The sequence below is a fragment of the Callithrix jacchus genome, chromosome 4 (genome assembly GCF_049354715.1).
Source record: "Callithrix jacchus isolate 240 chromosome 4, calJac240_pri, whole genome shotgun sequence".
In the NCBI taxonomy this organism is placed as follows: domain Eukaryota; kingdom Metazoa; phylum Chordata; class Mammalia; order Primates; family Cebidae; genus Callithrix; species Callithrix jacchus.
In genome coordinates, this window is record NC_133505.1 from 31386291 (window position 1) to 31530469 (window position 144179).

Here is a 144179-nt window from a genome sequence, read left to right on the forward strand (position 1 = left end):
GGGGGCCCACAGTTGTGTGCTGCTATGTGCATGGTGCCTGGTGAAGCATGTCAGGAAGCCTGCCAGGGACACACATTGTGGACACTCAACTCTGCAAGGTCGGTCTCCCTTTAGCACCAGGTGCCCCTGGATGGTGTCCAGGCTGCTGGTCTCTGAGAGCATGGTGGGTGCCCGAGCTCCAGCCTCTTCTGGCCATATGTGCTACTCTGGTCACACCCAGGCGAGGTGGGGGCACAGGGGGTATCTCTGCAACCTCCCCGACCCTGGCTTCTCAGAAGGGCAGTCCCCGCTGGCAGCGCCCATGGGGCCAATGGAGAGGAGGTGAGACTGAGTTGTAGGTGGAGGACCCAGCGGCCTCCTCCTCCTCCTGTCACAGATGTGAACCCCCAGTGTGTTGTCTGCACCCCTAATGCTGCTTCTGCTTCTGGAGAACCCAAGCCAGCACAGCCAGTCACAACAAGGGGATGCAGTAATAACCCCCACACTGTTGCCTCATTTGTTCAATTCTTCTATGGAGCCATGCCTGAGACATCCATTCGAGGCGGTGGCTCCTGCCCACTCCTGACTGCTCTTCCCTCCCAGCCCCAGCCCAGCCTCCCTAGGCCCAAGTCAAGCCCCAGGGCCTTCCACAGCTGCCCATAGCTTACAACATAGGAGCTTCCTGGGCAGGCACACCGAAACCAGCCCTTCCTGACTTCCAGTCTCTGGCCTCCCTGGGATAGGACTTCAGCGTTTCCAAGTGTGATGCCAAGGCCATGCCAGTTCTGGGCCTTTACCTGCAAGCCATCCATGCCCTGGTGCCCTTGCCCCTCCTCCCAGACCCTCCTCCCCGCCCAGGGCACCCCCCACCGAGCAGCCCCTGTGGGCCTCCCTGCCCGGCGCATCTCCACGGAGCAGGTCTTGTGGGCCTCCCTGCCTGCACTCCAGGTTTGAGGCTCTGCTTCTGCTCACAGAATGTTCCAGAGAGGCTGTCTTCTTTCTCTCCCCACCTCCTCTGCTCAGTCTCCGAACACAGGCTGCCCGGATTAAATATTCCTTTCCCTCATGGCAGTCCGTGCTGTGCCAGCCTTGCTCTCACCATAGGCACAGGGGCCAATGGGGCTGCAGATGAGGCCACCCCCTACATGGGGGTCTCTCACAAGGACACAGTTCATAGCAGTTGCTCCCATGCTCTCAACCCAGAAAACCTTCCCTGGGAGGGGTCAGCTCTCCAGACAGGCCACTGGGAAAAGCACAGATCAGTGGGGCACATGGGCAGGGTCGCTTTGAGAACGCTTTCTAAAGATGAAAGCAGGGAGACACAGGCAAAGCTCCAAACAGCACATTTCTGGAGCACATGGTGTAGCAGAGTGAAGGCTCCCCACTCAGACCCGCTTTTAGTGTCCGCTTGTTGACACTCAGATGCTTCTTGGAAGCTGGTGGCACTTCCTCCATCCAATCACTGAGGCACAGCCCCACCCATGGCTGAGGGCCAGGCTCTTCCTCCCTGTACTTCTTACAGGCTGCCTTGCCCAGGGCCTCACAGTCATGGGCTCAGGTGCCACCACCGCCCAGCCCTGCCCCTCAGCCTCGGGTTGGAGCTCCTGCCAGTCTGGTTGCTCTGACACCCACTGCTGCTTCTCTGGCCTGGTCTGGATGAGCCTCTCTCCGTCCGAGTTCTTAGGGCGGGGCTGCTTCCTGCCAGGACCTGGTGCCAGGCTATAGGAAAGGTCCTGCCTTGGCCACTCTGGACACACTGGGTGCTTTCTTGGATGAGCACAGCAAATCTCTGTACTTCTGAAGATACCCTGTGGGACATGCAGAGCTCCTCATCTTGCATAGAGATGGAGCATCAGGAACAGAAAGCCCCCACCGCTGCACACATAGCCAATTCTATATACCTGTGGAGGGCAGCCCGGGGACCCAGACACCCAGTGCTCAGCCAGGCTAAAGCAGAAAGGTCAGGGCAGAGGCATGCATGGTCATCCTGCTGCACACACAGTGAGCGCCCTTTGGTTGCAAGAAGCAAGGTTTTCCAGCTTTATCTCCCCACACTCCACAAAGCCTCAAATTAAATGAACACTGATCCTCAGAAAAGAACTTCAACACGGTGGCATGTGATTGCTAGCATTGTGTGGTTTCGCCCTCCCTGCCGTACTGGCATTTCAAAGGCACTGGGGTGACTGTAGGTGCACCTCGCCTGTGACTGGGGTCAGACTTCTTGCATTCCAGTCCTGACCTGGCTGCCTTCTGGCTGTGAGACTAGAGTTCAGTGTCTTCATCTGAAGGCAAGGATCACAGTAAAACCTATCTCACAAGACAGATATGATTTTTTTCTTTTCTTTCTTTTTTTTTTTTTGAGACGGAGTCTTGCTCTGTTGCCCAGGCTGGAGTGCAGTGGCACGATCTTGGCCCACCACAACCTCTACCTCCTGGGTTCAAGCGATTCTCCTGCCTCAGCGTTCCAAGTATCTGGGATTACAGGCATGCGCCACCATGCCAGCTAACTTTTGTATTTTTAGTAGAGATGGGGTTTCACCAAGTTGTTCAGACTGGTCTCGAACTTCACCTCGGCCTCCCAAAGTGTTGGGATTAGAGGCGTGAGCCACAATGCCCAGCTGAGGATGTGATTTCAAAAGAAAACGTCCTCTGCCAATTCTCACCATGCCTTGGTATCTGATGGCTATTGGTCAAGGTCAGGTTGACCACCCTGACATCTAATGGGAGGTCTTTAGGGCTAGAAGGGGCCTTCTAGACACATCAAATGCCACCCAGGGGTGGCTCTGGCCACATGAAATGCCACCAGACAGGGTGCTGTCTGCACCCCTCATCCCTTCTAGGGAGTTTTTTCATGGCAGTGGAGGGGAGAAGTTCCCCACATGAGTGGGTTGCCTCCTCGGGGACTTCCCCAAGGTATTCCAGAGAATCAGGATTCAGATGAACCTCAGCCAGACCCGCCTGGTCCCGGGCACTTCAGGGCTCTCATCTGCTGATGCCACCTCCACCCCAACCTGTACACCTGGTGCTCCCGGGAGCTGGAGGGTCCTGGTGATGGGGGAGCCTGCCTATGCACAGAGCGGGCCTCTTGCTGTGGAATTGACTTTCCAGGCAAGAAACAATGGCAGCCCACCCTGCTGCACCCCTCTCAACCACACCTGAACCTGCAAATAGCTGCCGTAACAGCCAAGATTCAGTTCCTCTCTTCTCACACCTTCCTACCTTTCCTTGTGTCATCACATCGGCCTAGCTTCACACAGAACCTAGGAGAATCCCAGCAGCTGACCCTGGCACATGACAGGCCTCTCCCAGGATGCTGGCTCCGAGGAAGCTCTGTGGGGCTAGAACTGTCACCATGAAGGGCACACCCTTCCTAAAGCAGAAGGTGACATTTCTTGGGTGTCCATGTCGGAGTCTTCTGATTCTTATTTTCCAACAAGACTGCCCATCAGTGTCTGGGGAAACCCAGTGCCAGCCGACAAGCAGCAAACCTGCTCACCAGCAAAGTGCACTTCCTGTCTGTGCTGATGGGGCCGCTTCTGGGGGTGGGTGCCCAAGGCCCAGGGCAGAACAGTGGACAATGTGGCTCTGAGGGGAGAGAGGGGCCAACCTTTCTGTCACTACTGTGTGGCCTGGGGGCTGCATGCCCAAGCAGCAGGGCTGCCACACACTGATGTGGCTCCTTAGGCCAAGCTGGGAAGGTGGTTCTTGCTGGAATTAGGGATCAGCACTTCTTCAAACCCTGTCCTCCATAACATTATTCCTTGAAGGAATTATTAACCCAAAAAGCATCCCCAACCTCACCCCCATCATCTAGCTTTTTTTTTTTTTTCAGATGGAGTTTTTCTCTTGTTGCGCAGGCTGGGGTGCAATGGCACAATCTCAGCTCACTGCAACCTCCAACTCCCTGTTCAAGCGATTCTCCTGCCTCAGCCTCCCAAGTAGCTGGGATTACAGACACCCACCACAACGCCCGGCTAATTTTTGTATATTTAGTAGAGATGGGGTTTGCCATGTTGGCCAGGCTAGTCTTGAACTTCTGACCGTGTGACCCACCCACCGCAGCCTCCCAGAGTGCTGGGATTACAGGCGTGAGCCACCCCATCTTGTCCATATAGCTTTTAAATCAGGCCTGTGTACACAAGACATGCAAAGAAATGACCCCATCCAAAATGTCTTTTTCTGCTAAACCTACCTCTAAAAAGCAACAGCTGCCACCACACACAATTAGAATACTGAACTGCCCATACTTTCAGGCACTTGCTGAAATAGCTGTCTTCTGACACCAAGCTCTAAAAACTAAACTAGAAGCTTCAGGAAGGTTCGCTGTGAACGTCTAACTCTATGATCAACAGTTTGCATGCAGATCTGGAGCCAAAATAAACCCAAACTTGCAGATGTTCAAACACGCACTGGCAACTCTTTCCTCAGACGGAAAGAGACACATGCAGACCCAGCACTCACACCCTTCAGTCAAATGGTAATTTAAGCTGTTAAGACCAAGCTGCAAGAGAACACTAATTGTGATACTGCAGGTCTCAAAGCAAGCTGCGCCTTAGGCGGAAGACCCCGCTGTGTGTAGTTAGGGAATTAAGCCTCTACGCTACAAGTCAAAAGCAGGGTTTTTTTTTCTCCCTTTCTCTGGGCAATGAAAAGGAAAGGGAAGAGGAACTGCCCGCTGCAGTCTTGGTGATTTCTTGTTAAGTACATATATAAATACAAGCATGTTGAAAGAACATTCTTAATAAAATTATTAATAACTCAGGATGGGAGGAGACATCTGATGTGGGATCACAGGGGTGTGATTCTTAGTGTGTTCCTTATTTTTGTGACTAGAGGCTGGCATGCAGAGCAGCACTTTGTGACCAGCTCTGGCTGTACAACGAGGGCTTGGGCCTTTCCCTGAATGCTTTCAGAAAAACTGCTGTCTGAGCTACCTGAATGGCCAGGTACCTGAGCTCAGCACACTCCCAGATGTTGCATGTGTGACTCTCCTGGAGGCTGTGTTCTCTGAAATAAAATTAAAACAATACAACACACATTGCCCACATATGCACACCCTAATTAGCAGAATTTATGGCTATCTTGTATCCAAGTAATATTAGGCAGCTCCAGAAGTTGGAAACGAAATTCCCTGCTGAAAATGAAGCTAGAAAGAGCTGGCACCCAATAAACAAAAAAAGCCATTTGCAGGAACCCAGGGAAAAGCACAAATGGTGTTGAGATCTGGAAACACTAAAATTTAAGAAGAAACACAGTTTAAGTCAAGAATCACCTTGGGCAGACCAGGACTGGTGGCTCACGCCTGTAATCCCAGCAATTTGAGAGGCTGAGGCAGGTGGATAATTTGTGGTCAGGTGTTTTGAGACCAGCCTGCTCAACATGGTGAAACCCTGCCTCTACTAAAAATACAAAAATCAGCCAGGTGTGCTGGCGCACACCTGTAGTCCCAGTTTCTTGGGAGGCTGAGGTGGCAGAATCACTTGAACCCATGAGGCAGAGGTTGCAGTGAGTCGAGATTGTGCCACTGCACTCTGGCCTGGGCAAAGTAAGACACTGTCTCAAAAAAAAAAAATCACCTTGGGCAGAGAGAGCTGGTGCACAGCAGGGGTCTGCCTGGGGCCCAGGAAAGGCAGCCTCTCAGGAGCAGCAGCCCTGCTCTCAGATTGCACGTGCCTCGTCTGCCCCACCAGCAGCATCCCGGCCCAGAACACAGCAGGTCTGGACAGAGTCTCAGCTCCCCAGCTCCAGGTCCTGACCATCAATCAGGCTCACTGCACAATGCCTCAGGACGTCTCCCCCCAAATCTTGCTTATGACAGAAACAGAGCTAGCCTGACCAGGAGATAACATTAGTCTTTGGAGAGTCAATATTTTATCCTTCACAGTAACGTAGGAAATTGGAAATTTGAATTCAACCTTCATTTTCATGAGTCTGGCCCCGGGAGTGTGTCCTGGGTGACAGACAAACGTGAGTACCTAACTGCAGAGCCGGGTTATACCCAAGTTTGGCCCGTTGGAGGCCTCCGATTTGGGACCCAACCAGCCCCTTCTGTAGCCTCTTCCTTAAACCTTACATTGCAGAGGCACACACACCATCCAGTACAGAAAGCTGCTGGGAAAAAAGAGCCACCGCACTGTTAGCAAAATCCCAGGGAGTGGGCAGAGGACTGGGCCCTCACTCCCAACATGCAATTAGTCACCAAAAACAGTTGCGTGTCCTTCCCCACCCTCCATCATCTGCCTGCTGGGCCCCTGTTCATCTCCACCACCACAACCTAGGGAAGGCTGCTCTTTTTTCTCACAGGGATAGTCCTAGCATCAGCCTCCTGACTGGTCCCAACATGCAGCCCAACCCCACTTGGGCACTCAAGTGAGCCTTGTGCCTGCACACCCATCATGCATTCTGCTGGCTCAGCACCCTTCAGCAGGCTCCTCACTCCCCCAGTGTCTGCAGAATTGCAGCCGCACCATGTACAAGGCTACAAGTTCAGGAATCAGACCTCTGGGAAAGTGGCAAGGTGCCGCCCATCTCTGAGCCTGCATAGCTCCAAGGGCTGGTCGAGGAAGTAAACCTGACCGGTCAGGCTTTGGCTGTGCGCACAGCCTTGCCTGCACAATCCCAGTGGTGCCCAGCCCCAGGGAAGTTGCTCCAGTGCTGCAGAGTGACTCTCGTTCCCAACCCCATGATCTTTCTATGCTTGCTGACTCACCACATGCGGGGCCTCCCCCTAAACTCTCCTTTCTTCCCACCATGCCCAGCTCATTCCATGGCTTACACGGCAGGTCTCAAATTAGGTATTGGGTTTTCTAAGACACTTCCCTTAAATGCTCTCCCCTCCTCAAACTGGAATGTGTCTTTTCACCCCTTTCCCTCACACATGGCACCAGGGGCAGCTGTAATAGTCCTTACCATGCTGTCCTGTAAGTCAACAGTCCCCAACCTTTTTGGTACCAGGGACCAGTTTTAGGGAAGACAACTTTTCCATGGACCAGAGTGGGGCAGGGATGGTTTTGAGATGAAACTGTTCTACCTCAGATCACTGGGCATTAATTCGATTCTCATGAGTGTGCAACCTAGATCTCTCACATGCGCCGTTCACAATGGGTATTGTGCTCAGGAGGTAATGCTCACTTGCCAGCTGCTGACCTCCTGCTGTGTGGCTCAGTTCCTAGCAGGCCATGGACTACTACTGGTCAATGGCCCAGAGGCTGGGGACCTCTGCTGTGACAACCTTCCTAACTGCTAACCACACCAGGCCACAGTCTTCCTGAGAATCAGGAGTATGCCTGAGGCCTGGCTGGATCCCATAGCACCTGCTATGATGAATACAAACTGTCAAGTGAGTGAGCGAATGAATGAACGAATGAAGAGGCAGCTGGCCCAGTTGAGTCTCCTGTGCTTGTAGGTTGTGATTCTGAGTTTCACGCTAGAAAAGATCTGTGTTCAGAGAAATCAAAGAAAAAACAGCCTAAGGGAAAGTGCCGTGTACCTCAACCCACCTCATTGTACAAGCCCAGGTCTTTATGGTGGCTCAGAGGTAGCCGATACCCATCTTCAGGGTGACCCACAAGGCCTGGTCTGGTTGTGAACAGACCGGATCTCTGGCTTGCAGGGTCTAAGATGGTCAATACTATCTCAGCATGGCCCCGAACTTCCAGACAGAGGTCAGGAATTGACTGCCCCCTATGGATGGCCCAAAACAAACCTGCAGAGACAGGAGGGGGCAGGCAAGGAGAGGTTCCTGATTTCAACAGTTGTGCCAATATTGCTGCCTGGGGCCTGGGCTGCCTCAGCAGAGTCCTCCAGAGGCCTGGGCTGAAGCCTGTGACCCTGCCAAGCTCCTCCCAGCTGCTTGCTCCAGCCACAGTTGGCAGCCCCTCGTCCCCTTGCTCCTTCCCTCCCCGCCCACTGATTTGGGACCAAAATATCCAGCAGGTTCCAGACCTGGCAATGTGAACATCTTCAGGTACATTCTGAGGTGCATTTCACGGCCCCTCTGAGACTCGAGTGAGGGAAATACCTTCTTTGTGGGTGTCTGTAAAGCTTAGGGGCAACAGTTTGTGACCTGCACAGCAGTACACAATTAAGAGATAATGGGTGTTGGTGTCAGATATAATCCTGCAGTAAGACATGGTAGTGGGAAGTGGCATGGCTGACAGGTTGGGTGACCCTGCAGACTGGTGCTGTTGTCTGAAAATCTGTTTTCCTGCTGTGGCCACTGCCTCACACCCCAGGATACACACACAGTCTTCCTGGGACTGTGCTGGGACCTGGCTGCTGCCTCCTGAGTGGGCCCCACAGGAGACGTATCCAGGGCTCATTGATCTGGCCCAGAAAACACTCAGAGGCCCCGGGGACAGAGCTACCTCTGCCATACCAGGTGTGCATGGTGAGCGAAGATAAGCATCGTCACACCTGAGGTGTTTCTTTTGCCTGAAACCAATCAGAGTGTCCCCTCACACTCATTGGACTGCTGCAGAGGCTACAAGCTCAGGAGTCAGACATGTGGGAACCTGGCAAGATGCCTCACCAATCCTTGCCTCTCCTGTGGCCCCCAGCCCCTCTGACGGGAGCTTCAAGGCATTAAAACCTACATCAAGTCTGCCACCTACAGTCAATCTGCTCGGGAGTTCATTTGCCTTTAGTTCAACCCAAAATTATCCTAGTAAAGAGTTAAATTTCCTTTTTTTCCCACTGGATCAGAGAAGGAAAATTTTACAAATTGACTTAAACTTCTCTGCAAGTCAGGTGATGTTCCTTCAGGTCAAAAGCTGCATATGAAATCAGAGTAACTGTATTGAACGCCGTGCAGCAGGTGTGCACGGCGTGGCTGGGTGCACGCTCCTGTGTAAACACAATCATCTGAGGTGCCAGATATGCAGCTCCCACTCTGTGCAGGCAAAACATAACTCTCATGTCCAAATTTCTTTCACCTCACATTGATGGCCTATTTTTCTTTCTTGGAGACAGGAATTCACCTTTTCCAGCATCAGCTACAGTGCCTTCTGGAGGAAAACAATGGCCTCTAAAATAAAACCAGGAGTAGGCTTCAATCTTGCCATGGAATCCCTCACAGGCAGTAGGGCGCATGGCGACTGCCTGTTGGCTAGGGAAGAATGCATTGCAATGACATTAAACTTGGCTAAGTTGCCCTTTATTAATGAAAACATAGAGCTTTCGGTCAATTCCACTACAGAGATCACAAACACAAACCATAGATAAAACCCACACCAAGGCCACACTGGCCTTGTCTTTGGGTAGTGTTCATGGGAAGCAATCACGAGTGCCAAGCCATCACAAGGCAGTGCGTCAAGGCTCCTGGGATCCTTGCAGGCATCAAAGTGAGGTACAGAAACCGCCACGGCAGTGGAGGTAAGGGGACAATATTTTCTCTTGCTAAAGAATATTCTTTGTTCTCAACATAAATGACATATATTCAGCTTAAAGCGAAAAACAAGTTTACAAATCACTACTGGATACTTAAAAATAAACTCTATGTGGCTTTTCTTTTTGACGGCACCAGCCTAAACTCTGTGGGTGTGCAATATTTCAGAAACTTCAGGTACATTACAGTCTTCTGAGAAATGCCCAGTACTTCAGAATTCCTGGAGCGGCTGTGAAGAAAGAACATTACTGGCAACAAATATTAAAACAACACTTCAAGAACTACAAGAATACATTTAGAGGTTTGTAAAGGTGCACATATTTAAGCATTCAAGCTAATATCCTAAATAATTTTTCCATTAACATATTTATTTTTGGTTTACAGAAATATGTGTACTTTATCAGCAAATGGTTTCAGCTGTAGATAGATGGATGATTCTACAGCCACATCCCCTTTCTGGGTGTATATCCGGCACCATGCACGTGCATGGAATCCAGCAACTTTGTTTTCCCTGATCCCCAAAAAGCTCTCCTTTGTCACACCCTCTGTATGCATAGGAAAACGGCTCTTCTTATTCAGGGGCTCTTTTGTGGTGGAATTTGGAGAAAATGGGTTGTAACATCTTTTTAGGGAGACGTTGAGTATGTTTTTTCATTTGAGTGGCTCTGCATCCTTAAGAAATTTGAGTCGGTATAAAGGGCTAGAGCACTGAGCTGTGTACAGCATCCCAGGATGCCTGCAGCCCCGAAGTGCAAACTGCAGATACTCTCGGGGCCTGAATGTGGAATTTTACCCACCAGAAAGCATTATTGGAGCCCAAAGTGGAAACTTTAAATAGCTCAATGATACTGGTGCCTTTCCTTTGGTTTCAAAAGCAATGATGACCGAACACTTTAGACTGTGAGGCAAAGTTGACTTGCATACCAAAAAAAAACACCTTTCCAAAAAACATTCAATGAGGTAGCTCAGATCAATTATCAAACCCAAGTGAATATCAAGAAGCTTAATAAATGCTCAGGCATTTTAAAATGCAAATTGCTACAGTGCCTAGTAAACGCTCTTTCTTCCCAATTCCCGCAGGTGCATGCAAACCTTGAGAAGGGGCCCCTGCAAAGTGAGCATAGCAAGAGGCTGGGAGTCAGTGACACTGGCCAGGAGCAGAGAGGTGGGGCGCCCTGGTGCACCCAACTTAGGCTAACGTAAGTCTGAGGACCACAGAGCTGAAGTGAAGTCAGTCCCAGAGAACAAACAGCAGGTAGAACTCAGGGCTCTATGGGCTGAAAAGCGGCCTTGACTCAAGGTGTTAGGGAATCCTAGGCCTGGTACATTCACACTGAGATTGAGGCAATCTAGTACTTCCCTTAAAGCTGAGTCGGTATAAAGGCCTGGCCCACTGGCGCAGCTCAGGGCAGTCCTTCACCCTTTCGAGGGCCCCAGAGCCACCCTCTCTCTAGAGGACTCTGACCCCCGCTGCCCCTGTCACACCACCCTGGGTGGGTTCTGGGAGAGGCCATGCTTTTAGCCACTTGTCCCCTGAGTTCTCATTGTTTGCTCACAGGCACAGACTGCTAGGTAGCTTTTCAGAGGTCAAGCTCAAATGCCTTCCATGTGGAGTCTTAGACAAAGGGAAAGGTGGCCACACTAACCTGGGCAGCAATATGAATTCTGTGACTTCCAGCAATATGGAAGAGTTCACACACACACATCCATGTGCACACACACGCACATACATGTACACACTTAAGTGCACATACCCTCACACAGGCACACACATGCATCCATACATTTACTCACCCATGCACACACGTGTGCACTCACACTCATGTGCACAGAGCAGTGCACAGCCGCTGGGCAACATCCCCAAGGGCAGCAAGCTCAGGTACAGCCGGGGCAGAGGTGGGCGGAGTGAAGGGGCCTGGAGCAGGGCTGGGCAGTGTTGCTTGGGAAGGAGCCCTGAGCGCCCCACCTTGCCCTGGCTATCTCCCTTTCCTTTCCTCGGCGGCCAGCACCACCACACCACCACCCAGCCGGGCGCATTGAAGACAAGCGGTGGGAAGGAAGGCAGCAGGTCCCTTGTGTTAGGTCTCCGTCGTATAATTATCGTAGGCCAGCGGAGCCAGTGCCGGAAAACTGCTCCACCGCCTGGCACCGTGCTGGGGCTCCATGCGCCCTTGCTCCTTATATTTACCCAGAATGTTTTTGGCTTCTTCTGCATCCCGCAAAGGGCTCTCTCCATATTCTTCCTTCAGCCACTGCCGATACTGAAAAGGATAGAAACAAACCCGAAATGTCACACACATGTGCACACCTGCATCCACGCAGACTTGCACCTGTGACTTCACCGCAGAGATGGTACCGCACATAACCAGGGAAACAAACAACAGTGGGAAATCAGAGCTCTGTGGCTGCCCAGCCACAGTCAAGCAAGAGACGTAACTGTTCCTTCAAGGTGTTGGTCTAGGACATGAAAACAGGCCAGACCAAGGAAACAGTACTTCACCCAGAGGGAGAAAAACAAGCTAGTAGAGGGTACCAGGCACAAGGAAACAACAAAGGGTAGGTGCCTGTGGCTTCCACAGATGCACGAGGGATCTGTGACAACTTCTGAGGGGGTGCAGCTGGGCACCCTGGGAGCCAATGTCCTCTGTGGGCCTTTCAACTCCAAATACCATGATGCTGGCTAAGTACGGAAAGACTGTGGCCACCATCCAGGGGCACCTGCCTACATCTCTGATGTCCCCTAAGCATTGCTTACCTGATGGACCTCATGCTTCTCAAACTCCTGGAGCTGTCTCTGGAAGCCCACGTTGGGGTTGGCACAGGATCTCCCAGCACGCACTGTGTGCAGGGCATCCTCCCAGCCAAAGTCAGTGACAGTCATGATGTACGCAATCACCAGCGTCACGCTCCTGGAGACCCCCGCCAGGCTGTGGGGCACAAGAGAAGCACACGGGTGAGAGCAATTTCAGATGCCTGGGTCCACCACCCAATCCATGTGGAGCAGGGGAGTCTAAGGACCTTGTTTACAAAGTCTTCCTGCCTTGGATTACATGTGGACAGTAAGCACACTACCAGGAACCCACTCGGCACTCAGCATACCAGCTTCCTCTACCTCCTGGCACTAGAATCGCAGGCTTTCTTCTGCTGTTGAGCTTCATTTATTGGTTTTCTATGAGCTGTGGCTCCAGATGCTCCCTTGGTCCTAAGCCCCTCCTCAGGACTTTCCCATTTTCCTGGACAAATGACATGACTGACGTACTCCACGGGAACTTGAGGCTTCCAGGGCCTACGCAACAAACCCATTTATAACCTACATTGGTTTAGAATGCTTCATGTTCCTTAAAAGTCTAGTTTTCTTAGCTATATGAGGGCTAGATCTATGATTTTTAAAGCCCATGACATGCAGAAGCCCTTACCCAATCTGACTTTTATGCTTTTTTTGACAAATATATGCTGAATACAGAGCAGGCATGCTGCGTCTGCAGGTGGGAGCAAGGCACCCTGCAGGCAGTAACGGTTAGGGTGAGCTACCTGGAGCAGGCTGAGTGAGAGGGCTCATTTTACATGTACATGCAAATGGAGGCGGTCACAGAAAGGTTGTGCTTCGTCAGACTTGAGTGTTCTAGTAACAGGTTAAGATGGGGAAGTCTAGCAAACGTCTTGCTTTAAGAAAAGTCTATCTTTAGATGTATATAACTGTGTGAAATATTACTTCCTAGAATATCGGGCCTACACATATTCAAATATAAATCATTATTTTAAAACCCCACTCTCAAGTAGTGGCTCTTCACTACGGTTTTATATTAGAAAACTGGGAGAGATTTTAAAAGACAGACCCTCTTGGGCTGCAACCCTGGAGATTCACATTCACTAGGAGCCTGGAGAAGCCCAGGAGTGGGAGTTCCGGAATTCCCCTTTAACTGGCTCTAACTGAACCCCCAAGATATGTGAAAGCCAAATAGAAATGAAAACTAAAATCCTACCTTTTGTATTTATTATACTTTCTACTGTTTAAAAAAATGAAATGAAAAAATCATGATTTCAAGAACTATATGAAACTGCAGACACTATTCTAAAAACAACTACCCAGAGTCCTCCCCTGTCATGGGTTATTGGCCCTTAGAACACATTATGGTCTTTTATAGGTGGCTTCTCTAAATGTCATGCATTGGGTCCTCTCTGTTCTGGCAGGGCTGCCACCACCCTTAGCAGCAATATTCCCCAGGAATTATCACTTCACCGTCCTAAAGAGCTCACAGAGCAAGAGTAACTGTTTTGGGGGAATGTCAAACGATTGTTAGGCTTTCAGTTAATTAATATCACACTTTATTCAAGACAGAGAGGGGACCTGTCTGGCCAGCACTTAGACACAAAGCCCTGTCTCCAGAATGTTGGCCATTGGTTCCCTGAGCAAATGAGCCATGTTATTAGTATGATTATGAGCGGTAATAAAAATGCCAGCCCACTATCACTGAGAACTCTCTATCTGCTAGGCACACCGCCAAGAGCTTCAGATGCATCATCCTTGGGTTAAGTGTGTTATAGTAGCTTTCTTTTCTGTGTGTGTGTGTGTGTGTGTGTGTGTGTGTGTGTGTGTGTGTATCTACGCAAATTATAGCAGAATGCAAGCAGACAGCTATCACTAAACTGGGTCATTTTGGTGTTGACAGTAATGCAATACTAAAAATCCACATTTGCAATCAAGTCTGCTGAAGAAAAAAAAACCATGTCTTCAAAAAGTCGCTGAGGTTTCAGGGTCAAGCCTACAGAATCTGTGTTATCTGTAACAGGCTGTTCTGATGAAATGCTGGAGACAAGCCAGCAAAGGGAAGTTTTTGTTGTCTAGTAAACTTCATGGTCCGTACAGAAATCTCAGCGATGGAAATGAAAAAAAAAAAAGCAAAAAAAAAGCAAAACCAGTTAGGTTCTCCTTCCATAGAAGGAAAGGGAGACTAACACATGGTAGTGGATACATGGTGCATGCATTTGAGATTTAGAGTTTACAGAAAACTATTAGGAGGTGAAACCATTGATCACACACAGAAAAACACTTGATATGAGGCCAAGCCAAAGAGCATGCTGGAGCGCTATTAAGCAACAGACATACATACCAGTGTACAAGGCAGCTCTCACCACGGAGTCGGCACTCGTGAATGAATTTAATACTTTCTTTGAAATGTCTTGTCCTGGGGGAAGAAAAAGAGAGAAATGACATCTCTCTATTTTACTCAATATATGATGAAAAGAAAATTCTACTTGAGGCTTCTTTAACTGTTAATTGATTTTTATGTATAATAGACACACAACTGTACATATTTATGCACTACAGTGTGACACTTCAATGCATATATACGTTGTATAATATAATGATCAAATCAAGGTAATTACCTTATCCATCACTTTAAACATTTAGCACTTTGTAGCGATAACTTTCAAAAGCTTCTTTTGTAGCTATCTTGAAACATATGCTACATTATTATTTGCTACAGTCAAATAATCCACTGTGTAACAGAAACCAGAATATGGCTCAGTGTGGTGGCTCATGCCTGTCAACCCAGAAACTTGGGAGACCAAGGCAGGTACATCACTTGAGGTTAGGAGTTTGAGACCACCCTGGCCAACAAGGTAGAAAGCCCTTCTCTCCTAAAAAATATAAAAATTAGCTGTGTGTGGTGGTGGGCGCCTATAATCCCAGCTACCAGGAAGGCCAAGACAGGAGAACTGCTTGAACCCGGGAGGCAGAGATTACAGTGAGCTGAGATCACGCCACTGCACACCAGCCTAGGCAAAAAAAGAAAAAAGAAACAAAGAAAGAAACCATAATTTTTCTTCCTGAGGTTTACTGAAAGCTTTCCTAGTCCCACACCATCAAAATCTGGTCACACTGTCTGTGGCTGGAGCTGTCTCAGCGTTAGAATCCATCATTTAAAATGCTGAGGTCTAGGAAGGCTATGGATTGTCTGGAATTTTTAGAATTTCTCTGTAAGAAATCTCTGAAACACACAGTTACTGCTGACTGGGGTTGGGGGAGGTTCTGAACAATCCCCCATGTTCAAACTGAGGCCCTCAACGCCCCAGCAGTACACAGGGACCCTCACACCGGCTGTGGAGGGTGCAGGTCATCATGATGCAGGTGAGGAAGGTGTCCATGTCATGTGGGCTTTCCAAGTCCTAAAAGCTAGTTTACTCCTGTCAATCTGGAAAATCTAAAAGCATTCTCCCACACTGGTCTCCCTGGACTTTGACAGTCCCATCTGCAGCTCGGTGGAGAGCTGTGGGGAAATGAAATTCTGGCTCTAATCCCTCTCTGCCACTTACTGGACCATGTGGTCCAGGAAAAGCCACTTATCTTCTCAGTTATAAAGTGGGGCTGGTATCTCACAGGGTGGATGACGTTAATACATGCCAATATGCTTTGCAAATTCTGAAGTCCTAAATGGGCTGGGTGCGATGGCACATGCCTATAATCCTAGCATTTGGGAAGGGTGAGGTGGGCAGATCACTTGAGCTCAGGAATTCGAGACTAACTGGCAAAATGTTGAAACCTTATCTCTGTAAAAAATGCAAAAAAAAAAAAAAAATAGTAGTCCTGTAGTCCTGGCTACTTGGGAGGCTGAGGTGGGAGGATCTCTTGAACCCAGGACAATGAGGCTACAGTGAGCCAAGATCATGCCACTGTACTCCAGCCTAAGCAACAGAGCGAGACCCTGTCTCAATAAATAAAAATAATAGAAGTTCTAAATGATGATGCATGCCTTAATTCTTTCTTCTTCTAACTTCCTCGCTTTTCAGACCACCCTCTTTTCTCGTCACTCCTTCAGCCCCTAACCATTCAAAGAGTGCCTACTAGCATGGCCTTGTGCCACATCCCTGAGGCACAAAGCCAGGCAGGGCTCAAGCCCCACTTCGGTGTGCTCCCAACCAGCCTGTGTGTCCTGTGCCAGTCAGACCTCGTTCTGGACTGGTTTGTGGGTTAAGTGCAGATACCTTAGGCGACAGACTGCACATGTGCCTCTCCAATGTCTTCTACCTTCAAATGGCTTATAAAGCAGCAAAAGTTGCCCTTGAACTAAACTGACTTCTCTTTAAACACTGATTGAGTACTGTACTGACCATTTGCCAGGGACTCTGATAAACTGTAAGACTTTCAGAGATAAATAAGATGTTGTTCCCAATTGCAGAATGCTGGGGCACATGAATGTAATAAGAATGAGAAATTCAGGCATGGCCTAACAAATTCACACAGGTCCTGACAGCAGAGGAAACTCAGCAGCCTCACGGTAGGTGCTCAGTGAGATGAGGACAGCCAGGAAGCAGAAGCAATTGTCCATGTGCACGCATGCACACACAAACATGCACACACATGTTCTGCCAACAACTGCAGTGTCACCACAGTGCAGATCCCTAGGGGACCAAATCAAGGACTCTGGACTCTCACCTGATATCTCTAATTAGCACATCTGCTTTTGTTAAAGTTCCCAGGGATAACTGCTCCCAGATGTAAACTCGTAAGGTGGTTTGGTACACAGTAGACAAGAAAGGATTCTTGCTCTAATCTAAGGTATCAGTGCTGAAGGAGACTTAGAGCAGAGGCCCATTACAGCCAGGCCGTGAAGCCAAGTATACATCAGGGTGGGGCACCAAGGGTCAACTTGTTGGGCAGGACTCTGGTCCCCAGCAAGGAGCTGGGCAGCCCAGCTGGGAGCTCTGCACCCCTTAAGCAGAACTAGCCATCTAGAGTTGGCAGGGAAGTCTGCTCATCTGGAGGTACTGGAACCGTAGCAAGACCTGGTCAGCTGCACTTTTTTTTGGGAAGGACACCCCCTCTTCCCGCAGCTCTATCCATGTTGAAGTAAAGGCAAGGCCATGGGTAGGGACTTCCGGAAAAGCTTTCCCTTTCTGAAGAGAGGAAAGCGAACTAGCTCTGCCCCCGGCTTCCTGCCATGGAGCTGGGAGAGAGTGCCATGCTCAGAGCTGCACTACCTGCTGCCAAGCATCTCTCTCCCTTAGAACGCCATGTCAGTCAGATACGGTATTCTGCTACTCATGGCCAAATTCATGCTACCTTATATCAGCAACTAATTCAACAATTTGTAAAACCTTGAGTCAACTCATCTGGCCCAGAAGTGGCTCCAGATTGCTGGTCTGCAACCTGCTTGGTGGTTTACACCAGGGACCTGCCCTTCCTGCAGGCCACTGCACACAGCAGACAGGTCAGTGCACAGGCTGGAGGTGCTGACTGGCTGGCTACAGGGGTGCAGATGGATGGCACCCTCCTTGGCCCCACAAGCTGTTCATGCTGTCGCCCCCAAGGGTGCCAAGATGCTGTCCCTGCCTGTAGTGCCTGCTCTTGCCTGTTCTGTGTGGGTCTCCAGCCGTGTCTGCATGCAGAGCAGCCAGAAAAACAAAAGCAAATCTAGAAATGAATGCTGACCACCTGAGTAAATGTAAAACCACAGAGCACCTCAGAACACACTGCAAAGACCACACAGTGACATGAAAGTTAGCAGTGCCCCTCTAAGTGGAGACAGGATTGGGGTCACATTCAGTTCTGTGAAGCTCATCATGGTCTTGTAAAGATGATAACTGAATCTCTTCACTGAAACTGGAGTGGGAACCACTTCTTATATCTGGCTTTGACATCTGCACGTCCCCAACCACAGACACAATCTTATATATTGTGGGGTTGAACCTGGGTTCAAGAGTCAGACTTGCCACATCTCAAAATAAAAAGGGGGAGTGTGCTCAGCCTGGCACCATCCAAACCCACCCACAACCAGGGAGCCGAGTGGGCATGTGAAGGAGCTGAGGTCACAGAGGTGACCCCGCTCCGCACCCCCACACCCCATAGTTCTTTCTGTCTGTAGCAAGAGTAAAGTCCAGGAGAGCCTGTAAGACACAGGTCCTATCCATCACCATGTTGGGGCCCTGGGCTGCAGAGCTCTGTGCAGGCATTGTGACAGGGCCATTTGCAGCCCCAGCCCAGGAGCCTGAAGGATGTCAACGAGGCAGCCGCTCAGAGCTCCACAGCGAAACTTGACTCATGGACAATCTGGCACAAAGCCAAGCCAGAGAGCTATTCCTAGAAATGCCTTTTCCAAGAAAAGCCCAGAGGCAGGCGAGCACACTACTACTTTGGTGCAGGACTGTGTGTAGGGGTGTTATTTCCAGGGAAGCTGATGACAGAAGCCCCAACTCTGGTCATTAAACTCCCTCCTCCACAGTGGGAAAGACCCATGGCCCTGGTCCTTCTATTGCTCAACTGTAGTTAGAAGCAGAAGCGCAAGTCTTAGGCAGTATCCTACCGCAAGCTGTTTCAATGAACACAAGTTCCCTGTTCCTGCTCTCTGTTTCATTGGCAGTTCACCTTTATATCTACAGCCATGTGGAATAGGCTCTGTCCACAGAGAGCCAGCAAACATATATGCAAGGAAGCACGGACCGGACTACGCTTGCATTACAAACTTACCAAACAGCACCTGGGGCTATCATGCCTGCTCCTGGCCTCAGTCCATGGAGCACACCTAGGGCAGTAGGGGCATGTCCAGGGAGAGGGGACTCACAAACAGCCCAGACACTCCCAGCTGTCCCCCTCTCTCCTCACAGACCATCACCCTTTGCTTGGGTCCCTTCCTTTCTGCATCAAAGGCCAAAAGCCAGTGCTCAGATGGGTTCTCCTGACCTTCAGAGAGTCTACGAAAAGATGGTTGGTTGGTAAGCCTGTAAACCACACTGCTTGGTGTTCACTTTTGAGGCTGAACAATTACTTTTCACTCCAGGACTGCAAGATTTGGAGGCCTCAGTCCCCACTGTAGGATCTAAGATGGTCCTGTCCTGCTCAAAAGGACTCTGCCTGTTAGAGTTGGAGCCCAGGAATCTGGCTGAGTGTCCTGAATGGCAGCTGGTCCTGCCCCAAAGGACAAGATATCAGACCAGGCTGTAACAACAAAGGCCCCAGGAACACAGGGCACTCCTCCTTCCTTCTGATACAAAAGTGTGTGTGCATAAATGAAAGCAAAGGAGAAACAAACCCAAAAAAGGTAAGCATCTTTATATATAAAATATAGATATATTTATACATTACATATGTAAATACATGTTTTTGCTTAGAAAAAATGTTTTTGTTTGTTTTCTAATAGCAAACGGGTAGACTATTCTAACTGCATTCAGGCTCTGGAAGGTGGTTTCGTACCAGAGAGCTGCTTCCTCTTGGGGCAGAATCTGTCCAGGGCCCCTCACCCACAGGCCCTGCCCCAGCATACTTTCTAGCTGGAAGGCTGATGGTGAAGCCCCCCGACCTAGAGGTAATGGGAAGAACATTCCTCACCAGACATGGTGGAGCTGCTCTATCAGTGCACAGCATTATACACAAAACCAGCCCATATCTGTATCAGGGAGTCCCCAACTTTGATATTTATGCCCAGTCAACATTAAAAATAGAATTGGGGGATGCTTATATTGTACTTTTCATTTTGCCAGGTAAGGTCTTTTTAAAAGCAAACTAAAAGAAAGACTTCTCTACCACTTACTATGACATCATTTCCCAGAAGAATACTTCAACAACAAAAAAGGACACAGTCTTAAGACTAGAGGATAGTTCTTAAAGTTGAATAAATGAACTCTGATGAAAAACTGAATGCACACTTCCGGCTCTCATTTTCTCCTTGAGCAGGAAATCATCACTAGGGGCTGGCAGAGCCCTCAGGAACTGTCTAGAAGCAGGGCCACAGTAGTCCAAGGGCCCATCTAGCTCTAATCTTGCAAAAGTGTTCCTTTACAATAAAATAAAGAAAAATGTAAATGAGAGAAAAAGAGAGTTGAAAGTACAGAAAGTATCAGTTAAAGAAAATACAGACAAAAAGATAGGGAGGTAGAATAAGGCAAGGATGTTTTACTAATGTTTTCAATATAGCCTCTCTGCATTGCTAATGCGTCTTCTCCCCACAAAAACCTCAAGAAATTTACAGACCTGCTAGATTCTAAAACCACTGAATGTCACAAAGGCGCTATTGCAATGATGCAACCCTACCGACTCCATAGCCTGGCAGAGGTCAAATGCCCTTGGACTTCACAGAAAAAGAAAAAAAAAATCTGTAATTACTTGCTTCATGATGTCAAACTACAAAATGCCAATGTAATATATATTAAAGCAAGATGAGTAAATGTAAGTTAATACACATCTAACCATTCAATTTCAAAATACATTAATAGTCTTTACCTTGAATAGACAGAAAATATAATCTTATTTTCAGAAATGCTTAGTGTTTATTAAAAAAAAACACTTTCACTTGTATCATCTCACCTAATACCATAGAAAACCCTGTGAGATAGGCATTTTACAGATGAGAGAAGAGAGGTTAAAATGACTTGCTGAAGAAATCCCATAGAGAAAGCAAAAGCAAGTAAGTATTTCCAAAGCCCTTAATTCACTAACCCATACCATACTGGTCACTTGGGGACCATGCAGTGCGTGATTTGATACAAATTCTAGGATGCCTCTGATTATGACAAAATCATGCAAAACATACCACAACAGGTCTGTGGGGTTATTACAACTCTGAGAACTTGAACTTTTACATTTCCTGACTTGGCAAGGTTAGCTGGTTGGGGAACTGAGCTGAAATTCTAACATGTTAATGTTATCTCAAACCAGGTTTCTGCATTTTAAGTTCCTGGAAGATCAGAGAGGGAGATTTGAGAGGATTAAGGCCAAGACAGCAAACTGACCTTTCTGGGCAGTTTGTAGCCACCGATGTCAAATGACAGAATATAACTAGTCTCAAAGGTCACAAATCTCTTACTAAACATAACTACCCAGAATTCCTGTGAGTGCAGGGATTTGTGGGGGAAAATTTAAGATATAAAGAGTTAAATTACATCAAAGCTAGCATTCATTTTTAAAATTTGTACTTAAGTTTAAAACAATGAGCAACACAGTCTTCCAGAATTTATAATTGAATGAAGAAACTTAGGCATCAGGAATTTTTACAGTGGCAAAAGAGCTACTATTTTTAGGTAGTAGTGTTTTTTTTTTTTAGGTACTGTGTTTAGGTCATGCAGAACACATTTTCCAAGTGACAGATAAGAACTTCTTTTGCTTTTGCTAACTAGAGAATTAAGAATAGTTGTCTCCTGACCATCCTCATTCACTGGAAAGCAAAAGTTGACTGTCAGCACCTGATATTTGGTGAGTAATAAACACCCTAATAAATACCATGAGAGAGGTAGGGGTTCTGCCTGCCAACTTAAGGTGAATCATTTGGTTATACTGTAAAAATCTGCTCACCACTAAAAAGTATGCTATGCCTTCCAGTGGAACACTTGGAACAGGTAAAAAGAAACTCAAGCTATTTCATGGCCTGCCTCTTAACAAGCCGAGTCACTCAAAGTTCCAAAGTCAACTCTACCATTTCCACGTAACTTCAGTACAGCAAGAAATATCTAGAGTCATGGACATATGTGTGCCGAAGCCTTATTCACAAGCCTTGCCGTTACTAATGGATTAAATATAAATGTTTTCCCAAAGCATTATATGAGAGCATGATTCCCAACAGCATTGTCCACCTTTCTCTACCTTTTCATGAACTACGGTGCTGACTTCCTTTTCCAGCTGAAACAGAAGTCTCACTGCTGTAGGGCTTTGCTGGAAATTGCAGCAGGGGCACCTCCTCCACACACAGGCCCCAGACAGGGCAGTGCCACACCTACCTACACTCTAAGCCTACCTACATTTATGGTTTGCCCCTTGGTAACTCTTTGTTATCCAGATATAAAGAAAGAGTTACAAAGGCAAACCATAAACTTAACAGGACCTCTTTACATATTTGGGACAGGGGAGTACTAATTAAAATTGACAGGTAGGAGGAAGGTGGGGAATGAGAAACGTTCACTCTTTGGGTGATGGATGCACTAAAAGCCCAGACTTCACCATTAAGCAATATAGCCATGGAACAAAATTGCACCTGTACCCCTTAAATCTATTCATATTTAAAGAAGAAAAAGTATGGGCTAGTCCTTCAGCACCAGGGGTGACTGCAATTGGGCTTTTTTTGACAGAAGATCTGAACTGACCCACGAGACCTCTGCTGGCATATCTCGGTCTCCCCTGTCCTTCCACGTCAGCAAATCTCTCAAGGAACTGAAGCAGTCTTCCTGGGCACCAAAACTTGTCATTGCAACTGCCTTTTCTGTAACTCTCAAGATACATTAATATACACTGAATAAAAGCAGACTCATTTTTTAAAGTGCCCAGAGTTCACAGAGAACACCTTCACAAACATGACCTTGCCTCCAAAAACCCTTAGGGCAGGCATTTTCAGATGAGAGAACTGAGGTGTTGATGGGTTAAAATTACCTGCCGAAGGAAGGTGGAACCAGTTTTACAGTTGAGATTTTCTAACATCTAGGTTGACTGCTTAATTGTCAAATGGGCCATTCCATGCTTAAATAAAGTCACTGTCACAAAGATGGCACTCAGCTCCTAACAAAGCTGAGAAGCACTGGTGACAGCTCAAGGACAGGTGGCCACCTGCACTGACAAGCCCAGAGTGGGTCACATCCGAGTCTTTCTTCTAAAGAATCAAATTGCCAATCAGGTACTGACAAGTTCAACAGCATGTCAGAATCTCGGTGTGAGATAAGAGCAAAGCAACCACTCTAAAAATAGCCACCAAAACATGGGCAGAAGATTGCTGTGGTCTTCAGAGAAAGGCAGTGGCTCACTTCCTTCCGTGTGCACTATGCCTTCCAACCACTTCTGTTTCTTGACACGACTAGTAACCAGGGAAGTTCTCTAATGCTGCTTCTCCTCCTTCCAGGCCTAGGGTGCTATTCTGTTTTCCTAGGAAATCCCTCCTCCACCATCCTCAATCTTAAAGGTTCACCTTTCTGTGAAATAGCAAGAGTGCATGTGGAAACACAGCCCTTGGGTAGCACACAGTACCTCCAACTTCCCACCTCCCATCTCCTCCTAGTCTCTACCACCTCACTTTTACATGGAAACCCATCTGACTGTAGCCCTATTTTCTTTTCCCCAAACAGACAAATCTCACATAATTATTGAATAACCTGTGATTTCTCTGCTCTGCCCCAGTGAATACTCAAGGTCAGCTACGGCCAGCATTTAAAACTCCCAGAATGGTGGGACACTTACGATCCTGAACATCGGGGCACACGGTCTCACTCCTGATCTGTAGGGTGTGCATGCACCAGTGCTTGAGGCATAAAAGCTGAATCCAGACAAGCCTGAGGACTCCCAAATTCACAAGCTTCACCACAGCCTACAACTTCCCTATGAAATGCAGTAACATGCAGTTCTAGGAGGGTTGCTGTGTCTGACCCGTGGCATCCAGCATGAGGCCAGCCTGAGAATCAGAGGCTAGACTCAGCGGCATGGGCTGCTAAGTACTTTACATCCAGCCCCAGCCTTTCTGCCTGCACAAGTAAAATCTCTGCTTCAGGAAAACCATAATCTATTCCATGTCATCGTATCTCCAGGCCTCTTCTATGCAAGCAAGAGTGACTGCTAATGCTGTAGCTGCCATGGGTGTCCAGAGCCCTGCCTTCTACCCTCTCAAAACCTAATACTATCCGTCTCCACAGGACTTCTTCCATATAGAAAAGGGAGCAATTATGAATCTCTATAGGTGCAAACAAAATGACATCAAAGGTTTATTCGGCTGTGAAGAAATAGAGAACTGGACTTTCCTAAGCCAGAATAACCTATTCATTCAACTCGGCCAGGGTTTAGCAGCATGCTGTCCCATATGTCAGCCACCGGCCTCCTGAGGTTCTCAAGCCCTGGAAAAGCAGCTGGTCCAGACTGAGATGTGCTGAGTATAAAACAGCACACCAGAGTCCCCAGGCTTTGTATGAAAGAAGGACATAAACTAGCTCATTAATTTTTTATATTGAGCACATATCAAAATATTTTACATACACTGGATTAAGTAAAATATATTATTAGAATTAATGTTGCCTGTTTCTGTTTGATTTTTAAAATGTGGCTCCTCGAAAATTTGTTTTGCCCATTTGTGGCTCACTATCTATTTCTACTGGATAGCTCTGCTTAAGACAAAAACCCAACAAATCCCTTATGGTTTTATTTCTAGAGAAAAGATGAGTATACTAAAGGTTTAAGGTATTCTTTTTAAAAATCAAACCCTTCTTGTGGACATCCCATGAGTCTCCTTGCATAACGGAAGGACCAGTCAACCACAAGGAGCCTCCCACCACAGCTAATCCCAGCCTGGCCTGCATCAACTTTGGCAGGCTCGCAGTCTCTTCCCTGGGGCCCCAGGCATGCAGGGTCATCAAGGGTCCCCTGAACTCCGATGACTTCACAGTCTTCTACTCCTTTGACTTAACCATCCTGTATTCATTTTTTAAAAGATCTCCAAATAATACAGAAAAAAGAAACTTACAGGTTTTGAGATGGTGAATCCGCTGCTGGGATGCACAGGTATTTAACTCCCTGCAGAATGATAAAAAGTAAATACATAAAAATAAAAACATGAAACTCAGTGGAGAAAAACATTTAGGGAACTATTTGCTCAGGTCAAAAAATAAAAAAATAATAAAAAGGAGAAGTTTTTCACTCATCTTTTGTTGCCAAGGAACTGCAGAGAAACTAATTAAAGTTCCTGGTTATTTTCCGTGACCATTCGTACAAATAATCCTGCTTTGGTTTGCAAACAGCTTGTAGGTTTAGGAAAAATTCAAAACGGTACATCAAAAGAGTGAAATAGCTGAGTACTTTTCAGTTAAGTGTCATCTACTTTTAAAACCAGCATCTCAGCTGCTAGGTTATATAATCCAATTTTTTTAAGGTATTTCATTTCGGAGTCTGAATGTTCAAAAAGGAAGCACTGTTAGTAAAAACCTTAACATAGTGAGTGAAAACTATGACATCACATTACAGCTTTCTCCATCAAATTTAGTATCATGATAGCTATAATTTCACCGATGCATCAATATGAACTTTACACCCTAGGGATAATTTACTTTATTTTGCTTGCTTTTTAGCACAATAAAAGTTTGTATATCAAACAAACATACGTTTTTCTTTTTTAAAGAATGGCCCAATCTTAAAAAATAAACTTCATATAATCCTCTATAAAACTCAGAAAAAGGTTTATGTAAATCCATGCTACAACAGGCATGCTAAATTTGAGTTTTATTTTTAAAAAACTGGCTGTTTCTCTTTTGGAGGGACTGAAAGAATGTGTCAAAAGGTCTGTCAAGTAAAAAACACAAAACATAAAAATCTGATATTCTTTTTCTAAGATATTATAGCTTGATGAAGAATTAGATACATTATTTTTAAATTCTTCCTCTCCTAATTGCCTTATCTCACAGAATCTTGCCACCATGTCATGGACAATATTGGGGGTTGGGGGAGCACAGCAGAAACTGGAAAAGGAACCAGCCTTGGAGAATAAAAGGACAGATAGGTAGAAGAGTGATACAGACAACCTCAGGTTCCCCAGAAGATGGAGTTACAAAGCAACATATCTTCAAGAATTATTCACAAATAATTTTTGCATTTTTAAACTTTTGTTAAGTCCTATTGTTAGGAATTTCTGTGCTGTACTTGCTAATGGAACAGCTAAATGTGTAGCTGCCCCTAATCCTTCCACACGTCCTACACATTTTAATAGTTCCTAACACCGTGAGTTCTATTTTTCCAGTACAGGCACCAGATACACTTCATGTCCCAACCTCCCTTGCGATCACAACGCAGACTCTCCACCTGGCTTCATGGATCCAAGGATACACCCTCAGAAGTCAGATCAGGAGCTACTGAGTGGGATCTGGGAAGCATGCGTGGGCTTCATGGGTGCAGGGTGGGGCAGAGCGCATGCACTTTGCTGGTGCAGGTGGGGCAGGGGTGGGCTGGCTCAGGGCAAAGTGTGTGCTGAGCCTGGGGCCAGTTTTTTGGGGATCACTCCTGAATTTCAGCCTAAAACCTGTTCTCCGTCTATTCTGAGGGAACCATGAGCTTTGAACTCTCTCTCAATAAGAGCTCAGTTGCCTGCTGAAACTGACTCAGAGCAGGATCTGTTGACTGCAACTAAGACCTAAGTGATTGAATTCCCTCTTGCCCTCTCCCACAATGATGAGGGGTCAGATCAAGATTTTTTCCCCTGCAGTTTCTGTGTATTTTGTTTCCAGCTCTGAATCAATCTTTACATTCTCCGATAAAAGCCCTTTTGGGTCTTAAAGGAGATGAGTTTTATTACCACTGTTTATCCACATGGGACTATCTCACTTGAGACCAAATGGGCTTCGACCATGCCAAGGGTTAATTTAGGATCTGCTGGTGGAAGAGGAAAGTGAAGCAGCAGCTTCTCCCTCCTTCGCTTTCCCTTTGTCATCCCCAGTGGCCTCCGCCTGTCTCTGTCCTCATTTCTCCTGCGCCCGTGGGCTGTGCTCTGCTGGGAACACTGAGCAGTTGTCTGAAACTCTAAAGTGTCTTCAAACCCAGAGAGGTATGACAGCTGGGACTTAAAGAGAAAGCAAATGGAAAAGGAAATATTACTGTTAAAAGTAATTTCAGTCCTTTCCTCCATGGAGGCCAAACAAGCTTGTTGGTATAGATCCGTATTCATTGATCACTTCCTGCAGCCACCATTGAAATGACTCATTCACTTCTTTCCTTTTACTCTTAAGTGAGAGTTGGCAGTGGATCAGTCCAGAAACTTGTGAAACCCTTTCCTCCCACACACTTCCTCCACCCTCCTTGGAGACCAGCACCTCCAGAGGGACCAGAAGGAGTCTCAAGTTCCCACCTTCCCTTCCAGTGCCCTCTTCAGTGTTAGCGACTTCCATATGGCAAGGGCGCTTTAGTGAACCCTTTCTAAGACCAGATGGAAATGCCCACCTGTCACAGATGTTGACTGACAGCCACTTTATTCTAGCAGAATCTAAAATCAGCCTGGTCTATATGGCGAGAGGAAAGAATAAAAAAAAGAAGGACAGGAAGAGAATGGACAGAGGGTCTGCTGAATAGCTCTTTGTTGGCTGAGAGCATTCACTGTAAGTAACCAGGCATGGGACTGGACAGCACTGTGCTTCCTACGGGCAGTCTCCATGTGTGGTTGTGTTCCCTTTTGCAGTGCCTGAGGCACAAAAAATAACAACTCAGGTTGGTCCCATGAGGCAGAGCACCTTGTCAGGTGGGCATGAGAATCTACCCACAGGAGGATGGCAAAGGCTCTCTCTCCATCTGGGAACCACCCAAGATGAGAAGGCAACTCTTAGCCATGCTGGCTCATGCCCACGTTTGCTGGGGTAGGCGTGTGGTAGCTGCAGTTTCCCATCTGTGAGTCTTTTAAAGAGAAACAAAATGGCTCCCAACCACAACCTGGGGACCCCCTACTGTTAAGGCAGGACATATAAAAATATAAAACCTAAGACAAGATTATATTCTGTGGAAGACAGAACAACAACAGCAATAACACCTTTCCCTGCAAGGGTGCCCAGCATACAGCAGGCCCTCACTGAAATGTCTGCGGAGTGATGAGAGAGAAGATGAGAACAATGACCATGAAGACACACTGCGAGATGAGTGCAAGGAAAGAAATACACTGTAAAGCACCATCCTTTGTCCTGGTGACCACGAAACAAGAGGTGGGCTTCGGCCCACGCCATGCAAAGGGCAAGCCACCCACACATGCTCCAGGGACACCAGCATGACTCCTGGCCACTGGAACAGGATGCAGCTGAGAGCCAGTCGGTATGATCCACAATAAGAATATGCAAACTCAGTCAAGGAAGGAGTCAAAACTGTCAAAAAGTTTCAGCCGCTCGCCACCCAAGAACATCTATTCATCTTGCTTAGTCATTAACAAAGGCCAGACTACAGAATTTGAGTTACCTTAAAACAGCTTCAGATACCTGCACATGTGTACAATTCACGACAGTTACTTACTAATTCAGAAAGCAAGTATGAGTCCCCCAGTGCCACAAGAATGCTGGGCCCACTTAAAAGTATTCTAGTACTAATGAAGTTAAGTTCTGCAAGTGTTTTAAAGTGGTGTGGAATAGATGTTTCACCGAAGAGGTCTTAAAGACAGGACCGCTCTCCAGTGTTGAAGTTTACAGAAATGGAGATAAAGGATAGGATGTGTTTAGATAAATTATGGAAAGCAGAACAAACTTGGAGGTTAAAAAAAAAGCCATAAAATTTCTAGAACAATCTGAAACATTAAGTAATAAAAAGAGCAGTGATGTTTCCATTACTATAGTGTTTGCTGTAAGGTATTCACCGCTTTCTACTACCTCTAATATTTGAAAAAGTAAAGATAAAATGGGTTATCTTCCTGTTGCAATAAAATTCTCACTAAATAAATAAAAATTCAGCACTTTCCATGATGTTCCAAAAAAATTGGATTGGTGGAAAGGACTTAGCATTAAAGTTTTGAGACTATTAAATATCAAGTTATGATGCTTCAATCTAGAGTGCGCTGAAATACAAAAACAAGCTCAGTTAAGAAAAAGGGGCTCTGTGTATGCTTCAAGACCGTCATGATTTCTGTGAGAACAAAAAAAGAGCAGCTGATTTGTTTTGACTGCATATGGCATTATAAGTGGCCTAACATGATGAAGTGAGCACCAGAGAGAGGAAAAGTGGGAAGAATTAAGAAACAGTCTCTACCTGTATTGAGGGGACCACATGTACACTGAATATTATATTACTAACACCAAGCAGCATGTATAAAACATTTAGTATAAAACAACTGGGATAAAACCATGTGGTGTAAAAAATAGGAAGATGCAGGAAAGAGGCAGGAGAGATGGGGGATCTGTGAAGGAAAGTTTTCTGGTGACGCTTTCATGTTTAGTTTTTGAAAGAAACAACAGACATCCCTTGGAGAAGAAAGTTCAGAAAGTATTCCAGCGGCTCTTCTTGAACCAGAGCTTAGAGCTGTCTAAGTCCATCTTCTCAAAAGTTATAACACTTTTCAGTTTTCTGTTTCAACAAGTATGGTAACCACCAAAAGTGAGGTTTTTACCTTTCTTTGGGCCTGAAACTAAAGATTACACTTAAAACGATACGGAGGCAGGTACCTGAAAAGCAGGGCCAAGGCTCTGATTTCGTGACTGGTAAAGAAATAGATCAAACTCTCGCTTGTTTCAAGTATGATTTCTAACATTCACTGTTCTTTTCTTTCTGAGGCATTGTAAGAAGGAGAGTCTTCTGAACAGCCCAGCTGACATTCTACTTTCCACAAGGAAGATAAGCCTTTATAAGCCATGTCTCTTGCCCCGCACAGCCAACAGTAACCAGTTACAGGACGGAACAGCCCGTTCAAAACACAAGGAGGAGGAGAGCAAGTCCCTGAAGGCCAGGATCAGGAAATCATGCAGTGAAAAAGTATTTTGGCTGCTATTAAGCATATGATAAGTAGAAGCCCTGGTTTCTCATCTCAGCCCATGCGGCAGCAGTGACAGCATGGGCTAGCCCACGAGGGGTCATCCTCCAGCAATGGTGTCTGTTCTTTGACCATGAGGCCCGTGGGGGAGGTGGCGGGTGCCCTGCTGAACCAGCCTGTACAGCCCTGTACACACACTGTATTCATGTTGTCCCACTACCACAATTAACAACTGAGTGAAACCAGCCAGTGACCTCTCAAGAGTTACTTCCACCTCATTCCCAGAAGTCTGACCCTAAAAAAGAAAAAGAGAATTAAAAGCCAAATTTAAATTTGAACCACTCCTCCCCTGATCAGAAGCACGGCCACAGCTTATAACACTATTATAAGAAATACACAAAGCAGAAGACTCTCCCATTGGAAACAACCTCTCTCCATATTATTTTGTGGTAAAAATACACATAAGATTTACCATTGTAGGCCAGGTGCAGTGGCTCACACCTGTAATCCCAGCACTTTGGGAGGCCAAGGCGGGCGGATCGTGAGGTCAGGAGTTCAAGACTAGCCTGGCCAACATGGTGAAACCCCAGCCCTACTAAAAAATATAAAAATTAGCCAGGTGTGGTGGTGGACACCTATAATCCCAGCTACTTGAGAGGCTGAGGCAAGAGAATAGTTTGAACCTGGGAGGCGGTGGTTACAGTGTGCCAAGATCGCACCACTGCACTCCAGTCTGGGACACAGTGAGACTCCACCTCAAAAAACAAAAAAAAGAAAAAAGATTTACCATTGTAACCATTTAGGGTGTATGGTTCAGTGGCATTAAGTACGTTCACACTGTTGTGCAACTATCACCACCACCCACCTCCAGGACTTTTTCATTTTCCTAAAGTAAAACTCTGTACCCATTAAGTAATAACTCCTCATTCCTCCCACCCGCTGACCACCACCTTTCTCCTTTCTACCTCTATGAATCTCACTACTGCACTTTCATATAAACCTGACGGCAAACAAACTCTGAAAACCGTCTGGCCACACTTTTGAAGATTGCAGACCCAAAAGATGGCAATCACAAACTTGAAATTGCTTTTTGATGCACACTACATGTTTGACGATCTTTCTCCTCTTTGCAAGGTGTCTTTATTTCACAGAAAGCATATGAAAATGCTCGTTTCCACATGTGGAAGCCCAACTCAGTGCCTGGCACACACACTTTGATTATTTCTCCTCCAGGTATGACTTTTCACCCAGCCCGTAACGTTTACAGAAATTATGTAAGGCTAAAGGGGAAAAAGCAGAATTCAAAATCCCATTTCCAGAAAGGTTACATCTGGAAAAACTTATGCACGTCTGTGTACTAAGTGCTGGAAGGAAGTCAACACCAAAAAATAAAACAGGCAAGGTCAAGCAGATGAGACTGCTCCTCGCTGTTTTGTTTGCATCACAGCAAAAGTCCCAAATAAATGACTGTAGAAAGCTGCCACGGCAGACACAGACGCGCCTTTTGTTAGGCTGCATTATTCATGTTTGAAGTCCATGAAGATGCACTTTCTTAAAGCTCCCATTTGCCACTGATTCTTCTTGCATCAGCTAAATTTAGGAAACAGTACTACAAATAATAACTTCCAAGAACTCTGTGGTACTGGTGGGGCGGGGATGGAGTGGGAGGTCAGAGTGGAGAGACAAGATTTAGCCTCTGGTTTGATTCTGTGAGACAACATGCAAATGAAAAACCTCCAACACCTGTTGGCTTCTTTCAGGTTAGTCAAAATCAGACATACACTTGACTTGTCAAACCAACAGATGAAGACTCAAAAGCTTATTTTTGTTCAAGATATTTCAGTGCAAAGCTAAAGTGGACACGGTCAGAATGTCAGATTTCCTCTAGCCATAGGGGCTGGGTTATGGGAAGGCAGTGAGGGAGATTCACTCTAGCTCCATCTCACCACTGAAAGCCCTATCAGTGCTTTCAGTTCAGCTGCAGGACTTGCTGATGTACACATTGTGACTCATGAAAACTGGGCCAGTTTCAGCAGTCACTCAAGACCAAGGCATTCCGTGGTATTACTTAATGAAGGTGAATCCTGTACAACCCATATCAAAAAACTGCCATAAGTGAAAGCTGCTGCTTAGGAATCAGTAGTAGATATTCTAGGAGCATTCTCTGTCTGTGTCATTAGAGAAAAATTTATCTTTTATAAGCATTATCTGATCACACATCTCAGCTGCTGAAAAACATTCAGTTGACTCCTCTTTGCAAAGTAGAGAAGACCCACTTCCACAGTGCTTTAGCACCTGTCCACAACCCCTTCCTGACCTCACATCCACGATGTCTCCCTCCTATACCTCCAGCTCCCCAAACTCCAGCGACCCTGGGCTGCTGTGAGTCTCCCCACATGTTCTGTGCTTTCCTGCTCCTGGCCATCCTGCCAAGTCCCTGTGGTTTCTCTCTCTGGAACAGGCTTTCTGTATGGCTCTTCTCGGTAAAATCTTCCTGACACACCCACCAGGCTCTCATGAAGCCTTCCCTCCTCTCCTTGGCCTCCCCCTCAGCAAACTTTGGCCCTGGGCTGGGCACCCACATCACCAGCAGCACATGGGCACATGGCCCTAGAGCTGAGGACTGGTGCTGTGTGAAGGGCCAGTCTCTCTCATAGACCCCAGAGTCCTTGAACACCCAGGGCTGTGCTCATCCTCTATCAGTCTCTTGGCACTTCACTCCTGTTAATGGTTCCAAATGAAGAAATGAATCATGGGGAGGGATGTGCCATTTCAGAATTTTACCCAATGTGCCCTGACAGCGCTACTCCCAGACTGGCTACGGCACCTGCAGGTAGCCCTGGTGTCACCGTCCAGCATAGGCTGCCAGTGCCAGGGCCTCATTGGGCCTGTGCCTCCAACTTCGTTTTCCTCCATGCTGTAAACGGGGCTCTGCTGGACATGGTGAATGCACTCTCCCACATGGAAAACCATGATAGGCACAGACAAAGCAAATATGCCAGGCATTTTAGGGGCTGCATTAAACTGGGGGCTACCCAGCCCCAAGCTTCAGATCTGGCCTGTGCTCCTAGAAGCTCTTAGGTTCCTCTCAGTAGTGCTCCTGTTGCCCAGCAGCAAAGCCCAGGGTGGGTGAACTAGGGCCCATGTTCACGGGGGCAGAGCTGTGCCCACTGATTTACGTATTGTCTGTGGCTCCTTACCTCATGGTGGAGGGTAGAGTAGCAGCAGAAGTCTCCAAAGGCCCAACTACTTACTATCTGCACCCTGACAGACAAAGCATGCCAAGACCCAGTCTAGACAGTCCCATTTCACAAAGTCATTCTGATGGCTGGCAGCTGTTTTGCATGTCCCATTGGTCTTCTACAATTAAATGACATCTGATATGGCACACTATCTTCTTAGAATTGCAACACTCTTAATCTGCAGTTGTGCTCAGTTCTCTTCTTTACTCTGATGCAGACAGGGACAGGATTTCCCTTGAGCACAGGACTTTAAACAAGGAAAGTCAATGCAATGTGTGAAAAATGCTAAGTGCAGTGCCAGAACACAGTAGATGCTCAATAAATGGGAGTTGATAGGATTGTTGCCAGTGGCTCTCCCTCAAGGGCAATCCCACGTGTGTAATTACCAGCAGAGATGCAGCATGGCACACACCAGGCTGCAGAAACCCAGGCCAGATGACTCTCCAGGCCCCAGCAGGGAGAGGGCCATACTGCTCTTCAAGCTGTGTGCTGCACCTAACTTCCTGAGCCAGCCTCTCCTTCCCAGTAGAACGTGACAGCCTGCCTCAAACACAGCTCCCTCCTCAGGGGGGCACCTAGCACTGCTGGGAACATACTGCCTCTTTTGTAGTTGGCTAAGCCAGTGAGCTCTCGGAGCCCCTCGCTGGTGATGGAATGGTCCACCAGCTGCAGGTGGGTTACGGGCTTTGTAGACTGCTGCTTGTCTTCAGGCTTGGACACAATCTGCAGCATCTAGGAAGCCCTTTCTAAACAGCATGGACAATCCCTCCAGCTGAACACCACAGCCTCCCTCTGGGATCACACTCTAGATGCCATCTTGAGGAGGAGGCAAACACTAACCCAGAGCAGACTGCTGCCCTCCAGGACTGGCCAGTTCTGTGTGGGCAGGGCTGAGGCTCAGGACATGCAAAGACTGGATGTGGTAAGGGCCACAGGAGCTCAGAGCAGAAAGAACATCCATGGGTTGGGAGGGTAGAAGAAGTGAGAACAGTAGTTCTGCTGTCCCTCCTCAACACCAGGATGGATACCCCTCTGTAGTGGGAGTAAGTGAATATTAGATATTTGCTGCATTCCTGTGCTCTGAAGCACTCACTGCCTCATGTCCATGGTAGCAGCTGTGGGTGGGAGGGCGTGTTCCTTGCTCTGCTTAAGGACCAGCAGATCAGTGCTCCAGCACATCCCTGGGAAGGGGTGGCACTTCTCCAAGCCCCTCACCCTGTCCCTGCCTGCCATTGCAGTCTGATGGGCAATTTTTATTTGACAGCCTCTTCCACCATGGCACAGAAGAAGGCCGTAGGTCACCTTAGTCAGAGTCCATGTGGGGAAACATAGGGGAAAAGATCACCCCAGTCACCAAGGAGGCCAGAGGACATTCACTGGAGTAGGTGGCCGTGGCAACAGCCATCCAAACATGCGGCTGCAAGCGCACTGCTGAAGTAGGGGTAGCCAGCCGCAGAGGCTCTCATCAGAAAGGCAGGAAACCTCAGCTTAAAGGAGCAGTTTCAAAAACCAAAAACACTAGGAAACGTTATCCTCCTTTTCTAGCCATGAGATCTTTTTTTTTAAGGGAATAGGGTGGAGCCATTCCATAATGCAACTTAATTGCATTCTAGATCTACTCTCAATCGACAATCATTCAGAGGATATTTGGAATTGCTTTTTCCACTTGGGTGCTATGGGGGCTGATCTCCTGGAGCAGGGTAGGTCATAAAATAAATATACTTGATTTGTAACTATTCTACTCCAACTAGACTCTGCCTCCTCCCAGGTCAGTATAGCTAAAATGATCCTTGAATTGCTCTGCTTAAAAATAGTTTCCAAGAGTAGGAGTCTCCAGCCAAGGTTTGAGCTCTGCTCTGTCTGCCCTAGAGTTACAAATTGACAGGGAAGTCTGTGGCTTTGCAGCCATTCTAAGATGGCAAAAGGATGCCCTACAGGCCACTTCCCCTGCATCCTCTCCTTGCACCGGTAGTGGCTGCACCTCTCATGGAAGGAGCCAAGGGCCTTGTGGATTAACCCCCATTAGCTGGGGAAAAATCTAAGAAGGAAAAGTTGGACCTCAAGAGAAAGAGACTCTAACTCAGATTTCAGATGCACCTACTTCCTTCCCATGCCTAGAACTTCCACCATGAATTTCATTTGCTTTCCCATGGAAAAAGAGGGCCAGAGCTAGCTGGTGATGCCCCCTGCTCAGTGATGAATGCTGAAACCTGATGCTTGCACTAGTTGTGGTGATAACTGAAAGGAGAGAAATAATTTCTCAATTCAAACCTAGGGTTTGACACTGCCCACCCCAACACACACAGAGAGAGAGAGAGAGAGAGAGATCTTTAAAACATCCCAGGGAGTCTGGCCACATGGAAGGGAACACATTTTTAAAAGCATGGACAGAGTTTGTTCACAGCCTGTACTAAGGTGATGAAACTAGCTGGGTGCTATTGCTTCACTCTCAGAGTTTTAAAATAAGGTCTGATCACTTCCTTGCAGGTGTGGGCAGATGCAAGGTCCACCTGCATTGCTTAGCAGGCAATGATTATTCAGAGCACCTGAAAACAGCAGAATTTGCTTAAACCAGTCTTTGGTAAACTAGGGCATATTTAAATCATTATTTTTCTTATGGCTAAAAACAACAATGGTGCCCAGAGAGCCCTTTAACCTGGATTTGAGTCTAATCAACCTACCCACTTTAACTTCCCATTCAAACTTCTGATTGCAGACTTGAAGGCCCTCCCCACCAAGTAGCCAAAACCCACAGGATCTCCCTGGAGTAGATGTCCTCTCACACCACCACCAGCACCACCACCACCACCACCAGGATGCTTGGGCTTTCTGCTAGTCAACCAGCCACACATGGTGCCCTCCTGACCCAGAACCAGAAACACCCTTTCCCTCCATAGATGCTCTCCATGGATAGTCTCCTCAGTTGTTTCTATCAAACTAAGCCTCTTGTCTTTCAAACTCCTTACAGAACTGCATCTTCTCTGAAAGCACTCCAGACTTGCTATGCATGTCACCTAGTCTCCCCTTTCCAGTAGCCACAGCACCTAAAACAGCCACACAAGAGGGTCTTTTCGGGTTGGGGTGACTGAGAAGCTGCAGAATCTCAGCATAGGGGAAGCAAAACACAAACCCTACACTGGAGCCAGAGTACCCTGAGGCACCCCTGCAGGAAACCCCAAGGACTGTACTCAGAAGAGCTGAGACTAACCAGAACCCACACAAGGGGTTACAGGAGTAACAAAGATGTGTCTGTCTCACAACATACATGTGGCAGCTGATGAGACCATGTGTTCACAGGCTGTGAATGCTGTCACATAATACCATATAAAAGCAAGACGCTGGAGGATGGCCCCACTATCTTCCCCTGGTCATGCTTCCTAGCATTTTCTTGCATGGTTTTATTCAACAGCGCTTCCTTCATACACTGTGATACTGTGATGCTCAAATCTTCGTGTCCTGCCTAGACCTCTCTCCTGAGCCCGGGATCTGTATTTCTATCCACTGTGAGTATCACACGAATGTTCCACCCATGACTGAGCTTGGTCCCTTTCTTCTACCCAGCTCTGCTTCCTGGAGCACTCACATCCCTGGTGGCACAGCCATGCTTACTGACAGCCTAATTAGCTGTACCCTCAAGCATCCCTGACTCCCCTGCCTGAGAAGTGACTTTCTGTCTGTATTTTGAAGCTGTCAGATGAGGTCCCTGAGTTTATAGCTGTTAAACTTCTTGATGAATTTTTCCTTTTTTTATTTATGTAGTTTCCCTCTTTACCCTAATTATTATTTTTTCTTTTGCCTTCAATTCCATTTTATTACATAAAAAATATTGCTATGCCATCTTCCTTTTGCTTGATTCTTGCTAGAGAATCTTTCCCCCTTCTTTGATTTTCAACCTTGTTATGTCACTTTATGGAAGATTTTCAGATCAAATCTGACTCTTTTACTCCTAAAAAATATCCAGTCCCCAGCATCCCAGTTTAGACTCTCATCCCTTCTAACCAGGCCTACTTCAAGAGCTTCTGAGAATCTCTGGGGTACTCACCTCTCTCACTCCATTCCATCCTTGAGGCAACATCCTCTAAAAGAAATCTGAATGTGTCACCTGGCTTTGTTACGTATCTTTGCTGGATCTCTGTTTACTGCAGGATGAAGCTCAGACTCCTCAGCTTAACAAACAATGTCTTTGCTAGTCTGCTTGGAGCCTGCTTTTCCAGTCTGGCTACCCTGGCGAGCTCTCAAGAGTGCCAGGACACACCTTCTCCTTGTATGCCCATGCCTTAGTGCACTCTGTGCCTCTGCACATACCGCTTTCTCTCCCCACAATCCCACCTCCAACTCAACTATCTATCATCTCCATTACTGCCTAGCAAATGTGTATTATCATTAGGACCACACCAAACTTTCACCTTGGTGAAGCTTTGCTGTCTGCCAGTGTTAGCCGCTTCCCCTGGGTGCCCAGGGCCCTTGCCTCTGCTATGCACTTTTAAGGATTTACATGCCTCTCTCTCCTTAATGCTGGAGCACATCTCACTTCTCTTCGTATTTTATCCCCAGTTCCTGCTACAAGGAGGTGTTCAATAAGTGTTTGCTGAGTCTGGAGGGATAATAACTTCCAACATAGCCAAAAGGAGAACTGAAGACAGCACCACCCTCACCCTGCTGTACTGACCACCCTCTCCACTCTATCATCAGGTGGGGCTCACCTCCCCCTCCCTGACCTGCCCTGAAGCACTACTCCGATAGAAGACATACGCCTCATCCTCTCTCCCCAGAGTCAAACAGCACTAGTCCTACGAGGCTGCCTCAACACCCCCTCTTTACAAAGTCTTCCCCAAATCTCCCAGCCCATGGCCATGCAGCCCCTGCATGGACTGACAGAGCTCGTGCCGTGTAGGACAGGCGCTTTGGGACTCACAGGCAACCTGGCTGCAGTGGCGTCTGTGCACACTACACTCTGTTGAAGCATGGAGGAGCCCACATGCTACATGCTTCTCCTAAGACCTTGGTTTGGAGATCGTGGCAGATCTTGCCCCTCACACATTCCCCACCAAGGACAGTGTAAAATGCAAACCAGGAAACCTACTCCAAGAATGCAGTACTCCATACACCTGTGCCAGGTACTTGCTCAAAAAGAGCAGTCAGGAGGAAACGTTCAGCCACCAGGACTTCACACAAAGGCAAAATCTAGAGTGTTCTGCAAAACGTTTCAGTTGTAAGGAGAGGCTGGTCAGTGAGTAAAAGCCCTAGAGAGAAGGTCCCCAGCTGAAGGACAGGGTACCTCTAGGAAGCCAGGCCAAAAGAGATCTTCCATTTAGAAATTTAAAAAACCGTTTCCGCCCTAGACTTGTTAAGTACTGGAAGATCTCAAGCCCTCTGAGTCTGGCTATGCAGGAGTTCTCGCTCTAGGGCTCCATTTGCAAGTGAGTCTGTGGCAGCAGGACCAGTAGGCGGAGGGGCCGCCTTCACACACCTGACTGCCACACAGGGAACTTAGATACAGCCTGCTTCAAGAAAGAGTGATTACTAGACAGTTTTCGATCCCTGTGATAATCATTTCTATTTGAGTCATATCTATTTAAATCTGGGGTTGGCTTCAAACAAATTTGTCTCAACACATGAAAGCTGCTGCAAGCTTTTGGTACAGAAAGTACCACTGATTCTGGGCGGCTTCAAAGAGGTTTTCCTAGAGAGGTGAAAACAACTGAGGTGTGCTGGAAATAACTCTCAATCTGAAAACCATTCCAGGTCAAACAGCAACTGGTTTTCAAAAGACCTGGACCTTTCTAGCAACTTCATAGCCACAGTGTTTATCGGTGAGATAACTGAATTCACCTATGCTGGAAACAATGGCCAACGCAAATAGGAAATCTTGCCTAGTTCTTCAAGCTGCATCCCCAGGGGATCTGTGAGTCCTAAAAAGGGCAGATTCATTTCATGTCCAATCAATCGGGTAGAAGTGGAGCACACAGGAAATAAAGTATAGACCATTAAAGATGTGCCTTGGGCCATTTTCTCCCTCTGAAGATTAAGATGACTGAAATAAAGTGGATGACATACTTGCTTTGTACCCATTGGCCATGGACAACAGGATGTAGCATGCCTGACATCACATATCACACGTGAATCTATGAACACAGCACAGCCAAACACAGATCGTCTTCCAGCCAGGCCTGAATATTCAAATGAAATCTACCTGTCACTATCAGACACCCAGAGCATGGCCCAAAGACCCCCTTCCCTTCTTTCTCTCCCTCTCTTCACTTGAATAGATACTTGGACATGATCTTATTGTGACAAATAAATTCAAGATTTTTTTATTTTTTTATTTTTATTGTTTTTTTTTTTGAGGCGGAGTTTCGCTCTTGTTACCTAGGCTGGAATGCAATGGCGCAATCTCGGCTCACCGCAACCTCCGCCTCCTGGGTTCAGGCGATTCTCCTGCCTCAGCCTCCAGAGTAGCTGGGATTACAGGCATGCGCCACCATGCCCAGCTAATTTTTTGTATTTTTAGTAGAGACGGGGTTTCACCATGTTGACCAGGATGGTCTCGATCGCTTGACCTCGTGATCCACCCGCCTCGGCCTCCCAAAGTGCTGGGATTACAGGCTTGAGCCACCGTGCCCAGCCAAGATTTTTTTAAAAATAGAGGAAAACGTGGAAATCACCCTTCCTCCCTCCCCTCCCATTCTACTTCTCTAGGAAATAACTATTTTGAGGAGTCTGGCATGATCCTTTCAAACCCTTATCTGTGCATTATCATGCATATAAATGTAATACAGAAATACACTACTGACTTTAAATTTTACATAAATGTGATTATATTATGGGTATCATCCTATAACTTGTTTCTTTTTCTTAACAATGGACTTAACCCTGTGAACACAGAGACATCTTCTCCTTGTTGAATTGCTGCCGAGTATTCCTATTTATTTATTTATGAGACAGAGTTTCACTCTTGTTGCCCAGGCTAGAGAGCAATGGCGCAATCTCAGCTCACCACAACCTCTGCCTCTTGGGTTCAAGCGATTCTCCTGCCTCAGGCTCCCGAGCAGCTGGGATTACAGGCATGTACCACCACACCTGGCTAATTTTATATTTTTAATAGAGACAGGGCTTCTCCATGTTGGTCAGGCTGGTCTCAAACTCCCGACCTCAGGTGATCCACCCGCCTCAGCCTCCCAAAGTGCTGGGATTACAGATGTGAGCCACCACGCCTGGCCCCGAGTATTCCTTAATATGGATGAACCATAGCTGACCACTACCCTTGTGCTGAATATGTGGGTTGGCTCCAATTTTTTGTCATTACAAACAGGGCTGCCATGAATGGCTGCACGCTTGAACATCTGTACACATCTGTGTGTATGAGCTGCATGGCTTTGAGGCTTTGTCCTCCTTGTGCGTGGAGAAGTGCAACCTACAGCTTCTGAGACTTGCAGGTTCTGAACAGGAGAGACCCTGGGCCCTGAGAGCTGAGGCCTGCTGTGGTCACCTGGTGAAAACCTAGAGCTGGAGATGACAGCCCACATGTTAGCCTCAGTGACTGCTGGAGAAGGATCTCCCTTTACAACCAGAACATAAGTCCCTATGCCCTGAATGTCCTCTCAGCTCTTCCTAATGATAATAATCTCCATGAAGGCTATGACAACATTTCTACCCGCTCCGTGCCCACCCTGGCATGGGGCTTGGCCATGGCAAATCCTGCTTTAATTGACTGTCACTGTCTGTGTCTTGGATGCATGGTCCTCCTGTAGGGCCAAGCTTTTAATGCCAACCAAAGGTAGCTCTCTAGAGATCAATTAGAAAGCCGCAGGAGCTGCACAGGGGATTACTGGTTGTAATAACTTAGGAAGGGATCACTCTGAACCAGAGGCCACAGCAGCTCTGTAGAACAGGACAACCACAGGCGCCCCTGCTTACCAAACAAGTGAGGAACTACACAGACAGCCAAAATAAGTGAGGCTGCAGTGCACTAATCAGATCCTCTGGCTTCACAAATGGTTCATGATAAATCATTCTTGACCTGATTCTACTTTCACAGCCCTAATGAGCCACAAGTGACCAAAGACATGATTTCTCACTTTCATCAGCAGACATCTACAGAGGGGTGCCTATGAGCTGGATCCAAGCTGAGTGCTGCGAGGACCAGAGAAACCCCAGCATGGTAGCTACCTGTGTGGGCTTGCAGGCCAGCTTGGGAGACCGATGTGGGCTATGAATACTTAACGTCATCAAGCACAGGTTAAATGGATGCTTATTATACTATAGAGACAGTGACAGCGCACACGTAACTCATAGCCCAACCGAGAGTATGAACTGCAGATACTACAGAAAAGGGGCAGAATTCCTGAGCTTGGAGGGCCCTGACAGTGTCCCTCTGAGAGTTAGGAGAGCTGGGGCTGAGTTCAGAGGGAGGGGAGAATTTGTGTGGGCAACAGAGGGTGGAAAGAGAGGATAGAGGATACATACATGCCTTCTTCAACTTTAAACACCCTTTATCCTCTTGCTTCTGGCTTGCTTTACATTTGGGAAGCCAACAAAACTTTTGTTCAAGAGAAATGGGGTGGATCAGCAGAGGAACATGTGGCAGGAAACCAGGATCCCTCCAGGAGCCCTCAGATTCAGGGTCATGTGGCCACTGGGCACAGATCCAGGGAAAAAGGATGGGGCCATCCAAGCAGACTGGGTGTCTCACCTTGCTGATTTTCCTCATCAATAAGCAGGTAAATAAAGACAGCAGTACAGCCATACAGATAACAACCAGAGGAAGAGGCCAACTACAAACAGAACTAACACAGTTAAAGTCTTGGCATCAACACTTCAAAAAAATGTCTTTAGTGTTAAAAGAAATATAATCACCAAGAATAAATGTCTACATATGAAAACATCCCATTCTTTTAAAAATACTGTAAATGGTTCACACTGAAAACAGAAAATACTCAAGCTGAACTCTAGATCATAAAATCAAGTATAAATCATTTTTTCTCTACTTGATCCTATAATATAATCTTACAATATGTGTCATTTTAAAAAGGGTAAGATTCTTCATTTTATAACTTAGTGAAGGCAGGAGAATACTTCTTAAAACTTTTTTTTTTTTTTTTTGGTTAATAGTGAGAAATCATTTTGTTTCCTGCAGGTGCTCCGGTTAAATACACAGAATGAAAAATGAAACACTGAAATTTTTACATTAGAAAGAGTTCTGTTTCTTTTTTCAGGGGAAGGGAGAAACCTTTCATTGCTCAATATTATTTTCTCAGCAACTACAAACAATATCGGGTTTCTAATTTGAAAAATCACTGTCTTTGCAAAATGAGTTTTCACCAGCCCTCAAACCTGGAGCCATCGGTAGACGCTGAAGACACTGCTCCAACCCATCCCCACAAATAAGGAAACATTTTTGAGCAAACACAAGCAACTCCCTGACAAAGTCCTAAGCATGGAATCAGGCGAAGGAGGGTTTTGTTTTTTCCTCTACAACAGGTCTGGGCGTACTTTCTACTGTAACTAATATATGTGGCAATAATTTGCCACCATTGTACTAGTGTCATGTGCTCCAAAGTTTTGACACCAAAAGTGTAGTTTCGAAGGGCTATGGCTGGCAGGAAGACCCTTGCTCTGTAGTGAGAAGGCCTCGGTTCCAGCCCTGGACCTACCACTTGCTGACAGATGATGTGAGAAGTCACCTAGCCTGGATATACTATAGAGGCCCCAAAATACCACCATCCACCTTGCTGGACTGAGAGTTCTCAGAGAAAGTCATGTCCTGGCATTCTCTACCAGCAGGAATGGCATGAACCACATTTTCTGAATTGCTAGGCATCATCAAAGGCTCAAATGTCTCCAGATCAATGGCAGAAAAATGATCTCATTCTCTGGGCTTCCACAGACTCTGTTCCTATGAGATGTGCCACCTGCTCTGAGCCACAGCTCTTCTCTCACTGTCATTAATATTTATAAAGCAGCTACAATGCATATCTTGTTCATATACTAAAGGCTCTGCCAGGGAAGATCTTGGAACAAACTCATTTCTGTTACCCGCAGTACCTGCCCCAAGGCCTAGAACATAGTAGGAGCTCAAGAAATGAATAAATTAGTAACCCTTTGTCTTCAAAGGGAAGAACCATCTGGAAAGAGACGGGATGTGTGAAGAGGGTATTTGCAGCAAATAACAGCAAAAATCTTGCTTATTAAAAGTAAAGAAGAAAAACGCTCTGTGCTGGTGATGGCATGGGGGGCAAGGCACTTTCATACACTGCTAGTACAAGCACAAATAGCACAAGCTTTTCCAAAGGTGATCTGGTAAGCTCTACTAATATCACTAAGGCTATCAGGAACATCAGCTGTGCTAGGAGAGGACTGAGGCAGTGGGGCCTGCTGAGAAAATCCCCCGTCTGGGAGAGGAGTCCCAACTTCCCATCAAGCTACTCAGATAGCCATGGGATCCCAGGCAAGTCCTTTCATGTCTCCCCAACGTCCAGGTTTCTCTCCACCCAATGATGGAGTCAGGCTTGCAGATCTCTAGACCCTGTTTAGCTGGGATTTCTCTCAGAGAGAGAGGGGTAGAGAAGTGGGGTAGAGAAATGGGTCAGAGCTCTTCAGAACCTCAGATGTGAATATAGGGCTGACAAGAGAGCTTGAAGGTCCCCAGGTTTCTGTTATGTTTCTAAGATACTCATTCTGGAAGGTCTACTCCTCAGCTACTCTTCTGAAGAGGTACTAATTGGAGACACCGGCCTCTTTCCCTTGGCTGACCACCTCAACCCACTATGGTCCAGTGAGTAAACACATATTGTCTCATCCACCCAAGACTCATCAGAGACCACCCAGCCACTCCGTGGCCAGAGACAAGGCACAGCCTCTGAAGGCTGAGAACAGCACCTTCTATTTTCTTTTTCCAGCCAGGCTGCTAGGAAGACTACAGGATGCTGTGAACACTATTTTGGGAAACGCAATCCCTAACAAATTACCCAAATAATAGAGTCAGATCTAATCCAACCCAAAGCAACCAAGTCACAAGTTCCTCAGCTCCTTCCTAAGTAAAATCAGTAAGTGCCTAAGGACTAAAGTTGTCTTCGTCAGATCTTTCACAGTGGGTGCATTTCGTAGCATGGTCATTGGTCAGGAGTTGTGACAGGTTACAGATCGTTACCTCCAGAGAGGAAGGAACAGGCTCAAAAACTGTACAACCTTCCATTCTGCCAATGGCAGGTTCTCACAACAAAACAAGTAAAACAAGATTGAAAGGTGGCAGTCTGTATGAAGGCAGCCTCAGCCAGCAACAAGCCCAGGGTGGTACTGTCCCCTCCCTCCCAGGTGGGACGGCCCAGTTGCTGTGCTAGCAACCCTCTGGGCCAGTGCTCACCCGGGAGGCTCCCATGTGGGCCTCCTTACCTGGATCTCATCTGGATCCCCTGAATTTCACAGGACCTGTTCCAGGGGGGTCTCAGTAGGAGGCACATCACATAAGCAAGCACATAAAATGATTCCCGGCTCACAAAAGCTGATACATGTTGCACAACAGGGCTTTCAAGACTTTATTCCGACAACACAGCCGTGAACCTTCCAGAGAGGAATAAAGTGCACTACATTTTCTAACTTGCGTGACCACATCCAACAATATGAATACCCTCTCTCACTTAATCTCCATTACAATAAAGGCAGACTAGAGTTTCTAAAAGCCCTTTGTAATTGATACTAAGTATGCCATAGCTTTAAACTCATTGAGAGGTTTGTTGGAAATGACCCAAAGAAGTATCCACAGTGTAGTGCCCAATGCATAGCTTCACAGCAGTAGGGTTCGCAGAACACCTGCACAGATGTCGTAGGACTAAAACCCTTCCATTTTAGATAGCAGCTACCTTCCCACTCCCTACCAAGTCCCAGACTGGGGCTGCCCAGTGAAGCTAGTGGCCATTCAATAAATACATACGGTTTTGAAGGTCTCAGAAAATAATGGAGACCCAGCTCTCTCCTCTCCCACTATTTATGCCTTCACCCTCACCTTAGGAGCTCTCACCAGCCGGGGGATCAGCTCACTGCATTTGGTTGACCCTGCACAGTCTCCCCACTCACCTTCATCCCTGCCCCATTTCTCTCCCAGGATAAGGGTCGGCAGAACATGGGGCTGCTGAAGCATCAAACCCATCCATTAATTCTCCACTGACTCTAAATACATCATTTCCCTGACTCATCTCAGGCTGCGTGAGGAAACAGCTTCTGGATCTGGATTTGAAATTCAAAACAAAAAACTGCCTTTATGCCCCAGGCAGACAGCTAAATGAAAGATTTCATACTTCTAAGACCATAACTTAATGTGGGCACACCAATTCAAATAACTTTTGGTGCCTCACTTTTCCCCACTTGTGCAATCAGAGGCTATTGCTTTAATTTTTAAGATAAGAATATATCATGAATTACTTGTGAAGTTAAAGAGTAATAAAATTCTAAGGGGCAATACTAAACTACATTATGCTACAAAATAGTGGTATAACACTTAATAAATATAAAGTCACATGGAAGTACTTAATATGAAGCTAAGATAATAATAGCACCCAGAGACAACAGGATGTCTCCAAGTAAAAGCCGTCCCCGTGAAGAAAAAGGGCAGCATCTCTCTCTCTCTCTCTCCCCTCCTCTGTTTAATGGTAGCATTTGTCCTTACAGACTGAGATAAATATGGAATAAAAAAGCATGTGTAGTGTATTCTGTTGGGAACACAGTTTGCCCACAGCTCCGAGGTTTTACACAATCAGTGGGCTCTTTATACCTGGGTTACAGCCCCACCTGCTTTACTCGCCAGCCTGTGGTTTCCTGAGCGACAAGGGCTGCAGCTCTTTGATTTCTAACACTAGCAGATCTCCTGTCTACACAGAGGGTTACAATGTGAGCAGATTTAAGGGTCATGTGCACATACAATAATGTGTTCCATTAAATGGAATATAGAGCTGGGAGGCAGGCTTGGGGGCTGAGGGTGGAGAGGGCATCTATGCAATGCATTAAAATAAAGGAAACCTCAAGCCTCATCTTGTGATTTAAGAGGAAGTCAATCATGACCAGTTTGCAGTTTAACTTACCACTTGGCCATAGCCTGGCTGTATTTTAAATGCAAACTACTGTAGATTAAAAAATGGAGGGGCTATTTTCAAAGGAACTCTTGGGCTCCAAAAAATGTTTTGTTGTTGTTATTTCCAACAAAATCATGCTGAAACAACAATTAAGGCACCTAAGCAAAAATATTATGAGCTAAACAATACAAGGAAGTAAGAGCTCGGAGATCTGGAGAAATTAACTGAGGTTTGTTCACCACCTATGATTTTCTGGTACTACCATGTTTAGTAGAATCATTTATTACTCTACATTCTCATCAGTTTTAGCTTGCTTTATACTAACTAAAATCTGGCAGCCCTAATGGCTAAAGAAAACAGATATATTTAAAATAAAAACATTACCTACTCTTGCCTAATATAAATCTAAATGAAAACAGCTTGAACCAGGATTATTTCTTTCAGAACAAGCCACCCCTCCCTTTCCAACACCCCACCCTAAAATAGAAAAACACATACACATCACAACCACACAGCATTATTTTCTAAAGGAAGGTAACTTGGGCTCTGTCGAGACCAATAAACATAAATAGACTTTACCTCTAGCCAATAGCTCAAACCGGCCATTAGGGTAAATTCGAAGATGTTTTTGGAATTAGTGCACAAGCAGACACACCCTGTTTACCCTGAAAACCTAAAACACAACAGCTTCTACACTGAAAGTCTCTTACTAGAGCGGCCCTGGTAAACCTCCAGGGATGATTTACCTTCCGTTTTCTCTTACTCCTGAATGCCAATGGTGGCTATTGGAGCCTAAATGGGAAAAAGTCAGGAAATGAGCAGGCTGAATTTTTTTGGATTCTAAAACCAGAGATAATTTCTGAAAGAAATGAAAATGGGTTTTAAACGTATTTAAGATTCAGAGGGAATTGCAGCATCAGCTTATTCTTAGGCATTTAGCCAAGAAAGCCAAAGTGGCAAGCCAGCAGAAGGGTGATCAGAACAAGCACACACGCCTGTGCCATGCTATGGACAGCACGTTAACATGAATATGGCCTGAGCACAATGGGAGATCAGAGATCTCGGGAGTATGCTGGCATTGGGGAGAACATGGCTGCCTTTATTAACGTCATATGCACTCTGACAGAATACAAATGAAGACTCCCACACACGCCCCACGGTGCTCTCTTACCTCCAACATGGGCCTGGCACTATCGTGGACAGATAGAATATGTGTCACCTTGTTCTTGCTCAATTGCTCCGCATCTCTGGCATCTGTCACAGAAGAAAGGGGATGGACATTTTGATATCTTTGCAAGTTAATTACTCCTAAAGTCTAGCCAGGAAAAAAAACCCCACAAAATGACTTGCATATTTCTTTCCTGAAACTTCATAACTGATCATACATGTAGGGAATTTAGGGCTACTGTTTTCATATATTTTGCCTAACTTTATTTCTGATTGTCTCATCTTTTGATCCAGAGTGAGAAAGAAAAACACTTTATATGACAAACAAGAGCCCCTTTAAATTATCAGGCCCAGAAAGGCCTCTATAATTTAATAGCAATCTCCTCTCACTCCCCCTTAAGCTAAATTGTTACCTCGAAGCCACCTGCTATGTGATCCCTAGACTGATGCCAAGCAGCCATAAAACGCCATACGTCATAGTTCAATAACATATAGCCAGTCACTAACCAGTGTTATTTCTATAAACCAATGAGAATTCCTGCTGAACAATTTTTTGTAATCACCACTCTCCTGATTCATCTTTAAAAAAAAAAAAAACTTGAGCATCTGTTTTATTCTCCAAAGCACTCCCCAAGGCAACTTGAAAGTGTGTTTCAGGCTGCAGTCCTTAAGCTTGGCCCAAATAAACTCTCTAATTTTGCCTCAGCTTAGGCAAAATTTTTCCTCTTAGGCAATGAAAGTGTTAATCTCAAACTTGAAATGCATTTAGATAAATAAACGTAATCTTGATGGATTCCATGGATTACATCTTCAAGGAGGTAAATTTAGGAGACCATTTTGTGATCAGCACTTGTATGGAATGACCTTAGGTCAGTCTTTTTGCATGAGACACATAACATTAGGGATATTTAAGATATTTTTCAAATTAAATGACCTCTTAATGATTAGAATTCTTAAAAAGCTAAATACCAAAGACCCACTAACTCTAAAAGACAAAGGAACCTGGCCATTACTTCCTTCCCCAGATGTCAAAAGCAGGGACAGTTATGGATTCAGACAGGACTGTGGTTTACATCATCTATATTCACTTTAAAGCACAAGTGAAAAATGAAACTTTCTGGAAATTCCAAACAGAATTGTCTATCAGCTATCAGTTGGCTATTAAATTATCTCCATATGAAACTAAGCAGATAACAAAGTTATATTCCCTTCCAATTTTCCTACCTGCAAAAAGACCAAATGGTGTAATCCCCTAAATTGGAACCCTTCTACTAATCTACAAAACGGGGCCAGCAGGAAATGAGGAGGTCTGCTCCCTGACAGCCCCATCCTATCTTGGCTAAGCTTTTCAAAATGATACAAGATAAATAGATTGAAAGGCAAATGCTTAGGCCGGGCGCAGTGGCTCACGCCTATAATCCCAGTACTTTGGGAGGCCAAGATGGGAGGATCACCTGAGGTCAGGAGTTTGAGACCAGCCTGGCCAACATGGCAAAACCCCATCTCTACTAAAATTACAAAAATTAGCTGGGCATGGTGGCATGCACCTGTAATCCCAGGTACTTGAGAGGCTGAGGCAGGAGAATCACTTGAACCCAGGAGGCAGAGGTTACAGTGAGCCAAGATCATCCCACTGCACTCCAGCCTGGGCAACAGAGCAAGATTTCATCTCAAACAAAACAAAACAAAACAAAAAAGAAAGTCAAATGTTTAATTATCATGGTTCTGGAGAATATTTCATGACGTTGGAAAATGCTCAGGATATAATGTAAAGCAAGTACCAAACCTTAAATACAACACAAATTCAACATATAAAAATGCAGAGACACCATGTTGGTCAGGAAGTTGCAGTGAGCCAAGACTGTGCCACTGCACTCCAGCCTGGGTGACAGAATGAGACTCCATCTCAAAAAACAAAAACAAAAACGCAGAGACAAACACACGGCAGGGAGCATGGTAGAATGGGTATAAAGACAGACCCAGTTAAGAGATGGAATTACAGGTGGTTTTCTTCCCTTCTTTATAGAGTGTGTGTGTGTGTGTGTGTGTGTGTGTGTGTATGTGTGTGTGTTCTACACGAGTGGCTCTAAAGTTTAACACCCTATAAACTACCAAGAGACTAGTTAGAAAGGCGGATTTCAGAGCTCAAGCTTAGTTCCTGATCTACCCTGGGGCTGAGGAATCTACATTTCTAATAAGCCTTGATGATGAAGCAGAAATCAAGAAATGTTTTTCTAAATATTCAGCAATGTCAGGAAAAAAATTTTTTTAAGTAATATTAAAATACCAGTTTTATTTTAAGATTCTCTTCATTGCTCCAACCTTACAGGCTTCAAATTCTAGGATATTGCTTTCCCAGATTCAAATTCTTGAGCTTCAAATTTAAGGCTACTGCTTTCATGTATTTTGTCTAATTTTATTTCTGATTGGCTCATTGTTTGACCCAAAGTGAGAAAGAAAAAAACTTTTTATATGAGGAACACGAGCCCTTTAAGTTATCAGGCTCAGAAAGGCTCTACAATGTAAGCAGTCTTCTCTCACTCCCCCTTGAGCTCAACAGTTACTGAGAAGCCACGTGCTATGGATGGGAGCCATCTACAAAGCACATGAGGACTCACTTCAAATTCCCCACCTCTCGCAAGTTGGGGTACTGGCAAGGCTAGCTTAGAATTAATTAGGCAGAAGCTAGAATCATTTAGGAAGCCACAAGCAACCAGTCCCCACATTCATACCAAAATGGGATTTACCAAACCACCAATATGGACATTTTAGACAAGGAGTAAAAGAGACAAAGCCAGAGCTTCGGCATTCATAGAACCTGGAGGAGGTGGGGCAGGGACCCGGTAGTGGTGAGGCAGCCTGATGGGGCCAGCTCATCTCACTCTCCCACCTGGCTCTTCCAGATGCCCACCCCACCTAGCATTTGAATTTTAACAATCAGTATTTGTTTCAATCTACTTTTCTTCTTTTACAACAGCTTTATTGAGATATAATTCACATACCATAATATGGACCTTGATCAAGTATATAATTCAATGGTTTCATATGTTCACAGGACTGCACAACCATCAGAATATATAACTTCAGAACATTTTCTTCACCCAGTAAGTACACTTTTATAATACAAAGTGAATCATCTTAAAGTGGCCTGGGGAAAAAAGTATGTATTTCTGAATACAGAAGACCACTCGATGTCACCCACCAGCCAACAGATGGCTGGACTCCAAAGCAAAGGGAAGCACCCCTGGGCCAGTGCTTCTCCTCTTCCTCACTGCACACTAACACCATGTTCGCTGATGCATTCTTTCCCATAAGGCACAGGCTCTGCCCACTTACTTGAGAGTGCCTAAAATGCTTAATCAAACCTACTGGGTGATGACACTGGAACTTTCATTCTTACAGACTTCATATTATTGATTTTCCTGGAAGGCAAACTACAACCACAAGCAGTGAGGTAATGAGTTGGGAATCGGGCTGTAAGGCTCAGGGTGGAGTTCCCCAATGTGCACAAACACAAGCTTGTACATTTCAAACTAGCTCCTCCTGAGCACAGACCCACAGGGGCAGAACTTAGCCCTTCTGTGCTTAATGTAGGATCCTCCAACCAGCAGCATAGCCTCACCTGGAGCTGATTCCACCCCAGGTCTACTTGATTTTAATAAGAACCCGGGATGGTCATGTGCACCCCAACATGGAGCCCCAGAGGGAATGACCTTTGGTATCATGCCAGTGGGCCCCTCCCCAACTGGCAATCACAAATGCAACAGGTTAGTAATTCATAAAACCAACAGGAAGGTTACCAGTTAGAATTCATGTGGAAGAAAAAAAATCTGGGAGGACATATGCTGACCTATTAAGCATGGTTATCTTGTCCCAGTAAGGGGACAGCAGACCACCTCTGACCAGCCTGGCCTTGTCCAAACAACTGGGGATCCACCAGGAATGTCTGTCTCACAGGCAGACACAAAATACAAGCTCGATTCTGCAAACATCATCTCCGATGCACACCAGCCGCATACCCACAGTACCTAAGAGTGTTTCCACTTTTCTAGAATTTTGTGGACATCTTCAAACAATGAGGGCTTCCTCTGTCAGCTGACATCCATTGTGGGTGCCAAACTGCAAGGAAGCCACAGACCCACCCTCCGACCCCAGGAGGGTCTGCTCTCTGTGGCTTCCCTTTTGGCATTTGGGCAAGGCTGCCTGCTGCACCCTGGAGCCTCAACAGAGAGGCTCTCACCAAAGCATCGAAGACCCAGAGACTGGGCTCCAGAGCTGGGTTTCTTTGTGGTTCTTCTCCAGGAGGAAAAATCACCAGGTGCTACAAAACTGTTTGTTGATTCATTACCAAGTTTTTGTTTTTTCCTTTTTTTCAAAGGAAGTTGCAGAGTGACATGCAAGGGATCCCACTGGAAAGAAGGAGGGAAGAGAAGGAAGGAAGGGAGGGAGGGAGAGAAGGAGGAGGAAAGTGGGAAGGGAAGAGAGGAAATGGGAAGGGGAAGAGAAGGGAGGGGAGGAAGGAGAAGGGACAGAAGAAGGGAGTGATTGTTCATGTTTCTTTCTACTTTTCTGTACTGGTTCTTGTGTTACAAGAGGGACATATTACTTGTGATTTTAAAAGAGCAGGATGAATGACTATATGAGACGCCATGCCAGAGCACAGATGACAGCTGGTTCGCCTCCCAGGAAAAAAGAAAGAGGCCATGTTACACATGGAGTTTCTACCCTTGCCAGCTAATGCCACCCAGCTGCCTAGTGCAGACCTGGCATCTATCAGGCTCCCGTGGCAGCAGCAGTGAGTGTGTGGGTTATCATTTCTCAGGGCACCTGGTACTGAGCACAGAGCCCACTGAGGGCATCACCCATTGTCTGGGTCAGCCCCACTACAGCCCTGTGAGGCAGACGTCATCTTCCCAGTCTACACCCCAAGATGTGTAGCTCGTCTGAGGATACACACTGGCCAGAGCACAGCACTCTGCAGGCCCCTTCCTGTTCTGCACCTGCTCCTGGACCCTGATAACCTGAGGACAGGGATGATGGTCTACATCCAACTCCCAGCACATTGTGTGTTCCCAAGAAGCTTGTGCAATGAACAAGTGAATTCACAGCACGATGGGGAAAAAAATACTTTCTTTCTAGCCGCTTGCCAATTCACTATACTCTCATTCTTTTGTTTTAGATCAACCTTGTACCTGAAAAATGCTTAATAAATATTTGGCTAAAGAGTGAATAAAGCACAACCTCATACCAATATCAGAACAACTTAATAAATAGCACAGCATCAACCACATGAACAAGGAGAGCTGGTGGGCTGCTTACAACACTCTCATAGATGAAACCACAAAGCACGAGATCCCGGAACATGGAAGGAGTCCCACATCACTGAATATTTAGAAAACAGGTATAGCCTGTAGTATGAAAAGAGTTTTAAATATTTCCTTAAAGCTGTCCTTCCGGTCAGGCGAGGTAGCTCACACCCTGTGATCCCAGCACTTTGGGAGGCCGAGGTGGGCTGATCATGAGGTCAGGAGTTTGAGACCAGCCTGATCAACATGGTGAAACCCCTTCTTTACAAAAAATACAAAAATTAGCCAGGCTTGGTGGTACACCTGTAACCTCAGCTACTCAGGAGACTGAGGCAGGAGAACTACTTGAAGCTGGGAGGCAGAGGTTGCAGTGAGCCAAGATTGCACCACTGCACTTCAGCCTGGGCAACAGAGTGCAACTTCATCTCAAAAAAAAAAACAACCAAGCTTCCCTTCCAAAAGAAAGCAACCTTTCATGATTAAGGCTAAAACTGTCACATACTGTTGTCAGAAGTATTAAATTTGGTTAATATTTATTAAAATGTTTAATTTCAAACCTCTCCTCTAGCAATTCTACTTCTAAGAACTTATCCTAAACTCTGTTCCCAAAAGATACTCCCTTTCCCCATGAGAACACCTAATAACTCACAAAATAACTCTTAAAGACATTTGCTATATTAATGTATCCTGGCCCACCCACCACAAAGGGTTTGCTGCTTTTTCAGAACTACAAAGCTTACTAATTTAGCAAGTCCAGTACTATTTTTAACAAGTTTTTGTAGCAATTAGCAGCTGTCAGCTCCCTGTGCTCAATTTTCTTTGAGGCCAATTAGTGAGCTTGGGGGAGATGGGAGAGTGTGAAAATAAACAATATACAGAGTGCAGAGAAATAATAAATATTACTTATACAATCAATTTGAATCTAAACTCAGAAATTTCAGCAACATCCAGAAAACCAACAGGAGTGGCCATGTTCTGGCTTGGTAGGGGAGGGAGGGGCATTACCTGCCTATGACATGGGCTGGCTCTGTCCAACCTAACACAAGCTTCCCAGGTCTCTCTCATCCTATTAAGGGCCTCTCATCTCTATGTTCCCACCTCATCTCAGTGATTCACTTACACAGACTCAGAATGTCGCATGGCAGGGGGATCTGGCCCCTCCCTGGAAGCCAACAGGCCCAGTGACCACGTGCTTTAGGGCTGAGTGAAAATAGAGTCAACAGCTGACAGCAAATCAATCAGTACTGAACAAGCAGCAGGGATATGTGTGAGAAGAGAAGAAGCACCAGATGAGAAGAATCTGCCAGAGATGAAATTGTCACTCTTGTTTCCCAGGTGACTTAAAAAGAACAGGCTTCTGAAAATTTGTCAATAGTAACTAAAAAATGAAAGTGACAAAAGATTGTACGTCATGTGATTGCTAACTGTGCCTATTGTCTACCATCTTTTGATGATGATGTCCCAAAGGATGTGGGAAGTTAAAAGGAGCACCCAAGGCAGAGCTGGGGCCTGCATAGCCTCACACCACTCCATCAGCTGATGGTCAAGGGGTGGGGGTGCACGCAGCAAGGGGCTTGGCTGCAAGTGGTGGCCACTCCCAGAACAGACTGTAGACGGAGTCTACACTCTGCCTGTCAATCCCACACATGAAAGCTGTTCTTTCAAAACTGAACCCACTTTTGGTGGAAACAGCCCAAGAGACCACGAACAAATAAATGGAATAAAAACGAGGCCTATGCACACAATGGAATATTATTCAGCTTTAAAAAGGAAGCCCATTCTGACACATGCAACAACATGGATGAACTGATGACACTGTGCTCAGGAAAGTAAGCCAGTCTCAAAAGCACAAATACTGTATGATTCCACTAAGAGGACGTCCGAGAGTCCTCAGATTCATTGAGGCAGAAAGCAAAATGGTGGCTGCCTGGGCTGGGAGGAGAGAAATGGGGAGTTGGGGTTTAATGGGGACAGAGTTTCAGTTTGGGAACATGAAAAGTCCTGCAGAAGGATGTTGGTGATGGCCGCACGGCAATTCAAATTACTTAAAGCCATTGACCTATATGCTTTAAAATGGCAAAGATGACACATTTTATGTTATGCGTTTTTTACCACAATAAGAAAGCAAGAACTCACCTTTGAAGTTGCCAATGTACAGGCCGGGCAGGATCTAGAAGAGAGACAGACACAGACATGAGCCCGGTAGACTCTAGGTAGATGATGTCGCAGAGGGGGGCCTCTGCCAGCAGCAGGGTCCCTACACAGGCCAGGCGCCACCCCCCAGTACAGCACCTCCCTGACAGATATGTGGGTGACCCAACATCCCCAGTGGCCTGTGGATGGCTGCAGGTTGGTGCCCATGGACTCGCTGAGTTTAGGGCCTGGCTTCAACCCTATTATCCTCACCTACAGCCCTGCAGTGCTGGTGAGCATTCTGAGGGTCCAAGCTCCCTGCCCCCACAGTAGCTCTGCACTCTGCTGCAGGAGGCCACTGTATACATGGTGCCCACTGCAGGTGGTTACACTCCCACCTTACCCTTGGCCTGTCCTGAGCCCCAAGTCCAGGGTCGGCCCCAGCTCAGTGCTGGCAGCACTCTGTGTCCCCTGTATAGCGATACTATTGCGAGGGCATGACCAGGTGAAGGCCCATCTTTCTGTCAGGGAAAACTCCTTGGGCAGCAAACGAATCCTGCCACTCACTGCTGCATCCCCAGCCCCGGGCCAGGATAACAGTCAATAAAGGGCTGTTAAATGAATGATCTAACCATCAAACAGATGCAAGTTAATAAGAACACACATGTGTTGCAAAATCCAACTTCTTCTAAGGCAGTGGTTCTCAAACCAAACTCCCCATCAGAACTCCAGAATCTGTTAAAAATACAGATTTCTGGGCAAGCCGTCTTCTCTACCCCCAGTCCCCATATGGAATGATTTAGCAGATCAGCAATGAGAACTGGGGGTGGTTTCTTTCACACCCCAAGATTTGCAAAATAGAAAGCAAATTCTTGTCTTGCCAGCACTTCACATAGACATTCTGAAATTTAAATAAGGACACTGTACCACTCATTAAAATATGCTCACAGTATCACCTGCCATGATTTCCAAGCACATATAACCAGCTGGTTTTGGTGACACTTCACCACAGATCCCTGGATGTCCTAGCTTCTCCCTCCTGTCTGCCACTCCCATCCCTGCAGCCCCCCATCTTCCTTCACTCCCACTGAGAAAGTCAAAAGAGCCTGTGGTGCAGTTCTTCATGTTTGCTGATTTCTTCAAGCATCTTCCTGATCACCCGCTGCCTCGCTAAAAACTAATGGTTCATGTCCAGTCATTCCAGGGGATCTATCGTGGCTCACGTCAGGGGCTAGGCCCAGGGTTAGCCTCTGTGCAGAGGGATGACCAGCCAAGGGGCCATGTAATGTATTGACCAAACTGAGACACCCAAGAATGAAAAGAGGTTCTGCTAATCATTACCCCAGAACAGGTAAAACCCAGCAGTGACCTGGGCACGGGGCTGTGTGATCATCCTAGGTGACTCAATACCCAGAGTGGTCAGGATACAAAATTAGCTTTGAGAGTGCCGCATGGGACGGAGCTCAGTTATGTCCGTGACTGAAGTCACCAACTGGAAGCAGGCCGGGGAGAATGTGAGACGACGTCTCAGAGGAAAGCACCAACATCCACTGCCAACGAGCTGAAACACTTGACAGGTCTTTCTGGAAACATAATCGGTCTTTAGGATTCTCGTGGGAGGAAGGGTGGAGTCTGTACTTTATCATCCTGTTTGAAAACACAGGAACAATGCAAGTTTGCTCTGGATGTGGATCCCACTGACATTCTCTGGCAGAGCTTGGCTGCACAGAGCTTTGCTGTGTGTAGTCTCTCGTTCCCGAGGGTCTCTCCTGTCTTTATTAGGATGTGGCAGTAGATGCTAAAGAGCATCATTTCCACGTGGCTCTTTTGGCTAGTGGTGCAATGATGCCGCCTTGACCAAACTTTAGTCAGGCTCCTCTGAGTCCTTTTCTCCACAAGGCCTGGTCTTTGACCGAGCAAGTCCAGTTCGAGCAAGTCCAGGAGTCTCCAGTGAGACCCCACCAACTCCTCTTCCTCCATCTCTGAAGTCTAATCCAGCTCCCCTGAGGGGTATTCCACCTGCTCCCTCACCCTGCCCTTGGCTTTCCATCTACCCTGGCCCTTGCTGTATTGGAGTTGAGCCCTCTCCCGTTGCAATAGTCTTGAATAGAGTCTTCCTTGCTGGCTTAAGCAACTGTCAGAATCACTTTTCTTTTACAGCAGTGACTGCAAATGGCTCCATATCCCTACCGTTACAATCCCTGGGTGATTTTCTAGATCAAAATGTCTCTAGAATATAAGCATGTTTATCTGGCCAAAGTCAGAGAATGTATCACAGTGGCTAAACTTCCTGAGGCACCATATTGGCACTTGGGGTACAGGCCTGACTTAGAGAGACAGGGCCCTGCCCTCATGCAGTAGCTCACCTAGTGAAAGTGGAGGTGACCTGACCACTCTGGGGTCACAGAGGGCTTCCAGGGGACAGTGACACTCAGGGGACCTGACGCGCAAGAGGAACGGACAGACAGGTAGGAAACAGCAGAACAGTCAGCCTGGAGAAAGGGCCCTGCGTCTATTGGGGGCAGTGGGAGAGAAGCAGAGAGAAGGCGGGGGCCAGTGGGAAGAGCTGGTCCTGCACAGCAAAACTGTGGCCACTGGCCCCTATCTAGACTCCTGGTTAGGTGCCATGAAATGAAATACTGATAAGATGCCTAAGACATGTGGGGCTGTGAGTAAGATGATCTTAGGTGTTTTAACTTAATATATCTTGAAAATGTTAATGAAAAACAGAAAAGGTACAGCTGTGTGCAAGTACACTGCCTTTGTCACCATGCTCACCTCTGTGACGGGGACGGCGGGGTCCTGGAGGAGGGCTTCTACATTTCTCTCTGAGCTTGCCTATGCCATCTGACGCTCTAGCCCTATTTATGCACTATGTCAATTGACCTTTTTAATCAAGAGGGATAATTTGGAAAACAGATTATGGGTCATTTTTGCTTTTTTTTCCTTTGTACATCTACTACCTTCTCTAATAAACACAAACTAATAATTTTATATTATCTTTAAAATTAAATGAGGGCATGAAAGTAGATCATTTCTACATTCTAACAGAACCAACCATGATTTTATGACTCCTAAATTCACCCTCTGGAGTCCGGCTTGCTGCAGGACTGTCCCAGGCAAACCACTGTTTTCCCACCCTGTTGTCAAGTCCTCCTGTCCCCGATGGTGCCACCTTCTCCCAGTCACCCTGAATGAAAAACCGGTAGCTCCCACCACTGTGGCACCTCTCTCTCATTTCCCAGCTCCCCTCCTCCCTGGAAGGCCCCTCACAGTCTCCCTCCTCAGCCTTGCCCAGAGCTCAATTCACACAGGGGTTACAATAGTAAACACTGAACTCATTTCTCTGTCCTACCAAATTAATTTTCTAAAGCCATTCTTTCTGGGTGATTTTCTACGTGAAAATGTTCAGTGGCAACCCTTTTCCTTAAAACATCAAGTCCAAACATTGAACTAAATATTCAGCATGGCTTCCACAGTCTGGCTCCAACCTACCTCTGAAGGATCTCCCCCAACTTCTTTCTAATATCCAGCCAAGGTAGGTCATCCCCATTCTCCCAATACCCCTTAGCAGTCCCACTTTGCAGTATCACTTTCTTTGCCCCCAATATTCTTTCTAAACAGAGAAGAGGTTCCCATTGTTTGGGGTCGTTCATCCCTTGGGTATGCTCAAAAATCACAAATCCTACAATGGGCATTTATTTTATTGGTTTTCCAGTCTCTGAAACCCTTTCCTGGGTTTGGGTATGCCCTGGCCCCAGAAAGGCTTGGTGGGAAATAGAGCCCAGCTCTTAGTATAGAACCTGCCAATGCCAGATCCCCGCTCACAGAGGCCTTTGCTGCTACATGGGTGTGACCCGCATATACTGTCTGCAGGGACAGCCTAGAGTGTCCTCTTTGGCAACAGAAGCAGCCGGGCTGCTGGCATATTCAGTGTCCACTGGCTGTAGCATCAGCATCTTGGGGTAGCCCCAGAAATGTTCTCGCTGACAAGTTACAGCATCTACTCCTGCCAAGGTAGCCCCTGAGTCTAGCTCTCCAGACTTCTAGGCTGTCTGCCCTGTTCTACCTAAGGTAACTACATTTGGATGCTGTTGCTTACAACCAAGGACCATGATGTGGGCTTTCAACCTAGAAAAATACATGAATGCTGAAAAGTGGCACAGACCTTGAGGCAAGTCGCAGGCACAGCAGGTCTATTCCTGCCCTGCTTCTGGTCCTGAGACCTACCTGTCCTGCTAGGAACAGCTCAACCAGGAACCTCCCAGAGATCATTCCAACAGTAGACTCTGCCCTCTCTGGACTTCACTGTTGCTCATTTACCTCCACGCATCAGCTCTCCCATTCATGTGCTCCTCTTTGAACTTTTCAGGTTCAGCTTCTTAACGCTTCCCCTCTGAATTCCTGCAATAGCTTCCTAGTGAGCTCCCTACCCCCAGACTGACTGCTCCTTCCAAAGGATTCCTCAAACTGCCCCAAGGTCCAAAATTGATCATGTGACTCTTCATCTTAGGGCTCCATGTAGCTTTCAGCATGAAAAAATCAAATTCTACAACTTGGCAAGGGAGACCTTCTAGACGTGGACCCTCAAATGTTTTCAGCCCCACCCCAAGCCTGAAGGCATTCTCTAATCTCACCCACATCTAAGGAGGTGCCCATGGTACAATCAACCAACATGGCCATGCAGAGACGCAGGCCAGGGTCCCCAAATTCCAGGCTGTTCAATGGGAAACAGCCCAATTTTCAAATATTGTCAATTACATTTTAAAAACAACTAATATACCATGGTTAACAAATAAAATCCATCTGTGGGCTGACCAGGGCCCATAGACCTGCAGTCTACGATCTCTATCTGCTACCTGCATCTTCTTTGTAAATACATTTTGAACTTGATTAGTTCTCCCTTGGGTAAGTACTCAAGCAAATGCTTCTCTGATGAATGAATGAACGAACAGACAATGTGAATAGGGTGAGAAGAAACAAGAGAAAAAATGACAATGAGTGAAACCTGATGCAAGCTGTGCCAGGGAGATGCCTGCCCCTTTCTGCCCTGGGTGTGTTTTCACATGGGAAACAGTGCCCGGCCACACCTGTGGCACAGGGCTGGTGCTGGACAGAGCAGCTCCCGAGGAGCTGTTGCAGCAGCATGCTGGCGTGGATGGGAAGTCTGACCTGAGGGGGCACTTTGCCAAAAGCAATTGAAAATGAGTATTTTACATGCATTTTAAATACTTTTAAGTAATGTAAAAAGAAGAACGAATTGTGTCAGTCAACCTTTAACTTCAAGTTTCAGACCAGGAGACTGAGCTAGAGTTTCAAGGGCTGGAAATAGAAAGCATATTGCTCAATCCCTCTCTGTAGCCACAGTACAATTCTCTTCCATACAGAATTACAAACAAGATTAAGCAGGGCTGGTTTCAAGGAGACTAAATAAAAGGCCCATGAATATTTCAACTTCTACAGTAGTCAGCTTCATAATTCAGACTTAAACCCCAAAAGTTTGACCCATCTACTTTCATGATATTATTATTGCTGATAATCCCTGAGCACAGCAAAAGAGAACATGAAATAAAATGGAATAATTTCCCTGCAGAGATGATTTGTAGAGGAGACCTGGGAAAAACAAGGTGTCCATTTGGGACAACCGATGACCAGTCAGCTCATGAAGGAGCTGAGCTCAAGCCCAAAGCAAGAAGAGGGAGAAAATGAAATCATTACCACCTGGTAGAAAGCAAGGACAAGTTGGAAAAAAAAAGTCTGTAAATGCAACTTAGAATTCCTACTATGCTAAATGAATAAGCACAGAATTGATGCTAATCATCTTTGGGCCTTTGAAACAGCTGTTCTTTCCCTTTGCTGGGGACACTGTTCCCCCACTCTTTACCTGAGTGGCCTCCCACAAGATGACGGTCTCCAGGGAGGTCTCTCCTGAAGACCAAACTCCCTGGCACTCTCTCTCTCATATTACCTTGTTTTATTTTCTTCACCACATTTATCAGTGGCTACACGGCTTTATTCATTACTTTCGGATTGATCTCGCAGCATGGGGTGTTATCTGTCTTGTCTCCTAATGTGTCCCTAAAACCTGCCCAGAGTCTACTGCACTAAGAGGTAGTCAGTGAATAAATGGTGATGAAATGGCACAGGCCACAGAGGAGGATGGTCTCTGGCATTCCACAGGTCAAAGATTTCTGTTACAAGACCATCTGGACATTGACAATACAGGCAGAATCCTTCTGCAGAAATGCTTTGAAATCATCCTAAAGGTTCTCCATGCTTGATGGTTCCTCTTGATAGAGACCTTCACAGCCATGTGTTACACTGTGCTAACTCTGGCTTCACAAAAATGCAAAAATTCAAATCCTCAGCAAGGAAAAAACACTTAAGCACAAAAGAATATTGCTTCTAAGGCAGAAAATATTTTGAGTTTATTTTTTAAACATGTATTTTAGTCTTCCAGGATGCATGGAATCTAAGAACCCCACCCAAACAGACATTAAAAAGCAAATTCCTGAGCAAGCAGCTGCACAAGGCTGTGTGGGATGGAGGTGGTGGTGGAATATTAATTCTTTCTATGTCAGAAAGGACTTTCTGGGTTTCAAAGCCAGGCACGAAGGGGAAAACTTTGGTGGATTCCTTGAAGGGTTAAATGTCACAAAGACTTTTAAAATGCCACTTGGCCATGGACTTAACCAGTCTGCATGTAAAAAGGAAAGAATATGAGAATATTCTTCTGGGCCCTTAGAACAAACACTGCCTTTAACATCCGTTCTTCAACATGAAATAAAAATGTAATATTAAAAGGGGAAAAGAGAGCGCACTCGCGGGGCGGTGTAGTAGAGGAAGGGAACCAGATCCCACCCACACGTAAGCCATCTGTCAGTCCTGCAGCAGTGGCTCAGTATTCATTTCCTGCAGGAGGCTCCCCTTTAAGCTGCCTGAGCCTAATCTGCATGGCAGGGTCTTCGTGTCTTTCATCTACAGGATGAAACAACCCACTACAGATATAACACAGTGCCTTTACAATAGCAGGTGTTCAATAATATAATGCGATGAACAGGTGTATGAATGGATGACTTGATTATGCAGTCAGACAAGTCACCTGCTGCCAGGTGGAAACAGAAGGATTTAGCAGCACAAAGGTGCCTGACCTTCCAGTCCCTTCCCACATGTAAACAGTTTCTCAAACCTGTAAGCCTTACTCTACCTTTGGATAACTCTCCAGTTTCAGATCACACCAGCCTCAGGAAACTCTGAGAGGAAGAACCCTCAACTAGTGGTTCTCCACTGGGGATGATTTCACTCCCCAGGGGATATCTACCAATGTCAGGGACATTTTTGGTTGTCACAGGTCGGGAGGAGATGCTACTGGCAGCCGTTGTGTGACGATCTGAGATGTTGCAAAACCTCTCACAATCCATAGGGCAGTCTCACAACAAGTAATTATCCTGAAATGTCTGCAGGTGCAGCCCTGGAGGAACACTGGTCTATGCCTAGAGGGGACATATCCCCCTTGAATTATAATCCTTTCCCAACTACACTCCCTCATCTTCCTAAGAGAGAAAGAGCTATCCTCAAACTGTCAGTCACATCCAAGGCAGATGTCATCACTGGAACCATTGATGGGACAAATCCAAGAAGACTCAAAACAGACTGTATTTGCACTTTACAGTTTGGAAAAAAATGTGTTCAAATAAATGCCCATTTGATTCACCTAATAACTCAAGTAGTAACTGGGGAAGTTACTACCCTCACTTTAGAGCCAGTAAGGAGACTGGATTAGCTAACCACCTACAGTTTTTTAGTTCTATCCATCTATGAAACCAGGAAGGAAAAAAATCCTGAAGCTTAGAAACATTTAAGTGATTTGTTCCAGATCACACCCCTGAAGTGGTGGAGGTGCCCCAGATGAGGCTTTTTGTTAACCAGCCCCTCTTAACAACAGTGGGCTCCCCACAGAAACAAGATGCACCCACTGAAGTGAGGCCTCCCAGCACCATGAGAGGCTTCCCAAGAAGTACGGAGATGGCAGCCGTTCCCACCAGGCAGGATGCTTTCAGAGGACACAAAGCAGGGAGGGAGGAAGAGGCCACAAGACCAGGCAGGCCGGATGCTTGATGAGCTAAATAAACCCTGGCAGTCAGTGGAGGACAAGACGTCAACCAGAGGGTCCGCATATCCTGCCCTAGAATGGCAAGGCTTCAGCCCACTTTTAGGAGGATCAAGGTAAAGACTTCTTACACATGAGAAGCATTTGGGGCAGCCTTCTCTGACGTGTTTGGCTAGAGATTAGTCGTTTGTTTTGTTGTTAATGGGGTATAATACTGAAAACTAATAATAGACAGTGAGGATAGGAGTTTTGTTTTCAGGCTCTCTCCCAAAAGATTTGAGGGTTCAGACTCTTCAGAGAACTTTGAGTCAACTAGGAGTGTTCAAAGGCTCCATAGGAACATGACATTTGCATCCAACAGCCTGTTTAGTTTAACCCTAATCTTACCAGAGACATTAACTAGACTAATATCTTAGCAGCATAATAAGGCACTCTGCATTATGGCCTAGTCAGACTGTGGCTTTGAGTCCAGGCTTTGCTACTTACCAGCTGCGTGACCCTGGCAGTTCCCTTAACCTCTGTATACACCAAGAAATAAGCATGAAAATAACAGGAACTACTTCATGGAGTAGTGGCTTACTCTATGTGGTGATGTACTCAAACACACAATAAACTCTTTGGTAACTGTAATGTTGTCCAGCATGGGGCATCTGTTTGGGAATTGCGCACACAAACACACAAACACAATAAAAAAAATAGTTTTAGTTGCTTGCCTTTTACTCCCTTCTTTATCAATGTCAAACATGAAGGAAGAGAGGAGGTGATTTTGCCTATTTAACATGTAACTGAAACTATGAGGAGCTTTTCAAGTTACTTTTTAGGAACTTTAAAATTGACTTAGTATTAATTAGTATCCCAGCTCAAAGGAAAGATCTTTCCTAACTTCAAAATCAATGGAAACTGGGGTTCAAACCCAGTTTCCCCATTCTTAGCACTGGACCTTACTTATGCTGCCTAACCTCTCCAAATCTCCATTCTCCAATCGGAGCAAAGATCAGGTCATCTGACCTCATAAGGCTATCATGAAGCTGAGATTTTATAAAGTGCAAAAAAAAAAGGGGGTTCACAACTGCAGTGTTGCTTTTTTTTTTTTAAACAGTGGCACAATCACAACTCACTGCAGCCCAGTCTTTCCGGACTGAGGTGATTCTCCCACCTCAGCCTCCCAAGTAACTGGAACTACAGAGCATGCCACCACACACTTGGCTAATATTTGTGTGTATGTATTTTTGGCAGAGACTGGGTTTTTCATGTTGCCCAGTCTGGTCTTAAACTCCTGAACTCAAGCAGTCCGCCTTCCTCAACCTCCCAAAGTGCTGTGTCTATAGGTGCGAGCCACCATACCTAGTCCTGCTTTCATTTTCTCATCTTTAATTGTCTAGAATATAAAAGCCTTCTTCCCTTCTATCTTCTGTATAATCTGCTGTATATACCTAACTGAAATGGGCACAATATTCTGCCATCCAGGAGACCGGAACGTACTCACAAAAAAAAATCCACCATGGGAATGTGAAATAATAAAAACTGCTGTCCCACAGCAGTCAGAACAGAGCCTACACTGTTTAGACCAGAAACGTTCTTTTGCCAGAAATGACCAATCGATATGAGATCTGAAAGAAATCTTGTCCCAGTAACATCAGGGCACACACATTTCAAGTTATGTTAGTTCCAAAGGCACTGCAAATATTTATAAATGTTCTTAGAAAAGCAGTTCTAGGGTTAGTACCTTCCCTGGATTCTGCAAATCAACCATTCTTTTTTTACAGTTGGGAAAAGTATGAAGTCTTGTTCCAAGTCACACAGTAATGTACGGAAAAATTCTAGCTAAGGTTCTTAGTTACTGGCCTCCATCAATCTACTTTCCCACTAACTAACCTGGTGATTTGGGGTAATTCCTCCTGATCCCACGTTAAACTACTGTGGCAGGATTCATTGCCTGGGCTGAATGCCCCTTCTAGTTCACTTTCATCCCATCTTCGGCTTTCCCCACTTTTCAAAAATTGCCTATTTTCTCCTCTGGAGCCTCTACTCCTCCCTACCTTGTCTTTGTTCTCTCTCACACACTCCCACACACATACACACCCTGTGTTGTGCAACACAGCTGCCATTAGCCACAGTGACTATCGAGTCCTTCAAATGTGACTAGTCCAAAATGAGATGAGATTTAGGTATAAAATACATTCTAGGCTTTGAAAATACAAGCGATCTGGGCATCCTTGGATTTTTCTTTTCACAAAGACATAGTAAAATACACGAAATCTACAAATAATTTTATATATTGGTTACACACTGAAATAATATTTTAATATATTCAGTTTAGTAAAATATATTAAAATTAATTTCACCTGCTTATCTTTTAATGTGGCTACTGGAACATTTTAATTACATATATGGCTCACATCATGTTAGTGCTAGACAAGTGCTGGTCTCTACTGAAGGTTCTGTGAAGGATCTTTGGGTGGTTTACCACTGCACTCCCTCTTCCTCCCTCCCCACCCACTAGCACAACACCTGGCTTATAGTATGTGCATCATAAGTATGTGTTGAAGCAGTGAAGTGTCTAAATCTCTCTATACATACATTTCTTCATTTATTTTTATTTATTTATTTATTTTTATTTTTTCTGAGACAGAGTCTCGCTCTGTTAACCAGTTTGGAGTGCAGTGGCCTGATTTCAGCTCACTGCAACCTCCACCTCCCAGTTCAAGTGATTCTTCTGCCTCAGCCTCCCTAGTAGCTGGGACTACAGGCTCATGCCACCACACCTAGCTAATTTTTGTAGTTTTAGTAGAGACGGGGTTCCACCACATTGGCCAGGCTGGTCTTGAACTCCTGACCTCGTGATCCGCCAGCATCTGCCTCCCAAAGTGCTAGGATTACAGGCGTGAGCCACTGCGCCTGGCTTATTTCTTCATTTATACACTGTGGATAGAGTCTCTATTCACAATACAAGATAATAAAATAATCATTAAGAAATTTATTACTCATTTTGAAAGGTACAAAGTATGATATGAATATATTTAGGAATACAGATGTTTGCCTAAGGGATCAACATTATTTTCATGCTTTAATTGAAAAGCATGAAAATAATGTTGATCCCTTAGGCAAACATCTGTATTCCTAAATATATTTTTTGAATTGTATTACACAAATACTTCGAATTAAATGCTGAAAACTGTGGAGAGTGAACAGCTCAAGTGGGAAAAACTGAAGAAATAACAAAGGAAAGCTGAGGCACCACCATCATCAATGGGAAGGCAAAATGGAGCCCATAAACTTATGATGACCATCTTTATTGTTGTTTTAATCTAAAAAGCATAAGGCTCGTGGTGCTGATGGATTCCAGTGCTCATGGGAACATAATACAAGTATTTATCCAAGAGAGAGAGAGTCTGTTTCCAAACTTGATCACTCGCCAAAAAAAAAAAAAGTGAATACAATTCTGTTTACCAAAATACCTCAGTACTGATATGCAGGCCCCAAACACCCAATAGTGCTTTCATAAATTGAGTAACCAGGACAGGGCATGTGAGAAGTTAGACACGTTTTCCCCCCACTGACCCCCACCGCATTTTCTCTTCCCTACCCTGAATCCTCATGTGGAATACTCCAGGTCCAAGACCCAAACCACTGCGGGCCCAGTGCTGAGGGGCATGAAAAACAACACAGTCACATCGCCATCCTCACCCAGTGTGGAAGCTGACAGTAGGCGGACAGGTGGGTGGGTGGAGCACAATGAAAAAGAGAAGCAGAAAGACGACTCATCTAATCCAGGACCATTCAAAGACCTGTAAAAAGGTAGTTGTCCTTGTTGAGGGCTTTGTGAAGTCTTGTGAACCATTCCTTAAAACCAGCCAAGTACCAAGTACCAAAATGCTTAACCTTGTTGTTGACATGAATACACTCCAGCAACTATCAGCTGCAAGAGCTGGAATCCAGCAACTTCCTTGGACAGGAAAGGCTCTCCCACCGCCTGGGAAGTGAGGAGTGGGCAAACCAAGGAACACAGGCTGGGGCCCAAAAACGGGACAAAGTGGAGCAACACAGATTTTCTGGAAGGCCTCACCAGCGCAAACAGCCAGCAACAGGTTGCCCGTGTGGCAGAAGTCACATAACCTAATCAACTCGGAATCTTTTCTCTCCTTCCCACTCGTCTAGCAACACTCAGGGCTCCTAACTTCTCTGTCCACAAGAAAAACTTATCTGAGCTTACAGGCACACACACAGAATATGAGGAGAAAGGAAATTACAGAGGACACCCATCTATGCCCGTTTACTAATGATGTGGGGGGTGATGCTTCAAGAGCGTAGTTTGGGAGCGAAGGGAGGGGAAAAAAGAAGAAACCACATCCATTCCGAGCTCAGCTGATCTGGCAGAACAAGTGTCAACACTTTTAAAGGGCACGGCTTGTTTCAGCCACAAAAACGCACCAGAGGGCGAGGCTGGTGGCGGGGGGCTGCCTACCCGGAAGCCGGGTGTGGGGGCGGGAACACCTCGGAACCCCGACAAGGCAGACACCGCCCCGGCGCGCCGCCCCTCCCTCCGCGCCCGTCCCCACCGCGGGAAGGGACACCCGGGCTCGAGTGGCCGGGGAGCGGACGCCGGCGAGAAGGCGGGGCAGCTGGGACCGGCGGCCGGCACCTGCCGGAGAGGAGGATAAAGAGCGGAGACAAACCCAGCGCGAATAAGGGAGAGACGTTACCTTGTTCATCCCATTCCCCATGGTGGCTGAAGGCGAACGCTAGCGCCCCTGGCCGCGTGGTCGCAGGCTCACTATGACATGCTACAGGGAGGAGGAGCGGCGGGGCGGGCGGGGAGGGAGGAGGCGCGCGGGAAGGAGCGACTGAGTGCTGGCAGTGTCAACAAGTCAGCGGCAGAGACCGGCCCGGGGCGCTCCAGGGACCCGGTGTGGAAGGCAGGGCTTTCAGTGCGTCGGCTCGGAACTTCCCGGCGGGAGCAGGGCAAGGGCACCGGAGTCTGTGCCGGGAAATGGTCCCGCCTGGCCGGTCCCCGCCCCCGTGCGCACCGGGCAGGCCCAGCGTTCCTCCTCTGTCCGCCTGTCCGCACCCTGGGACTTGTAGTCAGGTTCCCGGCGGCCGCGCCCCACTCCGCCCCCGCGGACCCCGGTTCCTACTGCCGGGCTGGTGAGGTGCTCGGCTCCGGCTTCCCGGCGGCCAGCCCTGGAGCACAGAGCGCATGCGCTGCCCAACCGCCCCGCCGGGACACCCGGGGCCGGGGGGGCGGGGCCTGGCGGACGCGCAGGCGCTGCCCTGACCTGCCGGCTGCGGTGTGTCCGAGCCGGCTCTAAGGTCGGGGGTCCCCAGGTCCCCTTTGGCCTTTTCCCCCGAGGCGACTCCTGGGGCCAGTTACCAGCAGTCGCTGCCCTGCCTTGGCTGCCTCCGTGAATCAGGTGCTAATCAGAGCCCTGGTCTCTGGGGGCTCCCCTGCTTGGGTTTTCTGAGTGCGACAGATTTAGGCCGGGGGATTTCCTGCGGCCCTACCCCATCCACCAAGACCGAGAAGGCTCGCCCGGTGGGGAGTGGTGGGCTACGTGACTCACCCCGGGGAGGCCTGACCTCCCTACCCTGGGGGAGCAGATGGCTGCATCGCAGACCTCAGACCTCATGGCCTTAGGCGGTGTATGTCCCCTTGGTGTCTGCATTGTGGTTCTGTCTGGAGTGGATCACTTTCTAACATGTAGCAGAATTGTTTTGGGTATTCTGTTAACCTTACCAAATTCTTAAGTTTCTCTCCGAGGACAGAATCCTTGAGCAAGTGGTTTTCTGTTTAATTTCTGTATTCTTAACAATATCCTGAACATAGTAGGTGCTTAATACATATTTGCTGAATGAGTACATGCATCAATCTGATGTGCCCTGGCTCACCCCTGCTGACCTCATTTTATCTTCTTGCTAAGTGAGTTGTAGACATGCTGTTCTCGTGTGTTCCTTGAACCTGTCAGGCTTGCTGGGCTGTGTTCTCTATCCAGATACCTTGACCCCCAGCTCTCTGCATTGATGCCTCATCTCTGAGGTCTCAACCCAAATGCCCTCTCTCCTAAGAGGCTTTTCCTAACCACCAAATTCCAAGTTGGCCCTCCAGTCACTATCATATTACTCTGTATTATTGATCGGAAAATGTCATATGTATTTGCTTTCATTTGTCTCACTAGCCAGCCACTTTCAGATTAAAGAAAAAAAATTGTTTTATTTAATACTACAGCCATGTGGCCTGGGACAGAATCTAGCACAAAATACTGATTTTATAAATATTTGACAAATAATAATTTTTGTGGCTGAGAAAATGGGTGAGTTTCTGAGGAATGTGAACGTTTGGAAAGAGCTTGCAGACTCCATCTGTTGCCATTTCTCCCCTTGTACACCGTATCTTCCAGGCAACAAATGATATCAAAACCCCACATGTAGAAACCTCACTCAATATGTGTTTGTGTGTCTTCTGTAGGTCGAATGGGACCCAGACCCAGAGTGCCATTTCTGCCTCCTGTTTTGGGAGTGTTCCTTCTTTACCACCTTTACTTCTTCCTCTTCTCCCACCTAAGGCTCAGTCACTTGGACAGCCTGCCCTCAACTCTGCTCCATACTGCCATTGTGTAACTGCTTTTCCTGCCTTCCTCCTTAGAGACAGCACAGAATGGTTAGTGGACTGCCTCGAGAATCCCAGTTATCAGCCTCTATTTCTAATTTTTAAGGTCTTGAGCAAGTTGATCAATTTTTTAAAGCTACCTTTTTTTTTCCCCTTTTTAAAACAAGAGCATTAAACTGTGAATTTTTGAAGCTTCTCTCCAGCAATCAATGAATTACTTCTGCATCCCTCTACCCTCCTTGGGCTGTTCATCCAAGAGTCAGATGAACATTTAAGAACACAACCAGTTGATAAACTGGTACTTAATGACAAATTTATGCTGATTTTTTTCTTCTGTCATCTGCTTGGAATATTTCTTCTCTTATTCATACTCTTCTTACAGATATATTTCTCCAGCTTGGACCATCTGCTTGACAGTTCCCCCTAAGCTCAGAACCTGCCATGGCTTCCTCCTTACAGTCAAAATCAGCATTTAGTATGGTCCCAAAAGGTCCACATGCCCAGAGCTCCAATCAAAATCTCAAAATGTTTCTTTTTGGTTAAATGGGAAAAGAGGAGACTATTAACACCAGAAGCCAGAAGAGTCAGATTTTTAAAAAAAAACTTACTGGTTTTGTGGGGTTGAGAGGTTTGCCACAAAACTCCCTATACTGTCCTCCACCCTAACCCTGGAACCTACCCCTACCTCTCTTTATTATAATAATAATTACCAATTGTTCATGTCTTATAGTTATGTAACTTTTACTCCCTAGCTCTTGACTATGGAAAGGAGAAAAGGAAACTCTTCAACAAAGCTGACATATTTCACATCCAAAGTAGCATCTCTATTCATTTGTGTTTTATCTCATACATAAAAATGATAAGGCATCACAAGCCCAGTGGATTTTCACACTGTGTAAGATTTTTACTTCCATTTTTCTTCTTGCTATTTTCCCCTCTCAGTACTGCCAGCATCACAAATTTGGGCAACAACGCAATAAGTGAAGCTTTCATGTGTGCACAATAAGGAATGGTCTACAAATTCTATAGGCTAGCCGAATCCATACTTACACATGGTTAAATGTATCTGGTTAGTAGTGTATTTAGTGAGGAATAACTTTAAGGTGGCGGTGTGTAAAAGCCCACAAACAGAAGCTCAAACATTAGAGTCAGCCAAATCATTACAGGTGTTAGTGGTAATTTCACTAACACCTACAGAGAATTGAGATTAACCTCTGCCCAAGGGAAAAGTAATTATGTAATCTTCATTGGCCCCTTGAACACATTCCAATCCAGGGTTTCTCAACCTCGGCAAAACTGACATTTGAGGCTAGATAAATCTTTCTTTTAGAGGGCTGTCCTGTGCATTGCAGAATGTTCAGAAGCATCCCTGACTTCTGCTCATTACATTCCAGTAGCACCCTCTCAGTCTTAACAATCAGAAATGTCTCCAACCCCCTCCTCAATAAGCAGCTAAATGTACGCAGATCATGTTAGTTCTCTACAGAATTCTTAAGCCACACTTGTTTATTCTGAACAAATTAAGAACAAGAAGTTAAAATGAGGAGCCAATCTAGCCAAAGCATGACTGAAAGTAAAAGAAAGCTAGAAACTAATGAATTGTGGAAAGAAGAAAAAAGGTGGAGCCTAGAACTTAGGAAGCAAAAGTACAAAACATTTTCTGTTTCTCCAGCATTGTCCAGAGAGAGGCTGCCCAATTGAACTCCTGAGTTCCAGAGTCCTGCAGAGCACCCTGACCACGAGGATGAACCCTGCGGTGTACAACCTCAACCCTTCAAAGCTAACAATTTCCAGCCTTCCAAGCAGTCTAATGATTATGAACATGGTTTCCTCCTTTCGCTTAAGAGATTTGGGAAGCTCAGATCTCAGCACAGATATCTGGAGAGTGTGCGGTCAGGGAAGAACAGCAAGAGAAACGGATATCCAGGTAAGTGAGCAGGGTGGCAGAGAATCTGGGAGCAGGTAGAGGGAAAATGCTGTCAGGCATTTAGCTGGAAGTCAACAGAAGTCTGTGGACAGAGTTCCTGGGAGGGTTGGCAGATGTTTGCAGGAATGAAGTTGTCAGGCGGATTATAAAACAGTATCAAGCAAAGGGGAAATAAGACAGAGCCCTAGTTCCTAAAATCTGGAGGTCGCATTGTTATTATCCTAACATATATGCCTGTGTATTCTCAGGACAACTATTGTTTTCCCCCAGATGATAGCTGCCTGAGGGCAGGGGCCAGTTGTTAATCAATCTAAGCTGGTTCCTAGTCTGTGGGGAACCATGTAGATGTTTGTCAATTTAGGAAAGAAACACATGTGGGAGGTTGTTGAATCTGAATTTGTCCAGGCATGAGGATCACAAATAATCCATCCTTTTATATGCCGAGATACCATCAATGCAGCATCCCCCCATCTTTTTTTTTCTTGAGCAATGTAGTTTCCATGTGAGATGGCTCTCTAGGAGTAACCAAAGTCCTGTTGTCTTTTGGTTTTGAAACAGATAGAGGACATACTCAACAGAGAGAGGAGAGAAAGAGAGAGAGAAGACGGGGCGTGGGGGAGAGAGAGAGAGAGAAGAGAAGAGGAGGGGAGAGAGCCTTTGCACATAATGCTTCCATGTATTGCTGTACTCCATCCCTTGGTCTATAGGCACAGCCGTACTTGGCAGAGCACAGTCCTCTCTGTGGTTCTGCCTCTTGGCATCGTGGTGTTCTTTGATCTTTGGTTAAGAGACCATGCCTGACTTATGCACTGCCATCATGGAAATTGCTTCTGGTTATTTTCTGTGTGTAGAATGGCCCATGTACTTGCCTGTCTCTACAAAGGAAGGTCTACCTGGGACAACAAACTAGGCCCTTCAAACTTTTCATAGTTTAAAAACGAAACAAAACAAACACAACATTTTATGGTTGATGATTCCAGCCCAAAACAATTGACAAAATCTGAACCACAAATGCCTTTTTAATCCCAGGGGAATCATCATCATTTTCATCAGTGTCTACAGGACTCCTGTAAGCCAGAGCTTGGCCATTGCTTTCTCAGGCTAACTCACCTGGGCATAAGGAGACATGACCAGAAGCTCTTACTATTTTCCTTGTATGTGGTACTCTTTCTGAGGTCTCCAACTCTCTTAAAATCCTATTCAGAATGACCATGTGGGCTGCCATCCTGTGGACAGCAGGAAATGGCCACAAAGTGTCCCTGTGCAGAGGATCCCAACCATCTGCATTTACTGCACCTGCTCTGTCAGCCACCCACTCTGATGCACATTTCTGCTTCTTCAAATGCCTGCAGGGGCCAGGGGGCAGCCCAGAAGTGAAGACAAAAGGGAGGCAAGGGAAGCCGCCTCTCAGGGAAGTGACTGGGCTAAGGCGGCCCTCCTTAACTATGTTCCTGCCTGCCTGCCGAGTGTCACTGGTGACCTCTTCTCTAGTACAGAGCTTTGCACTGGTTTTCTTTGTTTTTTGTTATTCACTCTTTCATGCAAAACTGAAATTGAACTGGATGTGAAGACACTAAAAAAATGTCTGGGTAGGGGGCTGCAGGGAGCAGGGGGTTTCCTGAGAGAATGGAATGTCCCATGAGAAATGTCACTTACCATGAGAGGGGAAGTCCATTTCATATGACATGATATCACACTGTCATTATGAACTCTCCATTGGGGTTTACATGTGTTAATATTTTTCATTCTTTTGATTAGTTATTCATCAAGAAAACCCTGTGAATTCTGAGAAAATCATCACATATCAAGGGTTCCTCAGGCTAGATGATGGACCCAGGATCTTTTCTTTATTCTTCACAACAGAGAGAGCTTGCATTTTTTTTTTAAACAAACACCATTTGGTCTGCAGGAGAAGAGCTGTCCTTGCCCAGATGGGACATTCTATTCTGAAGCAACAACCTGGTACCAGGATACCATGTTTACTTATGAGAGCACCATTGACCTTCAAATGAAGTTTCACCTATGCTTTTTTTTTTTTAAGATAGAGTCTTACTCTGTCCCCCAGGCTGGAGTGAAGTGGTGTGATCTTGGCTCACTGCAACCTCTGTCTCTTGGGTTCAAGTGATTCTCGTGCCTCTCTATCCCCAGTAGCTGGGATTACAGGCACATGCCAACACTCCCTGCTAATTTTTAATATTTTTCGTACAGATGGGATTTTGCCATGTTGCTCAGGCTGGTCTGGAACTCCTGAGTTCAGGCAACCCACCCACCTCACCCTCCCAAAGTACTAGGATTACAGGTGTGAGCCACCATGCCCATGCAAGTGACAACTACCATGAGGCCAACTGCTGGGAAGAGGCTCAAGCAATTGCAGCATCATCACACAGGGTTGGGATAGATTTCATTCTCATCTGTCATATGCCCCTTGCAAAAAACAGTGGGGCAGAAAAGTCTGGAGCTAAGCTCACCCTGTTTCATCAGTGCACAGTTTACATGACTGAACAGACTGGAACGATATCTCAATCTAAAAACATTTATATTTGGCTTAAGTGACAACAGTTTATCTGTCCTCCCTCCCCAAAATACAGAGCAGTACTTATGTTACCTCTAATGTAATTAAAGTGTCCATGATGGTAATATTTCCCAAGCAAAGGCACAGTCTGTCTTAAAGGTGAGATGAGATCCTTATCTCTACAGACAGAAAATGTCACTTTTAAATGGCAGTTCCCCTCCTGCTTGTTGAGGGTTATAGGGCAGCTTAACAGGTGGGCAGGTGCAGTGGGTGGGCAGAGAGATAACTGATTTAGAGGACAGAGAGATACGTGGACATATTTTCTTAATGTAGTGCTTTTAAAAATGTGTACAATTTAATATAAACTTTTGCTTTTAAATTTTCACTATTTTTGTTGCAGTGATAACCACCAAGCCAAAGAAGCAGGAAGCTCTCAGCGTTGTTGGCATTTTACTCAAGCCATGCTGTGAAGCTTCTTTTTGGTGTAAAGGTATTATTATTATTATTATTATTATTATTATTATTAGTTTGGTAATAGCAACTCTAGAACTTCAGATTAGTGTATGTGTTGATTCTAATTGGTAGCATTATATATGAGTATCTATCACAGGGCAGTGGAAGTAAGATGTCTAATCAAGTGCTCGGCAGAAAAACTCCTTGAAAACAGAACATGTTCTCTTCTGGTCGTGGATTAAGTGCAACTGTTTCACAGACTTAACATTAATCACCCCTGGTCCTTCTTGTTCTGTTCTCTTAAAGAGGTATATGGTTTTAGTTGTATCAGTTACTTTCTATTTAACTTGGTAGAATTTCTTATTTCTAAAATGTTTAATCACCACAGTACAAGGGGGCATAATTTAGTTCTTTGATTTGGTATAAAAGTCTCTATGCTATAGGGTGAATACCTTGTCCTGGTTTGCCCAGGATTTTCCTGATTTTGAAACTAAAAGTTCTGTGTCCCAGGAACCCCTTTAATGGTGAGAAATCTGGGAAAGCTTGTTACCCTACAACTGTGGTATATTTTGGTGAAATATACTTTAGCTTTAATAAGAAAAAGACAGTGAGCATTTAAGCACCATCCTCTTTATGTACAAAGAATTCCCATGTGAGATGTTGAAGGAGAGCAGCTGTCTCCCATTGCTGGGCAGGGCCAGGCACGCTCAGTTGCTTGGAACACATGGCAGGAACGAATTTCTACTCAAGGCTTGGACCGGGCAATTGATGTTTTCCAGAAGGGAAATGTTGGCTGAGGAAAAGTCAACATCAATATTTCTTTATGGAGAAAAACATATTTTGATCTTTTTCTAAAACAAGTCAAAAAGGTATCAGGTTCTATTTGAATTTTTTCCCTGGAAAACATCTAACAGTAACTATGAGAGTCTAATAACTTCTTGTAACATTTAATTAAGGCAGTCACAATGCTTGAAACAGTATTCATTTAAAAGGATGTGGGCAGCCTCCTAAAAGTTGCTAGATTTTCATAAAATGGAGATGTTGAATGCATCAGTGTGTTGATAATTATTTTTAATTCCCTCTCATAAGTCTTCTCCTCCATACTGGCACTAGCCCAGGTGACTCTCCAGATAACCGGGTTTCACAAGCCCTGCACACATTCTCTATCTCCAAGCATTAACGGGCCTTTTTAATTCATTCAACCAACATTTATTGAGAACCTCCTGTGTTCTAGGCATTGTGCTAGTAACTGGAGATACAGAAATAAAAACCTGCCCTACTCTTAACTCGATGTTGCTTTGTAAGTCCATGGGAAAGAGGGACCCACTTATAAATGATTTCCATGTCATGAGGTATACTCTGAGTTTGTAAAACTTGCTTTAGGAACTTAGAGGAAGGCATGCTTGGAGCTGCCTCAGCTGGCTCTTCCTTTCTGTGAAAACAGGCATCCTTCCCTTTCTATGCTTCTGTGAAGTTCTTTCAAACATACCTACATATATATGTTTCCAGCTGAACAACTTTGGTTATCTGGGGCAGAGAATTTAAGATTGGCCTGTCTATGTCAATTCTGGAGCCCTTGGTTTATGAAATATCACTTCCAAAGGGGCCACATGTAGGGAGTGATGCAGGTGCCTGATACCACGTGGTGATTAGAGTCATGTGACTGTGCTCCTGCTTCTAAGCCACAACTGATTTGGTGACTTTCCACCTTTCACTGTCCCACCCCGTTCCCTTCTCCCTTTATATTCTCACGAGTACCATTTCTGAGAAAAGCCTTTGAATTCAGAAAGGCTACAAATTATTAAAAGTGGCAGAATTCTACGAATACAGGTTTGGGAAACTTTTTGCCTGTGAAAGGAAACCTTTTCTTCTTAAGGAAAACACAGCCTCAAGAGATAGATGGTTGATAATGAGCTAAATCAGCAAATCAAATTTGACATGCATTGAAGAAAATCAAATTGTAGAGCTTGAAAGGCCCATCGAGAGATGACTCTCCATCCTCCTGAAAATTCCTTGCAGTAACATCCATGCAGTTACACTGTTGGTCAAATAATGTCCCTAATATATATTTAGAGAATAATAAAGATAAGGCACTATATTATTTATTATAACAGAGAAAACTATGTGCTTTGCAAGGCCAATTAAAGAAGATTCTAATGTTCACATTTAAAACTCTGTTTTATTGTGACTTTATTGAGATTTCCACTTATAGAGAAAGATGAGGAGTTGAAAATATACAGAAAGGCAGGAGTATTGCCCCTACTCTAACAAGTAAAAACTAGATATATCATAGAAATATAACTTTTCCTGATCCCATCAAAGACCTGAGGTCACAGGGTAACCAAATAGTTCCAAATCCAAGGAAAGACAATTCTTTCCAAGGATAGAAAGGATCTGTGCATTTGTCCACCAGTGGCAAATGGGAGAAACAGAACCCCAACTACCATACAAGTAGATAAGAAGATACACCTAGTAAGATGATAAACCTTAGAGACAGATTTCCAGAGGCCAAGAATGAGCTAGTATGAGAAAGAGCCACTTCCAGGATCTCCTCACAGACTTCCACCAGATCCTCATGAGAGCCACTTCCAGGATCTCCCCACAGATTTCCACCAGATCCTCATGGGAAAAAAAAGATGGAAGCAACCCAAATGTCTATCAACAGATGCATGAATAGACAATACATGGCTTATACATACAATGGCATATTAATCAGCTTATAAAGTAACGAAGTTCTAATACTTGAATGAATCTTGAAAACATTATGCTAAGTAAAGTAAGCTAGAACAAAAGGATAATTATTGTATAATTCCACAGTAATTATCCGAGAGGTTCTAAGAGTTGTCAAACTCATAGAGACAGAAGTAAAATAGAGGTTACCAAAGGCTTGGGGAGGTAAAGGTGAGGAATTATTATTTGGGGTGATAAAAAGTTGTAGAAATGGATGGTGCTTATGGTTGCACATATAGTGAATGTACTTGATGCCAAAGAATTGGACACTTAAAAATAGTTAAAATGGGCCAGGTGGAGTGGCTCACACCTGTAATCCCAGCACTTTGGGAGGCAGAGGTGGGTGGATCATTTGAGGTCAGGACTTTGAGACCAGTCTGGCCAACATGGTGAAACCCTGTCTCTACTAAAAATATAAAAATTAGCCAGGCATGGTGGTAGGCGCCTGTAATCCCAGCTACTTGAGAAGCTGAGACAGGAGAATCGCTTGAACCCAGGAGGTGGAGCTGAGATCACTTCCCCGCACACCCAGCCTGGGTGAGAAAGTGAGACTCCATCTCAAAAAAATAAAACTAAAAATAAAATAGTTAAAATGATAAATTTTATATTATATTATATATATGTTTTACAATTTTTAAAATAAAAAATTTTTAAGAGTTCATAAAAATCTCCAAGCTCAGATAGCTTCACTGGCAGATTTATCAAACATTTAAGAAAAAAATAGTACCAATCTTACACAAACTTCGCATAATAACTTTCTTTAATTTAGCATAAGGGTTTCAAGGTTCACGCATGTATCAAAATTTTATTCCTTTTCAAAGCTTTCAGATAATTGAGAGAGAACGCTTATCAATTAAGTCTGTGACTTTAGCATTGCCTTGGTGCCAAAACCAGATGAAAACAATAAAAAAGAGGCCAATTCCCATCATGAATATAGGTGCAAAAATCCTCAACAAAAGATTAGCAAGTCAAATAAATGATATATAAAAGTATAATAAATCATGACCAAATCATGGGAATTTATTTCATGAATGCAATGCTGGTTCAAATATTAGAAAATTAAACAATGTAATTTACCATATCAATAGACTAAAGAAAATAATCATTTGAGATTCAGAAAAAACAATTTGACAAAATCCAAAATCCATTTTGATAAAAACTCTGAGTACACTAGGAATATGAGGGAACTGCCTCAAAATAAACATCTACCAAAAATCTGCTAACATCACACTTAATGGTGAAAAACTAAGTATTTTCCCCTTATGATCAGGAACAAGACAAGGATGCCCACTTTCACTAACCCTATTCAACCTCATATTGGAGTTCCTAGCCAAAACTCTAAAGTGGTGTGGGGAAATAATATGCATTGAAAGAAAGAGAAAGAGATAAAACTATCTCTATTTGCATATGACATGATTATCTACATAGAAGATCTCAGATAATACACAAAAATGGCTAAAACTAGTCAATGAATTTAGTAAGGCCACAGGATGCAAGATCAATATTAAAAAAATCAGTAGTTTTATTATGTAATAGCAACAAAAAGGTAATAATTGAAATAAAAAACAATTATTTACAATTATGCCAATAAACAGAAAATACTTAGATATAAACCTAATAAAGTATGTATAAAGTCTGTATGTTTGAAAATAACAAAACACTGAGATGAGAAATCCAAGATCTAAATAAATGGATGTATGCCATTTATGCCATGTTCATGGATTGAAAGACTCAATATTCAGTATTTCTGAAGTGCCACTTTTCCCCCAAGTTGATCTATGGATTCAGTGCTATCCCAGTGATAATCCCTGAAGGATTCTTTGTAGAAATCAGTAAGCTTGTTCTAAAATTTATATGGAAAAACAAAGAAATTATAATTGTTAGGTAAATAATAAATATCCTATGTTTTAAGTCACAGTTGAGTTTTATGTTGCAGCTAAAAGCATCCTAACCAATAAGAAATCAACTGTTTTTGCAACATTACTTGATATCTAAAGGTAAAATAAAATAATCTTGACAATTCAGAATAGTGAATCAGCCCATTGAAAATACTTGAAATATTCACTTTAAATGTTCTTCTTGTTTATTGAATAATAATTATTATTATGATAATAATAGAACTTATTAAGCATTTTCTATGGGCCAGAACTCATCTAAGTAATCTATGCATATTAACTTATTTGAAACTTATAGTTATGTTGATCAGGTACTATATTTATCTTCATTTTAATGGATCAAAAACTGAAATTAAGAGGGGGTAAGCCCTCAAAATTATGTGCTAAGTAAGTGGAAGGAGTGGTATTTTCACCCAGGTATGTGATTTCAGAGGAGAAGCACTTAACTACTACTCTACTATGTGAAGTCCCTCCATACTTTTTATGCATGCTCATTTACTATGTTGTAATCCATTAGAGATAATCACAGAATGACCCTACCCAAAATCCTAATCATTATTTGTAAAATAAATCAAAAAGTTGTTTTAATTTTAATAGTATCATTAAAGTATCCATAGATTAAGCTGATTAGTAGACTCACAAATTAGAACTTTTCATTTTTATTTCATATACTTATTTTTCTTAACTGCTATAATTCTAATTCTGCTAAAAGAAGAACATCTGCTAACTATTTGTCTTTGCTTGGCTGAGTTTATCCAGTTAGGAAGAAGCAACAACAATAATAAACACAAAACAAAACTTCAAATCTAATTCTGAAGAACAATCAATGGCAGTGTAGAGATGTCTTTGTCTTCTTAGAGCATGGACTAACAAGGGAAAGATAACACTGAGCACATCTAGGTACACATCACAGCTTTTAGGAAAACACATTTCCTTTCTAACTCAGAGAATATATGGGTTTAATCTTAACTTCTTAAATAACCAAAGATTCTTTTGGTCCTAGAGGAAAGAAATTGAATTTACTGGAATAATACGAGATGCATATATTAGTTTTTTATTGCTGCTGTAACAAATTACCACAATTTTAGTGGCTTAAAACAACACAAATTTATTAGCTTATATTTCTGTAACTGTAACATCTGTCAGAAGTCAGACAGGGGCTGGATGCAGTGACTCACACCTGTAATTCCAGGACTTTGGGAGACCAAGGCAGGCATATCACCTGAGATCAGGAGTTTGAGACCAGCATGGCCAAAAGTCATGATACCCCATCTCTACTGAAAACACAAAAATTAGCCATGCATGGTGGCACACACCTGTAATCCCAGCTACTCTGGAGGCTGAGGCAGAAGAATCACTTGAACCCAGAGGAAGAGGTTGCAGTGAGGTGAGATTGCGCCATTGCACTCCAGTCAAGGTGACAGAGTGAGACTCTGTCTCAAAAAAAAAAAAAGTCAGACATGGGTTTTGCTGGACTAAACTCAAGGTTTCAGAACACTCATTCCTTTCTGGAGATTGTGGGAGAGAATGTTTCCTTCTCATATGATTTGTTGGAAGAAATCCATTCCTTGCAGCTGTAGAACGTAGATCCATATTTTCTTGTTTGCTGTAAATTGAGGCCAGAGGTCACAGGATTCCTTGGCTCATGGCCCCTCTTCGCAGTCTTCAAACAATGGTGGCTTGAATCCTTCACACATTGCATCACTCTGACTCACTCTTCTTTCATTGTTTTCTGCTTTTAAGGATTCATCTTTCATCTGAGTGGACATATTGCATATATATATGTATGTATATGTATAGCATCATATATATTACATATATGTGCAATACCTACATATACCATATATATATAATATATATATATATAATTAAATACCTGTAGAGTAATGTCAAGGAAGATGGCCAAGTAGGAAGCTCCAAGAATTGTTCTCTCTGCCTAGATAACAATGGTACTGCTAGAACCTGACTAATGTAATGAGTTTTGGAACTCTGGAGTCTATTTGAAGTTATCTAGCTTCCAGAAGGAGGCTTGGCTGAGATTTAAGGATTAGGACATTCAAAAGAAATTGCTTATATGAGGAAATTTAGAAAGTCAGTATGCATATCTAGGGAAAGATACTCAGAAAAGACCTGAGATAACCTTACGTTTACATCTGAGGCTGATCTCCAGCATAGAATATATATATTTAAACTATTGAAGAATATAAATATATCTTTTTTAAAGAAAAAATACATATGTATATATTTTTCAAACAGCAAACTCTTGTAAACAGAGAATTTGATTTCCAGAGCTACTACATTGTAAGATCCAAATGTCCGGTTTTCAATAACAACAACAACAAAAAAAATCATAAAGCATACAAAGAAACAGGAAAGAATTGCTTGTTCAGAGTAAGAAAATAAAAGAACAGGAACCATACCTGAGGAAGACCAGAGGTCAAAGACAAGAGGCCTTTACTATACAAAGACTTTAAAACAGCTGTTTTAAAGATGCTTTAAGAGCTAAAGAAAGACATGGACAAATTCATGAAAATTATGTATGAACAAAAGGAAGTATCGATAAAGACAAAACAAATTCTGGAATTGAAAAGTACAATAACAAATATAACATTCACTGTAGTGAATGTTTGAAACTCTTTAGTTTCAAAAGAAGATTTGAGCAGACAGAAGAAAGAATCAGCAGACTTGAAGATAGCACAATGGAAATTATGAGTCAGAGGAACAGAAAAAGACTAAAGAAAAGTTAGCAGAGTCTAAGGGACCAGTGGGACACTGTCAAGCAGGCAAACATATGCATTGTGTCAGTTCAAGAAGAGAGAAAGAGATTTGAATATATATGGTTATAAATGTATCAAATTAGAAGCAAGGTATGAATCTACAAATCCAAGATGAACTCAGTGAATCCAAGTAGGAGGAATTCAAAGAAACTCACATCAAGACATTTTATAATTAAACTGTTGAGAACTTAAAACAAAGAAACTTGAAAATAACAAGAAAGAAATGACTCATAACGTACAAGGGACCCTTAATAAGAATTATCAGCATATTTCTCATCAACAGTGAAGGAGACCAGAAGGCAGTGAATTGGTATATTCAAAGTGCTGTAAGAAGAAACTGTTGACTAAGAATTCTATATTTGGCAAAAATGTTTCAAAAATGATGGTGAAATTAACTCATTCTAGATGAACAAAAGCTGAGGAAGTTCATTATTACTAGACCTGCCCTGAAAGGATGCTAGACAGAAATTCAAAGCCATATGAAGAAATAAAGATCTCCAATAGAGGATTTACATGGGCAATTATAAAAGTTAATATAATTGTTATTTTGTGTTTAACTCCCCTTTTATTTTCTATGATTTAAAAGACAATACATAGAGAAACAATTTTTAGTCATTATTTTTGATCATGTACAATTTATGACATCAACAACTAAAAGGTGAAAACAGAGCTATAAGCTAGTGTAAGTTCAAATTAGACTGTTTTAAATTTGAGATGTTAAATGTAATTTCCATGGAAACCACAAAGAAAATAGCTATAACATATACACCAAAAGAAATGAGAAAGCAATTAAAATGTTTCACTAGACCAAGCACAATGGTTCATGCCTGTAATCTCAGCACTTTGGGAGGCTGAGGCAGGCAGATCACAAGGTCAGGAGATGAAGACCATCCTGTCCAACATGGTGAAACCTGTCTCTATCAAAAAATAGAAAAATTCACTGGGTGTGATGGCACATGCTTGTAATCTCAGCTACTTGGGAGGCTGAGGCCAGAGAATCACTTGAGCTAAGGAGTCAGAGATTGCAGTAAGCCAAGATTATGCCACTGCATTCCAGCCTGGTGACAGAGCAAGACTGTCTCAAAAAAAAAAAAAGTTTCACTATAAAAAATCAAACACAAAGTAAGACAATAATGCAAAGGATGAAATCAAAAGGCAAAATAGAAAGCAAATAGCAAATGGCAGAAGTTTCTCCTTACTAGTAAATATTTTAAATATACATGAATTAAATTCTAAAACAAAAAGACAGAGATTGATGAATGAATTTTTAAAAATAATTCAACTATGTGCTGTCTACAAGAGATTCACTTTAGATCCAAAGACAGAAAAAGGTTGAAAGTAAAAGAATGATTAAAGATATTTCAGGCAAATAGTAACCAAAAAAGAGCTGGGGAAGGGTTAGAAATACTACACAAAATAGACTTAACTTAAAAAAAGTTGAAAAGAGACAAGGAAAAATATTAGATAGTAATAAAAGTTTCTATACAGCAAGGTGATATAACAGTCATAAACATTTACTCACCTAATAACAGACCCATAAGATATATGAAGCAAAAACAGAAGTAAAGAAAGAAATGGACAGTTCTACAATGATAGTTGGAGATTTCCATAAACAGTAGAACAATCAGAGAGAAAATAAGCAGGGAAAGGATGACCTGAAGAACATAATAAACCAACTGGATCCAACAGACACATGTAAAATGTCTTACCGCATAAAAACAGAATATACATTCTTCTCAAATGCAGATGGAACATTCTCAGGGATAGAACAGATGTTAAGCTATGAAATTAGTGTCTATACATTTAAAAATATTGATATTATAAAAGTATCTTCTCTGAATAAAACTGGTTAAAGTTAGAAATCAATAATACAATACTAAAAAATTCACAAGTATATGATAATTAAACAACATGCTCTTAAACAATCAACAGGTTAAAGAAGATATCACAAGGGAAATTAGAAATTACTTATAGACAAGTGAAAATGTAAACAATGTATCCAAGTTTATAGGATGCAGTGAAAACACTGCTAATAGAGAAATTTAAAGCTGTAATTGCTTACATTATAAAAGAAGAAAGATCTCAAATCAACAACCTAAATTTACACTTTAAGGAACTTGAAAAAGAAGAACAAACAAACCCCAAAGCTAGCAGAAGGAAGGAAAACATAAAGATTAGAGCAGAGATAAATGAAATAGAGAATAGAAAAACAATAGAGAAACTCAGTGAAGCCAAAAGTTGGTTCTTCAAAAAGATCACAAAATTGACAAACTTTAGCAAGATTGACTGAGAAAAAAGAGACACTCAGATTACTAAAATCAGAAATGAAAGTGGAGGCATTACTACCAATTTTTCAGAAATAGGAAGGATTACAAAAGAGTACCATTAACACTTGTACACCAGTAAATTAGACAACCTAGACAAAATGGCCAAAATTCTAGAGATGCAAAATCTACCAAGACTGAGTCATAAAGAAATAAAACATTTTAATAGACCTATAACTTGTGAGTAGATTGAATCAATAATAAAAAACTTCAAAATAAATACATAAATTTAAAAATTCCAATTAAAGAAAAGCCCAGGACCAGATAGCTTTACTGACAGATTCTACCAAATATTAAGAGGAGAAAAAACACCAATCCTTTTCTGACTCTAAAAAAATTTAGGAGCAAGAAATACTTCCTAGCTTATTCGGAGGACAGCATTGCTCTGATACCAAAACCAGGCAAGAATGTGAGAAGAAAATTATAGATGAATAGTCATTATATATAGCGATGTAAGACTCATCAATAAAATACTACCAAATCAAATTCAGCACCATATTACGAGGATCATACACGGTGAGCAAATGAAATTTAGTCCTGCAAAGCAAACATGCTTTGACATATGACAATCAATCATGAAATACATGACATTAACAGAATAAAGGAAATAATCCCACATAATAATTTCCATGGATGCAGAAAAAACATTTGACAAAGTTTAACCCTTTTTCATGCTAAACAACATCTCTAATTACCATCCCAATTCAGACTAGGCCTCAACAAATACATCTGGGGAGGACACAACACTTAGTCCATCCCACAGCCACAGAACTCAGGCAAGAAAAAGAAATAAAAAGCATTTAATTTGTAAAGGAATAGGTAAAATTCTTCCTATTTGTAGATAACATGATCTTATATAAAACCTTAAAGATTATACACACATACACACACACACACATACACACACAACTAATATAAAAATTCAGCAAAGTTGCAGAATGCAAAATCAACCATGAAAATTATTTGCTTTTCTATACACTTACAATGAGCAATTCAAAATGAATATTGAAAAACAATTCCATTTATAATAGCATTAAAAAAATAAAATCCTTAGGAATTAACTTACCAAGGAGGTGAAAGATGTGTACACCAAAAACTAAAAAACTTCGTTGAAAAGAAATTAGGGCTAAATAAATGGAAAGACATCCCATATTTGTGGATTGTGACTTAATATTGTTAAGGTATCAATACTATCCCCAAGTGATGATCCACAGATTGAATGACATCTCTATCAAAATCCTAACATTGTTTTATGTTGAGAAATAGAAAACTCCTAAAATTCATACAAAACTTAAGGAACCCTGAGTAGCCAACAAAAATCTCATAAAGTGAAATATCAAGTTGGAGCACTCACACTTTCCGATTTCAAAACTTACTACAAAGCTAAGGTAATAAGTAGTGACATAAAAACGGACACATTGGCTGGGCGCGGTGGCTCACGCCTGTAATCCCAGCACTTTGGGAGGCTGAGGCAGGTGGATCACGAGGTCAAGAGATCAAGACCATCCTGGTCAACATGGTGAAACTCCATCTCTACTAAAAATTTAAAAAATTAGCTGGGCATGGTGGCGTGTGCCTGTAATCACAACTACTCAGAGGCTGAGGCAGGAGAATTGCCTGAACCCAGGAGGCAGAGGTTGCAGTGAGCCAAGATCGCACCATTGCAACTCCAGCCTGGGTAACAAGAGTGGAACTCCGTCTCAAAAAAACAAAAAACAAAAACTGACACATAGGCCCTTGGAGTACAATAGAAAGCCCAGAAACAAACCCTGACACATATGGACATATGATTTTTGTCATGGATGCCAAAGGCATTCAAGGGGAAAATAAATCTTTTCAACAAATGGTGTTGAGAACCTGAACATCCATGTTAAAAAAAAAAAAAAAAAAAAGAAGTTACACTCTTACCTAACATCATATGCAAAATTAACTCCAAATGAATCAAAGTCCTAAATATAAAAACTGAAACTATAAAATTAAGAAAACATAGGGGAAGGTTTTCATGACATTTGATTTGGTAAATATTTCTTAGATATGACACCAAAAATCACAGGCAACAAAACAAAACAAAAATAGACAAATTGTACTCTATCAAAATTAAAAACTTTTCTTTTTACCTAAAAACACTATAATTACAATTAAAAGGGCCACCCATTTAAAGAGAGAAAATATTTGCAAATCACATATCTAATGGGGTTTAATACCCAGACTATAGAAAGAAAATAACAAAAATCACACAACACAATTTCAAAATGAGCCAAAGACTTGAACAGATACTTATCCAAAGAAGATATGCAGATGACTGATAAGCACATAAAAAGATGTTCAACATCACTAATTATTAGAGAATTTCATATGAAAATCACAATGAAACACTACTTCCCACTCATTAGGATGGCTATTGTAAAAAATATAAAAGCAATAGAAAACAAAAACAAGTGTTGGCAAGGAGGCAGAGAAATGGGGATTCTTGCGCATTGTTGGTGGGAATATAAAATGATGCAGCCGCTGTAGGAAACAGCATGGCCATTTCTCAAAAAATTACACATGGATCCAGAAATTCTACTTCTGCATTGATACACAAAAGAACTGAAAGCTGGGACACAAATAGATATTTTTATAACCATATTCATAGCAGTATTATTAAAATTAGTCAAAAATAGAAAGAACCCAAAGGTGCACTGATGACTACATGAGGAAACAAAATGCGGCATACTCTAGTCTTTAGAAGCAGTCATCCAGCAAAGCTCTACATGCAAAAGCGGGCAAACATGGGGAGGGAGGACTAAGCACATCCTCTGGAGGGCAAGGTATTACATAATTATCTGTAATCCTTTTATACGAAAGATTTGTCTTACGTATTTATTTGTTTATGCAGTTTATTTATATTAGTATGGACTCACGATGTTTATTTTACACTTTAGTTATAATTCAATACTATGTTCTCTCTTTTCTTGTTGAAATGGTTTCAGCTTTGGCAGTTGGGAGCTCTTCCAAATTGGCTCCTGTGTCCCTTGGTCATACCCGAATTGCTTTGATTCTTAGTACTTCTTTTCTTGCTGCCACTATAAGATACTCTGGGTCTACCTTGTATTTTCCCTGTCAGTCCCATAGTCAGTCATTTCTCCAAGAAGCCCTGGTTCCTTTTATTGAAGAATGATTAGAAAGAAATTAAGACCTTGGCACTGGGTATACCCATTGCTACTGGGGGCTCATTGCCACAAGGTCCTCTCAACAGGCAGACCTAGGATGTAAATTGAATACTAACTCATGTACACACACATAGCTATAATTATTCTACATCTGTTCATCTGCATTAAGCTAACCTGAGTTCATACTGATGTCTCCAAGTCTGATACAGTACTACCAGTACACAGAGTTCATTCTAGTTTTCCCAAAGAGGAATAGCAATACCATTCAGGACATAGGCTTAGGCAAGGACTTCATGACTAAAACACCAAAAGCAATGGCAACAAAAGCCAAAATAGACAAATGGGATCTAATTAAACTTAAGGACTTCTGCACAGCAAAAGAAACCAGTAACCAACAGAATGGGACAAAATTTTTGCAATCTACCCATCTGACAAAGGGCAGATTCTACAAAGAACTACAAATAACTTACACAAATTTACAATAAAAAAACAACCCCATCAAAAAGTGGGCAAAAGATATGAACAAACACTTTTCAAAAGAAGACATTTATGCACCAACAAACATATGAAGAAAAGCTCATCATTACTTGTTATTAGAGAAATTCAAATCAAAACTACATTGAGATACCATCTCATGCCAGTTAGAATGGTGATCATTAAAAAATCTGGAGACAACAGATGCTGGAGAGGATGTGGAGAAATAGAAACATTTCTACACTGTTGCTGGGAGTGTAAATTAGTGAAACTATTGTGGAAGACAGTGTGGTAATTCCTCAAGGATCTAGAAATAGAAATATCATTTGACCCAGCAATCTCATTACTGGTTATATACCCAAAGGATTATAAATTGTTCTGTTATAAAGACACATGCACATGTATGTTCACTGTAGCACTGTTTACAATAGCAAAGAGTTGAAACCAACCCAAATGCCCATCAATGATAGACTGGATAAAGAAAATATGGCACACATACACCATGGAGTACTATGCCACCATAAAAAAGGGTGAGTTCATATCGTTTGCAGGCACATGGATAAAGCTGGAAACCATCATTCTCAGCAAACTGACACAGGAACAGAAAATCCAACAGCGCATGTTCTCATTCATAAGTGGATGTTGAACAATGAGAGCACATGGACGCAGGGAGGGGAACATCACATACTGGGGTCTGTTGGGGAATGGGGTGTTTAGGGGAGGGATAGCAGGGGGTGGGAGATTGGGGAGGGATAACAAGAGAAATACCCAATGTAGATGATGGGGGGATGGATGCAGAAAACCATCATGGCATGTGTGTACCTATGTAACAATCCTGGACAATCTGCACATGTACCCCTTAGAGTATAACTTAAAAAAATGTATAAGAACTTAAAATATAATAATAATAAAGATTTTCCCCCAGAAATAACAGTTTTATGAATGCAGTTTTACATTTAATTCCAGAGAGCCCTAAAACATAGCACCATGGGCAACACCTTCCAGTGGTTCCCCCGTTGCATATAGACTCAGTACCAACTCATTTTTTTGGTTTGAGATAGGATCTCACTCTGTTGTCCAGGCTGGAGTATGGTGGTGCAGTCTCCAGGCACTGCAGCCTCTGCCTCCTGGGGTCAAGTAATTCTCCTGCCTCAGCCATCCAAGTAGATGGGATTACAGGTATGGGCCACAATGCCCAGCTAATTCTTTTTGGTATTTTTAGTAGAGACAGGATTTCACCATGTTACTCAGGCTGGTCTGGAACTCCTGAGCTCAAGTGATCCACCCATCTGGTCCTCCCAAAGTGCTGGGATTACAGGCATGAGCCACTGCACCCAGCTGACTCAGTACCAACTCTTGAGTAATTTCTATTTTCTGGAGTTTATATAAATGGAATAATATACTTTGTTCACTCTTTCTGTCTGCCTGATTTTAGTTAGCACAGTTATTTTGAGATTTATTTATGTTGCTGCACGTATTAATACTTAATTCATTGTTATTGTTGAGCAGTATGAATACTCCTTTGGATGTATGAATACACTACAATTTATTTATCCATGCAGCTGTTAATGGACATTTAAGTAGTTTCAAATTTATGGTGATTACACATAAAGTTGCCATAAATATTTTTGCACATATCTTATGCTTTTGTTTCTCTTGAGTAAATAACTAGAAGTTGAATGCCTGGATCACATAGCAAGTTTGTATTTGACTATGTTTAACTTATATTCCTCCTAGTAATTAATGAGACTCCCAGCTATTCTACATCCTTGCCAATACTTCGTTTGGTCAGCATCTATAATTTGAGATAGCCTAAGTAGTTGTCAAGTGGTGTCTTATTCCCTAATGACATATAATGTTGAATATCTTTTCTGTGCTTATTGCCACTCATATGATCATCTTTGTTCAAATGTCTGTAAACATTTACCATTTTCAATGGGGATGTTTGTTTCCTTAACTTTGAGAGTTCTTTATATACCAGATACAGGTTCTTTACCAGATATGTGATTTAGAAATATTTTCTTCTAGATGGGTAGTGCATCCTGTAGGAATAGAAAACATTCAGAGAGACAACTCAGTAAACAAATGGTTGATATTTGGGTGGTCTCACAGTAGATTATGATGGGATGCATTCCTCATTCATTTAAAAAAAAAAAAAAAAAGGAAACCTAATGGTACCTAACAGGTTTTCAAGGCAGGGCCCACTCAAAGCTGTAAAAATAAAGACACAATCATTGAAATGAAGTGCAGATAGAGTCCAGTTTATAGCAAGCCCATTTCCTAACCTGGAACAAAAGGTTAGAATGGAATAAATAGGAATATTGACCTTTTGACAAATTATCTACCTTGCTGACCTAGGAATCCTTAGATGTCTTTTCTACTAAGGACAGATTTGGGAACAAAATATGGAACACAGCTTCATTGTCTTACATTAGAAAATGCTCTGGTGAGTGGAAGTCGACTTTAGCAGAAACAACACATTGTTTTCACAATTAGATCATATCAAAGCTACCCCCACCTCAGCGTCCTGAGTAGCAGATCATATCAAAGCTAATTGAATATACTTGTTACCATATAGTTTGGGATAACTAGAAAGCCATCCAGAAAGGTGAGTAAATATAGATCCCTCCTTTATACATTCAGAAGAAATTAATAATAGGTAAAAAAAGAAAAAAAAGAAACATGCTAAAATCATTTAATAAAAAATGTTTCAAAACCTTTGAATGAAGAATCCTCGGTTGTTATACAAAACTCAGAAAATTTTTATAAATTCAAATACATGAAAATCAAGTATTTCTGCATGGCAAAGCTATTATGAACAAGTCAAGGAACAAATGGCACATGGGGAGATTAATATTTACAAAGTACATTGGAATTGAGTAACTTTTCTAGTAAATTAAGATAACATAATTATGTTATTAAAACAATAAAATAATTGTGATGTGTAACAATAATTTTAAAATTAAAAAATGAGGTAAGGCTATGAGCAGAAAGTTTATAGGAAAAGGAAAAAATGACTTTTAATCATGTGAAAAGATGCTCAACACCACTCATAATAATGAAAATTCAAGAACCAAGAACATTAGCAGAGATGAAAATGTTTGATAGCAAGACGTCTGTTGGTAAAAGTGTAGGCATAAATTTATTTAGAAAGACATAACAATTATAAACATATATGCATAAAACAACAGGGCCTCAAAATATATGAAGTAAACTAATATAATTGAGGAGAGACAGAGTTCTACAATAATAGTTGGAAATTTGAATACCCACTTTTTTTTAATAGAACAACTTACTAAAAGATAAGTAAAGAAATAGAAAACTTGAACAACATAATAAACAATTAGATCTAATCGACATGTACAGAACATTTTACCCAACATAAACAGAATACACATTCTTCTCAAATGCTGATGGAACATTTTCTAGGATAGATAATATGTTGAGTCAAAACAAGTTTCAACAAATTTTAAAAGAAAGTAACCTAAAATGCAATTAAAAAAAAAAAGAAAGTAACAAAGTATCTCCTTCAACCACAATGAAATGAAGCTAGAGACCAGGAACAGAAGGAAAAATGGAAAAGTCACAAATATGTGGACATTAAATTACATTCTTTTAAACAACCAATGTATCAAATAAGTAATTACAATGAAAATTAGCAAATACTCTGAGAGGATTAAAAACTTAAATATTACATGCCCAAACTTATGAACATAACAAAAGCAGTGCTCAAAGGTAAATCTACAGCTGTAAATGCTTACCTTAATTTTTTTTGTTTGGTTTGAAGACACAGCATATTTTTTTAGGGCAGTGAAAAGATTCTGTATAATACTGCAATGATGGATACATTTGCTCAAATCTGTAGAATATATAACACAAAGCATGAATTCCAAGGTAAACTATGAACCTTAGGTGATTATGGTGTGACAAGGTAGGTTCATCAATTGTATGTACCACTCTCATGAGTGATTTTAATATAATGGGAGATGCTGTGCATATATAGGACGAAAGGCACATGGAAAATTTTTGTATCATCCACCTAATTTTGCTGTGAACCTAAAATTTCTCTAAAATAATAAAGTCTTAAAAAAACTCTTAGAAGACAACATAGGAATAAGCCGTTATAATCTCAAGTTCAGTAGTAGATTCTCAGGACACCAAAAGCACAAGAAACAGAAGAAAAAGTAGATAAATTAGACTTCATCAAAATTTTTGTATATCAAAGGACATTATCAATAAAGTAAAAGACAACTACAGAATGGGAGAAAATATTTGCAAATCATATATCTGGAATGGGATTAATATCCAGAATATATAAATAACTCCTAGCACTCAACAACAAAAATGCAAGACGTATAACCTAATAAAAGAAGGATAAAGGACCTGAATAGGCATTTCTCCAAGAAGATTTGCAAATAGCACATTAATCTCAATATTATTAATCATTATAAAAATGCCAATCAAAACCACAACAAGATACCACTTTATAGCTACTAGGATGAATATAATTTTAAAAATACAAAATAAATGTTCACTAGTATTACAAAATAAATGTTTACAAATGTAGAGAAATTGAAACACTTGTACATTGATGGCAGGTATTTAAAATGGTGCAATCATTGGGGGAAACGGTTTGGTGGTTCCTTCAAAGATTAAGTGTAAAACTGCCACATTACCCAGCAATTCCATTGTTACATATATAACCCAAGAATTGAAAGCAGGGACTCAGCTACTTGTATCTATATTCTCAATAGCCAAAAGATGGAAATATCCCATGTCTATCAGTACATGAACGGATAAACAAAATGTGGTATACGCATACAATGGAATATCATTCGGCCTTAAAGAAGAATACAATTCTGATACATGCTACATATGGATGAACTTTGAAGACATTATGCTAAGTGAAATAAACTAGTCACAAAAAGACAAATATACAATTCCACTTATGTGGGGTACCTGGATCAGGCAAATTCATGGAGACGGAAAGCAGAATGGTCCTTGTTAGGGGCTCTGATATGGAGGGAAGAAGGAGTTATTGTTTGTTAGAGTTTCAGTTCAGAAAGATGAAAAAAGTCTGGCAATGGCAAGTGGTGATGGTTGCACAAAAATATGAATGTCATTAATGCTGCTGAACTGTATACTTACAAATTGTTAAAATGGTGTATTTTATGTTACATATCTTTCAACTCAATAATATTTGTCTAAACTTTCATTTTTGCTTTTCAGCTACCTGGTTAAAACAAAACCAAGATGTGAGTTTGGAGTTTATTTTTGACCATTAAAGAGCAATCAGTCTCTAGTTGTAATATTCTTCCTGCAATGTAGTAAGACTTAAAATGAAAGTGTCTGTCACACAGCCTAGATGGTCAATAAATCCATGTGTAACTCTTGTTGGTGTCTGTGATTTGTCACCTATGCCTTCTTATAGTAATTGTCCCTTGAAGAACTGTCTCAATGAAGAATCCTCAAATTAACTGTAATGTGCTTTGTTAATATGTTGATTTATGCAGGGGTGTCCAATCTTTAGGCTTCCCTAGGCCACACTGGAAGAATTGTCATGGACCACACATGAAATACACTAATACTGAGGGGAGGGACTCAAGATGGTGTGGTGAGAACAACCCAGGATTGCAGCTCTCGGTGAACGCATGGAGGGTGACTCAGGGCCGCATTTCCAGATGGACCTCTGTTGCCCACAGAATGGGGAAATTCCCAGGTATAAAAGAGACGTGGGATGCCAGGCAGAGGTTTTGGCCGGTGCAGCTGGCAGCTGGTGATGTAGCGCAACAGCACTCCACAGCGCTCCGCACAAAGTGCACTGGTCTGGGTGCCCTGTTGAACCAGCAATCTGACACTTGAGAGGGCAGATTGGCATATCTACCTGACTGAACAGGACTTGGACAGTGAGCCAGGCCAGGACATTCCAGGGAAATGGCGTTTGGGGTAGTGCAGTGGGACAAACAAAACGGCGATTCCAAATGCTCCGGGTGGAGAATTTCACTGCGGGCACAGCTGAACCCAGGATGGTGCAGCTCGGTGGGGTGGGGCGTCCACCATTACCCAGGCAATCCGCCCCTACTGAGGTACACGCCCATTGCTGACACAGCGTGCCGTTGCTGAGGCAACCTGCAACAACAGAGAGACTCCGACGCAGGGCGTAGCCTGTGGTGGTAGGGCGGAGACCACAGCAGCAGGGCAGAGCCTGCAGCAACAGGGTGAACCTCACACCAGCAGGGCGGAGCCTCGGCAGGCAAATAGTGACTAGACTGCCTCCTAGCTGGGCAGGACAGCACAACAGACACTCACAAAGAAAGCCCCAACCCCCCGAGACAGAGCATCTTAGAAAACAAGGGTTTTTTTAAATAAGTTCTGCTGCAGCAGAATTAAACGTAGCAGCCTAAGAGCCCTGAATGAACAACAGAGCTCACAGATCAGCACTTGAGCTCCTATAAAGTACAGACTGTCTCCTCAAGCAGCTCCCTGACCCCTCTATATCCAAAAGACTGACATTTGGCAGGCATCATTCTGGGACAAAGATAGCAGAAAAAGAAACTGGTAGCATCCCTCACTGTTCAGCAGCTGCTATAGGTACACCCCAGACAAGCAGGGCCTAAAGTGGACCTCAGCAGTCATACAGTGGAGGGGCTGGACTGGTAGAAGGAAAACCAAGTAACAGAAATACTTCATCATCAACAATCTGGGCATCCACTCAGAGACCCAATCGAAAAGTCAGCAACTACTCAGACGACAGGTAGATAAATCCACAAAGATGGGAAGAAACCAGTGCAAAAAGAAGGAAAACACCCGAAACCAGAACACCTCACCTCCTAGAAAGGACCAAAACTCCTCACCAGCAAGGGAACAAAGCTGGACAGAGAATGACTGTGACAAAATGATGGAATTACACTTCAGAAGGTGGATAATGAGAAACTTTTGGGAGCTAAAAGAACATGTTTTAAATCAATGCAAAGAAACTAAGAACCTTAAAAAAATATTTGAAAAAAGATTCGAGGAAATGATAACAAGAATGGATAACTTAGAGAGGAATATGAATGAACTAAAGGAGCTGAAAAACACAATACGAGAACTTTGCGAAGCATGCACAAGTTTCAACAGCCGAATTGACCAAGCAGAAGAAAAAATATCAGAAGTCGAAGATCAACTCAATGAAATAAAATGAGAAATCAAGATCAGAGAAAAAAGCACATAAAGGAATGAACAAAGTCTCCAAGAAATGTGGGACTATGTGAAGAGACCTAACCTACATTTGATAGGTGTACCAGAATGTGACAAAGAGAATGAATCCAAGCCGGAAAATACTCTTCAGGACACTATCCAGGAAAATTTCCCCCACCTAGCAAGACAGGCCAACACTCAAATGCAGGAAATACAGAGACCACCACAAAGATATTCCGCAAGAAGAGCAACCCCAAGGCACATAATCGTCAGATTCAACAGGGTTGAAATAAAGGAGAGAATACTAAGGGCAGCCAGAGAGAAAGGTTGGGTCACGCACAAAGGGAAGCCCATCAGACTCACAGAAGATCTCTCGGCAAACACCCTACAAGCCAGAGGAGAGTGGGGGCCAATATTCAACATCCTTTAAGAAAAGAACTTTCAACCCAGAATTTCATATCCAGCCAAACTGAGCTTCATAGGTGAAGGAAAAATAAAATCCTTTGCAAACAAGCAAGTACTCAGAGAGTTTGTCACCACCAGGCCTGCTTTACAAGAGTTCCTGAGAGGCACTACACATAGAAAGGAACAACCAGTACCAGCCATTCCAAAATCACACTAAATGCTAAAGAGCATCAACATAATGAACAATCTACAACAACTAACGGGCCACACAGCCAGCTAGCATCAAAATGGCAGTATCAAATTCACACATAACAATATTAACCCTAAATGTAAATGAGCTAAATGCACCAATGAAAAGACACAGAATGGCAAATTGGATAAAAATCCAAAACCCATCAGTGTGCTGTATCCAGGAAACCCATCCCACATGCAAGGATACACAAAGGCTCAAAATAAAGGGATGGAGGAAGATTTACCAAGCAAATGGAGAGCAAAAAAAAGCAGGAGTTGCAATTCTCATCTCTGATAAAATAGACCTTAAAGCAACAAACATCAAAAAAGACAAAGAAGGCCATTACATAATGATAAAAGGATCAATACAACAAGAAGAGCTAACGATCCTAAACATATATGGACCCAATACAGGAGCACCCAGATACATAAGGCAAGTTCTTAATGACTTACAAAGAGACTTAGACTCCCACACAATAATAGTGGGAGACTTTAACACTCCACTGTCAATATTAGACAGATCAACCAGACAGAAAATCAACAAGGATATCCAGGGCTTGAACTCAGACCTGGAGCAAGCAAACCTGATAGACATTTACAGAACTCTCCACCCCAAATCCACAGAACATACCTTCTTCTCAGCAGCACATCACAACTACTCTAAAATTGACCACATAATTGGAAGTAAAGCACTGCTCAGCAAATGCAAAACAACTGAAATCATAACAAACAGCCTCTCAGACCATAGTGCAATCAAGTTAGAACTCAGAATTCAGAAAACAACCCAGAACCGCACAGCTTCATGGAAACTGAACAACTGGCTCTTGAATGTTGACTGGGTAAACAATGAAATGAAGGCAGAAATAAAGAAGTTCTTTGAAACCAATGAGAACGAAGACACAACGTGCCAGAACCTCTGGGACACATTTAAAGCAGTCTCTAGAGGAAAGTATATAGCAATAAGTACCCATATGAGGAGAATGGAGAGATCCCAAATTGACACCCTATTGTCAAAATTGAAAGAGCTAGAGGAGCAAGATCAAAAAAACTCAAAACCCAGCAGAAGAAAAGAAATAACTAAGATCAGAGCTGAACTGAAGGAGATTGAGACACAAAAAACCCTTGAAAAAATCCATAAATCCAAGAGCTGGTTTTTTGAAAACATCAACAAAATAGACAGACCACTAGCCAGATTGATTAAAAAGAAAAGAGACAACAACCAAATAGATGCAATAAAAAATGATAAAGGGGAAATCACCACAGATTTCACAGAAATTCAAACCATCATCAGAGAATATTACAAACAACTCTATGCACATAAACTAGGAAACCTGGAAGAAATGGATACATTCCTGGACTCCTGTGTCCTCCCAAGCCTAAACCAGGAGGAAGCTGAAACTATGAATAGACCAATAACAAGGTCAGAAGTCGAGGCAGCAATTAAGAGCCTACCACACAAAAAAAGCCCAGGTCCAGACGGGTTCACAGCCGAATTCTACCAGACACACAAAGAGGAGCTGGTACCATTTTTTTCGAAACTATTCCAAATAATCCAAAACGAGGAAATCCTTCCCAAATCATTTTATGAGACCAATATCATCCTGATACCAAAACCCAGCAGAGACCCAACAAGAAAAGAATACTTCAGGCCAATATCCATGATGAACATAGATGCAACAATCTTCAGTAAAATATTGGCAAGCCGATTGCAACAGCAAATCAAAAAACTTATCCATCATGATCAAGTAGGATTCATCCCGGGGATGCAAGGCTGGTTCAACATACGCAAGTCTATAAACGTAATTCACCACATAAACAGAACCAAAAACAAAAAGCACATGATTATCTCAATTGACACAGAGAAGGCATTCTACAAAATTCAACAGCCTTTTATGCTAAAAACCCTCAATAAACTCGGTATTGATGGAATGTATCTCAAAGTAATAAAAGATATTTACGACAAACCAACAGCCAATATCATACTGAATGGGCAAAAACTGGAAGCATTCCCTTTGAAATCTGGCACTAGACAAGGATGCAAAAATTGGAAGCATTCCCTTTGAAATCCGGCACTAGACAAGGATGTCCTCTTTCACCACTCCTAGTCAATATAGTACTGGAAGTTCTAGCCAGAGCAATCAGGTAAGAATAAGAAATAAAAGGTATTCAAATAGGAAAGGTGGAAGCCAAATTGTCTCTATTTGCAGATGACATGATAGTATACCTAGAAGACCCCATCGCCTCAGCCCAAAAACTCCTGAAACTGATAAGCAACTTCAGCAAAGTCTCAGGATATAAAATCAATGTGCAAAAATCATGAGCATTCCTCTACACCAATAACAGAGTTAAAGAAAGCCAAATCAAGAACAAACTGCCATTCACAACGGCTACAAAAAGAATAAAATACCTAGGAATACACCTCACAAGGAACGTAGGGGACCTCTTCAAGGAAAACTACAAACCACTGCTCAACAAAATAGGAGAGGTCACAAACAAATGGAGAAACATTCCATGTTCATGGTTAGGAAGAATTAATATTGTGAAAATGGCTATACTGCCCAAAGTGATTTACAGAATCAATGCTATCCCCATCAAGCTACCATTGACTTTCTTCACAGAACTGGAAAAAACCACCTTGAACTTCATATGGAACCAAAAGAGAGCCTGCATAGCCAAGTCAATTCTAAGCAAAAAGAACACAGCGGGGGGCATCACACTACTGGATTTCAAACTATACTACAAGGCTACAGTAATCAAAACAGCATGGTACTGGTAGCAAAACAGAGACATAGACCAATGGAATAAAACAGAGGCGTCGGAGGCAACACAACATATCTACAACCATACAATCTTTGATAAACCTGACAAAAACAAGTAATGGGGAAAGGATTCCCTGGTTAATAAATGGTGTTGGGAAAACTGGCTAGCCATGTGCAGAAAGCAGAAACTGGACCCCTTCCTGACACCTTACCCTAAAATTAACTTCAGATGGATTAAAGACTTAAACATAAGACCTGGCACCATAAAAACCCTAGAAGGAAATCTAGGCAAAACCATCCAGGACATAGGAGTAGGCAAGGACTTCATGAACAAAACACCAAAAGCATTGGCAACAAAAGCCAAAATAGACAAATGGGACCTAATCAAACTCCACAGCTTCTGCACAGCAAAAGAAACAGTCACTAGAGTGGATCGGCAACCAACAGAATGGGAAAAAATTTTTGCAGTTTACCCATCTGACAAAGGGCTGATATCCAGAATTTACAAAGAACTCAAACAGATTTACAGGAAAAAAACAAACAAGCCCATTCAAAAATGGGCAAAGGATATGATGAGACACTTTACAAAAGAAGACATATATGAGGCCAACAATCATATGAAAAAATGCTCATCATCACTGGTCATCAGAGAGATGCAAATCAAAACCACATTGAGATACCATCTCGTGCCAGTTAGAATGGCGATCATTAAAAAATCTGGAGACAACAGATGCTGGAGAGGATGTGGAGAAAAAGGAACACTTTTACACTGTTGGTGGGAGTGTAAATTAGTTCAACCATTGTGGAAGACAGTGTGGCGATTCCTCAAGGCCTTAGAAATAGAAATTCCATTTGACCCAGCAATCCCATTACTGGGTATATATCCAAAGGACTATAAATCGTTCTACTATAAGGACACATGCACACGAATGTTCATTGCAGCACTGTTTACAATAGCAAAGACCTGGAATCAACCCAAATGCCCATCGATGATAGACTGGATTAGGAAAATGTGGCACATATACACCATGGAATATTATGCAGCAATCAGAAATGATGAGTTTGTGTCGTTTGTAGGGACATGGATGAATCTGGAGAACATCATCCTCAGCAAACTGACACAAGAACAGAAAATGAAATACCGCATATTCTCATTCATAGGCGGGTGATGAAAAATGAGAACACATGGACACAGGGAGGGGAGTACCAAACACTGGGGTCTATTGGGGGGAAAGGGGGAGGGCCAGCGGGGGCGGGGGGGAGCTGGGGAGGGATAGCCTGGGGAGAAATGCCAAATGTGGGTGAAGGGGAGAAAGGAAGCAAAACACACTGCCATGTGTGTACCTATGCAACTATCTTGCATGTTCTGCACATGTACCCCAAAACCAAAAATGCAATAAAAAATTTAAAAAAAAGAAATACACTAATACTAACTATAGCTGATGAGCTAAAAAATAAAATTGCAAAAATATTAAAAAATCTCATAATATTTTAAGAAAGTTTACAAGTTTGTGTTGGGCCATATTCAAAGCCAGCCTGGGCCACACTTGGCCCATGGGCCATGGGTTGGACAAGCTTGATTTATGTGGAAGCACATCAAAGGTAAATGTATATATATATATATGAAATTCTCTCCAAAGATTAATTACTTGGTCACCAGTTTTTTCCACCCGAATGTAAATTCTATTTTGTTTAGTGTTGCATGTCTAGCTACTAGAATAGCATATGGTAAGTGCTCAATAAATAACTGTCGACAGAATTCTAACACCAATTTGAAAGAAATTCTTCTGTCTTCAGCTTCTTAGCTTGTAATTTTGATGTTAGGGACAAGCAACATGGAAAAACTCCCAAAACAAAACAGGCACCAGTGTCAGCATCAGGGAAAAGGAAGGGGAGAGGAAGAAGCAATGGCCTGCTCTCATGCCCACAAAGGGTACTGGGTCCCCAGTCCTGTTCATCGTTGCTGGTGCCTAGTCTGGTCTGAGGCTGGATCTCAGTTCATTGCCTCTGTTGGTCACACCATGCTGGCAGTACTGGGAACAGAGTGTTTATTGAAGAGGTGAGATGTAACAGCTTTCACAGAGTTTTCAAATCATCACTGAAGTTTTAAATGATGCCCATCAACTGTGACGCAGATTTTAAAAATGTGGTACATATACTCCATGGAATACTATGCAGCCATTAAGAAGAATGAACTTGGCCAGGTGCAATGGCTCACACCTGTAATCCTAGTACTTTGGCAGGCTGAGATGGGAGGACCATTTGAGGCCAAGAGTTTGACACCAGCCCGGACAACATAGCAAGACCCTGTCACTACAAAAGTAAAAAATAAAACTTAAGCAGGTGTGGCAGCATGCACTTGCAGTCTCAGCTACTCAAGAGGCTGAGGCAAGAGGGTTGCTTGAGCCCAGGAGATCAAGGCTGTAGTGAGTGACAGCACTATCCTACCTCTACCTCGCCCATACCAAAAAAAAAAAAAGTTCTTTGCAGTTGGAGGTCATTATCCTAAGTGAATTAAATAATGCAGGAATAGAAAACCAAATACCTCATGTTCTCACTTATAAGTGGGAACTAAGCATTGGGCATTGGGTACACATGAACATAAAGATGAGAACAACAGACACTGAGGACTCCTAGAAGCAGGAGAGAGGGAGGGGGCAAGGCTGAAAAACTAAGTGGGTACTATGCTCACTACCTGGGTGATGGGATCATTCACACCCCAAGCCTCAGCATCGCACAATAATCCCATGTAACAAACATGCACATGTACGTCTTGAATCTAAAATGCATATTGAAATTATAAAATAAAATCAAATAAAATCTTTTCTGGGCTTTCAAAGTTTGATGGCCTATGGACAAAGCTATTTCCTTTTTTGAAATAATTTTATCTTTCATGATCGGCAAAGTCTAGTGTGCACAGCAGCATTTGCAGTGACCCACTGGAGTGACCACCCAAAGGGAGACTTAACCTCCTTGTCCCCACCTGCTCCTGCGTCGGCCAGGGAAAACGAAATGCCTGACAATTCAGACATTGGAAATAACTTTTTCCTTCTCCTTACCTCTTTCTACTTCAGTAGAGATGACTAATTCTGCTGCTCTGAAGGGTTGGGATCACCATGTAAAGGTTCAACACTCCCCTCCCCCTGTTGTGCTTTTTCTCTCTCTCATCATTTTTCAGAACAGCCAGGTCACAGGATGCACCTGCCCTCCTGCCTTCCTCCCCTCCATGGGGTAAGCCCAAGGAGCAGGTGCAGCCCTTTTGGAGGGGGAAGGCCCACAGCTGTCCCGCCTGTTGGTGGGCGGGCCTGGGCAAGTTCAGTGCAAGACCACTGGGACCTTGGGTCTAGCTGGAGATTTTTTAAGCCAGCCTTACCAGAAATAAAGCGAATAACACTAACTTGTATCTGCTTTCCGTACCTGGTCCTAAAGCTGTAACTGGCAGAGGTGTGGTAAATTTACCTTCTCAAACCCCAACAACAGTGGGTTTGATCTTCCTTAGGCATCAAAGACATTTAAAAGTGAGCAAATAAAGATTAGTCAATAACCTTACATAATAGTTCTGCAGGGCTCTGGCAAGGCTGAAATCAAGGTATGCCAGGTTTAGTTTTGGAGAAGCGGAGGACTTGGATGTGTGTTGGTCAGTGGGGGGATCTTCCTGGAGGCCAAATTATTAGCACTTCCCATTCCCACCTGAGACTTGAACTAAGAAATCAGCCCAATGAATGGTGATGAAGGTGTAACTGGGTTTCCTGCCTAAGTATATCAAATCTAGTCGCAGTTTCCATTTTTAAATATTACAAAGTTAACTGTTTCAACTTAAAAAAATCTACTTCTGAGGAGATGTTCTTCCAGGGAAGTGATTATCTGTTTGAGGCACTGACTTCCTCATAAAGAGAAATTGGAAGTTTTCTTTTCCCCACGGAGACAGTGTCAGAATTAGAATTACCACATCAAGGGGAGATTTCTCATGATTAGTCAACCAAAGACAGAGAAAGATAAAATTATTTCAAAAAAGGAAACAGCTTCTCCAGGAAGTATTTTTTTCTAGCACACACTTAATCTTTTAGAGGAAAATGTGTTGAGTTTGTAAATGTATATGTTGTTCTTCAATAACACGAGTGGAATTGTCACACAGAGAAATTTCTTACAAACTTTATTCTTTAAGGAATTTTAGATCTAAGTTAAAATTTTAGATTATTGGTTTTATTGATTTAAAATCATGATCAGCTGACTTTTTTTAATGTCAAAGATTCCTTAAAGAGGCCTGAGACATGAAATAGATAAACTATGGAAAGTATAATGCTATCACAAACATGTGTATGATGTATGTTAAATATAATTTAATATTAAATAAAATTAATATGTAATAAATTTATAGAGGTATATATCAAATAAATACAATTGACATAAAATATAACAGCTCTCACCCAGGCATGGTGGCTCACACCTGTAATCCCAGCACTTTAGGAGGTTGAGGTGGAGGATCACCTGAGGTCAAGAGTTCAAGACCAGCCTGGCCAATATGGCCCCCATCTCTGCTAAAATACAAAACATATCCAGTCTCTACTAAAACACAAAAATTAGCTGGGCATGGTGGTGGTCAGTGCCCGTAACCGCAGCTACTTTGGAGGCTGAGGCAGGAGAATCAGTCGAAACCAGGAGGCAGAGGTTGCAGTGAGCTGAGATCAAGCCATTGCACTCTGGCCTGGGGGACAGAGATAGTCTGTGTCTCAAAAAGAAAAAAGAAAAAAAAAGACATCTCTCCCACCACTGTGTCTCCATATGCTGCCTGCCTGGCAGACAATGTCAATATAAACCTGTGACCTCTTTGAGGCCCTGACCCTGGGCTGGCAAGGCTCATGCATCCTAGCTTTGACATAGAACTTGCTAGCCAGACCTGGGAGAGTGAGGTGTTCTAGCACAAATCAGGTCAAAATACCATCACAGTAGAAGTCACTTTTATTACACAAAACAGCAAATACACAAGGCTCTGCTGTGGGCTTGCCCAGGTCATAGACACTCAGCAGATATCTGACCACGAATGGTCCACATTTCTGAATCTGCGCTCAGTGTTCCTCTTCAGCTGGGAAGGAGGGTGCAGCTTTCGATGTCATCCACACATGACTTTGGTGACAACTGAAGCTCAAGATTCATCAGAACACTGAGCTGAGGGTCCCCTCTGTCTCTAGCTGGCAGCAAGTAGTTGAACCTTTTTTGTAAAATTAGGGCAAAGAATGAGATGTTGGGACAGGCTCACCTTAGCTCTAAAATGCCACGACTCCCCATTAGAAACTTTCTTTGGATTTTAGGGTAATGGCTATGAGAATGCAAAAAGGTTTCTCTGTCCACATTGGTCATTCCTTATCGATATCAGTATTTTGAAACAGACATGAAAAGCTCTAAGAAAGACTTCTAAGTCACTGAAAACTCGCGGTGGCTCAAGCCTGTAATCCCAGCACTTTGGGAGGCCGAGGTGGGTGGATCACGAGGTCAACAGATCAAGACCATCCTGGTCAACATGGTGAAACCCTGTCTCTACTAAAAAATACAAAAAATTAGCTGGCCATGGTGGTGCGTGCCTGTAATCCCAGCTACTCAGGAGGCTGAGGCAGGAGAATTGCCTGAAGCCAGGAGGCGGAGGTTGCAGTGAGCCGAGATCGCCCCATTGCACTCCAGCCTGGGTAACAAGAGCAAAACTCCGTCTCAAAAAAAAAAAAAAAAGAGCTGTCATTTCATCCTTGCTTTTTACTGGTTTGATATCTCATAGGAAAACACATGTGTTCTCTTTTTTGCATGATACTAACACATGGCTGTAAACAGCGAATGTGCAGTGTCACGTGTCGAGTTTCATGCCTTCCAGGAAGATCTGTTTCAAAATGGTGTGGCTTATTCTCTTCTGCTAATATTCTTTTCTTTTTTTTTTTGAGACAGGGTCTTGCTCTGTCACCCAGGCTGAAGTGCAGTGTGCAGTGGTGTGATCTCAGCTCACTGCAACCTCCGTTTCCCAGGTTCAAGTGATTCTCCTGCCTCAGCCTCCCAAGTAGCTGGGATTATAGGCGCGCACTACCATGCCTGGCTAATTTTTTGTATTTTTGGTAGAGACGGGGTTTCACCATGTTAGCCGGGATGGTCTCGATCTTCTGACCTCGTCATCTGCCTGTCTCAGTCTCCCAAAGTGCTGGGATTACAGGTGTAAGCCACAGCTTCTGCCTATTCTTTTAATTTCCTTTTAAAGCCAAGAGTGGGGTTCACTCGGTATGTTTTTCTTTACCTATAATTTCACTCGGTAGATTGTATTCACACATTCATTCATTCAGAATGGAGGTTCTGAATATCCACTGTAGGCTTAGCACCAGGCACAGAGAGATGAGCAAATCAGCACTGATCACAGGCCCTACCAGAGCTGGAGGATGTGAAACCTTCCCAGACCTGGCTCTCACATCCCATTCTCATGGTGGAAGGACAAACGTGGGCAATAGAGCAAGAAAAGAAAGAAAGAGAAAGAAAGAAAGAGAGAGAGAAAGAGAGAAAGAAATCATTTGGTTCAAATGTGTATACTACAGAAGAGAAGGCTGAGTCCTGAGAGGTAGAAACCATTTGCTCAAGGTCACCCAGCTACTTGCAGCAGAACTGAAACTACAATTCACATCTCCAGTTCTAAATCCAATGTCCTTTCCACTATACTGGGATGCCCCTTCCTGATGTACCAACTTTCATTGACCCCAAGAAAGCAAAAAGCCCCCAAAGTCAACCTCCTATTTTAAAACCTCCCTAATATAGGTTCATAATTCAGCCATCATGCAGAAAAGTTCTCAGAAAGGAAACTCCTGGTGTTATTCACCATGAGGTTGGCCAGCCACAGACAGGATCCAGCCGTGGAGGAGGAGCCGCCCAGCGCTGGCGTGTCATGAAGAGACCAGCATGAGGCAAGCGAGACAGCCCACAGAAGGACTTCTTGGTTTTATTGTCCCTTGAGATGGGATTGTTCTCTGCCTTTGCTGGTCATATGAATAAATGAAGAATTAAGTTCCCCAAAATGGATGAGCCAAGCCATTCCCTCAAATACAATGATGTGAAACGCATATCTGAGTGGGACCTAGGAAGGGCTTAAAAATAAAACAAAATATATCAGCTTGTTAAATCAGGAGACACAAAGTGAGAACCCCATGTTAAAAAGGAAGGCAAAGGAATGATAGATAAGGATTTAGGGTAACAGCTACCAACCTGTGAGTCAAGTGGGGCGAAGCAGGGATAAGAGATTGCAAAGGAGCAGAAAACCTGAGTTAAATTGTCATAGTCAGGCTGGGCGCGGTGGTTCATGCCTTTAATGCCAGCACTCTGGGAGGCTGAGGTGGGCGGATCACATGAGGTCAGGAGTTCAAGACCAGCCTGGCCAGCATAGTGAAACCCTGTTTCTACTAAAAATACAAAAACTAGCTGGGTGTGGTGGCAGGGGCCTGTAATCCCAGCTACTTAGGAGGCTGAGGCAGGAGAATTGCTTGAGCCCAGAAGGCGGAGGTTGCAGTGAGCTGAGATCATGCCTCTACACTCCAGCCTGGCTGACAGAGTGAGACTCATCTCAAAAGAAAAAATAAAATTCATAGCCCTGGCTTATGGATCAGTGGTGATAGGTGGTAGGTTCATGGGTATTTTTTACATTATTAGAAATGAGTAAATTAGTAGAAAAGGGCCATGCATGGACCAGTGGAGAAAGTTTGTGGTGAAACAAGAATTATGAATGATCCGACTCTGTGGAACTGAGGTTCATGAATAAAAAAGGAAAATAAAGCATAATTATGGTGTCAACATAATGTCCTCTCCAATGAAAAAGTAAACATTTCATAGCATTCCAAAGATTTTTTGATTTATTATGATTTTACCTGTTGAGATAAATAGTCTGTCACTGTCAGGTAGAAATTGAAAGTCTCTTTAGTCTGTTTAGTGTCTGTGTTAAGCTGTCATACACATGTGTCAGCTGTAATTTATAGAATAATAAAAACAATGCCTGGCTTACCATTCTAGAATAAGACACTTTACATTGACCTTGGGCTTCCTGTGTATGGCTTACAATATCAGACTCACATGCTAAAATTTGTTTTAGTTTCAGTTATGAAATAATTAAGAACAGGTTTTTTCAGGTCTTTCAGTATTGTTTAAATGAATGAGAAGGTATGTTTCTTTGACTTTCTGAAACAAGGTTTAAAAAGCATGCGAAACTTACAAGGAAAACAAGGACAAATTGACTAAGAAAGTTACAGATGAGTTTTGAATAGCTACAAAGCCTGCCTCCTTAGAGCTTATGTTTTAGTTGGCTGACTGCCTGCCCCTTGATGGAATGGGAATCTGTGTTCTATAATCCCTCTTAGAGATCCCTGCTTTATTAAAAACTTTAATCTAGCGAAGGCAAATCTGGTAAAATATTAACATCTGGTGATTCTGGGCACAGGAAATGTAAGGATCCTATGTACTATTTCTACAACTTTTCTATAAGTCTTAAAATATTTCAAGATAACAAATTTATAAGTAAATAAATAGAGCAAGAAAATCAATATAGGCATCAAAATGCCAGTGGAGCAAGACTGGCAATGTTTGAAAGTCTCATTCAAAAACATTTCTATCAGTAATCAAGTGTTATTTTTATAGCGAGAAAGAATATCAGCTTTTATGAGAAGATATGAAAAAGTCTAGAATTGAGATCAAATTATTACCTCAGGGTTCCACAGAGAGTTAATTGCAAAATGAGAAGCTAGAGTCCAGTCTGTGGAGAGACGTTGGTCTTCCTTTCACAAGCCAATAGTGGTGCAAGGGTAAGATGCATTTTGAATGAGTTCAACTGCAGTGAAATCCTTCAGTGGGGAACTTTTAGATTATTTCTGTGCAATCAATTCTCCTAGACTGAATAAAGATAAGCCAGCTTAATCTTACACAAACAAACTTTTTAACTGTGATAAAATATCACAGTACGGATATAGATGAGGGAAGAGTTCAAGGGAATGGTTTGCAGAAAAGGCTGTCAAATCCCTAAAAATGACAAGGCACTGCCACATTCACTGGAAACTCAAATCCTAAGGTGAGGTAATACTAGGAAAATGCTAACTTCCCTAAAATATTTCTTTCCACTGCAGCTTAAACACAAGTTTAGAGAGTATTTTTGTTGTTGACGGTGGTTAGTTTTTGTTTTTGAAGTATATTAAGGGAAAAAATTATTTATCTCCTTCTAATAACAACAAAATTGAGACTTCTGTTGTAAGGATGAAATAATGGATTATCTCCTCTCTTTATCAAATCACTCTGGAATTCATATAAGAATCATAATCTTACTTACCTAGTTCTGTGTGAAAGTGGTTGTCTATCAATATATGTGGCATATGATTCAGAAAGAAAGGAAAGAAATTTACAATTAACTTTCAGGGAAGAAATAGCATTTCCTTTCAACAATTCTAAGAAGGAAGGTGATGAAGAATTTCATGTTCTCAATTCTGCTGAAGTTATGAGTCATCACACCTTTGCTAGCAGTTACATGCTGTAAGGGTCAAGCCCATTTGTGACATTAGGTAGGCCTACTTTTTATCCATGTGACCTTGCAAAATGGATTCAAATCTCACTAGAGCAATCTTTCTCTTTCTCCCCCTTAGTCTTTTTCTTTTGTGTTTTTCTGGAGTTGAGAAGTTTTAAAAAGGAGGGACTAGGAGACCAAAAAGATCAAAGGAACCCATGGGGAAGCAAAATCCAAAGGAATCTGTCACATGTAAACAGATCATATTTTTGCTTTCTTGCTTTTCCTGTAGTTGCTGTCAAGGAGATGAATCCAAGTAATAAAGAGGATAGGTAGATGACAGGGATGGAGAGAAATTTTAAATTAACATTTTTAACATGTGTGTACCAGACACAAACTATTGAAACTGAGAATAAAATAAAAATTTGAGTAGACATGTAGCAGGTAAGGAGATTTAATTAGTAATTAAGAAAAACTAACTACCAAAAGGCTCAGACTCACATGGCTTTATTGGTGAATTCTATCAAATGTAGAATTGGCACTAATCTCTCATAAACTCTTAAAAAGAGAAGAGGAGGAAACACTTTTCATGTTATTCTACATCACCAGTATTACCTAGATATCAAAACCAGAAGAAGATATCATGAGAAAAGTACAAACCAATATCCCTTATAAATATAAACATAAATGTCCTCAACAAAACAGAAGCTGAATCCAGTGAGATTCATTCAAAGAATATAAGGACGCTTTAACTTTGAAAAATCAATCAGTGTAATGCACTGTATTACTAGCATAACAAAAAAACCACATGGTCATCTGAAGAGATGTTTTACAAAATGTAACAATGTTTCATAATACAAACACGCAAAAACCAAGAATAGAAGGGAACTTCCTCCACCTGATCAAGGGAATCTACAAGCAATCTACACCTAACATTACATATGTAGTAAAAGACAGAATGTTTTCACCCTAAGGTGGAGACAAGAAAGGCCACTCTCACCACTTCTATTCAACATTGTAGTGAAGGATCAAGCCAGGAAAATTAGACAAGAAAGAGAAATGAAAGACATCAGATGGGGAAGAAAGAAGTAAAACTATTTCTGTTTATAGGTGACATTAAAAATTCTAAGCAAGCCACAAAATAAACTATTAGGACTACAAAATGAGTTCATTAAGGTTGCAGGTTATAAGATCAATACACAAGTCAGCTGGTTCTATACACTAGCAATGAACAACTTGAAAATAAAAGTAAGAAAATAGTTCCGTTTATAATAGTATCAAAAAGAATAAAATATCTTAAGGCCATATTTTACCAAAAAAATTCAAGACTTCTACAATGAAAACTACAGTACAAAACATCATTGGAAGAATTACAGAGGACAAAACATCATTGGAAGAATTACAGAGGACCTAAATTAATGGAAAGACATCTCATGAGCATAGACTGAAATACTCGACACTTAAGATGGCAATACTCCCCCAACTGATCTACAGATTCATTATAATCCCTATCATTAGCCCAGCTGGCTTGTTCGGCAGAAACTGACAAGCTTATTATACAATTAAAATGGAAAGGCAAGGCACCAAGAATAACCAGAATAATCTCAAAAAATAAAAACAAAGTTGGAAAACTCACGCTTCCTGATTTTAAAGCTTCCTACAAAGTGACAGTAAGCAAGACATTGTGGTACTAGCCAGATGTGTAAATCAGCAGTACAGAATTAAATAAATCCTTATGTTCGTGGCCAATCGATTTTGACAAATAGAGCTACCCTAGAATCCAGCAATCCCACTGCTAGGTATATACCCAAAAGAAAAGAAATCACTACACTGAAGAGATGTCACCACTCCCATGTTTATTGCAGCGCTATTCACAGTAGCAGAGATCTGGAAGCAATCTAAGTGTCCATCAATGGATGAATGGATAAAGAGTATGTGGTACACATACACAATAAAGTACTATTCAGCTACAGAAAAGAATTAGATCCTACAACGTGGATGGGACTGGAGGTCATTATGTTAACTAAAATAAGCCAGAAACTGACTGATAAACTATGCATGTTCTCACTCATTTGTGAAAGCTAAAAATTAAGACAATTAAATTCATGGAGACACAGAATAGAACGATGGTTCCTAGAAGGTAATCGTGGTTGGGGTGGGAAGGGTAGAAGAATGATTAATGGGCACAAAAATATACTTAGAATGGCCAGGTGCAGTGGCTTATGACTGTAATCCCAGCACTTTGGGAGGCCAAGGCAGGTGGATCACTTGAGGTCAGGAGTTTGAAACCAGCCTGACCAACATGGTGAAACCCCATCTGTGCTGAAAAGACAAAAATTAGCCAGGCATGGTGGTGTGTGTCTGTAGTCCTAGCTACATGGGAGTCTGAGGCAGGAGAATTGCTTGAACCCAGGAGGTGGAGGTTGCAGTGAGCCAAGATCAAACCACTGCACTCCAGCCTGGGTGACACAGCGAAACTCCATCTAAAATGTGTGTGTGTGTGTGTGTGTGTGTGTGTGTGTGTGTGTGTGTGTTAGAATGAATAAGTTCTAGTATTATCACAACAGAGTGACTACAATCAACAATAATTTATTGTACATTTTAAAATAACAGATTATAATTGGATTGTTTGTAACACAAAGCTATGACAAATACTTTAAGAGACGGATACCCCATTTACCCTGATGGGTTTGTTATGCATTGTATGCCTGTATCAAAATGTCTCACGTACTCCATAAATGCGTACAGCTACTATGTACCCCCAAAATTAAAAATTAAAATACTTTTAAAAATTAAATTAGGAAATTATTAAATTCATAGATTTAATTTTAAATTAGAAAATCAAGTGGGGTGATTTTGTGAGTGGATCCAGTATCACCCTCCTCTCTTTAGATCTTTTTAACAAATGGTGCTGGGAAAAATGAATTATCAACACGCAAAAAAATAAAGTTGGACTCCTTTCCTACATACACAAAAATTAAACCCATATGAGTCATAAACCTTAATGTGGGCCAGGCGCGGTGGCTCACGGAAGGCCTACAAGGGTGGATCATGAGGTCAAGAGATCAAGACCATCTTGACCATGGTGAAACCCCATCTCTACTAAAATACAAAAAATTAGCCAGCATGATGGCCTGTGCCTGTAGTCCCAGCTACTCAGGAGGCTGAGGCAGGAGAATGACTTGAACTTGGGAAGCTGAGGTTGCAGTGAGTGAGATTGTGCCACTGCACTTCAGCCTGGCGACAGAGTAAGACTGTCTCAAAAAACAAAAGCAAAAAAAGTTAACTCTACACTCTTAGAAGAAGGAATAAGAGTAAATTTTAATATCCTTGAGTTAGGTAAAGTCTTCCTAGATAAAATAACAAAGCACAAGTGGCAAAAGAAAAAATTAGATCAACTGGACTTGATCAAAATTTAAAACGTTTTCTGCAAATGACACCATTAAGTGAAAAAAAAATCCACAAAATGGGATAAAATTTGCAAATTTAATATATTTAGAATAGAAGGAACTTGCTTCTATGGTAAGTACAGAACCTCTACAATTCAATAATAAAAAGAAAAATAACCTATTTTTTTAAAAAATGCACAAAGGCTCTGAGTGGACATTTCTCTAAGGAAGATATATAAATGGCCAATAAGAATATGAAAAGATGCTTAAAATTTTCTGCCATTAGGGAAATGAAAGTCAAAACCACAATGCGACATCACTTCACACCCATGAGGAGGGCTATAATTAGAGAAATAATAGTAAGTACTGGCCGGGTGTTGTGGCTCACGCCTGTAATCTCAGTACTTTGGGAGGCCAAGGCAGGCAGATCACCTGAGATCAGAAGTTGGCCAGACCAGCCTGGCCAATATCATGAAACCCCATCTCTACTAAAATATAAAAATTAGCCAGGCATGGTGGTGTGCACCTGTAATCCCAGCTACTCAGGAGGCTGAAGCAGGAGAATTGCTTGAACCTGGGAGGCAGAGGTTGCAGTGAGCTGAGATCACACCACTGCACTCCAGCTTGAGCAACAGAATGAGACTCCATCTCAAAAAAAAAAAAAAGTAAGTATTGGCAAGGACACAGAAAAATTGGAACCCTCTTAGTTTACCATGGGAATGTAAAATGGTGCAGCCACTTTGGAAAAGTTTGTCAGTTATTCACAATATTAAGCAGAGTTCTTACATGACCTAAAAATTCTACTCCTCGGTGTATACCCTAGAGAAATCAAAACATATATCTACAAAGCACTTGTACATAAATGTTCATAGTAGCAGCATATTTTTGTAATAGCCAAAGATTAGAAACAACCCAAATGTCTATCAATTGATCAGTGACTAAATGAAATGTGGGTCCATCCATACAAGAGACTATTAGCCACAAAAGCAAATGACGTTCTTATCCATGGCATAACACTGATGACCCCCAAAGACCTTGAAAATGTGAAGTGAAAGAAGCCAGGCACAAAAGGCCACATGCTGTATCAGACCATGGATGTGAAACATCTGAAACAGGAAAATCCACAGAGCAAGAAACTAATTAGTGATTGCCAGGGGGACTGGGAGGAAGACAAAATAGGGAGTAACTGCTAACAGGTGTGGGATTTTTCTTTTCAAGGGGTGATAATAATGTTCTAAATTACATAGTCATAATGGTTACACAACACTTCAAGCGTATTAAAAACCACTGAATTTAACACTTTAAAAGAGTGATTTTATAGTATGAATTATACCCATATAAAGCTATTGTGTAAAAAAGTTAGTTTTATTTCTCTTTTGTCTCTCCCTTACCCTGTCCCATATATTTTCTGTATTTCTGTACATCTCCACAACGGTCACTCTCCATTAAGAAGCATGTTTTACTTCTAACGATTGGAGAAAATTCAGATTCCTCTGTACCCAGTAGTAAACTTCACTAACTATAACCCATGCCAAGACATGGTAATTCCTTCTCATCCCTTTCTCCACAGCAGACAGATTTTATGGGCTGACCTATTTCTTTCTTTCTTTTCTTTTTCTTTGTTTCTTTTTTTTTGAGACAGAGTCTTGCTCTGTCGCCCAGATTGGAGTGCAGTGGTGCGATCTCAGCTTACTGCAACCTCTCCCTCCCAGGTTCAAGTGATTCTTCTGCGTCAGTCTCCTGAGTAGCTGGGACTATAGGCACCTGCCACCATGCCCGGCTAATTTTTGTGTTTTTAGTAGAGTCAGGGTTTCACCATATTGGCCAGGCGGGCTGACATATTTCTAATGGCTGGGGTCTGTGCTTGAAGGTCACACACATTGCAGAGGAGAAGGTGAGAACATGAAGATGACTCAACACCAGTCTTTCCCATAATTAGAAAACCAAGCATGAGTGGTTCCATGAGCACATGTAGTGTCACCCTCCCCTGGTGCATGTGAGTCATTAGCATCATGGTGACACCTTCACCATGATGGACATGGGAGAGTGTAGGTTTGTGAGTCAGGATGATGTGTTCTGCAAAATGTGGAGAGCCAAACTCAGCATCTCTGGATTCATGCCAAATGGAATCCGAGTCACATTTTGTGTTTTCTGCTCTCTTAGTTTGGTAGAAAGAGGCCAATCAGGAAAAAAAGGGGTGTATCAGGAAATGTTTTTCTTCAAAACGTAAAGAAACCAAACAAAAGGAAAACAGATAATTTTAAGCTTCAACTCAACCTAATCTCCATCCATTCTGAATCCTCAGGAAAAGACAGGTGAGACAATGTAAAACCCTTCAGAATAATAATAATTAAAAAAAGGTACTAAGGGAATGTCCACTAAAGGGATGAGTATGCCTTAGAGCAACTTAGACTGTAGGTCCCTAATTCTTGGCCTCATAAGCTTCCCACAATACAGCACAGACTCCTCTCCTCATTTCACATAAAGTTACAGAAATTAGAATTTAAAGGAACAGAAACACATACACCAAGAAATATGAGTTTCTACTTACCTTTAAATTAGCCCAGAACTTTCACTCATCATGTAGTTTTATTCTGTATGAATGTGCACTGCGTGTATCTGTACATACACATGCATATGAGTGTCATAAGTGCATACATATCTATTAGGTCAAACCATGTGGATCTGCTGATATTGAACACTAACTTATAGAAGAGCAATTTCATATGGTTCAAACTAACAAACCTACACAACTGTAAAATTTATATAAGGGGAATATATACACCTGATGACTTCAAACCATGACCAAGACTGGGTTTCCAGACTGCTCATAATGAAGGTATTCACCTTATGATATCTATCTTATTTGATGTCCTTTCTTTTTTGCCACAGAGTCTGGGCCCATCATGAGCCTGTGATTTGCAGACCTTGTTTCAGGCTTTGCTTCCCGTCAGAATGTGATGTAGCTTTATGAGGGAGGGAAGCATGAACTCGAGAGTAGCGATGAAATGTGTTAAAGGGTAATTTGAGGACTCTCATGCAAACATAAAATGAATACATGTCAAAGATGTTATTTCACTTATTAATTAAATAAAGGAACCTCTAAAATGTTACAATGGGTTCAATGGAGAATTCTGAGAACCATAGGTTTCTGTGCATGGAATAAGGAATTATGAAATAAATTTACGAAGCCATAAAACTGCTCTTCCATAGGGCAATGGTCAAGCTCATCCAAATAAGGACATAATTAATTTGCATTTATATGAGCAAGAGTAATTTGCATTATTATCCATTTTCTACAACTTATAGAATTGTAAAAGAATAGCAAGGATAGAGTCAGTGGGCAAGATGTACTGATATAGTTGTACAGTTGATCCTGGAGTAATGCAAGGGTCAGAGTGCAGATCCCTGTGCAGTGAAAAATCTGCCTATAACTTCTGACTCCCTCAAAAAATTTTGTTTTGTTTGTATAATGTTTAATTTTTGTGGGTACAGAATAGGTGTGTGTATTTATGGAGTGCATGAGATATTTTGATACAAAGATACAATGTGTAACAATCATGTCAGGGTAAATAAGGCATCCATCTCCTCAAGCATTTATCTTATCTTTGTGTTACAAAGAATTCAATTATAATCTTTTAGTTATTTTAAAATATACAATAAGTTATTGTTGACTATAGTCACCCTGTTGTGCTACCAAATGCTAGATCTTATTTATCCTAACTATATTTTTGTGGCCATTAACCATCCCTCCTACTCCTCTCACCCCCAGTACCCTTCCCAGCCTCTGGGAACCATCCTTCTACTCTCTATCTCCATGAGTTCAATTGTTTTGGTTGTCACAAATAAGTGAGAATATACAAACTTTGTCTTTCTGTGCCTGGCTTATTTCATTTAACCTTTGACCTCCAGTATTATCCACGTTGTTGCAAATTGCAGGATCTCATTCATTTTTATGGCTGAATAGTACTCCACTGTGTATATGCACCACATTTTCTTTATCTATTCATCCATTAATGGTCACTTTGGTTGCTTCCAAATCTTGGCTATTGTGAATAATGCTGAAATAAATATGGGAGTACAGACATCTCCTCAGTATAGTGATTTCCTTTCTTTTGGATATATATCTAGCAGTGGGATTGGATTGCTGGATCCTGTGGTAGCTCTATTATTAGTGTTTTGAGGAACCTTCAGATGGTTTTCAATAGGGGTTGTTATAATGTACATTCCTACCAACAGTGTATGAGGGTTCTTTTTTCTCCATATCCTCAACAACATTCATTATTATCTGTCTTTTGGATAGAAGCTATTCTAACTGGAGTGAGATAATATCTCCTTGTAGATGTGATCTGCATTTATCTGATGATCAGTGATGTTGAGGACCTTTTCATATGCCTGTTTGCCATTTGAATATCTTCTTTTGAAAAGCATCTATTCAGATTTTTGCCCATTTTAAAAACTAGATTATTATATTTTTTTTCTATAGAGTTGTTTGAGCTCCTTGTATACTCTGGTTATTAATCCCTTATCAGATGGATAGTTTCAAATATTTTCTCCCATTCTGTGGGTTGTCTCTTCACTTTGTTGATTGTTTCCTTTGCTGTGCAAAAGCCTTTTAACTTGATGTGATCTTCTTTGTCCATTTTTGCTTTGATTGCCTGGGCTTGTGGGGTATTACTCTAGAAATCTTTGTCCAGACCCATGTCCTGGAGAGTTTCCTCAATGTTTTCTTTTAGTAGTTTCATAGTTTGAAACCTTAGATTTAAGTCTTTAATTCAGTTTGGTTTTTCCATATGGCAAGAGATGGGATATAGATTCACTCTTCAGCATATGGATATCCAGTTTTCCCAGCACCATTTATTGAAAAGACTATCCTTTCCCCAATGTATCTTCTTGGCAACTTTGTTGAAAATGAGTTCACTGTAGATGTGTAGATTTGCTTCTGTGTTTTCTATTCTGTTCTGTTGGGCTATGTGTCTGTTTTTATGCCAGTACCATGCTGTTTTGGTTCCTATAGCTTTGTAGTATAATTTGAAGTCGGTTAATGTGGTTCCTCCAGTTTTGTTTTTTTTCGCTTAGGATAGCTTTGGCTATTCTGGGTCTTTTGTGATTCCATACAAATTTTATAACTGGTTTTCTATTTTTGTGAAGAATGTAATTGGTATTTTGATAGGTATTACATCAAATCTGTAGATTTCTTTAGGCAATATGGACTTTTTTTTTTTTGAGACGGAGTTTCGCTCTTGTTACCCAGGCTGGAGTGCAATGGCACGATCTCGGCTCACCGCAACCTCCGCCTCCTGGGTTCAGGCAATTCTCCTGCCTCAGCCTCCCGAGTAGCTGGGATTACAGGCACGCGCCACCATGCCCAGCTAATTTTTTGTATTTTTGGTAGAGACGGGGTTTCACCATGTTGACCAGGACGGTCTCGATCTCTTGACCTCGTGATCCACCCGCCTTGGCCTCCCAAAGTGCTGGGATTACAGGCTTGAGCCACCGCACCTGGCCAATATGGACATTTTAACAATATTAATTCTTCCAATCCATGAACATGGAATATCTTTCCATTGTTTCATGGCCTCTTCGGTTTATTTAATCAATGCATGATAGTTTTCATTGTAGTAATCTTGTACCTCTTTGGTTAAGTTCATTTCTTTGTGTTTTATTTTATTTGTAGCTATTGTAAATGAGATTACTATCTTGATTTATTTTCCAGATTGTTCACTGTTGGCATATAGAAATGCTACTAATTTTTGTATGTTGATTTTGTATCCTGCAACTTTACTGAATTTGCTTAATTCTAATAGTTTTATGGTGAAGGTTTCAGGTTTTTCCAAATATAAGATACTATCATCTGCAAGCAAGGATAATTTGACTTCTTCCTTTCCAATTTGGATGCCCTTTATTTCATTCTCTTGTCTGATTGTGCTAGCTAAGATGTCCAGTACTGTGTTGAATAACAGTGGTGAAAGTAGGCATCCTTGTCATGTTCCGGATCTTAGAGGAAAGGCTTTCAGTTTTCCCCCATTTGGCGTGATACTAGCTATGCATCTGTCATATATGGCTTTTATTGTGTTGAGACATGTTCCTCCTATACCCAGTTTTTTGAGGGTTTTTTATCTGAGAAAGGATGTTGAATTTTATCAAATGCTCTTTCAGCATCAGATGAAATGATCAAATGATTTTTGTCCTTCTTTCTATTGATATGAGGGATCATATTGATTGATTTGTGTATGCTGAATAATCTTTGCATCCCTGGAGTAAACCCCATATGATCATGATAGATGATCCTCTCAATGTGTTGTTCAATTCAGTTTGGTAATATTTTATTGAGGGTTTTTGCATCAATGCTTATCAGGGATATTGGCCTGCAGTTTTCTTTCTTTTTTTTTTTTTTTTAAGGTGTTTTTGGTTTTGTTATCAGGGTAATGTTGACCTCATAGAATGATTTTGGAAGCATTCCTCTTCTTGTATTTTTCAAAATAGTTTGAGTAGTATTGGTATTACTTTTCCTTTTTTATTTTCTTTCTTTTTTTGTTTTTTTGAGACAGTCTCACTCTGTTGCCAAGCTGGAGTGCAGTGGCACAATCTCGGCTCACTACAACCTCTGCCTCCTGGGTTCACGTGATTCTCCTGCCTCAGCCTCCCAAGTGGCTGGCACTACAGGCATGTGACACCACACCCAACTAATTTTTATATTTTTAATAGAGATGGGGTTTCACCATGTTGGCCAGGATGGTCTCCATCTCTTGACCTTGTGATCTGCCTGCCTTGGCCTCCCAAAGTGCTGGGATTACAGGCATGAGCCACCGTGCCTGGCCAGTATTATTTTTTCTTTAAATGTTTGGTAAGATTTGGCATCCCTCAAAACTTTGCTAATACCCTACTGTTGACTGGAAGCCTTACCAGCAACATAAACAGTTGATTAAGCATATTTTTTATGCTACATGTATTATACACTATATTCTTACTAAAAAGTAAGCTGAAAAATAGAAAACATTATTAAGAAAATCATAAAGAAGAGAAAAAATACATTTACTATTCATTAAGTAGAAGTGGATTATCATAAAGGTCTTCATCCTCATCATCTTCACATTGAGTAGGCTGAGGGAAAAAGGAAAAGGAGGAGCTGGTCTTGCTGTCTCAGGACTAGCAGAGGCAGAAGAGGTCTAGGAGGTGAAAGAGAAGGCAAGAGAGGTGGGCACACTCAGGGTAACTTGCACTGAAAAAAAATTCATATATAAGTGGAACTACATAGTTCAAAACCATGTTGTTCAAGAGTCAACTATAGATATATAGATTTATAGACATCACTTGCATTTTCTTTCACATTTCAAAATCCTTCAGAATTTTTCATGACAAATGAGTAAGGCAGGTCCCAGATACTATAGGAAGCATCAGTCTTGGTTGATTTACTATTAATTGAAACATATAGTCCTCCTTCATCTCTCAGGAATGGAATAGCACTTTTCTTTAGTGCGTATTTTAAAAGATGCCCAAGGTGAATCATTCTAGCTGAGCAGTAGCTTGCGTGTGTGCAACAGTGGAGACACTGTGAGGCTATTCGGAGGGGAGTGGCAGTCACCACAGAGAATTTCAGTGCTGCTGTGCACATGTTGACCAGAGCAGAGGGAGTGCTGTACAGAGAGAGAGAAGTTAGCTGAGGAGGAAAACTGATCTTGCTAATGGCTGTGCCCTTAACCAGTGGCTTGTCTCTAATTGCAGAAGGAACAAATCCAAGAGTTTGTGTAGACAAGAAATGCTGCAGACCAGTCTCCCAGAAAAAGGAGGGAGGTGAGGGAGGGATGAGGGGATGCTTTCTTTTATATACATGATCTCTGCACATCCTCACAGTAGCCTTGGGCAATCCTCATTCTATAGAGAAGGAAACAGAGGTTCTGGAGACTCAGGATGCCATGAAGAGGCAGGATCTGCCTGCAGCTTGTTTGGTTCTGATGAGAGCTGACTTTGCTGTCCGGCACAGGAGGCACAGTGCCTGAGGCCCAAGCTGCATTTGGAAGCCTCAGAAATGCTTAATCTTTCTTTCTTTTATAATCAAAAGAAAAATATACATAGTAATCATGAATATATAATAATTAATCCCATCTCAATTACATTTGTCATTTTATCAGTGCAGTAGTAAAACATTTTAAATATTTTTTATACAGGAAGAGGCCCTCTATAAAATGGTACCTTGGCTGCATCTCAGAGGTTGCCCCTGCCTATTCTGGAGTGTGTGCCCTGGACCTGGTGCCAATCAGGTTCTGCTTGTCTACTCTACTCAAGTTACATTGATTGCCGTTGATTCCCTGCTCTAGAAAACACAGCTGTTGGAGCTTGGTCCAAGCATAAGAATAGTTGGTCTGTCTCTAATATTTTTTAACTCCTAGTCAAGTGGCACAGGGAAACAAGAAAAATGAGACTATAGGATTGACCAAGGGAGTTTGACAAATGGCTTTTAAAATGACAAATGGGAGCTGGACTCTGGTAAGTTGGGAAGGCATTCTGCTGAGGCTCCCTGGCTCTCCAGCACCTGCTGGCTCCCTGGCTTGATCCACCTCACTCTCTGTTCTGGGCAAAGGTACCAGCTGAGCTCCTCAAGAGCCTATACAATGTGGAGCCTATGTAGAGGTCCCAGGGAGAGGACGTTGTGTCACTCTTCTGAGATGTGAGCTCAAAAGCTTGGTGGAGGCAAGAAGTTCTCGACTGCAGAGGAAGAGACTTAAATTCCTGCCCTGGCTCCCATCCTAACTAACTGTTTCATCTTTCAGCCTGGGCTACTTCATTTCTCTGAGTTTCTGTTTTCTCATTATAAAATGAGAGGGTTAATATAATATATAAGAACTCCTGGCCGGGCGTGGTGGCTCACGCCTGTAATCCCAACACTTTGGGAGGCCAAGGCGGGTGGATCACAAGGTCAAGAGATTGAGACCATCCTGGCCAACACAGTGAAACCCCGTCTCTACTAAAAATATTACAAAAAAAAAATAGCTTGGCTTGGTGGCACGTGCCTGTGGTCCCAGCTACTTGGAAGGTTGAGGTGGAAGAATCTCTTGAACCCAGGAGGCAGAGGTTGCAGTGAGCCGAGACTGTATCACTGCACTCCAGCCTGGTGACAGAGCAAGAATCCGTCTCAAAAAAAAGAAAAAAGAAAAAAATATATATATATGTATAAGAACTCCCTCTCCCCTTATAAGAAACTGCCCAACTACAATTTTCTCTTCAAGATTCTTCGTGGTATGGATATTGTTTTAACATCCCACTGCTGCATATGTTCAAGTCTTTGCAGGATGATTTTCTTGTCATTTCTCCCTTCCCAGATTTGGTGTCATGTTTGAACAGTTCCTGTGTTCTTGGATTTCAGTGTTACCAGTGATCATGGAGATCTGTTTGGCTCATATGGTTGTGGGCCCAGTGATATATTTTATAGGAAGAACAAAGGGGAGGGGTGGGACAGTCAGCGAGGAAGTGAATTTACAACACACGTGACACAGTGGAATTTTTTGTTTGTTTTGGAAGCTTTTGCTTTGTTTGTTCGTTTGTTTGTTTTTTTGGTGAACTCATTTTGAATTCAGCAGGAAGTATAATCTTTAACTTTCGGTTTACAAACAAAACACCTGTCTCATTACCAGCCTGGGCAGGTGTGGAACACAAGTGGTTTTTCATTTCTGTGAAGTATTATTCTTTGAGTTTGCATTAGTCATGAAGGCTTAACACTGTGCTATTTTCTATTGGGCTTTCTTTTGGAGAAAACATTTGGATGAAAATGAGAGAATAGGCCAGGTGTGGTGGCTCATGCCTGTAATCTCAGCACTTTAGCAGGCCGAGGCTGGTGGATCACAAGGTTAGGAGTTCGAGACCAACCTGGCCAATATGGTGAAAACCTGTCTCTACTAAAATAAAAAATAATTAGCTGGGAGCAGTGGCACATGCCTGTAGTCCCAGTTACTTGGGAGGCTGAGACAGGGGAATCACTTGAAACGGGAGGCAGAGGTTGCAATGAACTGAGTTCGCTCCACTGCACTCCAACCTGGCAACAGAGTGAGATTTGATCTCAAAAAAGAAATTGTATTCTGCACTTAAAAATATATCACTGATTTTTAAAATAGGGTTAAATATCACGTACAGCAAACTTTCATGGCTGCATGGTTCGTCCACTGTATGGAAGTACCCTAATATATTTAGCCAATCCCCTATTTGGGGACTTTCAGATTATGTTGAATTATTAACTAATATTTAAGCAATACTTAAATAAATATTATTTACATACATTTTAGGTCCATATACCATTTTTTGCACAGGATTATAGTTCTTCCAAGCAGAAGTAGTAAGTGCTCAGGCCGGGTGTGGTGGCTCAAGCTTGTAATCTCAGCACTTTGGGAGGCCGAGGGGGGTGGATCACAAGGTCTAGAAATCGAGACCATCCTGGTCAACATAGTGAAACCCCGTCTCTACTAAAAACACAAAAAATTAGCTGGGCATGGTGGCACATGCCTGTAATCCCAGCTACTCAGGAGGCTGAGGCAGGAGAATTGCCTGAACCCAGGAGGCAGAGGTTGCGGTGAGCCGAGATTGTGCCATTGCACTCCAGCCTGGGTAACAAGAGTGAAACTCCGTCTCAAAAAAAAAAAAAAAAAAAAAAAAGGGAAGTAATAAGTGCTCAAAAGTTTTGAGATTTTTGGTATATATTGCCAAGTCACCTACAACAAGGGCTGATTTACCATTTCCACTTCTCCCATCAGTGACAGAAAACTCACGGTCCAACAGCATGCCCAACATGGACCACAGGGGTGTACATTGATATTATGGGTAAAAATGGCATTTCACATTTGTTCTGGGCCAAGGGCATGGCTTTTGCTTGATTTTTCAGAGTCCTGAAGTCATGTGAAAGCAGATGAAAGTCAAATAGGCAAGAGCAACTAAGGAGTGTTCCTTCTCCGTTAGGATCAAAGAGCGACATGGTCACATGTACCCCAAAACCTAAAATGCAATAAAAAATTAATAAATAAATAAATAAATAAAAAAGAGCGACACGGGTTCAGGGCTGCTGTGTTTTCTGTTGTTAGCAGACTTTCCCTGAAGCCCCAGGGGACTCGAGGTACAGTATTAATGGGGGGATGGCCACAGGGCAAAGAAATTCCCAGGAGATAAAAAATGGAAATAGTATATTTGGGAAGATGGGTCAGGACAGGGCATGAGGTTTCTGGGTACGCAGCATAGCTCCAGCAAGAGAGGGAGTGGGGGGTGGTGGAGGCTCTGGACAGAGCAATCTGGCCTGTGAGTCAGCACAATCCTGTGTTGGGAGAGCTGGAGGGCCTGATGTGGCTGAAAACAAGCTTCTGCCAACAGGTGAAATGGGCACTCTGGAAGAAATCAATTTCACTTAGTGAATATCAAAAAGGTTCCAGTTATTGTCCATACAGATTTGAGGTCAGAAATACAAAACTCCTACTTGATTGTAAGTTGTTTTTAGAACCTCTTTTTCCCCATTACTGCCCCAGATAAAACTCCTCCTAGACATGAGGCCCCAGGGGCAATGGAGAGAAGCAGTAGGTTTGGGAAGGACACAGGTTGTGGAATATACTATGGGGATGTTCTTTCCATATTTCTTTTTCCTGCTTGGCCTTCTAGACCCCAGTTCTCTAATGTTATCTTGTCAGTCTCTGTGAGTAAAGAATTCCACCTCTTCTCTCTCTTCTCTCCCCAGAGAGACGTTTCTCTCTGTGAAAAGATTAACCACCCGCTCCCCACAGTCATCAGTGTGTGGGTGACACCTGGTCCTGGATGAGTCTTTTCAAGATAAGTTTCTGTTCTGCTTCATGGTATATGAAAAAGTGGAAAATGAGGTGGAGAGAGAAAGAGAGAGAGCAAGAACAAAAGAGAGAGAGTGTGAAAGAGAGCGGGGGGAAGAGCACAAGAACAAAATCCAGAGTGACAGACAGAGAGAGAGAGATCACAGATTGAAGCAGGAGAGGGAGAAGGGGCAGGACAGCTAGAGGGAAGTCAGCTCATCCTAGGAAGTTTCCACAACTTTTTCCTTTCCCTCCCTCCCCTCCCTGCTTTCCTTTTTCTTCCTCTCCCTCCCTCCCTCCCTCCCTCCCTCCCTCCCTCCCCCTTCCTTCCTTCCTTCCTTCCTTCCTTCCTTCCTTCCTTCCTTCCTTCCTTCCTTCCTTCTCTCCTCTTTCCTTCCTTCCTCCTTCCTTCTCCCTTCCCCTTCCCCTTCCCTTCCCTTCCTTTCTTTCTTTTCATTTTGATTGGGAAAATATGTACTTGACTCAACAAAACTTTCATCCTTTTGGAAGAAATCCTGACTCACAATTCTATGTCTATATGGGCTCACTGAGGAATGGATTAGGGGCATGGGAATGAAATAGAGCCTTCTTATGAAGAGGTCATGGGTTTCTGAGGAGGGATTTGAGTACAACTCACTGACCTTGGAAAAGGCTAAAGCTCACCCTCAGGATTGCCAGCCCCTCAAGAGGCATCTTTCATCTCACAAGCTTCCCTCCACCCAAAGCACCTTCCCCTCTCACCTGCTTCCATCCAGGCATCATCTAGGGATGTGGCTTCAGCTTCAGAGAAACAGGAAGGGCAGGGGAGAGGAGATGACTAGGGCGCTTGGTTCCAAGCAGCACACCCCAGGCATCTGGAAGGGAGGCTATTGTGGAGTGGCTGCTCTTGTTTACCAGCAGAGGAGGAGACTCCACCTTCACCTCCATGCTCCTTTGCTTCCCTCAGTCTCGAGGCATCTCTCTGCCCCTGCAACCTCGAAGCCCCCTAGGCAACCCTCCAATTTGTCACAGGCTCTTTCTCCTGATCACAGTAGTTAATAAAGATTCCTTGGTTAAAAGTCAGAAATAATAAAAGCATCTTCTCCAAAGGTGATGGTGAGACCTCAGCAGAACCAGCCCAGCAGTGACCTATTTATTGCACACAGTAAAGCTCATATCCCGAGCTCAGCCCTTCCCAAGACTTTCTGTTAGGACAGCACGAGGTATGGAGTTAGTCCTATAGGTCAGCATTCAGATCCCCACTCCTCTGCTGTGCATCTTTTGTAAAGTCCCTTAGCCTTAAGCCTCAGGCTCTGCATATGAGAAAGCCTGGCAAGGAGCAGAATTTGCTCAGGCTTAGTGACATTCGCTGTGACTGTCTCAAAAAGTGACAACTCTGAGACGGAGTCTTGCTCTGTGGCCCAGGCTGGAGTACAGTGGCACAATCTTGGTTTATGACGACCTCTGCCTCCTGGGTTCAAGCAATTCTCCTGCCACAGCCTCCCGAGTAGCTGGGACTATAGGCACCCACCACTACACCTGGCTAATTTTTGTATTTTTAGTAGGGATGGGGTTTCACCATATTGGCCAGGGTGGTCTTGAACTCCTGACCTTGTGATCCTCCTGCCTCGGCCTCCCAAAATTCTGGAATTACACGTGTAAGCCACCACACTCAGCCAAAGCAACAACTCTTTTTTTATTTTTTGAGACGGAATTTCTCTCTTGTTACCCAGGCTGGAGTGCAATGGTGTGATCTCGGCTCACCTCAACCTCCGCCTCCTGGGTTCAGGCAATTCTCCTGCCTTAGCCTCCTGGGTAGCTGGGATTACAGGCATGTGCCACCATGCCCAGCTAATTTTTTGTATTTTTAGTAGAAACGGAGTTTCACCAAATTGACCAGGATGGTCTCGATCTTTTGACCTTGTGATCCATCCGCCTCGGCCTCCCAAAGTGCTGGGATTACAGGCATGAGCCACCACGCCCGGCCCAGCAACAACTCTTAAATCAAGATAATGTTTGAGGCTGAGCATGGTGGCTCACTCCTGTAACCCCAGCACTTTGGGAGGCCGAGGTGGGCAGATCACAAGGTCAGGAGTTCAAGACCAGCAGGGCCAATATGGTGAAATACCATCTCTCCAAAAATTACAAAAATTATCCACATGTGGTGGCATGTGCCTGTAATCCCACCTACTTGGGAGGCTAGGGCAGAAGAACTGCTTGAACCCAGAAGGTGGAGGTTGCAGTGAGCTTAGATCATGCCACTTCATTCCAGCCTGGGTGACAGAGCAAGACTCTTCCTAAAAAAAAAAAAACAAAAAGGCTCAGATGTTGTGGCTCACACTCATAATCCCAGCACTTTGGGATGCCAAGGCGGGTGGATCATGAGGTCAGGAGTTCAAGGACCAGCCTGGCCAAAATGGTAAAACCCTGTTTCTACTAAAAGTACAAAAGAATTATCCAGGCATGGCGGCGGCCAACTGTAATCCCAGCTACTCAGGAGGCTGAGGCAGAGAATTGCTTGAACCTGGGCGGTAGAGGTTGCAGTGAGCCAAGATCACCCCACTGCACTCCAGCCTGGGCAATAGAGTGAGACTCTGTCTCAAAAAAAAAAAGTGATGTTTGCAAAGCACACATGGAAGGGTTATTCTGATCTTACTGTTATCACTAATATTATTATTAAGCCTTGTCTTGCTCACTTTGTATTCCTAAAATGGATATTTCTTGGCTGTACAATGGAGCTGTGGTTATGCTATGTGATAATAATTGCTTTGGGCAAGGCAGCCTGCACAGCCACCAAGCTTGGAAAAGGAAGGGTGCTCTCCTAGGCTCTCTCCTCCCTCCGCCCCTCTATGTTCTCTTTGCTGTGAAAGCAAGGGCCAGTGTTGCCATCAAGTGTCTCCCCTGGTCATCTGGGATGAGATGGGCCCCGCAATTCTTTTGGAACCAGGAAGACTTCCATTTGAGCCCTGGCTGAACCGCCCATTGGCAGAGTGGCTCTGGGCGTGCCTTCTACTTCATGAGCTTCAGTGTCTGAATCTGGTTCCCATGGTTGTCCTCAGCAAACTGCCACACTGGGTGCTTAAAGCGACAGACATGTATCGTTCCACATCCCGGAGGCCAGCAGTCCCAGACCACGGCACTGGCAGTCATCCTCTCACCTCGCTTGTGATGCTGGCTGGTCATCCTCGGTGCTCCCGACTTGCAGATGCATCACTGCATCTCTGCTTCTGTCATCACATGGACTTCCCTCTGTGGGTCTGTGTTCTCTCCTTATAAAGACACCAGCCCTAGGGAGTGAGGCCCACTCTCCTCCAGCATGACCTCATCTTAGCTTCACTAGTTACATCAGCAATGACCCTATTTCCAGATAAGGTCGCATTCAGAGGTATTGAGGGTTAGGACTTACTTCCCTTTTTAGGGGTCACATCATAACCCATACAATATCCTCATCAAAAATGGTGTGAGCAATCCCTCCTCTGCAGCATTGTTGTGAGGATTAAAAGAAACAGAGCTCCGCGCCCAGCACATGTCCTTGGTGCTCCATGAATAGCAGCCTTTGTTAACATTGTGGGCTCCCGTTCTGGGACAGGAGTGTGACAAAAGCCAGACAGGCCCTGAGCAGCTGTGTAGCTGGAACTGAGGGGTGGGTCCTCAGCTCCTCCAAAAAGCTCCTTGGCTCCACATTAATGGAGCCTCCTTGTCAAGGGATCTAGGATATTTACCTTGCTATAGACCAGGCATCCCCAATCCCCAGGCCATGGATGGTAGTGGTTTGTGGCTTGTTAGGGACTGACCAGGCTGCACAGCAGGAGGTGAGTGGTTCATCTGTATTTATAGTCACTCCCCATCACTCACATTACTGCCTTAGTTCCTGTCAGATCAGCATCAGCATTAGAGTATCATAGGAGCGGAAACCGTATTGTGAACTGCCTATGCGAGGAATCTAGGTTGCCCATTCCTTATGAGAATCTAATGCTTGATGATGTGTCCCTGTCTCGTGTCACCCCCAAATGGGACCATCTAGTTGCAGGAAAACAAGCTCGGGGCTCCCGGCGATTCTACATTACGGTGAGTTGTATAATTATTTCATTATATATTACAATATAATAACAAGTGGAAATAAAGTGCACACTAAATGGAATGTACTTGAATAATCTGGAAACCATCCCCGTCCCCTGTCCCAGTCCATGGAAAAATTGTCTTCCATGAAACAGGTCCCTGGTGCCAAAAAGGTTGAGGACTGCTGCTGTAGACTACAGGTTTCGAAACATACTGAAAGCAGAGTATTAGTTTACACAAGAGGAGGAATGTGGCAGAATAGGGAACACCCTACTGAAAATGGGAGAACCTGGGCTTTCACTCACTAATTTACTGAGTGACCTTGGTCAAGAATCCAGGCCTTTGTTTCACATGAATAGAGAAAAGGTGTCAGATCAAATGATCTCTCTAGGGTCCCTGGTCAGTTCATGATTCTGCACAGGGTATTGCTCATGTTCTCACTCTCCCATACTGGTTTCAAAATCAACAAACCCAAGGATCTTTCCTGGTTGCTCAACAAAAGTTAAATTTTCACATTTTGTTATTTGATATTTTCTCACATCCATTGTTCTTTCAAAATGTAAAATTATTACAAGTTCATTACATAAAAATGGGAATTATAGAAAAGTCAATTTTAAAAAGTAGGCCAGGTGCAGTAGTTCACACCTGTAATCTCAGCACTTTGGGAGGCCTGAGGCATGTGGATCACGAGGTCAGGAGTTCAAGACCAGCCTAGCCAAGATGGTGAAATCCCATCTCTACTAAAACTATAAAAAAAAATTAGGCATGGTGGCAGGTGCCTGTAATCCCAGCTACTTGGAAAGCTGAGGCAGAGAATTACTTGAACCTGGAAGGCAGAGGTTGCAATGAGCAGAGATTGTGCCACTGCACTCTAGCCTGGGCGATGAGCAAAAAAAAAACCCACAAAAAACAAAAAATAAACCCCTCCCCCCCCCCAAAAAAAGTAGCATCTGGTGTGATTGGGGATATGAATGTTCCCATCATAGTGATCTTTAGCATGACTTGAAACATTCTCAAAAGAAACCACAAATTGTAGATGAAAGCAGAAACAGAAGGCTGGGCCCAGGGCATCAGAGAAGAAGCTATGTGGCAGACAACTTTTCAATATCTTTAAAAGTTTTCACAGAAATTTTCTTAGCAACTTTTATAACACTCCTCCAAAGTATTTCAGTGAAAGGAATATTACCTCAATTAAACAAAAAGGCAATGACACTGCAGTTGAATAAGAGAAAAAAATGTCATCTGGGGAGTCAATGGCTTCACAAATTAGCAACCACCATCTTTCAAAAGCAGTATCATATTAAAAGGAACTGGAGTCATAAGTGCTAAAAAAGATGGGTGACTTAAAAAATAATCATGATGAAGGAGGTCAGGAATGTCGGAAGGAATAACACTGATTAACAAATTTCACAGAAAGTTTAACCTTTTACACATAAAAACATAAAACCAAAAGAGAAACAATACACTTAGGTAAGTTTTGCAAGGCAGAGAACAAACCAGGGGTGTCTTCCCTTATTGTAAAGAGAGCTTTGTCATATCAGTAAAGAAAAGGGGAAATATTCTATTGAAAAATAGGGACTATCAAAGGCCAGTTCATGACCATCGAACATGAGACAGATTTCTCAGTTACACTCATGATTAAGGAAATAGAAAGCAAAATAACAGGGCTATATAACTGGCTAGTTACATAGCATTGGCAATAAATAAAGCTTAATAAAGCCCAGCATTGGGGAGGTTTACCAGACGGTTTCCTGCACTGCTGGTGAGAGGGTAAATTGTACAACAATTTTTGTGGGCAATAGGGAATTCTTGTGAAAATGCACATATTCTTTTTCAGGAAACTCATTCCGTAAATATTCATTTTTAAGTGTAGATACAAATAGATACATAGAGATGCATAGATATCTTTCTACATCTATCTATCATCTATCTATCTATCTATCTATCTATCTATCTATCTATCTATCTATCTATTGATGTTAACTGCATCATTATTTACAAGGCCAAAAATGAGGAATGGGAGGGGGGCTAAGCCTTTGTATCTACAAATGGAAGAGACTAGATGATGTTTTGCAGCTATTAAATAGAATAAGGTGATATGAACTAAACATGCAGGTGGAAGGTTCTGCAAGTCATGCTATTAAAAAAGCATGATTCAAGATCATATACATACATGCAAACATATAAACGTGTGTGCACATACATGCATATATGTGTAGATATATTTCTACATTTGTATATATTACATATGTATATTTATTTACCATTTTATTTGGGCATCATATTGAAGGATTTGCTTTACTTCTGGATACTGGAAATAGGGTAAAGGGACAGGGTTTGAAGCGAATAAAGTTTGTCTGGGGTTCTGGGTGCCCTTTCTTCTGAGTCCCCACTAAGCTCAAGGGCTGACTTGTCAGCATGAGTTTCCAGGGCCTGCTGCTTGGGAAGGTGGGTCCTGCTGGGCTGTGAGAAGTCCACAGGCTTCAGTTCACATGATGCAAAGCAGACATTACTAAAGGGTCAGCTCTTGTAGGACATCAGTTCGGAGAGTTTCAGTTTGACTTAGGGGAGGCTCTAAACCTGAAGAACAAAGCCAAACTCACACATCCAGGTGAGTTTCATTGTCAAAACCATTGAAACTGGCTGAGACCCACATGTTCCCACCCACTGCCTGGTGGAGCCCGGCTCCGCTTTTAGACATTGCGGGGAGGGGTGCAATCCCACAACTTAGTCTTGCCCTCCCGCCAGTCCAGACATAGTGGAAGGAAGGCTGTCAATCCAGGCTTTCTAGAATGGTGCTGAGATTCCCTGACACCGCTGAGCACTTCCATAATGACTGCACGCATTGAGGATGGAGAGAAGTTACTCCTTTGACAAAACTGCATTTTCAGGAGCACATTCTTTAACTCTGTTCTGGGTTACTTAGCCCTCTATTAACTCCTGAAACTGCATTTTCAGGAGTACATTATTTAATCCTGTCACTCTCCAAAGAAAGTACTTCTCTTCATTCTAGAAAAATGAGGAGCCTTTTTCTTGAGAGCAAATGAAGGCTTCAACAAAGCATGTGATATAAGTCACTTCTGGGTGGAAAATGGATTGTCTTTGTTTTATATCGATCCATCAAATGAGAAAAAAAAAAACACACACTGAAAAACCAAGGTTTTATTATTATTTTTTAGTATAAAATTTGCTTGATTCAAAAAGGTGGAAAACTGCCAGGTGCAGTGGCTCATGCCTGTAACCCCACCACTTTGGGAGGCCGAGGAGGGTGGCTCATCTGAGGTCAGGAGTTTGAGACCAGCCTGACCAACATGGTGAAACCCAGCTCTACTCAAAATACAGAAATTAGCTGGGCGTGGTATCAAGTGCCTGTAGTTCCAGCTACTCAGGAGGCTGAGACAGGAGAATTGCTTGAACCCAGGAAGCAGAGGTTGCAGTCAGCCAAGATGGCGCTACTACACTCCAGAGCAAGTCTCTGTCTCCAAAGAAAAAAAGTTTTCTAAACTACAAAGCTACTGCAGCTTACAATGAAGCCATGATGATAAATGAACGTGAATCTGATGTAGGGTTTAGTTGTAAAGTACACTGTATTTTATAAAGTTACCTACATGCTAGGACTTGGTGTTCCTGCCCGATTTAAATCTTTCTTTCTTGTTTCCTTTGCTCCTCCTTTCTGACATGGCCTGCTTCTTCTCTCTTTGCCTCCTCAGGCCCTGATGCCTTTCTGTTGTTTTGGAACATATTTTACACTCTCGCTATGTCAAAGGCTCACCACCCATTCCCACCATCATCCTGCAGAAGAGCTTCATGATGTTTGGGGCACAATAAAGCAGTTCTGAGGAACGGCCCAAACAGAGGGAGCCACGCACTCCCCTTGCCAGGGGAAAATGCCAGGAGAGAACCTGCCATCTGGCCCCAGCCAGTGAGATACAAGAGGAAGTTTGCTGGGGCTGCCCAGAAACATTCTCCCTGCCATAAGAGAAAGGTGCAAGAGCAGAAAGTTCTCCTGAGAACCTGGAACCCTATTGTGAAAGCACATGGTGTTTTCCTAGGCAGCTCCTGCTTACGCCCACATTAAACGGTGACTGCTCATTAGACAGCCCAACTCTCTAGGGGTGACAGAACAGAAATAACCTGGTTCAGCCGGGCGTGGTGGCTCATGCCTGTAATCCCAGCAATTTGGGAGGCAAGGGCAGGCAGATCACAAGGTCAGGAGTTCAAGACCAGCCTGACCAACATGGTGAAACCCTGTCTCTACTAAAAATATAAAAATTAGCCAGGCGTGGTGGTACATACCTGTAATCCCAGCCACTCAGGAGGCTGAGGCAGAAGAACTGCTTGAACCTGGGAGGCGGAGGTTGCAATGAGCCAAGATTACGTCACTGCACTCCAGCCTGGGCGACAGAGTGAGACTCTGTCTCAAAAAAAAAAAAAAAGGAAAAGAGAGAAAGAAAGAAAGAAAAAGAACCTGATTCTCAGTGGCCTCTTTGAGCAGCTATTCCTGGATTTTGTAAGTAAACTAGAAATGTCCTTGTGCTTTAAGCCAGGTTTTTGTTACTTGTAGCCAAATTATCACTTTAACTGAGTGGAGAAAAGGACTGTATTGAATAGAAAAGTTACAGTTAAGTCATGATAATGATTACAGAAGCATTTCCAGCGCTGGTTCCAAAGGTCAAATGACAGCCATGCTCCAGGGAGCTGGAGAGAATTTCCCCCAGGATAGCCTCACAGAAAAAGGCCCAATGTCAGGCAATGAGGGATAAGGCCAGTGGATGGCAGGCTTCACATGAAATGCTAAGGAGCTGTGGTTTTTGTCCTCTAGAGAACACAGCTATGTGCCTGTGTGAGCAAGAACGCTCACACTCACGACACCCACACTCCTCCTGTGTAATGATGACTCTTGTTAGCCTTTGTCTCCATCTTCTGGGAGAGGCTCTCTAAAGACTTACAATTTCCTGAGTGATGGGTGTGTCTGTTATTCATAGTGGGCCCTGACAGCTTATGCTAGCAGGTGACTCATGGTGGGAGCCTAGATGGCTTCAGGATAGGTGATGGTCATACAGGAATGACCAAGGAAGGGAGGGGACTGGAGGTGAAGTTCAATCATCAGGCCAGTGGTTCAATCAATCATGACTATGTAATGAAACTCCAGTGAAAGCTTTGGCCCCAGAGCTTGGTGGAGCTTGCAGGTGGTGACTGCATGGATGTAGTGAGAGGGTAATGGGCCTTAAGGACATGGAAGCTATGCCTCTGGGCCCTTCTGGACGGTGTTCTGCTGTCCCTTCCTTTGGCTGGTCCTGAGCTGTGTCATTCATATTAACAGTGTCCTGAGTTCTGGGAGTCATTCTAGTGAATTATTGAGTCTGAAGGGGTCAGGAGAACCTCTGATTTGGTCAGAAGTACAGGTGGCCTGGGGACCCTGGACTTGTAGCAGGCATCTGAAGTGGGGGAAATCTTGCTGGGGATGGTGCCCTTCACCTGCGAATTTTGGCCCCAACTCAGGGTCTCTGTCAGAAGGCCACGCCCTCACCTTGCATGAAAAGTCTACATGGCCCAGGCCTGAGCTGTGGAGGTCTTGGCAATGGGGTCTCCAGACCCAGCAATGGAACAGCTTCACTTCACCCCTAGTCCACAGACTATTCTGTGAAGAATGCTAACCTTTGGGCAAAAGGGAGCTCAGGTTTGGGGGTGGAGAGATCTGAGAAAATGAGAGAACCAAATCATCCCGAGTGTGGTAGCTTATTGATACTGTTGTGATGCCTCACACAGCCAGACTGCAAATGTTCTGGCCTAAATCAATCATTTCGGAGTAAATAGTAACACAGGCAGATAGAATCATAACTATCATCGAATGAATGATAGGGGACAGATGCCAAGTTAGTTTTGTTTTTTTACCTGGTGTCCCTAATGTCTCTTTCTACAAGTGACACACAGCTTGGTAAAGGCCTGTGTCTAGCATCTTGCCCTCCGCTCTGCTGTGAACCCGCTCCAAGTGTCCCCAGCTCTGCCTGTTGGCCCCAGCTCTGCCCCACAATCTTGTGCCTGAAGCCACAAAGACACAGGGTGGGTGGGGATGGAAAAGTTACGCCCAGGAATTTCTGAGGCTTTCCAATGTGAATGGTGGGAGGGTGGGTGGCCTCAGGTTCTCCTCCCACCTCCCTCCCCAGGTTGGTCTGTTCCAAGGCACTTTCCCCAGTTGGCTCTGTCCAGGCTCCAGGCCACCAGCATGGCAGGGATCCCCTCCCTCCACCTCCCTGTGGCAGCAGTGTGGGCCCATGTGCATATTCAGTAACTCTCTGCTGCCCCCCTGGACTCTGAGTAAAAAGCTGGGCATTCAGGGTGAAGGCATGGAATGATGAGCAGCACACAGATGGCATTTTGCTGAGCATCAGCAGATGCGGCTCCTCCATCAGTTGCTTTTGCATAATAAATGTGGGGAAGATTTTTCAACCCCTGTTTTCATATGAGAAAGCTGAGCTCAAAGGTTAAGCTAGTTTGCTGAGGTCACTCAGAAAGAAACTCAGAAACTCACAAGGCAGGGTGAGATCTCTGCTTGACACCATAGGCAGGCAACGTCTCCTCATCTGGTGCACTGTATGGCTTCACAGCTGCTTCCCAAGGGGCCACACCCACAGGGCACCCGGCAAATGTGCACTTGCCACAGTCCTGAGAACAGCATTCTCACTCCAGCCTCACCACTCTGCGTCCTCTCTGGGCCTCACCTTCTTCTTCTGAAATAGGATGATGTAAAGATCATCTCACCTCACAGGGCTGATGTAAAGATCTAACTAGCATGTGGATCCACAGAGTCTAATTTGGGACCTGGTGACCTACTGGCTAGCTGCGCACAGAGGAAAGCCCCTTGGTTTCCTGAAGAAGTGTGGCATTCGAGTCTAACTTCCAGCAACTCCCACTGCCCCTGCAGCCAGACTTTGCATGAAGAGAATTCACAAACCTTCAAGAATCTGGTGAGGAACAGATGAAATGAGCTAAAGGGCTTAACAGGAAGTGGGGGCCTGAACCAGGAACCTGGCTCCTAGGCTCCTTCCCTAGGTGCAGAAGGAACAACCCCAGGAATGAGTAAGAATGTTTTTCTCTACAAGTAACTCACACTCAAGCCTCAAGTAGGCTTAGGGAGTCAGGCATTGTGTCACCACCTACCACAGAAAGCCCAGAGCAAGGGCAGAATCCAGACACGGCACGAAGGGGTGTGACTCTACATACCCGGTGCCTGGGGCACTGGTGTCTTCTGGGAAGCTCTGCCAGGTCCACAGCTGCCAGGTCCACAGCTGGACAAGACAGAGAGGTCCTAACTTCCCCTTAGGAGTGATGGACTCCTTTCCAGAAGCTTCCTGCAGACTTCTCCTCATGCCTCATGTCTAGAATAGAGTGATCTCCATGTTCCAAAAACAATCACTGACAGGAGACTTAGAGTTGGCATCGCCGTGACTGGGTGAGCCTGGTTGCTCTAAACTCTGGCTGTACATTAGAAACACGCGCTGGGCCTCTAAAAAGGAGAGGCCTGAGCCCCACTTCCAGAGATTCAGGTTCAGTGGATCTCCTGTAGAACCTGAGCATCAGAACCTCCTAGCCCCCACAGGAGCATGCTGTGGCCAGAAGGAAACTCAGGGCAAAATTGATGTTGCAGAGGCACCGCCACGACTGAGACTCACACCGATGGGAGGAAGCAGCTCGCATCCTGTTGAAGATGCTTCCCCGAATTGCTGTGCAGAGGTGAAGCTTTACCCTCCACCTGAAGGGGAGTGTAGTTCTATGACTGGCACTCCTCCACCCGCCCCTGCTGCTCCCACCCCTTCCTAGGATGAATCTTTTGTTTTTGTGATGCCAGTGCAGGAATTCAGAGCAAAGTCACTTCCAGGCAATTCTAAGAAAGGTGTGGGCACCACTGGGTCCGAGCAAGAAAGTCATGTGCCTCAGGCTCCACGCCCTGTGCTGACGATGCCCCCTGCTGACCACCCCACAGGCTCCCAGGTTATCTGCTGGGGAGGTCAGGGTCTGGTGGACAGGGTCAGTGATGTCTGGTTGGGCTGAAGCTGATGCAGGGGTCCTGCAGTCACCACTGTCTCCGATTCAGCTCTGAATGGTCCTCCCTGTCCTTCCATGCAGTCATGTGCTGCATAGCAACATTTTCTACAACAACACACAGTGTATACTACGGTGGCCCATAAGATTATAGGGGAGCTGAAAATTCCTACCACTTAATGACATTGCAGCTGTCTTAACGTCTTAGCATAATTATATATGTATATGTCTACATATATACACATATATATTATATATATATATGGAGAGAGAGAGAGAGAGAGAGAGAGAGAGAGAGGAGAGGGAGTATAGCCTAAGTGTGCAGTGTTTATAAAATCCACAGCAGGCCGGCCACCGTGGCTCACGCCTGTAATCCCAGCAAGTTGGGAGGGTGAGGTTGGCAGATCACCTGAGGTCAGGAGTTGGAGACCAGCCTGACCATCATGGAGAAACCCTGTCTCTACTAAAAATATAGAATTAGCTGGGCATGGTGGCACATGCCTGTAATCCCAGCTGCTCAGGAGGATGAGGCAGGAGAATCACTTGAACCCGGGAGGCGGAGGTTGCAGTGAGCCGAGATGGCGCCACTGCACTCCACCCTGGACAACAAGAGCAAAAAACTCCATCTCAAAAAAAAAAAAAAAGTCTTCAGTACTCACAGTAATGTCCTAGGTCTTCACATTCCCTCCCTGCTCACTCACTGACTCACAAGAGTAACGTCCAGCCCAGCAAGCTCCATTCATGGTAAGTGCCTTGTACAGGTGTACTGTTTTTAATCTTTCCTATTGTATTGTCACTGTACCTTTTCTCTGTTTAGATACACAGACACCACTGTGTTACAACTGCTGACAGCACTCAGTGCAGTCACATGCAGGTTTCAGCCTGGGCAAATAGGCTGTCCCATGTCGCTGGGTGCAGAGCAGCTTATATCATGTGGGTGTGTGGAAGTTCACTCTGTGATGTTCACACAGCAAGGTAGCTGAAGGACCCATTTCTCAGAATGTATCCTCATCCTTAAGCAGCACAGGACTGGTATTTGTAAAAAGGGCAAGAGACAGCTCGTGCTTCTCAGAAAAGGTGTTCATTTTCAACTGGTTTAGGAAATTTTGAAAGAGGGAGGTGGAGCATTAAAGTGGCTGAGAGCATTTCTTTCCAGTTGGTGACTCTGCACCTCACACATGTAAACAGTCCAGGGAATATCCTGGGTAGCAGTAGCGGAGAGTGGTAGTAATTCGCATTGAAAGGGGGGGTTCACCACTGCATATACAGATTGCCTCACTAGGTGCTGAGGAAGCTCCGATGCCCCCGGGAGGATCAAACATGTGTCATGGAGACAGGACATGGTGACATGTGGGAGAAGACAGTTGAAAGCCGAGTAACCCCCACACCGGCCACATGGGTTCAGAGGCTTTCTTCAGAATTACTTTCAGTAGAACGGTCTCCCGTCAAAGGAAGCATATACAAGAGGGCATGTGTGTGAAGCTGGAAAGGTGGTTTGTATAGGAAACTGAGTGGCTCAGACCTCTGTAGGGAGACCTCCAGGAAGCAGAGGACTGAGGGAGAGGTTAGAGCAACTCAGGCCCAAGCCTTCTCCTCCAGAATCACCAGCTACTTGACTGGGAAGGCTTTCGTTACTTTTGTTGCAAAATCCAACTGCAGTTGCAATAACCATAAGTTAGGAGTTAAGCTACAAGTATGAAGAGCAGGAGCAGCTTAATTCCTAATAAGAAAGACTAAACCACCTTGTGTGACTTTTTACCAAAAGTAAATTATATCTCAACATTTATAAGAAAAGATACAAGATAAATAAAATGGTCTCCTTTTAGAGCTAAGGTTGTCAAGCTGCAGATGTTCAATTGATTTGTGAGATTGATGCGTGAGAGAGTGGGAGGGAAGGGGCCTCCCCATGTGAGGCCTTCTCACAATTTCTACTCCCTAAACCACCTGGGGACACGGAAAGCCAAACGTGATTTCAGGCAAATACATTAAAGAGTCACAGATAAGAAAGTGTATAATTGGATGCATCATGATATTTTCCACTGTCAGCAAAAGAAAAAGACGCTGACTCTTCAAACATGCAAAGAAAGTATCACAAACACACTCCTCCTGTGGCCAATGCCCATTTAATTATTATGATAATGCAGCTATCTGAATTTTTAGTCTCCACAGAACCATTAGGTTTAAAAGCTCTGAAAACTTTGCTTCTCTACTGGAAAATGGAATGCTTTATTTCTGGCTATTATAAAATATCCTTTGCAGTAGTTTATGGTCATGCCAGCTGTCTATCTTTACCTTTTTTTTTTTTTTTTTGAGACAAACCCTTACTTTGTTACCAGGCTGGAGTGCAGTGGTGCCATCTCAGCTCGCTGCAACCTCCACCTTCTGGGTTCAAGTGATTCTCCTGCTTAACTTCCCGAGTAGCTGGGACTACAGGTGCATGCCACCACACCCAACTAAATTTTGTATTGTTAGTAGAGACAGGGTTTCACAATCTTGGCCAGGTTGGTCTCAATCTCTTGACCTCATGATCCACCCGCCTCAGCCTCCCAAAATGCTGGGATTACAGGCGTGAGCCACCATGCCTAGCCCTTTACAGTTGTTGAATCAAGTTTAGACTAAGCTGCCTTCTTACATATCTTAAGTTTAGCCTGAAGGTTTTTCAGTGTGTCATGAACTATAACAAGTGGAGGTGTACATGAACCGTATCTTACTCTTGTGCCAATCACTGAGTTTGGGCCAATTAAATGCAGCCAACTGTTCGAACCATGTTCAAACAATGCAAACGACGTTCAAATACCGCAAGTGGAGAGCTGTAGTCAATCTAGCTCTTTCTGCACTTCACTTCCATTTTCGGTAAGTCACTCTCCTTTTCCTATCCGTAAATCTTCCTCCACGTGGCTGCGCTGGAGTCTCTGAGCCTACTCTGGAATTGGAAGGCTGTCTGATTCACAGATCGTTCATTGCTCAATTAAACACCCTTAGATTTAATTTGACTGAAGTTTTCTTTTATCACAGCTCACTTGCATTTTTTTTTTTTGAGGAAAATACTGGGACAAATAAAAACAATTATTAACAAGCCAGAATAGAAGTTTCACATTGTCAGTGTGAATGTGCAGTTCATTCATTTTTTTCTTATTATTGTTAGTCATCTTATAAATACAGAACCACAAATTCTTCACTTCCTTTGTAGTATATACCTCTTTCAGCTCTGGGAATTACAAACCCTTTACAATTTTACCACTTTCAGAAAACAAACAGGTTTCTTATCAGAAACTGTGTTCTCTCCCCAGATGTCACTCTTTGCATTTAAATAACTGAAATTGAGGCCTTTGATACCACAAATATCAAAGCTCTCTGTTGACTGCACAGTCCACTAAAATGTGCCTTAATACCATTTGAGCACCCCAACCCTTTTTTTAACCTATAAAAGGAAGTTTATTAAAGAGTATTGACTCACATGATCATAAGATGAAGTCCCACAATAGGTCATCTGTATACTGAAGAGCAAGGAAGCCAGTCCAAATCCCAAAACCTCAAAAGTCAGAAAACCAACAGCGCAGCCTTCTGATTGTGGCAGAAAAGCCTGAGAGCCCCCAGGAAACTACTGGTGTAAGGCCAAGAGTCCAAAATCTGAACTCAGAGTCTCATGTTCGAGGATAGGAAGCATCCAGCACGGAAAAAAGATGAAGGTCGGAAGACTCAGCCAGTCTAATCCTTCCACGTTCTTCTGCCTGCTTTATTCTAGCCATTTTTGAAGCTAATTAGATGGTACCCACCCAGATTAGGTGTGAGTCTGCCTCTCCCAATCCATTGACTCAAGTGTTAATCTCCTTTGGCAATGCTCTCACAGACACATCCAGGAACAATACTTTGCATCCTTCAATTGAATCAAGTTAATACTCATTATTAACCATCACACTATGAGACCATCTACTCTGGCTACTCAATCAGTTTTAGTGGTCATTAAATGATTTATTTATGAAGTAACATTTTAGCAAATACTTAAATGACAAATTAGATTTAGCCAAAATACAAATATGCATTTTTTAAACATAGACAAATTATTTTAATACCTTAAAATAGGGCAAAAATCTCTTAAAATTATTATTTTCTAAAATTGCATTTTAGGTTTTGGGGTACATGTGAAGAACATGCAAGATTGTTGCATAGGTACATACATGGCAGTGTGATGTGCTGCCTTCCTCCCCATCACCTATATCTGGCATTTCTCCCCATGCTGTCTCTCCCCAACTCCCCACCCCCCACTGTCCCTCCCCTATTTCCCACCTACAGACCCCAGTGTGTGATGCTCCCCTCCCTGTGTCCATGTGTTCTCATTATTCAACACCCACCTATGAGTGAGAACATGCGGTGTTTGATTTTCTGTTCTTGTGTCGGTGTGCTGAGAATGATGGTTTCTAGGTTCATCCATGTCCCTACAAAGGACACAAACTTATCCTTTTTGATGGATGCATAGTATTCCATGGTGTATATGTGCCACATTTTCCCTATCAGGTCTATCATCGTTGGGCATTTCGGTTTGTGTCTTTGCTATTGTAAACAGTGCTGCAATGAACATTCATATGCATGTGTCCTTATAGTAGAATGATTTATAATCCTTTGGATATACACCCAGTAATGGTATTGCTAGGTCAAATGGAATTTCAATTTCTAGGTCCTTGAAGAATCGCCACACTGTCTTCCACAATGGTTGAACTAATTTACACTCCCACCAACACTGTGAAAGTGTTCCTATTTCTCCACATCCTCTCCAGCATCTGTTGTCTCCAGATTATTTAATGATCGCCATTCTAACTGTCATGAGGTGGTATCTCAATGTAGTTTTGATTTGCATTTCTCTAATGACCAGTGATGATGAGCATTTTTTCATATGTTTGTTGGCCTCATGTATGTCTTCTTTTGTAAAGTGTCTGTTCATGTCCTTTGCTCACTTTTGAATGGGCTTGTTTTTTTTTTTTTTTCTTGTAAATCTGTTTGAGTTCTTTGTAGATTCTGGATATCAGCCCTTTGTCAGATGGGTAGATTGCAAAAATTTTTTCCCATTCTGTTGGTTGCCGATTCACACTAATGACTGTTTCTTTTGCTGTGCAGAAGCTGTGGAGTTTGATTAGGTCCCTTTTGTCTATTTTGGCTTTTGTTGCCAATGCTTTTGGTGTTTTGGTTATGAAGTCCTTATGTATGCCTATGTCCTGAATGGTTTTGCCTAGGTTTTCTTCTAGGGTTTTTATGGTGTTAGGTCTTATGTTTAAGTCTTTAATCCATCTGGAGTTAATTTTAGTGTAAGGTGTCAGGAAGGGGTGCAGTTTCTGCTTTTCTGCACATGGCTAGCCAGTATTGCCAACACCATTTATTAAACAGGGACTCCTTTACCTATTGTTTGTTTTTGTCAGGTTTCTCAAAGATCAGATGGTTGTAGATGTGTGGTGTTGCCTCTGAGGCCTCTGTTCTGTTCCATTGGTCTATATCTCTGTTTTGGTCCCAGTACCATGCTGTTTTGATTACTGTAGCCTTGTAGTATAGTTTGAAGTGTGGTAGTGTGATGCCTCCTGCTTTGTTTTTTTGCTTAGAATTGACTTGGCTGTGCGGGCTCTCTTTTGGTTCCATATGAAGTTCATGGTGGTTTTTTCCAGTTCTGTGAAGAAGGTCATTGTTAGCTTGATGGGGATAACATTGAATCTGTAAATTACTTTGGGCAGTATGGCCATTTTCACGATAGTGATTCTTCCTAACTATGAACATGGAATGCTTCTCCATCTGTTTGTTTCCTCTTTTATTTCATTGAGTAGTGGTTTGTAGTTCTCCTTGAAGAGGTCCTTTACATCCTTTGTTAGTTGTATTCCCAGGTATTTTATTCTCTTTGTAGCAATTGTGAATGGCAGGGTATTGTGCTTTCTGAATTCATGATGGCTGTCTTTTTGTGGAAGTTCAAAGATGGGAGTAATCTTTGAATAGGAATAACCTAGGAGTGGTGACATATGACTTCTTCATGTCTTTGGTAACTTTGTTTAATTGTGTTTAAGTTGCTAGTCTCTTTTTCTTAATGAATGGTCTTTGTTTCATGTTTGTGGCCATTTTCACCTTCAGCCATCTGGGCGAACTGCTCTTTCTCTTCTTTTGGTATCACTCCTCTCCTTACCTCTCAGCTGTAGTTTCATACAATGAGATAAGTAGAGCTCATGGGGTCATTTACAGGAAACGAGGAACATGACTCACTCCCCTGAAGTTAGAAATGGCACACAGGGAGGCAGAGCAAATCCGTGTACAGCATTCATGTGAAAAATATCCCTATACCACTGTCTGCTTTGCATTTGAGTTAAAAAAAAGGCTTCCCTGAAATATAATAAGCTATATATATTTTTCAGAGTGACAAGAGTTGACTCGCTTCCCTTCAGTTCCCAGTCTTCTCCAAAGTTAGTCTGATGTTAATATATCATGACACTGTCTGGGGAGGCCAGAGGCCAGCCTCAGAGACGAGAAAGCATGTAGCTTGGCTTGGGCTTGTTTTTTAAGGGTCTGGGTGCCTACAGTGTGAGAAGTTCAGCATCTACAGAGCACCAAAGTGAGAGGCTGGGGGACTGCAGCGCCTAGGACTTGCAAATATGCAAACTTAAGACTTTGCTGATTCAAGTCCACAAGGTTAGGGAAGGGGAAGGCTAAATTTCTTCAGCAACTGGAACTAAGCAATGTGCATTCAGTTTCTCTCAACACATTCCATTCTACTCTGAATTGAGCTATATTTAAAACTACTTTAAGCTATATTTTAAAATGTATGTTAAAGTCCCTGGGTATGATTATAACATTGTGGTTTTGTAGGAGAATGTCCTTGTTGTTAGGAAACATCCAGCAATTTTTAGATATGACCTGTACAACTTACCTTCAAATAGTTTATAAAACAGAGAGAGAGAGGGAGAGAGAGTGCAAATATGGCCAATGTTAATAATTCCTCAATCAACGGTGAATGGCAAACAGGGGTTCTTTGCACTATTCTTTTAGCTTTTTGTGAGTTTGAAATATTTAAAAATTGGGGAAAATACTTAGGAATAACTGTAACAAAAATACAGGACCTATATGAATCAGTGTACAGTATAATATTTAAGGATCTAAAATACAACCTAAATTCATGAAAAAATTATATATGACTATAGAAGTGATGAGAATATTTTTTTTCTGGTGTTCATATTTTAAAAATCTCACACACTTTTATGAATTAAGACATTAAATTGTAACAAAGAAAATACAGACCATTCACTCATTCATTCTGCCTCTCTCCATTTGCTCAATAAACACTGACTCCTCACACGGGCTGGCATGGTGGCCCAGCCCCTGGCCCCAGCAGCAGTTCCCCATTCTCTGCTCTGTGCAAGTCATGGTGCTCAGTGCTGGGCAGGAGAGAATGAGGAAGCAAGCAGGGTGGCAGTGGGGGACATGATTAAAAACAATCGTGGTTCTCCTCAATAATGCTGGTGCATCCATCGCACTACTCCAAGCTAAGAAGGGACAGATTCAGGAGCTAGAGAGAGGGCTGGGAGGGCTGTGACTCTAGAGAAAACCTTATCTGCAAGGCGGCTTCAGGATCCACACAGGACTTCCTGCTGGGCATGCTGCACTGTTCCCAGAGTGATGGAGCAGGAGAATGTGGCCTGGTCCTGCTGTGTGCTGTGGCAGTTTGGCCCTAGGCACGTCTCTTCGTGTCTCTGGCCTCAGTCTCTCCACCTGCAACAAGAGGTGGGTGAGACAAACTACATCTCCCAAGTGCCTCCAGTGCTGACATTCTATGATGGGCTTCCCTGTTTCTTCTGGACTGGTCATTTCTTGTAGATTAAACTTACTAGGATTTAACTGGATGCTACAGCGAGGATATTAAGCTCCTTACATGCTGAGTGTTGAGGTCACACATGAACTATATCTGAAGCCAAAAGATCAGTACCAAATTGTGGGCCCACCCCACCAAAGAGAAGCCTTGGCCTTTCCTGGCCCTTTGCAGCCCCTTCCTTCCGCATGCAAGCTGGTGCTGAAGGGCACTTTCCCTCAGGAGATCCGGTCCCCATGCCGGGGAACACACACACCTACTGTGCACCGTGGGATCTAGAAATCTCCACACCTCTCCCTTGTCTCCAGTTCTGCTTCTGTAATGTGAATTCCAGCCTCAGTTAGACACCAGGAGTCTTTCAGACCCATTTCTGCTCTTTCTCTAAAATACAGGTGCCTGGGCAACAGCTATGGGGAGAGATTTTTTTCAGGTCTTTGCTCGGTTCCTCTTTTCAGAAGGGAGAAAAAAGCAGTGGGTGGAAGAGATGTTGTCTCACTTGATAGAAGCTGGTAAGAGGCAGTCTATCAGTAAGGAATTTGGAGATTTTTAGCTTTTAATTTTGGTCATGTCAATTCATGAGTTCATTTCTTCTCTGAAAACAGATTAGCCTTCGAGCTTCCCGAGAACAGGGACAACAAGGTCCTTCCCATCTTTGAGTGAATCTGGCCTTGGGGAGAGTGAATGGGTTTTGGAGTCAGACAGACCTAGACTGAGGCTTCATTCAGGTGTTCACTTGCGCAGCAACTCGGTGGCTGTGGGATGTGTTGGAATGTGCAGAACTCTGAGTAGCATGGCCCAGCCGTGACCTCTTACTGTCCCTCCAGTCCACAGGGACCCAAATGCAGGTGGTCACCAGCCTCCTCTAGAGCATCACTTCCAGTAGTTGATATCTGCATTAATAGCCCTTGAGAGGACAGGGGCTCTGAGGGGAGTTTCCTGTAATCAAAGAGGTAATGTAATATGGTGGGGTTCCTAAGGCATTAGAGATTAGGTTAATCCTGCCCTTTGAAAATTTCCCCTCAAACCTTTCAGTCATGACCTTCCAAGATGAGGAGCTTCATGCCAGGCAATGCAAATAGACAGCATTATCTCCAAGGCTCCATGTCATGGAGAGCGAGTCATGTCACTCTCACTTAGCCTTATGGGTGAGTAAGCCTAGGCTTAGGGAAGCTAGCGAGGAGCAGGGCCTGAACTTGAACTCTAGTAAGCTGGCTGCGGGCCCTGCTGCTCCAGGACTTCCACCACAGAGAGGCTCACAGCCTCTCAGCATCTAGCCCAACCGTGCCAGTCAAAAGGGTGGCAAATTCTAAAAACCCCTGATCACCAGCTGCTTCAGTCCCTCAGGCCTTGTTGTTCTCAATCTGCCCCCTGGCTGTCCCCGGGGGCTCCCCAGCAGGGCCTCTAAAG

General features: G+C 43.3%; 2 protein-coding genes across 15 annotated transcripts; one reads left to right on the forward strand and one right to left on the reverse strand.

Moving 5' to 3' along the window:
- Positions 1-9111: 9111 nt before the first annotated feature.
- Positions 9112-67960, reverse strand: DUSP22 (dual specificity phosphatase 22). Of its 6 annotated transcripts, none has more exons than XM_035295156.3 (8): positions 67789-67960; positions 54655-54688; positions 47217-47299; positions 24787-24836; positions 14476-14550; positions 12120-12291; positions 11553-11625; positions 9112-9593 (listed from the first exon to the last, which is right to left on the reverse strand). In XM_035295156.3, exons 3-8 carry the CDS (start codon positions 47223-47225, stop codon positions 9547-9549), a joined length of 426 nt encoding a protein of 141 aa, XP_035151047.1. In that variant the 5' UTR covers positions 47226-47299; positions 54655-54688; positions 67789-67960; the 3' UTR covers positions 9112-9546. The 6 variants fall into 6 exon arrangements, with proteins under 6 accessions (XP_035151047.1, XP_002746332.1, XP_035151046.1 ...); XM_002746286.6 differs by having other exon boundaries at positions 67465-67960; XM_008994081.5 differs by lacking the exon at positions 9112-9593 and having other exon boundaries at positions 9959-11625; positions 67465-67960.
- Positions 67329-93002, forward strand: LOC144582057 (uncharacterized). 9 transcript variants are annotated; one of them, XR_013533862.1, is made up of 6 exons: positions 67329-68172; positions 70118-70260; positions 71038-71292; positions 71851-71968; positions 74205-74294; positions 92839-92973. XR_013533862.1 is itself a non-coding variant. In XM_078368464.1 (2 exons), exon 1 carries the CDS (start codon positions 67543-67545, stop codon positions 68068-68070), a length of 528 nt encoding a protein of 175 aa, XP_078224590.1. In that variant the 5' UTR covers positions 67329-67542; the 3' UTR covers position 68071; positions 71038-71171. The 9 variants fall into 9 exon arrangements, 1 of the variants encoding a protein (XP_078224590.1); XR_013533863.1 differs by lacking the exon at positions 92839-92973 and adding an exon at positions 80075-80211 and having other exon boundaries at positions 68015-68172; XR_013533861.1 differs by lacking the exon at positions 71851-71968 and having other exon boundaries at positions 92839-93002.
- The last annotated feature ends 51177 nt before the right edge of the window (positions 93003-144179 follow it).

What these genes read in the sequence shown, in the direction of transcription:
- DUSP22 (XM_008994081.5), bottom strand. Translation starts at nt 67,485, where the DNA reads ATGGGGAATGGGATGAACAAG. An exon ending in GATTCACCATCTCAAAACCT is followed by an intron (nt 14,551 to 24,786) that starts GTAAGTTTCTTT and finishes TTCTTCCCCCAG; the next exon opens with GACAAGACATTTCAAAGAAA. An exon ending in GAGAGCTGCCTTGTACACTG is followed by an intron (nt 12,292 to 14,475) that starts GTATGTATGTCT and finishes TGTGCCCCACAG; the next exon opens with CCTGGCGGGGGTCTCCAGGA.
- LOC144582057 (XM_078368464.1), top strand. Translation starts at nt 67,543, where the DNA reads ATGCTACAGGGAGGAGGAGCGGCGGGGCGGGCGGGGAGGGAGGAGGCG.